This window comes from Panulirus ornatus, chromosome 7, assembly GCF_036320965.1.
Source record: "Panulirus ornatus isolate Po-2019 chromosome 7, ASM3632096v1, whole genome shotgun sequence".
Taxonomy (NCBI): Eukaryota; Metazoa; Arthropoda; class Malacostraca; order Decapoda; family Palinuridae; genus Panulirus; species Panulirus ornatus.
This window is the reverse complement of record NC_092230.1, coordinates 34,993,021-35,137,199: the sequence shown is the minus strand read 5'-3', so window position 1 is coordinate 35,137,199 and position 144,179 is coordinate 34,993,021. Positions and strand designations below refer to the sequence as shown.

General features: G+C 41.2%; 3 protein-coding genes across 6 annotated transcripts in view; all 3 read right to left on the bottom strand.

Moving 5' to 3' along the window:
- Positions 1 to 41,676, bottom strand: part of LOC139749518 (uronyl 2-sulfotransferase homolog pip-like) — a 67,927-nt gene extending 26,251 nt beyond the window's left edge. Inside the window, exons 1-6 of the mRNA XM_071663475.1 lie at positions 40,849 to 41,676; positions 15,010 to 15,134; positions 13,302 to 13,597; positions 11,833 to 11,912; positions 6,340 to 6,496; positions 5,159 to 5,271 (exon numbers count right to left, since the gene is read on the bottom strand). Coding sequence (XP_071519576.1) covers positions 5,159 to 5,271; positions 6,340 to 6,496; positions 11,833 to 11,912; positions 13,302 to 13,597; positions 15,010 to 15,134; positions 40,849 to 40,868 — 791 coding nt within the window. The 5' untranslated portion in view covers positions 40,869 to 41,676. The remainder of the gene's footprint in view (positions 1 to 5,158; positions 5,272 to 6,339; positions 6,497 to 11,832; positions 11,913 to 13,301; positions 13,598 to 15,009; positions 15,135 to 40,848) is intronic.
- An 8,756-nt stretch (positions 41,677 to 50,432) lies between these two features.
- LOC139749517 (angiotensin-converting enzyme-like) lies at positions 50,433 to 111,584 on the bottom strand. Of its 3 annotated transcripts, XR_011712985.1 has the most exons (18): positions 111,364 to 111,584; positions 91,966 to 92,095; positions 86,008 to 86,115; positions 84,918 to 85,022; positions 79,302 to 79,409; positions 78,640 to 78,732; positions 75,438 to 75,551; positions 73,099 to 73,151; positions 72,271 to 72,415; positions 70,563 to 70,672; positions 69,902 to 70,009; positions 69,700 to 69,815; positions 66,000 to 66,144; positions 65,631 to 65,760; positions 60,664 to 60,755; positions 58,807 to 58,991; positions 58,468 to 58,615; positions 50,433 to 58,197 (listed from the first exon to the last, which is right to left on the bottom strand). XR_011712985.1 is itself a non-coding variant. In XM_071663472.1 (17 exons), exons 1-17 carry the CDS (start codon positions 111,420 to 111,422, stop codon positions 58,121 to 58,123), a joined length of 1,878 nt encoding a protein of 625 aa, XP_071519573.1. In that variant the 5' UTR covers positions 111,423 to 111,584; the 3' UTR covers positions 50,433 to 58,120. The 3 variants fall into 3 exon arrangements, 2 of the variants coding, with proteins under 2 accessions (XP_071519573.1, XP_071519575.1); XM_071663472.1 differs by lacking the exon at positions 58,468 to 58,615; XM_071663474.1 differs by lacking the exons at positions 58,468 to 58,615; positions 91,966 to 92,095 and having other exon boundaries at positions 111,364 to 111,578.
- Positions 111,585 to 116,592: 5,008 nt separating this feature from the next.
- On the bottom strand, positions 116,593 to 142,593 carry LOC139749516 (angiotensin-converting enzyme-like). Of its 2 annotated transcripts, XM_071663470.1 has the most exons (17): positions 142,387 to 142,593; positions 135,191 to 135,320; positions 133,050 to 133,157; positions 131,546 to 131,650; positions 130,582 to 130,689; positions 129,904 to 129,996; positions 127,895 to 128,008; positions 127,458 to 127,510; positions 125,537 to 125,681; positions 124,652 to 124,761; positions 123,638 to 123,745; positions 123,430 to 123,545; positions 121,483 to 121,627; positions 121,126 to 121,255; positions 120,064 to 120,155; positions 118,821 to 119,004; positions 116,593 to 118,107 (listed from the first exon to the last, which is right to left on the bottom strand). In XM_071663470.1, the coding sequence occupies exons 1-17, from the start codon at positions 142,443 to 142,445 to the stop codon at positions 118,069 to 118,071; spliced, it is 1,839 nt and encodes a 612-aa protein (XP_071519571.1). In that variant the 5' UTR covers positions 142,446 to 142,593; the 3' UTR covers positions 116,593 to 118,068. The 2 variants fall into 2 exon arrangements, with proteins under 2 accessions (XP_071519571.1, XP_071519572.1); XM_071663471.1 differs by lacking the exon at positions 133,050 to 133,157.
- Between the last annotated feature and the right edge of the window lie 1,586 nt (positions 142,594 to 144,179).

Genomic DNA, 144,179 nt, shown 5'->3' with positions numbered 1-144,179 from the left:
GGTTTACCCCAGACGCTTCACATGCCTTGCTTCAATCCACTGACAGCACGTCAACCCCTGTATACCACATGACTCCAATTCACTCTATTTCTTGCCCTCCGTTCACCCTCCTGCATGTTCAGGCCCCGATCACACAAAATCTTTTTCACTCCATCTTTCCACCTCCAATTTGGTCTCCCTCTTCTCCTCGTTCCCTCCACCTCCGACACATATATCCTCTTGGTCAATCTCTCCTCACTCATTCTCTCCATGTGCCCAAACCATTTCAAAACACCCTCTTCTGCTCTCTCGACCACGCTCTTTTTATTTCCACACATCTCTCTTACCCTTACGTTACTTACTCGATCAAACCACCTCACACCACACATTGTCCTCAAACATCTCATTTCCAGCACATCCATCCTCCTGCGCACATCTCTATCCATAGCCCACGCCTCGCAACCATACAGCATTGTTGGAACCACTATTCCCTCAAACATACCCATTTTTGCTTTCCGAGATAATGTTCTCGACTTCCACACATTTTTCAAGGCTCCCAAAATTTTCGCCCCCTCCCCCACCCTATGATCCACTTCCGCTTCCATGGTTCCATCCGCTGACAGATCCACTCCCAGATATCTAAAACACTTCACTTCCTCCAGTTTTTCTCCATTCAAACTCACCTCCCAATTGACTTGACCCTCACCCCTACTGTACCTAATAACCTTGCTCTTATTCACATTTACTCTCAACTTTCTTCTTCCACACACTTTACCAAACTCAGTCACCAGCTTCTGCAGTTTCTCACATGAATCAGCCACCAGCGCTGTATCATCAGCGAACAACAATTGACTCACTTCCCAAGCTCTCTCATCCCCAACAGACTTCATACTTGCCCCTCTTTCCAGGACTCTTGCATTTACCTCCTTTACAACCCCATCCATAAACAAATTAAACAACCATGGAGACATCACACACCCCTGCCGCAAACCTACATTCACTGAGAACCAATCACTTTCCTCTCTTCCTACACGTACACATGCCTTACATCCTCGATAAAAACTTTTCACTGCTTCTAACAACTTGCCTCCCACACCATATATTCTTAATACCTTCCACAGAGCATCTCTATCAACTCTATCATATGCCTTCTCCAGATCCATAAATGCTACATACAAATCCATTTGCTTTTCTAAGTATTTCTCACATACATTCTTCAAAGCAAACACCTGATCCACACATCCTCTACCACTTCTGAAACCGCACTGCTCTTCCCCAATCTGATGCTCTGTACATGCCTTCACCCTCTCAATCAATACCCTCCCATATAATTTACCAGGAATACTCAACAAACTTATACCTCTGTAATTTGAGCACTCACTCTTATCCCCTTTGCCTTTGTACAATGGCACTATGCACGCATTCCGCCAATCCTCAGGCACCTCACCATGAGTCATACATACATTAAATAACCTTACCAACCAGTCAACAATACAGTCACCCCCTTTCTTAATAAATTCCACTGCAATACCATCCAAACCTGCTGCCTTGCCGGCTTTCATCTTCCGCAAAGCTTTTACTACCTCTTCTCTGTTTACCAAATCATTTTCCCTAACCCTCTCACTTTGCACACCACCTCGACCAAAACACCCTATATCTGCCACTCTGTCATCAGACACATTCAACAAACCTTCAAAATACTCATTCCATCTCCTTCTCACATCACCGCTACTTGTTATCACCTCCCCATTTACGCCCTTCACTGAAGCTCCCATTTGCTCCCTTGTCTTACGCACCCTATTTACCTCCTTCCAGAACATCTTTTTATTCTCCCTAAAATTTACTGATAGTCTCTCACCCCAACTCTCATTTGCCCTTTTTTTCACCTCTTGCACCTTTCTCTTGACCTCCTGTCTCTTTCTTTTATACTTCTCCCACTCAATTGCATTTTTTCCCTGCAAAAATCGTCCAAATGCCTCTCTCTTCTCTTTCACTAATACTCTTACTTCTTCATCCCACCACTCACTACCCTTTCTAAACAGCCCACCTCCCACTCTTCTCATGCCACAAGCATCTTTTGCGCAATCCATCACTGATTCCCTAAATACATCCCATTCCTCCCCGACTCCCCTTACTTCCATTGTTCTCACCTTTTTCCATTCTGTACACAGTCTCTCCTGGTACTTCCCCACACAGGTCTCCTTCCCAAGCTCACTTACTCTCACCACCTTCTTCACCCCAACATTCACTCCTCTTTTCTGAAAACCCATACTAATCTTCACCTTAGCCTCCACAAGATAATGATCAGACATCCCTCCAGTTGCACCTCTCAGCACATTAACATCCAAAAGTCTCTCTTTCGCACGCCTGTCAATTAACACGTAATCCAATAACGCTCTCTGGCCATCTCTCCTACTTACATAAGTATACTTATGTATATCTCGCTTTTTAAACCAGGTATTCCCAATCATCAGTCCTTTTTCAGCACATAAATCTACAAGCTCTTCACCATTTCCATTTACAACACTGAACACCCCATGCATACCAATTATTCCCTCAACTGCCACATTACTCACCTTTGCATTCAAATCACCCATCACTATAACCCGGTCTCGTGCATCAAAACCGCTAACACACTCATTTAGCTGCTCCCAAAACACTTGCCTCTCATGATCTTTCTTCTCATGCCCAGGTGCATATGCACCAATAATCACCCACCTCTCTCCATCAACTTTCAATTTTACCCATATTAATCGAGAATTTACTTTCTTACATTCTATCACATATATATATATATATATATATATATATATATATATATATATATATTTTTTTTTTTTTTTTTTCAAACTATTCGCCATTTCCCGTGTTAGCGAGGTAGCGTTAAGAACAGAGGACTGGGCCTTTGAGGGAACATCCTAACCTGGCCCCCTTCTCTGTTACTTCTTTTGGAAAAAAAAAAAAGAGAGGGGGGGATTTCCAGCCACCCGCTCCCTCCCCTTTTAGTCGCCTTCTACGACACGCAGGGAATACGTGGGAAGTATTCTTTCTCCCCTAACCCCAGGGATATATATATATATATATATATATATGAGAGAGCTTGGGAAGTGAGTCAGTTGTTGTTCGCTGATGATACAGCGCTGGTGGCTGATTCATGTGAGAAACTGCAGAAGCTGGTGACTGAGTTTGGTAAAGTGTGTGGAAGAAGAAAGTTGAGAGTAAATGTGAATAAGAGCAAGGTTATTAGGTACAGTAGGGGTGAGGGTCAAGTCAATTGGGAGGTGAGTTTGAATGGAGAAAAACTGGAGGAAGTGAAGTGTTTTAGATATCTGGGAAAGGATCTGTCAGCGGATGGAACCATGGAAGCGGAAGTGGATCATAGGGTGGGGGAGGGGGCGAAAATTTTGGGAGCCTTGAAAAATGTGTGGAAGTCGAGAACATTATCTCGGAAAGCAAAAATGGGTATGTTTGAGGGAATAGTGGTTCCAACAATGTTGTATGGTTGCGAGGCGTGGGCTATGGATAGAGTTGTGCGCAGGAGGATGGATGTGCTGGAAATGAGATGTTTGAGGACAATGTGTGGTGTGAGGTGGTTTGATCGAGTAAGTAACGTAAGGGTAAGAGAGATGTGTGGAAATAAAAAGAGCGTGGTTGGGAGAGCAGAAGAGGGTGTTTTGAAATGGTTTGGGCACATGGAGAGAATGAGTGAGGAGAGATTGACCAAGAGGATATATGTGTCGGAGGTGGAGGGAACGAGGAGAAGAGGGAGACCAAATTGGAGGTGGAAAGATGGAGTGAAAAAGATTTTGTGTGATCGGGGCCTGAACATGCAGGAGGGTGAAAGGAGGGCAAGGAATAGAGTGAACTGGAGTCATGTGGTATACAGGGGTTGACGTGCTGTCAGTGGATTGAATCAAGGCATGTGAAGCGTCTGGGGTAAACCATGGAAAGCTGTGTAGGTATGTATATTTGCGTGTGTGGACGTGTGTATGTACATGTGTATGGGGGGGGGGGCATTTCTTTCGTCTGTTTCCTTGCGCTACCTCGCAAACGCAGGAGACAGCGACAAAGTATAAAAAAAAAAAAAAAAAAAAAAAAATATTTTCATACTATTCGCCATTTCCCGCGTTAGCAAGGTAGCGTTAAGAACAGAGGACTGGGCCTTAGAGGGAATATCCTCACCTGGCCCCCTTCTCTGTTCCTTCTTTTGGAAAATTAAAAAAAAAACGAGAGGGGAGGATTTCCAGCCACCAGCTCCCTCCCCTTTTAGTCGCCTTCTACGACAGGCAGGGAATACATGGGAAGTGTTCTTTCCCCCCTATCCCCAGGGATGGTATATATATATATACATATTATGTAATCGAATACCCTTCGTCTCACATTGGAGCAACAGGGTCTCCACTGGTATATCTAGGGAAAAACTTTTTTTTTTTTTTTTTTTTTTTTTCCCAAAAGAAGGAACAGAGAAGGGGGCCAGGTGAGGATATTCCCTCAAAGGCCCAGTCCTCTGTTCTTAACACTACCTCGCTATCGCGGGAAATAGCGAATAGTATGAAAAAAAAAAAAATATATATATATAGATAATTTGTATAATTTAGAGAGCTGTAGGTGAACCATAGGAAAAGTATGGTAGTTGGAAGACACATCTCGAGCTAGATAACAAATTTTGAGCACTTCTGAGGTTCTTGAGGGATGCAACAGGTTGAAATAGGAAAAGTCACCACCTATGAACCACAATTGTGAGTGGAGATACTAGTGGGATATGAGAAGTATGAACATCACTAGGCAATGGATCTAGGAGAAAAGTACAATATCAGGAGAGGTACATGTAAAAATGATATATGAAGAGAAGATACATGCTTACCACATTGGAAATGGTCACCTATTTTGTTTGAGATAAAGCAGTTCATTACATTTTACACGAGACACATATACACGTAAGAGCCCACTACACTAGAGTTACACAAGGCCTGCTCTGCCCCATGCAGTAATGATACCTTAAGAACACACACCTGCCCTGTGTCAATTATGGTAATCCAAGCACACACATCCACCCTTAAACAACATGCACACTCATTGGCACCTGAGAACAGGCTGTTATTGGCAAGAGCCCATGCCAAGCTTACTTATAGTTTTTTTACAAACGCACACACTGAGATGCTAAAGGATTAGAACTCACGGGCAATAGCTTTCATGTCCACAAAAGAATTCAATGGTGTGTCCCAGGACCTCCTTGCCAGGAATGTACCGACATTCAGGATCCCGGCGGTTCTTCAGGCATGTCTCCAGGTCCTGCATGGTACGAAAAAAAATCTTAAGCATTTCTGACAGGAGTCAGTGTGAAATTACTTTTAAAGATCTGTATTTCATTTTCAGTGAAGTGCTGTAATAAAATAGGTACCAAACCCCTACAATGTGAACCTGAAGCACATTTTCCATTATAGTTTCCTTAAGTGATTTTCTATTTTCTGTATTTCTTCCACTAACAGATAGCATCCTTCTTTCATCCCTTACCTTTCATGCAAAATGCTTTATTCCTTTCTAGACTTGAATTCTTATATCACTTTCTTCCATAATGTATTCATAATTCTAGAACCTATAATGTCGTGCTTTTCTTTATATTCTGCCCATTTTTTAGTAAATGTCTTGTCCATACATACATTTCTTAAAAAAAAAAAAAATCCTATTCTACCCATTCTTTCTTCAAATTTCAGATTATCTCCTTTCTGTATTACTAGACAAACATCACCAATAAAGCAATATCATCATTCACAAGTCTTTCCATTTTTTGTCTCAAATGTTCACATTCTTCCCAATTTCTGTTTAAAGTGCCTTATTACTCTTTATTTACCTTCACCTTGTGGCTCTTAAGCTTTGCCTTAGGCCTCTCATTCATGTATGTATTCATGTACACAATTTACAATTGCCATGGTCTGTTATCTGAAAAAAAATTTTAACCAGCGTTTTATAGTCAAAGAAGAGAGCAGGGGTGTATGTAGCGAGGCAACAGGGATTTCATCAACAAACTCTATCCCAGGAAGTCTGCCTCAGCCCTAGCTAGATATCAGTTTTTCCCTTCCCAACACCTGGCCCACAATCCAATTATTATGATAGTCCCCCAACACACTTACTTCTGACCTTTCTGAAGGCTCCTGCAACATCCTGGCCCACGAGATGAGGTTACTTGAAGATCCCTGAATCGTAAATCGGGTATCCACCAAGCAACTTGACCCAAGCAATGACCTTACTTACCTAAGAACCTTTCCTGAGGGTTTCTGTGGCATCTGACCCAGGCATCTTCTGACTACTACGATCTGACCCTCCCTACATGCAAACATTAAGATCAGGAGAGATAAAGACCTTTTTGAGGAACATCCTAGTGGGGAACCTCGTCTCAGGGAAGCGGTTGTGAAGTTCGACCAACTGGAATGGCGCCCGCATGTGGTAGTACCAGCTAATGGCTCGTTCCACTGGGTCACGCACCAAGCTGATCATAATAGGTTTCTTCTTCTCAAACCTACATAAACAGGCATTTAAAGAGTTCGTAATCAGTAATACACCATGGAATTTTACAGGACTTCAAATTATGATACTTGTACAATTTCTACACAAAGGGAATAAAAATTTGGTATATCAGTGAAAAGATCTATAAGGTTTGTCTTAGTGACTGGACATAATCACTGGAGCCAGTAGATGGCGTGCATGGCACTATAAATCGTGGGGTAAAGCTGTAAACAAAAGAAAACTAAACTGGTGGAACTCAAGTTCTCAGACATGGTTAAACTTTCACAAAACTGGGCACTGACTGAACTTGTAAAAACAGGGATTACGGGTTGAGAAGTAGCTAACCAAGTGGAGAAAATCATGACCAATACATTCATGGAGTGAAAGTCTTGGGTAAAAGTAGCATAAATGAGCGATATGTACCCTAAACTTAAAACTAATCCAGACTGCAGTGATGCACAGAGGGAAGAAATCTCTTCAATTACATACGTCTGGCAACAAGCATTGGAACACATAACAATGGCACACACACACATACAGTCACACAACTCCCTTTAAATCTGAAATACATGACAAATTTATGGTCTTCAAACCGTACCAGAAGTTCAAACTATAATACTAAACCGATGAGTAAACTACTAACAAAAAGAGGCAGCAAATTAGTTTGTAGATTTATAACTGGGTTGAAGTGTAAGTCATAATAGGAGTATCGAAAGAATTGAGGATTCCATCATCAAAATTAAATTCTGGAGTACTTTACACCTTTGGTCTCTGCAACTTTTCTGTACACGTTTGATAACACTAAGATGACCATATTTGGCACACCTAAGAGTCAACTGTCGTAAGATTTACATATCTCATAAAAAATATATATAGCTTTTTTACATATAAGCAACATGCTTCATTGATGTGTACATTTACAATATACGGTCAGTGAATACTTTCTTAGGAATATTAGCATTCTCGTACTGTCCTTGTTAGCTCCCACAAATTAACATTTATGGTTATCATATGATTATAACGTCATGGTATTTATATATTTAATCTACTTGTTTACAAAAGCACCCTCCGTGTTTTGCAACCTCATATATATATATATATATATATATATATATATATATATATATATATATATATATATATATATATATATATATTATCCCTGGGGATAGGGGATTAAGAATACTTCCCACGTATTCCCTGCGTGTCGTAGAAGGCAACTAAAAAGGGGAGGGAGCGGGAGGCTGGAAATCCTCCCCTCTCGTTTTTTTTTTTTTTTTTTTTTTTTTAAAAGAAGGAACAGAGAAGTGGGCCAGGTGAGGATATTCCACAGAGGCCCAGTCCTCTGTTCTTAACGCTACCTCGCTTACGCGGGAAATGGCGAATAGTTTGAAAAAAATATATGTATGTATATATATATATATATATATATATATATATATATATATATATATATATATATATATATATTCCTATGAGTCCACAGGGAAAATGAAACACGAAAAGTTCCAAGTGCACTTTCGTGTAATAATAACATCATCAGGGGAGACACAAGAGAGAAATATGTCAGTTGATATTTTTTTTTTTCATACTATTCGCCATTTCCCGCATTAGCGAGGTAGCGTTAAGAACAGAGGACTGGGCCTTTGAGGGAATATCCTCACCTGGCCCCCTTCTCTGTTCTTTCTTTTGGGGAAAAAAAAAAAGAGAGAGGGGAGGATTTCCAGCCCCCCACTCCCTTCCCTTTTCGTCGCCTTCTACAACACGCACGGAATACGTGGAAAGTATTCTTTCTCAGACGAACATCGTCTGATATTTTGTGCAAAGAAGTTCAGGAATTTGCCAGATTTTCTGCAGATTATCACCTCCTTGCACAAGCTATTTATTGTCAACTGGAACTGAAGAATTTAGTTAAAGAAAGCAGTCATAAAGTCCCTAAACTCTTCATTTTGTACATACCATCCATTGTGCAAGTCATTCATTCTCATTCTTTTTAAGAGTGACTTAAGAATCATCACACAGAGGAAAAGATAAGTCCCATATATATATATATATATATATATATATATATATATATATATATATATATATATATATATATATATATATATATATATGATACTCTCTCACCCCAACTCTCATTTGCCCTTTTTTTCACCTCTTGCACCTTTCTCTTGACCTCCTGTCTCTTTCTTTTATACATCTCCCACTCAATTTCATTTTTTCCCGGCAAAAATCGTCCAAATGCCTCTCTCTTCTCTTTCACTAATACTCTTACTTCTTCATCCCACCACTCACTACCCTTTCTAATCAACCCACCTCCCACTCTTCTCATGCCACAAGCATCTTTTGCGCAATCCATCACTGATTCCCTAAATACATCCCATTCCTTCCCCACTCCCCTTACTTCCATTGTTCTCACCTTTTTCCATTCTGTACTCAGTCTCTCCTGGCACTTCCTCACACAAGTCTCCTTCCCAAGCTCACTTACTCTCACCATCCTCTTCACCCCAACATTCACTCTTCTTTTCTGAAAACCTATACAAATCTTCACCTTAGCCTCCACAAGATAATGATCAGACATCCCTCCAGTTGGGGTGAGAGAGTATCATTAAATTTTAGGGAGAATAAAAAGATGTTCTGGAAGGAGGTAAATAAAGTGCGTAAGACAAGGGAGCAAATGGGAACTTCAGTGAAGGGCGCAAATGGGGAGGTGATAACAAGTAGTGGTGATGTGAGAAGGAGATGGAGTGAGTATTTTGAAGGTTTGTTGAATGTGTTTGATGATAGAGTGGCAGATATAGGGTGTTTTGGTCGAGGTGGTGTGCAAAGTGAGAGGGTTAGGGAAGATGATTTGGTAAACAGAGAAGAGGTAGTAAAAGCTTTGCGGAAGATGAAAGCCGGCAAGGCAGCAGGTTTGGATGGTATTGCAGTGGAATTTATTAAAAAAGGGGGTGACTGTATTGTTGACTGGTTGGTAAGGTTATTTAATGTATGTATGACTCATGGTGAGGTGCCTGAGGGTTGGCGGAATGCGTGCATAGTGCCATTGTACAAAGGCAAAGGGGATAAGAGTGAGTGCTCAAATTACAGAGGTATAAGTTTGTTGAGTATTCCTGGTAAATTATATGGGAGGATATTGATTGAGAGGGTGAAGGCATGTACAGAGCATCAGACTGGTGAAGAGCAGTGTGGTTTCAGAAGTGGTAGAGGATGTGTGGATCAGGTGTTTGCTTTGAAGAATGTATGTGAGAAATACTTAGAAAAGCAAATGGATTTGTATGTAGCATTTATGGATCTGGAGAAGGCATATGATAAGAGTTGATAGAGATGCTCTGTGGAAGGTATTAAGAACATATGGTGTGGGAGGCAAGTTGTTAGAAGCAGTGAAAAGTTTTTATCGAGGATGTAAGGCATGTGTACGTGTAGGAAGAGAGGAAAGTGATTGGTTCTCAGTGAATGTAGGTTTGCGGCAGGGGTGTGTGATGTCTCCATGGTTGTTTAATTTGTTTATGGATGGGGTTGTTAGGGAGGTGAATGCAAGAGTTTTGGAAAGAGGGGCAAGTATGAAGTCTGTTGGGGATGAGAGAGCTTGGGAAGTGAGTCAGTTGTTGTTCGCTGATGATACAGCGCTGGTGGCTGATTCATGTGAGAAACTGCAGAAGCTGGTGACTGAGTTTGGTAAAGTGTGTGAAAGAAGAAAGTTAAGAGTAAATGTGAATAAGAGCAAGGTTATTAGGTACAGTAGGGTTGAGGGTCAAGTCAATTGGGAGGTGAGTTTGAATGGAGAAAAACTGGAGGAAGTGAAGTGTTTTAGATATCTGGGAGTGGATCTGGCAGCGGATGGAACCATGGAAGCGGAAGTGGATCATAGGGTGGGGGAGGGGGCGAAAATTCTGGGAGCCTTGAAGAATGTGTGGAAGTCGAGAACATTATCTCGGAGAGCAAAAATGGGTATGTTTGAAGGAATAGTGGTTCCAACAATGTTGTATGGTTGCGAGACGTGGGCTATGGATAGAGTTGTGCGCAGGAGGATGGATGTGCTGGAAATGAGATGTTTGAGGACAATATGTGGTGTGAGGTGGTTTGATCGAGTAAGTAACGTAAGGGTAAGAGAGATGTGTGGAAATAAAAAGAGCGTGGTTGAGAGAGCAGAAGAGGGTGTTTTGAAATGGTTCGGGCACATGGAGAGAATGAGTGAGGAAAGATTGACCAAGAGAATATATGAGTCGCTGGTGGAGGGAACGAGGAGAAGAGGGAGACCAAATTGGAGGTGGAAAGATGGAGTGAAAAAGATTTTGTGTGATCGGGGCCTGAACATGCAGGAGGGTGAAAGGAGGGCAAGGAATAGAGTGAATTGGAGCGATGTGGTATACCGGGGTTGACGTGCTGTCAGTGGATTGAATCAAGGCATGTGAAGCGTCTGGGGTAAACCATGGAAAGCTGTGTAGGTATGTATATTTGCGTGTGTGGACGTATGTATATACATGTGTATGGGGGTGGGTTGGGCCATTTCTTTCGGTCTGTTTCCTTGCGCTACCTGCGGGAGACAGCGACAAAAAAAAAAAAAAAAAATATATATATATATATATATATATATATATATATATATATATATATATATATATATATATATTTTTTTTTTTTTTTTTTTTCATACTATTCGCCATTTCCCGCAATAGCGAGGCAGCGTTAAGAACAGAGGACTGGGCCTTTGAGGGAATATCCTCACCTGGCCCTCTTCTCTGTTCCTTCTTTTGGAAAAAAAAAAAAAAAAAAAAAAAAAAAACGAGAGGGGAGGATTTCCAGCCCCCCGCTCCCTTCCCTTTTAGTCGCCTTCTACGACACGCAGGGAATACGTGGGAAGTATTCTTTCTCCCCTATCCCCAGGGATATATATATATATATATATATATATATATATATATATATATATATATATATATATATATATATATATATATATATATATATTATAATCCGATGCATTTTGGTTCCACAAAATTATGTGGTCAGGTTTTTAGTATATCAGACAGAGTAACTGGGAATGCTGTGTTAGAGGTCATAACACTAGTAGGTTGCGTGTGTGATAAGCTTAACACACTAGGAGAGAATTATGTAGCAAACTCTATTGAGTTTAATGCGTGATAAGTTCACAACCGAGTGAACTCGTGACACTGGTAAGGTCTGTCATGTCTTAAACTTAAAACACAGGTTAGATTTACTTTGAGGCTGGATTATGACTCCAACATTGTAAAAAAAAAGTCATTACAACATGATCATGACATCATGGACATACCAAAAGGGTGGTGATGGTAAGGTTATAAGAAAGGAGGGATGAGAACTTACTTGGTAAAGTTGATGTATGCGAACGACTGCATCATGGCTGTTGGCCTCTTGATGTTTGAGATGTTACCAACAATATCACGCTGCCAGGACGAAGGGGAGAGGAAGAGAGTTAGGCAAGGGTTACACCTGAGAACATACTACCATCAATACTCACACTAGATATTAATGGGTCTCTCAAAAGTTTCACTGGTAAAGCAAGTACTTCTCACTTGTAAGTGATAACAGAACACAACCAAAATGAGTTTACAGATCCACAAGTTTCACTGGTAAAGCAAGTACTTATCACTTGTAAGTGATAACAGAACACAACCCCAAAATAAGTTTACAGATCCACGCTACCGAAATGAGAGCAGAGTAGCTAAGCAGAGAAGTTAGAAAAATGGATAATTTGAGAAACACCAGTATAAGAGAGGATTTGAGTATTACGTCTATATTGTATATAACTGAGAAGCTAAGGTGGTAGGGTCATGTGCAAAGACTGGAAGACACGATATATATCAAGAAGTATTTGAAATTAACTCCTAAAAGAAGGTGCCCAGCATGACGTCCCAGAATAAGATGGATCGAGGACATCAAGAGCTCGCTTGCAAGTGGGAAGACCTGGAAGAAGTTGAAGAACACAGAGAGTACCAGGACAGGAACGGGTGAAGATTGAGTGGGAGGTCAACGACTTCCAGACACTAAGTCTGCCTGGCTTTGGTTGAGTAAGGTGAGAAATATCAACACTGGCATTACTGGTACGGCCTGATTAGCAATTAAAAGATCTCATAGGTATATAAATGGCTTTCCATTTACAAGAGCACACCAAAAGAAGGAAAAAGAAGACATATCTACCCATAATTAGTACACAGAATAAAAATGCCAATTATATTAATATGGCAATGCCAATACTACAGACATACAATATATGAATAAGGCAATGACAATACTACAGACTTAATGTAACTTAGTTGAAGAGGACCCAGTCTTACATATCATATTACAAACATGATGCATTAATCCCCTCTTCCTGTACTGTCCAAACACCTCATGGATATTGAGTCTATATGACTAAAACTGTTCCATTCTCAATAACCTACAGCATAAACAATCGACTCAAGCATAGTTAACCACCTTCAACAGCATCAACCACCCAATGTATATACAAACATCCACATCCTGAAACGTCAACCAACCAACCCATACACGGAAGCCTCAACCAATTAGCTCACATACACACCCTAACAGAACATCAACTAATCAACTTCGGTAAGTATTGCAAGTCAAAACCTCTAGAAATAGATCTAAAAATGGTTTTGACAAACCTGGAAAAGACTTGTCTGATAAAGGATCGAATTTTGACCCTTCAGGCGAGTATCCAGACCCAGTACGTACATACGTCTTCCGCAAATTTCTCCCCTCTGTCTCCCATTACTGTGTTCTCCAGACCCTACCATCCACACCCGTGCCGCATGCAAACAAACACTCACGTGTGTGGGAATGTGGGGGATGTGGACCACCTCAGACTTCGTGGGTGGGTTTGCCACCATAGTAAAGTGGTTGATAGGCGCCAGGATTCTGAGGAGGTTCCTCATGGTGGTGGAGCCGCAGCGGAGGATGGGAGTCACCAGAAGAACGTCCTGCCTTCCATCACCCGTCACGTTGATCGGAGGACCCAACTGCAGGTTTCCTCTTCCCTCCAATGTCAAACTGGACTCTGGGCCCGCCTGGGCCACTGCAGAAAGAGGTGGCTGAGGCTTCCTTCCTTGACGCTGCTCATGAAAACCTGCAGAAGACACGGACGATGATACAATGATACTAAATATGAGATCAGGAATTTGAAACTCACTTATTTTGCATACTATCATCAGGAAGATCAAATGTGATTCTGAGGCAATGGGAGTGAGAGAATATCAATTATACTACACAGAGGTGAAGTTTTTCAGCCTATATGATCGTGGCGACCCCAAGGGGAATATTTCAGTATAAAAAGCCTGGTAATGAGTGACTATTTGCTGACTCAAATGTGTACAGCAAGACTTGAAGCAATTTAATCTGGAAATCTCGTAAAATCCACGGAAAAGATGGTTTCACAACCATCACAACCAACCGTCTAATTGAGATTCGAGGTTTTCCCATTTCTCTCTTCTTTGTCAGTCCCAACAAAACACTCCTTTGAGCCCTTTCTTTTTAGGTAAGTGTTTTCCTCTATTCAAGCTTAAACTGACTACATATTTTCGTATCGAATTTTACCTTAATGGCCTTCCTCTAGTGCCTGACATTTCCTCCATGTTTGGGAGTTTTTTTTTTTTCCAGCCCAAAGATTATCACGGACCTATGTCTGATAACCTGTACGACTTCCCTCGCTTGTATGATATCCTACCTTTCTGCTACTTCATGCAGTCTTGCTATATACCCCTCCTTGCCTTTTGTAAAGCAAGATTAGCCTATCCTGGTCTCCCTCGCTACCTATCCTTTTTGCTCGCTTCCAAAACCATTACCTAGTAATAGTTCCTGAAAATTGGTTTGCCTGATAAATACACCGCTAGTGCCTCATTAATTTCCCTCAAATGTCTAAAAACGACTGAGCATTTGTTCTTACGGTTCAACATCACGCTAACAGATTGCTCCAGGTTTGAACGACAGCTGATGGTTTCCGCTGCTGCCACTTACATTAACCAATTTTCTACGCTCCTTCTTCCTGATTCTCATCTCACTCTTTCATCATGTTCCATAATAATGGTCTTGCGTGCCAAAACATTATCTTGCTTCCGTAATAGGTTATGGATGGATCATAGTAATTAGGACGGTGAATGTCCTGAGCGGCTATTACCTCTCATGTTGGTGTAGAAAACCATTCATCAAACTCTCTCCTGCTTTATCAAGTAATTTACCCCCGTTTCCGTGTAATATCATTTACGAAATACCTCAAGTGTCTCTTACATGTGACTGCCTACCCATTAACTGCATAATAGGAGCTTCTTGTCTTTTCTCAGCTGATGTTTCGAAGTAAAACTGGCTCTCGCATGGTTGGCCTGGGGTGTGTAGACGGTCTAGGGTGTGTGGGCAGCCTGGGGTATGTGGACAGTCAAGGGTGTGTGGGTAGCCTGGGGTGTGTGGACGTTGCCAGGGTGTGTGGGCAGCCTGGGGTGTGTGGACAGTCAAGGGTGTGTGGGTAGCCTGGGAAGAGAGTCTCACCTGTGTAGTCCTGGCTAGCCTGGGGTGCCGGGGAAAGATGGGGTGGCGCTGGGGTCAGCAGGAGGAGGTGGACGTACATGACCAGTGTGGCTGGCAGGAACACCGCCGCCACCACGTCGCTCATCCTGCAAGATATATAATCAAACATCAGACTGGTAAAGTCAACCTTGGCCTCAGGGAATGGAGGACAATACATCACCCTCCACGTACACCTTACATACACACCTTTGCGCCAAGATTCATCATGATCATACAGAGGCTGTAGCCATTAGTGACCGAAGGTCGTCACCTCAGGATAAAATTATATGGATTATTGCCAGAGAAAATTAATATTTTGCGTTAACTTTTTGACCTGTAGAGAGAGCTAAACATGGTTGTCACAAACCGGTCTTCGGCATTATGTGGGATATGTGGAAAGATTTTTGTGCCAGGTTTCACGAACACTGGCTGAAATACAGCCTAGTCTTGGCAAAAAAAGATAATGTCTATTTGGTGAACTTTGATCCTTGAACTCTGGCTCAAACACATATATCTATCTATAGAGAGACTGGGGCTTGTATAGTGGTGTGTGTATACCGTGTTTTGTTCTCAGCTGACTGACACTAAGGAACTTCAGGTCCGAATATACGTCTTTGGGTTGATCATCTTTGACCTTATGAAATCATTTAAAGGACCCAAATAAGAATACACAATTAAAAAGAATGAGAAACATAGAATTCAAGGTATCCTTCTTCATGAAGGGAGAATAAAACCAACAAAAAGAAAAATCACAAAAAAACAAATGATTCTACCATAATGATAAACCAGAGTAGATTAATTAGAACAATGTTAATATACAAGTGGCAGGCGACAATACCTCAAATGGCTGGAATATCATTCAGATTCATAACAGCCAAAATTCTTTTGTAAACATTAGGGTCCACGGACCATCAGCTGGTGGGGACTGCACCAGCTGAAGAACCCCTGATGGAGACTATATCAGCTGCAGAGTCCCTAGTGGGTAATGGGCCAACCGAAGAGTCCCTGATGGAAATCGGACAAGCTGGAAAGTCCCTGGTAGGAACTAGACTAGCTGGAGTCCCTGGTGGGGACTGGATCGGCTGGAAAGTCCCTAATGGGTACTGGACTAGCTGGAGAGTCCCTAGTGGGGATTAGACCAGCAGAAGGATCCCTAGTGGGGACTAGACCAGCGGCAGAGTCCGTCGTGGGGACTTGACTAGCTGGAGAGTCCCCCACCAGGCACTGTATATCAGAATCCAACAGTAAACACACAACAAAGACACTCGATCGCTCTTTGTGACTTCCAGAACCAATGATGGTTCTAGAGAGTAATATTCATGTGAAAATGCTCATTCATAATCAGTTTTCAGCCCTAGAAGTTATCCTCACATTTCATGCGTACATACAGTATATTCATGCAGTGACATGTAACGCTATCGACGACATTTTGTCGTTAAACCACTAATATCGTTACATATACGTTAAAACTGACGAATTTACAAGAAATATGAGGGGTTTTAATTGGTTGATTATGTGGGCTTTAGGCCCTTCAACTGTCAGTATCGTGAAAGCAATCAACGTCAAGTTATATCCACTGAAAAACCTTGAACACCTTCTTCAGTTGTTGAAGATAACTGTAAGACCATATGTGCTCTCTGTATTTGTGGTCCTTGTTAAGACCAAACACTCACACTGCACATACAACCCTTGATAAGACCATACACATAGGCCAGACCCGTGCACCAAGTGCCTATGTCTCCTGATCAGGGCCAGGAGACCAGACTGGTGCATCAGCTGCCAGTAAGTGACCCTGACCAGGAGACCAGACCGGTGCATCAGCTGTCGCCGGCCTAGATCAGCTGTGTGCTTGGCCCACAGTTTTCTCTTGTAGTACAAACATGACCACGAACTTTCATTTCACATTAGCTAAACTGCAGAGATTTTCTTCCCAGTCAACGCAAACATGAAGTGGGGTCAGGAACAAACGAAGAACGGCCACATTTGCTTACATCCACAACTCTTCACTGTCGAGTATAATGCACCAGAACTAGAGCTTCCCTATCCTCAGCCAAGCCCCTCAAACTATTCTGTGATTTCCCCTGACCGCTTTAGATTGTCCTGGTTCAGTCCGCTGACATAACACATTGCCTCAACGAGCTCCATTTCGTGCACCTTGCATCTTCCTGCATCTTCAGGCCCCCGATAACTCTTAAACACCTTTCGCGCCACCTTCCCATCTCGTGCACGATCAACTCTTTCTTCTTGTTCCCTCCACTTCTGACATGTGTCTAGACCCTCCTGGTCTCTTCTCACTCATCCTCTCTATATGTCCAAACTATTCCAGCACATCCTGTTCATCTCTGAACCACTCTCTCTCTCTCTCTCTCTCTCTCTCTCTCTCTCTCTCTCTCTCTCTCTCTCTCTCTCTCTCTCTCTCTCGTTTCTTACTTGATCAACCTTCCTCACACTGAATGTTGTTCTCAAGCATTCCATATCCACCACATGCATCTTCCGCGGTGTAGTGGTTAGCGTTACTGACTATGGGTTCTCGGGCCAGCCTAGAGTCGGATCAGCATCCGTGCGAATCGTGGGCGTGGCGCCACAGTCGGCCTACACCCAACCAAGGTATTTATCCTCTCTTGGGGGCTGGTCGATAAATGGATACCTTAGGCTGGTGTGTGTGTGTGTGTGTGTTCCATATATCGTACTCTAGAGTTAAGTATCGCGCTCTAAAGTCTTAGAATCATGCGTTTGGATTATCTCACACTACCGTCTTAATATCGTACACAAGGTCAAGTATCGTACGTCCAAGTATCGTAGTATGAGGTATACGTATCGTGCTCTAGATTTCAAGTATCATAATTGTAGGCTATCGATAGCTTTTGTACTCTAGGATTAAGCATGGCTGGGTGGCTGGATATGTAGACTTCTTAACTATTAGGGTCAAAAAGTTATAATCACAAAACGCGAATATCTAAACATCCTCCCTCAGGTTTTTAAGACAATTCTAAGACCATACACGCTCTCATTGCATGCATGGGTCTGGTGGTGGTGAGGCATTATGCAAGGGTTTAGGTATCGTACACAGGAATGGTTTAAGATTCGTATTCTGGGGTCAAATATCGTACTTTGTGGTTGAAGTATTGTAATCATGGGTTATCGTACGCTGGGGGTTAAGTATTGCACTCAATTTATTGTACTCTTTTGTGATTGAATACCGTATTGGTTGTAGTATTATACTTACGGGTGTTTTCATAATATAAACAATAATACTAAAATACTTCTTTTGACACTTAAAAACACACAATAGCGGAACTCCAAGTTCGAGAACCATCACGTCCAACACTATTTTTCTAGAGCACATTATATGTTAATATCGACCTAGCATGCTTCATACAAAAATAGTTCCTGTCTTCACTTCATATAAGAAGGTTTAAAAGTGCAGTACCGTAATTTACTCTTTTCAAGATTTTAGTTTTCATTTTTGTTCTTCATTCGTACACAATAGGACGTAAACCTGGGTATTAAGTTAATTTTTATTGGGCTTTTTTATCATTCTAATGTTGTGCCAGCTGACGTCCTCGTAAACCTGGTTTTCATTTCTATGTGGTGAACAATTTGGTGTTGGAAATGACAGAGTTTCCCCTCCAACTCGTCCCAATACCTCAGTAATTTATGATGGGAACGTGCTCATACGTGTTCCATTTTCTGGTGGATTACCACATGATAACTATCACTGTTAACGTCGACTGATCCATTAAGGTAATGATGTTGATCGTCAGCAACGACAGGTTCCGACACCATCTGAAGTTATGACCGTTAACGATGTGTGATGCCATGACGGCTACGTTACCATTACTGATGTCGGTATGTGGCAGCCTAACGCTATATGCTATCTTCACGTTGTTGCTATAAATCCTTATTGTTTATAGATAATGCCAAAGGAATTCAACGGTAGTTATCTGCACTATTTTTTGTGGTACGGACCAAGTATTTCTTCTAATAAAACGCAGCTCACTGTACAAGAAAATCGGAATCTAGAAGGAATTAAACTACATAAATATTATCATGGAATGCTATATATAATGATTCATGTCATCATGCAATAGCCCATCTTGTAAACTGATAAATACCTCTTGATTAAGGCCTACACTATAAGTTAATTCAAATCAATATTTATCCATAAATCATCAACACCAATCATAATTTCATTTTGGCTAGTCTGCTACCTTGATGACAAGAAGCCAAATGGTAAATTTTTCCTGACAAAATATATTTTTTTACTATTTCAACTGTCATTATGACCATCCAACATGTACTAGCAATAATACCATTAATGGGAAATGGCACTGGGCAAGGATGCAGCTGCCACACACTATAACAATTTCAAATTGTTTATATCAAACAGGTGTAGTGGATCTCAACGCAGTCGCAGTCGCTATCACACTGCAACTTACTGAATAGTAACATCAGCACGCTTTTTTCTTTCTTTAAATAACTTATATGTCTCATGATACTCAAACAATTGACCTAATGAACTAAAGAAGCTTTCATATTGTTGTGAACCTTCAAGCTGCAACGCGGGAAGCTGCCATGTTTGCTCCACCACATCATCGATCGTTGGTTGCCCCGGCCCACAACCCCCTACCTTCAGTAACATTGACACGAATCTCTCCCACTGATATCCCCGTTCTCACGCACGAGGAGCTTATGCAATCGTATGTCAACTTTGTGCTCCGTGGCGTGCCGACGGACGTGTAATTCAAACGTACGGAAGTATGTTTTCACACCAAAATGACTAGGTGACTTTGCGCGCCAAGAGACAACAAGAACGTGAACGCTGGCGGCGTCAGAGCGTGACCCTCCAGCCTTCACGACACACATACACTCCACTAACATGACGAGCTTTCTACCCATAGCTGTTGAGAACTGATGAGAAATTTGCGTGTGTGAGTGTGTGTGTAAAGATTCATCAAGACTAAGCTTGGCACGGGCTCTCGTCAATGATAGACTATTCGGTGTGCCATCACCGGCCTATGTCTGGAGTGTGTGTATATGTGTCCAGGCACAGACAGGTGGATATGTGTGCGTTGTGTATGTGTGTACAGGAATTTGTCTTTGGTTGGTTTGATTCGCGGTTGCGGCCTATCAACTGCCAAGGTTAAATTATTTAGGCCGTCAACGTCAACCGAAAAATTAAAACCTTCAAGTGGTAAAGATAATTGTGAGAGCAAATACACTGTGGCCCATCATGAGGAAGTTATTCTGTGATGCTCTGTGTTAACACTGTGCTGCACCTCACACGGGGAGAGGGTGAAGGGGTGAGGGAGGACAGTGGTGTATCTGCTGCTGGACCGTCTGGTTCCCCATCCCCTTCACGTACCTGTCTGCTTGTTTTCCCTGTCAATCAGCTGGCAGCTGGAATGCTTACCTGGCTTCCTATGTTTGACTACCTGTGTGTTCATCCCCAGGTAGTGGTGGCAACACACACACAGCAGGGTGAGCGGGTGGGAGTGTCTGCAGGATGTGGTAAGACGTGAAGTCACCGTTGGGCTTCTCCCGGGCCCTCGAGGGGGAGGTCCTTAACCTCGCCAGCCTCACTGAGACACCGTCATCTTGACCTGCGGGTCTTAGGTCACGATCAGACCCCTGATCTTGATCCTGAACTCCCTGCCACTCTGGACCACGGAATCCAGTTGAAGACACAGGGACACACGGACAAGAACACCTACCATGTCCTCCCTAGAACGATGCTCACATAGAATTCTTATGTTTATTCTTGTTCACTGACGTCATCCCTCCCCGTGTACTGAGTGTGCTTCCCAACTTGTACCTGTGCTTGCTCGTCTGTTCTGCTTCTGTCTACACCTGAGACTTTTTTCTTCTTGGAAGCACAAGATGATTCATCCCATCCTTAAGAAGGGTGACCGTTCTGACCCCTCCAACTATCGTCCTCTTGCTTTGACATCTGCCATTTTCCAAAATCTTTGATTCCCTCCTCAACCGCTATATCCTCAGACATCTTGAATCTCACACTTCTCTCTCTGATCACCTGTATGGCTTCCGTAAGGCGAGATCCCCTGGTGATATTCTCCCATCTTACTAATGTCTGGTCATCATCCCTGAAATATTTTGGGGAGTCATGTGTAGCTGCCCTTGACGTACCTAAGGCTTCTGACAAGGTGTGGCATCAGGGTCTCATCTCTGAGCTCCCTTGTTTTAGCTTCCCTCATTCATATCTACCTTCCTCTCTAGCCAGTCTATATCTCCCTGGTTGTTGAGGGATCAGCCTCTCTCTCTTTCTCCATCAACAGTGGTGTCCCGCAAGGTTCTGTCCTGTCCCTTACACTTTTCCTCTTTCTCATCCTCGATATCATTTCTTCTGCAAATAATCAAATGCACTCATAAGCCGAGGACTCGACTATACATTCCCCCATATTCTTCAATTCTGCTCCTTCTCTCACTCGATGTGCATCTCGTCTCGAAACAACTTCCTCCAGAAAATCAAATTTGGACAGGGTATCTCAGTGGGGTACAGGACATCTGGTAAAGTTTAATGCCCCTAAGACTTGGTTTATCCCATATGTCAAAAATTCCTCCCAACTTTCCTCCCTTTTTGACGGTTCTGTAATTCTGTCTAACTCAGTGAACATATTTGGCATTACTGTAACATCCACTTTATCTCGGAAACCCCACATTACGGAAATAGCTAAGTCTACCTCTAAAAGAAACTGGGTGTCTTGTTTAGATATCGAAATTTCTTTTCCGAACAGTTGCTCCGTTTATATAAGGGACTGAATTTGGTTCAGGTTCCTTCTTCTACAGGTATTACTTTGGTTCATGCTCCCAAGAGCTGGCAGCTCGTGTAGCCCCCACCACCAGCTGGACGACGCAATACTTAGCAAGCTGCTGCCTCACATTATAACTGTACGGTGGTTGTCAACTCAAGGTAGGGCAGTTCTGATGGATGTTTCTCTCCCCGACACCTCGATACGTGGGGACTCCATCTTCTCATGTTTTTCCCAATAACTATAACCCGGCACGTTTTAAATGACAGGTTTTTTTCACTTTCTCAAAAATTCGTGATTACTTTCCATTGTTTCTTCTTTTTCTTATTTATAAAACTTTCTATATTTCAATTAAGACTTGGTCTTGATGAGGACTGGTCCGTGACTGGAACCTTCAACGTTAAAGAATGAAAACACATTCCTCTTCTGAGACGAGGCAGTCGGTCGTGTCTGAAAGGGGCTTCTACATAACATTATGACCCAGGCTCATCCAGATGGGGTAAGGGGTCACACAACACCGTGACCTCTTCCTGTGACGCAGGGTCAGCCACCTACGCGGTACAACATTGAGAATAAAACAGTCGTTATAACAACAGACGTAAACACAACCTTCGCCAGCACGTACACACGAGCGGGTGTACAGGATAAAGTGTTCCATTTCGACCAAGCCAACACACATTACCGTACGATTCCAGTCTTAACTTCCTGGACCAACCCACCACCGCCACAGTCACCACAGACTCTCTAACCTAACCCAATATTTCCATCACTAAGCGGGGTTCCCCGAGGCAGACGTTCCTCACCAGCAGGTCAGGGTCTGTGCTGAGAACACCACTCAGACAGTAACCTCCATCAGCACGTTCCATGGACACACCCACCTTGTAGTACAGCCTAAGGCATCCACACTGGATAAACTATGAGCCACTGGGAACTATTTCTTTTTAGTTTACGTATAATTATTAACCCAGGACTAATTTCTATGAAAGAGTCGTGCTGGTGCTACCCGGGAACTTTCTACACGCTCCTTAACCCGAGGGCTGCACTACGTCCAGCAGCAGGGAAATGGCGAATCCTCTGGAGTGAGACGTTCTTTGACAAGCCTGTATACTCCTAGTGATGCAGCCTCACCCAAGGTGACTCTTCACTCGCGGTGAACCTCCAGCAGGAGGAGTGCAGGTAACGGTGAAGGTTCCGATCCTTCGTATGGTAAACTATATATTCCCCAGCAGCTGCTCACCTCACCTCAGCGTCACCCATCCTCATGCTGAGGACAGGACACATCAACACACCACGACTCTTCTCTGAGCAACAATACTCATAATACGGAAGACATACATGAAGGACTGAACGTGCGGACAACTGGTGCAGGTCGAAGAGAAACAACTGGAAAAAAATATATGACAGAAATTGAATGGTAACAAAGACGCCAACTGGAAACAGACGAGACAAACATTTGGTTCCCACGACGCCTCACAGCCGAGAGAGAAGCTCCAGCCAGCCAACCATAACATGGACTCGAGACGAACTTCTTGGCTTCCGTGAACAATTTGCTTTTACGTCATTTTATCCATTTATTCATCTTTTTCCGGGGGAAGGGGGAGGGGAGGGGAGGGTTCAGATAGTCATTCATCGATTAATCTATTGATAAAAGAAATGTGTTTCTCTCGCGATTACTTCCCATCATAGGACCATCATAGGAATAAAGATCTCGTCTCTCTGTCCTCAGTGTATGCAGGTTTTACAAACTAATCATATACTTATTTAACACCACGAGACGCACAACTCTCCTCCCGTGATTAAAATTTGGGTTCTGTAATCATCCCAAATAATCATCCTAAGTTTCCATAAGATGGGGAATTGGTGTAGAATTTCCATATAAGTATTCAGTAGGTGGAGAATGTCCTCTGCACCAGTGAAGGTCTTGAGCAACGTACGGCACATCACTACACCAAACTGAGGGGCCAACATGAGGCAGTGTTCCAGTGTGTACATAACGGTAAGTAAGGCGACTATCATTCGAGATACTGATGTTAAAGTATGATAACTTGTATGTGTTCATTCAGTTACCCTCTCTCTTCTTGGTTCTCGCGGCCTTCCTCTTACTGATAAACAAATTACAATCATAAAGCAGAAGAGATCAGCTTGGTATTTACTTTATAAGTTCTTAACAAAGCAGAAGAGATCAGCTTGGTATTTACTTTATAAGTTCTTAACAAAGCAGAGGAGATCAGCTTGGTATTTACTTTATAAGTTCTTAACTATCACTTGGCCTAAGCTTTTCTTACGGGAGATATAAGAAGAAGACAATAATGTCAGATTCTGAATTCACTGTTGATGCTGTCGTCTGTAGTGCACACACACACACACACACACACACACACACACACACACACACACACACACACAAAAACTAGATGACGTAAAAAAAACTAAGAATGTTGGTCGACGAGTTGTGAAGATGTACCTTCTTAGTATAATGCTAGTGGGGGATGAGGCCGTGGAGGTGGACAATATACAGAACTGTACAACGTTCTGTAATGGTACAAAATTCAGGAAGTGGGGCCCCCACGAGTGTAACATTCCCTCCCTGTACTGTGCAAATAGGTAATCACACACACACACACACACACACACACACACACACACACACACACACACACAAACAGGTTAGAAGTCGATCCTCCCTGACCACACCAGTGTGCTGGGGTCCCGTAGCAGGAACTACCCTGCCCCTTGACCAGACAAGCCCCCCCCCCCCTGGTCCCCTACCCCAAGGGTTCCAACCCACATTCCTGACCTCAGTCATCATGTTCACGACGCGTTGACCCACTGACCCATTACCCACGACCATACATACACTCCCACATTGAGACTGTCACTGTGTAAACAACCGGATCTCAAATGACTGGCGCTAACAGTCGATCATGTTGGTAAATATCTGGAGTTTGTTGACCTCTGGATGGTCAGACATAGAGGGGGGTTTAGCTCCTTACTTGTTCGTCCCAGTTATTTGAATTTACGAATAATCATGGTATCTATCTGTTTACCTGTCTATCTATTTATCACTCTATCTATCTATCTATCTATCTATCTATCTATCTATATATATATATATATATATATATATATATATATATATATATATATATATATATATATATATATCCTGGGGATAGGGGAGAAAGAATACTTCCCACGTATTCCGTGCGTGTCGTAGAAGGCGACTAAAAGGGGAGAGAGCGTGGGGCTGGAAATCCTCCCCTCTCTTTTTTTTTTTTTTTTAAATTTCAAAAAGAAGGAACAGAGAAGGGGGCCAGGTGAGGATATTCCCTCAAAGGCCCAGTCCTCTGTTCTTAAAGCTACCTCGCTAACGCGGGAAATGGCGAATAGTTTGAAAGAAAAAGATACATATAAATATATATATATATATATATATATATATATATATATATATATATATATATATATATATATATAATATATATAAACTACCTTTGTGTTCCAAGTCAATAATGTTTATATCCTTTAAATTCATAACATATTTCACTTTATATCTACAAACTCAGATTTCACCAATAAAAAACTTTCATTGAATCACTTTTTGCACATTCTTCACTCTTATTCAACATACAATTCATTAATTTGCATATAAATTTCATGATTTCTCAAGATGACATCAACAAGAGTAACTAGGAACCTTCCTGTTAGTGTATGTGTCTGATTCAACAGATGATGCATGGATAAAAATGTATGGTTTAACAGTTGGTTTATGTATAACAGTGTATGGATGAACAGAGATAGTATGTTTGGTATAGCATGGCTTAACAGGCTGTGCATGTATGATTGCGTATGGGTCAACATTCAGTGTATGTATGATACTGAACAGTTTAACATAGCGTATGTATGGTTGTGTATGATTGCGAATGGATCAACAGGAATTGTGTATGATTGTGTATGGTACATACATGTACTTAATGTGTATGATATAGAATGTTTCAACAAATAGCAAATATATAATTGAGTGGAGCAATATGTTGTGTGCTCAGCGTAGCATTCACTAGGCGCACCAATCACCAGGCGCATCATTCACCAGGCGCATCAGTCTATCTTAACCATTTCCTATTTCCACCGAAGCTTCGAAGCGTCGGTATAAGATCTGGCAGCAACGTTAAGTGCAAGAGAAGTAAAACACCTCAAAACATTAAGAAATTTCCTGGAAATAATAAAAAGAAGAGACTAACTCACCAACGGACAAAATCCCTAGCACACAAAAGCCAAACTGGAGCGGATAAAATGTATAATGTTATGGCTAGCGTTCCCGCGTCTACATGTAATCATGTTTATACTTCGCTTCAAACTGCTGTATGGTGGTGAGATGTGTGGTATTAAATGTAATATACATGTGATGAAAACATACGTACGAAGACTTTAAGGTTATGCCAGCACTTAATGGAACTGTTGTCTCGATTTTTGTGCCACACTTTCCCTACCACCATTCTCTTTACTCGTCTGTACCTTTAGCAAAGACTTTCAACAACTTCCCGTTTTCTCCCCCTCTGACGCTGGGGAAATTAAATGTCTATTGACTCTCCCACCTGACCTAGCTCTCCCCAGGTCATCGAAGTCTCCAGTGTACCTGCCGACTGACCCTAATACTTACGTCCTCGCCTTACTATGCCTTGTGACCTGGCTTCCCCTGCCCTGGTGACGTCTGGCAACCCCGTCTCCCTACGCAGCATTCACAAATGAATTAACGAATCTTTCTTATATTCATTTCCCTACTTTCACCGTATGTGCTGCCGGAATAAACATTCCCTTACCTTGAATATACAGAAAAGAAATCAAGTCCATATATATATATATATATATATATATATATATATATATATATATATATATATATATATATATATATATATATATATATATATATATATATATATATATTCTTTTTCTTTTCTTTCATACTATTCACCATTTCCCGCAACAGCGAGGTAGCGTTAAGAACAGAGGACTGGGCCTTTGGGGGAATATCCTCACCTGGCCTCCTTCTCTGTTCCTTCTTTTGGAAAATTAAAAAAAAAAAACGAGAGGGGAGGATTTCCAGCCCCCCGCTCCCTTCCCTTTTAGTCGCCTTCTACGACACGCAGGGAATACGTGGGAAGTATTCTTTCTCCCCTATCCCCAGGGATAATATATATATATATATATATATATATATATATATATATATATATATATATATATATATATATATATATATATAGATATAGACAGATAGATAGATATATATATATATATATATATATATATATATATATATATATATATATATATATATAAAGGTATTAAGGAAGTTGTTATTAATAAGACGCGCATATTCCGAGACCTGTACAGTCTGTGCGGTACCCGGCCGGCTGCGTCTGTGAAGGGCGTCATCGCGGTGATGCCCCATCTAACAGGTCAGGTTAACGGGTCAGGGGGAGCTTCCAGCGCACTAAGTCGTGACCTTTTACGGAAGGATGACACGGAGTTGACCTTCCCCCTGGCTGGTGACCCAGTGACCTTGGCTCCACTTGAAGAGTCACCCACCCCAAGACACACACACATACACACACACACACACACACACACCGGCTGCCGCCATCCGCCGAACTCGGTATGTGGCGCCAGTCACAGATATATCTATCAATCTGTTCATCTATTTCTATCTATCTCTGGTCAGGAGTGCGGCTAGACACCATACAGAGTCGAGTCCCTGCAGAAGGAACAAAGAAGGGGGCCAGGTGAGGATATTCCCTCAAAGGCCCAGTCCTCTGTTCTTAACGCGGGAAATGGCGAATAGTATGAACATATATATATATATATATATATATATATATATATATATATATATATATATATATATATATATATATATATATATATATATATATATATATTTATATATATATATATATATATATATATATATATATATATATATATATATATATATATATATATATATATATATATATATATTGCTAACCATAAATGAAGCAGTCTCACACTTCACCAACATCATTAACCAAGTCAAGATAAGCACAAGCCACAAGGACATAGAATAAAGTATAACCCAAACTTTTCTACACAAGTTCCACACTTCACTAAGTAAAGACAGTCACCATCTCAGACACAACCACTCGCCATCAGTTCCCCAAGGTGCGATTCTTTCTCCAACTCTCTTCCCATCCTCCCCACAGCACCTCCCAATACCTTCAGTAAACAACATGAACGTTTGCTTATATGCTGACCACAGACAACAAACATGCAGCTTTACATTACACAACTGGAACAATGGATGAACTAGGAGAGAATGTTTGCATCTCCACACGAGTCCTTAACACTCTTAACCCAACACAGACACGAATCAAACACACATCGTCTACTGGAACGAACAGTCGCTCCCAACACCAAACACAAGACAAGAGCAATAGACAAACCGAATTCCCCTGCTCTGGCAGCATATCTGGATAAGGAAGGAAATAATATAGTATCCTCTACAAACAATTCATCCGCTTCAACTGCAAACCACAAAGAAAAAAAATCAGAAAAATCACTGGCAAGCTAAAAACCACAAACTCTCAACATCTACTAAACGAAAAAAAAAAGAATACACTTAATACAATGCTAACTGGGTATGCTTGGCACTCAGTTCTCTGCAACAGCACTAGTCCCCCCACCCCTTCCCCCATCCAAAGCACTCCATATCTAATCTTAAATCCCCAATAATGGAAGAAAAAACTAATCTTCCTTCAAGAGCTTCTACTCAAAGATTCCCCCCCCCCACCCCAACCCCAAACAAACCCAACATTGACCAAACACAAGCACACCAAAATGACGCGACAAGCATTGGAACAACCACCCTCCCAGCTAACTCTTAAATACGACCCCACCAAACACGACCCCACCAAACACGACCCCACCAAACACGACCCCACCAAACACGACCCCACCAAACATACACCCATGTGACACCACACTATCCGGACAAGTACGAGTCAAACTTTCCCGCCAATGCTCTGGGCATCACCCATCAATACATGGCTACAAGCACCAGTCTGAACACATCCCACGATGCAACTACGTACCAGCGAACACTCGCTCTTCACCTGGCTCACACTCTCCCCAACACACACACACACAGATCACACTACGTTATGACGTATGGACCGTCTGGAGGACATGACCGGTTTCCTGAACCCTGCAGGAACTCCATTAAGATAGTAGGGATTCCTGGACGAAGACGTAAGTATATAGACATCATCCTTTCATGCATATTCGCCATTTTCCGCATTAGCGAAGTAGCGTGAGGAAAAGACGACTGAGCCTCGGAGGGAAAAAATCCTCACTTGGCCGCCTTCTCTATTTCCATCTTTGAAAAAGTACAAACAGGAGGGAGGATCTTCAGCCTCACCTCCTAGCCGTCTTCGTCGCCTTCTACGACATGCAGGGAATACGTGGGCAGGATTCTTTCCTCTCCATCCCTAAGGTTATATATATATATATATATATATATATATATATATATATATATATATATATATATATATATAGCGAAAGACAATGAGGTGGGGAAGGAGGAGTTATATGCAACATAAACATTGTCCTCAATTCACTTATATGTCAACACAATGGCCTCGTTTGCAAGCACACAACTTTACTGGCGAGACCAGACGGTCTTGTACGAAACCTGTTTGTCCGGTGTGTGACCCAGCTGGGTCGGTGTGTGTGTAGGGGGTGGGGTCGGGTCTCATGACAAGAGAGGTTCCTGTCTGGTTGTGGGAGGTGGCACGCAGTGTCTCAAGGACGATGACGTAGGAAATGTATGACCTGAATCCTATATGACCAGGTTGTCTGCTGGAGGAGAGTTATGGTGTGTCTTACATAGATGGAGACAATGATTTAAGACGAAGGTTCCTTCCCGCCCTTATATAACGTCCCTCAATACACCAGAGGGGTAGTAACATGAAGGAAGACCATGTAATACAGACAGAATATAATGAGATGGAAATCTTATGAGGGATGATGAATGGGAGACACAGTCTGGTATCATTACACACGCTGGATGGTCATTATCTGCGGAGGGAACAACAAAACTTATAATCTATAAAGAGAAAAGATGTTTATCAACATCTTTTCACTTCACATCTTAACACTTAACCGTATGACACTCTCAAACTGAAACAATTTCTTTTTTCACTAATAATATGTGTGACCTTATTACAGTCAAACGTAGTTTTTTTTTTTACATATAATTAGCGTCATTAAAGTAATTGTCCCGTTGTGGTCTTGATGTGATAACAACCTTCACTTTGACAGCATCTGGTGGTAAGTAAGTAGTTCCGGTTTCCTAAAGAAAAAAAATATTATCGTTCACAAACCATCTTGTTTTGTTACTTCTTATCTTTATACCGGTATTTCTGGCCATCATACCTGTCTGATGTGAGGAAGATGATGACGTAAATCGTATGGCGGAAGTTATAAAAAAAAAAACTTGGAAAACTTCCACTGGATCTGCTCCGTGGCTTGTGTGTCTTCCTCCAGAGTAATTCATTCTAGATCTTCGGCTCTTTCATCCTAAGCTTCTCTTTTAACAAGCGGCATTGCTTTTGTGTCTCATCTTTGCATGTGTTCTAGTTTTTTTTTCTATGATTTACATTGTTTGATGACGAGAAAGTAAGTGTTGTTTTTAACACAAATTCTGACGAATGGGATGGAGAGGGAGGTATTCTTTCTCTCACTGTGTTGGTGAGGGAAGTACTACGTCTTACCTTGCGTTGTGAGGGAAGTACTGCGTCTTACCTTGCGTTGTGAGGGAAGTACTGCGTCTTACCTTGCGTTGTGAGGGAAGTACTACGTCTTACCTTGCGTTGTGAGGGAAGTACTACGTCTTACCTTGCGTTGTGAGGGAAGTACTGCGTCTTACCTTGCGTTGTGAGGGAAGTACTGCGTCTTACCTTGCGTTGTGAGGGAAGTACTACGTCTTACCTTGCGTTGTGAGGGAAGTACTACGTCTTACCTTGCGTTGTGAGGGAAGTACTGCGTCTTACCTTGCGTTGTGAGGGAAGTACTACGTCTTACCTTGCGTTGTGAGGGAAGTACTACGTCTTACCTTGCGTTGTGAGGGAAGTACTACGTCTTACCTTGCGTTGTGAGGGAAGTACTGCGTCTTACCTTGCGTTGTGAGGGAAGTACTGCGTCTTACCTTGCGTTGTGAGGGAAGTACTACGTCTTACCTTGCGTTGTGAGGGAAGTACTGCGTCTTACCTTGCGTTGTGAGGGAAGTACTACGTCTTACCTTGCGTTGTGAGGGAAGTACTGCGTCTTACCTTGCGTTGTGAGGGAAGTACTACGTCTTACCTTGCGTTGTGAGGGAAGTACTGCGTCTTACCTTGCGTTGTGAGGGAAGTACTGCATCTTACCTTGCGTTGTGAGGGAAGTACTGCATCTTACCTTGCGTTGTGAGGGAAGTACTGCATCTTACCTTGCGTTGTGAGGGAAGTACTGCGTCTTACCTTGCGTTGTGAGGGAAGTACTGCATCTTACCTTGCGTTGTGAGGGAAGTACTGCATCTTACCTTGCGTTGTGAGGGAAGTACTGCGTCTTACCTTGCGTTGTGAGGGAAGTACTGCATCTTACCTTGCGTTGTGAGGGAAGTACTGCATCTTACCTTACGTTGTGAGGGAAGTACTGCGTCTTACCTTGCGTTGTGAGGGAAGTACTACGTCTTACCTTGCGTTGTGAGGGAAGTACTGCGTCTTACCTTGCGTTGTGAGGGAAGTACTGCGTCTTACCTTGCGTTGTGAGGGAAGTACTGCATCTTACCTTGCGTTGTGAGGGAAGTACTGCATCTTACCTTGCGTTGTGAGGGAAGTACTGCGTCTTACCTTGCGTTGTGAGGGAAGTACTACGTCTTACCTTGCGTTGTGAGGGAAGTACTGCGTCTTACCTTGCGTTGTGAGGGAAGTACTGCGTCTTACCTTGCGTTGTGAGGGAAGTACTGCGTCTTACCTTGCGTTGTGAGGGAAGTACTGCGTCTTACCTTGCGTTGTGAGGGAAGTACTGCGTCTTACCTTGCGTTGTGAGGGAAGTACTGCGTCTTACCTTGCGTTGTGAGGGAAGTACTGCGTCTTACCTTGCGTTGTGAGGGAAGTACTGCGTCTTACCTTGCGTTGTGAGGGAAGTACTGCGTCTTACCTTGCGTTGTGAGGGAAGTGCTGCATCTTACCTTGCGTTGTGAGGGAAGTACTGCGTCTTACTTTGCGTTGTGAGGGAAGTACTGCGTCTTACTTTGCGTTGTGAGGGAAGTAATGCATCTTCCGTCGTGTTAGTGAGGGGATAATTTTGTCCTCCATTTTATGGTTCATTTCTCTCGCAATCAAATCTCATTTTCTGTTTGCTTTACTATATTCAAACAGGTATCGCTTTACGTGCAGTAGGTCACTGGTGATGGTCAAATTAAAGATCGTTTTCTTCCTGTGTTTCAGATACTGGATCATCAAGCATTCTTATATTTGTTTAATATTATCATCCAAATGTATTACTCTGTGTCTGTCTCCTTTGAAGTCCAATTGTCATGACTTTGACCCCAGTCCAAACCAGTATGAGTCTCCCTGAGTCACGCGAGCGTCTCTGAGTCATGAGAGAGTCACCGTGAATCATGAGTCTCCCTGAGTCATGAAAGTCTCCCTGAGTCATGAGACTCATCCATCCACCGTCACTCATCCAACTATCATCCCTGTGTAGTCACATCCACTCTGTCCGTAAAATTTCCTATTGGAAGAGTGGGTCACTGACGACTGAATTATGATGGTGGTTCTTGCAGAAGACCCGGGACTAACCCCACCAGACGAGAGGTCCTCACTCTTGTGTTATTGGAACTTTGTCTAAAATCATTTTGGATGAATCTTATATTCCGTCCAGCTCTCCCTGTCATCAAACACAGTGACATGGGAGAACTACAGTAAGGTCCAGGACTGAACAGTTATTAGGACATAACTAAAAGGGGAGGGAGTGGGCGGCTGGAAATCCTCCCCTCTCGTTCTTAGTTTTCCATAAGAAGGAACAGAGAAGGGGGCCAAGTGAGGATATTCCCAAAAAGGCTCAGTCCTCTGTTCTTAACGCTACCTCGCTAACGCGGGAAATGGCGAAAAGCATGAAATATATGATATATACACTGCACCTGCCATTCCCTCAGCTTCGTCAGCAGAAGATAAGTTCCTCCACAAGGCAAGGTGTACACCAAGAGAGAGGAAAACTGAGTTAATCAATGAATAAATGATAATAAACATAAAATAGTTACAAAAGACAATAAGGAATCGAGTGACTGATTTAAGGAAAGGCTCCTGGTAGTGTACCAGCGAGCAGCTACAGAGGTACGCGTGCCATCAAAGTTACAAAGATACATACACTACACAAACCCACGGTCTAATGTAGTCCTATTAAAAGTAGCAGAGTAAGAATAGCGAAGTAGAGGCTCTCTCCCATCCTCCACTCCCTCAGGCAACACGCCGGACGGAAAACACGTAGACAAAAAATACCTTGCAGGATTGATGCAAAGGATGGTCTAGCGTACCACCCACCCGAGGCCCAGAATGGCACAATGTTCAGCCGTTCGACACATGTATGCAGGGAGCGAGTCTCTGTTATGATGGTTTTCCGGGCGAGCGTCTGAGACGGTAAAGCAGCCCTGGGGGTGGAGCAACAGGTGGACCCACCAGAAACGGCGGTGGTGAGACAGGCGACACCGCCCTTAGCTGGTAGCCCTCTACCGGTCATGGCTGGAAGCTGTCGTCGTCACCACGGCCAGCGGGGCCCATAGCTCTGAGTTGAGGTGGGGGTGGATATGGCAATCTAAAGACGGGAGGTAACGGCGTCCACAGTACTCTGGCGTAACGTAACGCCGCGACCATCAATGGTGACACCTGCGCGTCACACCCACACGGAGGGGAAAGAGCAGGGGTTGTGGGTGGAGGTATGGGGAAGGAGAGAGGGAGGGACGGCGGGGAGGAGGAGGGGGAGAGCCTACATGGTGGTAACCCAAGGGGGTCCTCCTCAGTGGGGGATCTATGCTAGGGTCCCCCCTCATACCTGGTACACCAGTCACCAACCTCACCTGCTCCCTCACCAACACCATCACCAACACGACACACGATCATCATCACCAACACGACACACCAACACGACACACCATCACCAACACGACACACGACCGTCATCACCAGCACGACACACGACCATCACCAACACCATCACCAACATGACACACGACCATCATCACCAACACGACACACGACACACCAACACCAACACGACACATGACCATCATCACCAACACGACACATGACCATCATCACCAACACGACACACGACACACCAACACCAACACGACACATGACCATCATCACCAACACGACACATGACCATCATCACCAACACGACACATGACCATCATCACCAACACGACACATGACCATCATCACCAACACGACACACGACACACCAACACCAACACGACACATGACCATCATCACCAACACGACACATGACCATCATCACCAACACGACACACGACACACGACACACCAACACCAACACGACACATGACCATCATCACCAACACGACACACGACCATCATCACCAACACGACACACCAACACCAACATGAGACACGATACTTAGTTAACTATCCAGGTGCCAGAGCCGTACCCACGGGTCACCCTGCCCTGCATACGAGACTCGACAGAGTTCCATGAGAAGCAGTTTACCTCATTCACTACCGCTGTAATTCCAACTTGAACAACTTTCTCTTCACGAGAAAGCTGCTCTCTCTCTCTCTCTCTCTCTCTCTCTCTCTCTCTCTCTCTCTCTCTCTCTCTCTCCTTGCTTGTCCCGTCCTCTGGGCAAGGGCTAGGCGCTCAGCGTCCGACAGACAGGCCACTAACTACTTCCAACAGTTAGTTTCAGCGTTGCCAACTCGTGGGTTGGCTGTTTCGATGTCTGTTCCTGTCCTCCCACACCCAACTCCTATAATCTTTCCACCTTATGGAAGCGAGTATGGCTACGTCTTTTCACTATATATCAACTGACTGCCATATCTCTTTCTTGCATCTCCCCTGATGATGTAATCATTACACGAAAGTGCACTTGGGAACTTATCGTGTTTCATTTTCCTGTGGATTACAAGCATTTTCTAGATCGCTCGCACTACTGTGATTTTTTGCGATATATATATATATATATATATATATATATATATATATATATATATATATATATATATATATATATATATTAGGGGGCTAGGTGAGGATATTTCAAAAAAGGCCCAGTCCTCTGTTCTTAACGCTACCTCGCTAACGCGGGAAATGGCGAATAGTGTAAAAGAAAAAAAAAAAAAAAAAAAAAAAAAAATATATATATATATATATATATATATATATATATATATATATATATATATATATATATATATATATATATATATAATCCATCTTGAACTAGAAAATTAAGTATGAGAAACCTGCCAACATGAATTATGCTATCATTCCAAAATATATTTCAATGAACAACTCTGTCCCTTTCCTGTATTTCTACGATGATCACTTCCCAAGATGCATCAAGAAAGGATGGGACGTAAAAAGTAAACAGTGGAATTAATGTAAACACATAACACAATTACTTCATCTTCGTAACATACAATATATCTAGCCTATGTAAATAAAACACATAATAGCTTCTGTAATGTTCTCTGTGTGCTGAGTTAACTCTCCTTACTGCTTGGTGATCTAACTTTCCTTAGTGTCTAGTAACTCTCCTTACTGCTTGGTGATCTCACTTTCCGTAAAGCCTGGCAACTCTCCTTCCTGCTTGGTGATCTAACTTTCCTTCGTGCCTGCTAACTCTCCTTAGTGCCTGGTGATCTAACTTTCCTTAGTGTCTAGTAACTCTCCTTACTGCCTGCTGATCTAACTTTCCTTAGTGTCTGGTAACTCTCCTAACTGCTTGGTGATCTAAATTTCCTTCGTGCCTGCTAACTCTCCTTATTGCCTGGTGATCTAACTTTCCTTAGTGTCTAGTAACTCTCCGTATTGCTTGGTGATCTCACTTTCCCTAATGCCTGCTAACTCTCCTTACTTCCTGGTGATCTAACTTTCCTTCGTGCCTGCTAACTCTCCTTACTGCCTGCTGATCTAACTTTTCTTAGTGTCTGGCAACTCTCCTAACTGCCTGCTGATCTAACTTTCCTTCGTGCCCAGTGACAACAACTCTCCTCAGCGATCTAACGTTAACTCGACACACTGAGGACGGAATGCTTCTGGCTGCCAGTGGCGGCCACCCAGCGTATGGCAACACTGGCCATACAACTTCCATTGACGCCAACGGCGGAGCTCCAAACCCCCCCTAACCCACCCCCACCAGAGCCACGGGCCAGACGCATGTGGAGAAAACGCCACTTGAAGAGAAAGTCGCTTTTACTAAATCTGGAGGAAAAGTTTAGTATCCACCAGAACCATGTGACTGAACAGTCAGAACCATGTGAGTGAACAGTCAGAACCATGTGACTGAACAGTCAGAACAAAGTGACTGAACAGTTAGAACCATGTGAATGAACAGTCAGAACAAAGTAAAATGAACAGTCAGAGCCATGTGACTGAAGAGTCAGAACCATGTAAAGGAAGTTAAACCCATGGAAGTCAACAGTCAGAGGCATGTGACTGAACAGTCACAATAACCATGTGACTGAACACTCGGAACCATGTGACTGAACAAGCTGTCAAAACCATGTTAATGAACAAACCGGCAGAACCAAGTACTTGAGCAAACCATATGAATGATAAAACCTTTTACACCATTTGAATGAACTTTCTGTAAGAGCCATGTGAATGAACTTTCTGTTAGAGCCATGTGAATGAACTTTCTGTAAGAGCCATGTGAATGAACTTTCTGTTAGAGCCATGTGAATGAACTTTCTGTAAGAGCCATGTGAATGAACTTTCTGTTAGAGCCATGTGAATGAACATTTTGTTAGAGCCATGTGAAAGAACATTGTTAATACCACGTAAATGAACATTCTGTTAATACCATGTGAGTGAACATTCTGTTAATACCATGTGAATGAACATTTTGTTAGAGCCATGTGATTGAATAAGCCATCAGAACCATATGAATTAAAAAACGTTCGAACGTGTGAATGGAAAAAACATAAGAACTATGTGAATGAACAAGTACTTAGAACCATGTGATTGAACGAGCCGTTTGAATCATCTGAATGAAGAAATCGTCAGAACCATTTCAATGGAAAAAAACGCTAAATCCATATGAATAAAAAAGTTAGAACCATGTGAACAGGCCATCCATTCAAACCATATGAATTAACACATCGTTAAAGCCATGCAAATGAACAATGAAAACTTCACTTCCTTTTTAATGAACAAATTTACTTTTGACATTATGAATGCGAGCTGCGAGAACAAAGGAACAGTAAGGTAACAGTGACACTGTAAAAGGAATAGGGAACGTAATGGTTAAAAAGGAACAGAAAATGTAATGGTCAAAACGGAACAGAGACAGTGGAACAGGTACGTACATCCCTGAGATGATGATACAGCACACAGTGAACATGGTGGGCCAGGAACCATATCAAGGAAACAAACAACTTCATCAGCTAAGACGATCTTCGAAACGTATCGGAAATACATTCCATTTGAAACAAATCCACTAAGAGTATAATATTAGGACCGAGGTAAACCACATCCATGATAGGTACAACTTCACCAGCGTTGAGGAGAAAGTAGAGTGGCAGCAAGTCTCCTCCGACCCAAGTTCTTACGGAGGAAGTTGAAGCAGATTCCATGTGGTGATTACCAAGAACGACACCTGACACACTTTTTCACCACAAGACACTACAACATTACCCGGAACACCGCCAGGTTTCGTCTGAGCCAGACAATATGCACCAGTGGCTTACAAGGAATTTGGTTGGTTTGTTGGGTTTAACGAACGGTCAGTGAACCTGTGGCGAAGGCCATTAAACCTGCAACCCTTTCTGCTGTTATACGCTCTTGTTTAATATACCTAAGTTCTCCCATTATGAAATAGTTAAAAAAAATAAAACAAAACAATATATAGCTAAATGGCTGAAGCAGGAATTTTAATCGAAGAGGCAAACAGATGTCCTGACAATATAATAATACATTACTGTAAATTCAACATAATACATGAACTCTTACGTATCAAATTATTTACAGGTAAGTTTACAGTGAACAGTGACTCAGTGATAATGTTTCCCACGGTGCCTATGATCACAAGGTCAGGGCTCCGGTCGTGAAGGTGAACACCAGCAGGACACTGACCCACACACACACACACACAGCGCTACCGTCTGAGGATGGGTAACGGTCGGTCCAACACCAACTGAAATGTTAAATGACCCAGAGGAGGCAACGCAAACCAATTCAAATCAAATCACTGGAATATACTGAAGTTCCAAGGAAGTCGTACAACATGCCGACCCTGCTGCTATCGCACGTCACCTGCCTGCCCGACAGGAACTAGCAATCATCACCAGGTCAGGTCACAGCCAGGTCAGAGCAATAATATAAGATGGCAGATCACGTATGAATTTTTTGTCTTGAGTGACCACATTATCTTCTACCACCTTCGTACATCACAGCGTAGGGCATGTGTGACACTTGTCACGAAGACTAATGTCAAACTCAGGTGACAGTTAACGTGCCCCAGGGCCTGGAAGTATCATGGGTTCAAGGTTTTGCCTACGTGACACCCACGCTAAAATGGCACCATGACTTACTGCTTGGTCTACCACCCGCCGCTGCTCGCCAACTAGGAAGGAGACGCTTAGAGAACACTTTTTTTTTTTTTTTTTTTTACACGTCTGACACGTTCAAGACGACGACGCATCCTTGTCCCACGCTTGTGATGTGGGGATTCCAATGAGACAAGACACCAGCATCCTCCAAGAACACCTCCATTTCATCTCAGATTGTTTACTTTCATACACATGGCCAAAACACGCTTGACCTCATTCTTTACTAACATGGCTGACCGCTGCCTGCCATCCTAGCCCCTTCCGTCTCTCGGGCGCAATGCTCATTTATCAGCGTTGTGGTCCCTCGCCCCCAACCATCTCCCAGCACAAGCAGACACACACACCAAGCCTCATCGGCCACTTTTAGTGACTCGGCGAAGCGAAATTTCGGTTGGTGGGCAACACGTTATCACTAGACTCAGGTGACGACTGAAGACGATGTTGACATCATGTGGGGGAAGTATCATGAAACCTACAGCCACACTAACACCAACGCTTCTTTCCCCAGAAGACGGCAATACAACACCCAGCCAACGCGTTCAACACGCCACAACGACCTCTATAAGCAACTTCGCAACAGCCAAGTGCAAAGCGAAGCAGGAGCCGCGAGGAAGACCCATTATCCAAACAAGGTATAACACTTAAAGCAGTGACAAGCGAAAGCTAACCCCTTTCCCATGTGCGGACCAACTTGGCAATGAGGAACCCGTACTTAAGATCAAAATCATTTTTCCAATATTTACCAACGATTACTACAATTTGACATGACCTCCCACCCATATATATATATATATATATATATATATATATATATATATATATATATATATATATATATACGAATAAAGTGCATATGAACGCGCACTTTCATAGAAAACATAATACCCTCCAACAGCCATTTATATATATATATATATATATATATATATATATATATATATGTATATATATATATATATATATATATATTAGCTTGGATACCCGGCAATGATCGGAATAAAATGGGGGTATATGGTGGCCTCGAAAAGGCCTCAAGAGCCATAGTGTGGTAGCTTAAAACTGCCTTATCCTAAGTACACCAAAATTTCGGGCCTCCAAGTGCTACGGGTCGCCCGTGGAAGAATAACGCACAAACACTTGAAAAGGATATATATATATATACTTTGCTGTTTCCCGCGTTAGCGAGGTAGCGCTAGGAACAGACGCAAGGAAGGTCACATCCGCTGTCATCCATTCTCTAGCTGTCATATGTAATGCATGGAAACCACAGCTCCTTATCCACTTCCAGGCCCCACATACCTTACCATAGTTAATACCGGATGCTTCACGTGCCCTGGTTCAGTTGTCAGCTAGAGAATGAATAAGCGGATGTGCCTCTTCGTCTCTTCTTGGCGATAGCGCAGAAACGGCGATTAAATATGAAAAAAGTATATTCTCTCTCTCTCTCTCTCTCTCTCTCTCTCTCTCTCTCTCTCTCTCTCTCTCTCTCTGTGTATATAAATATATATATATATATATATATATATATATATACTAAAGGAAACGTACCAAGTAGTATGTTTCGGAAGGCTTCAAGCTACACAATTTATCACATAGGCTAATCACAAAGTATATTAGAAATCTTCACTTCAGTTGAACACTAGCATTACTCAGATCTTTCAAAATTTAAAGATTTACGCACAGCTGTTCAAGGACACCATGTCAGAATAAGACAAGATTACATGAAAGTGTTTACTAATTACAACAGCTTTTTATCGGTTTAAAACGTTCTTCCTTAGGCTACCCCGGTGCGGGAGTTCACTCTTGAACAATATAACTAAGATAAATATTCTATAGGACGAGGTAACAACCGTTACCTTGTTAATGTGACCCAAGAGCTCAGATAGAAATGACGGTCCTATCTACTACGCCTATTACCGCACATGACCCCCTAATGTGATCATAATCTTTTATCCAGTCATCCAAACTTTGACAACAATTTTCCTAACCAAAATTTGCATCATAACTACCATCATCCACCAAAATCATTCCTCCGCCATCATCCTACCCTTGCTAAACATCCCCACACTACCAGACTGTTCAGTAAACAACGTATCATACCTCGAACTACAATATACAGCTGCCCAGCGACTATACCTACTTCTACAATCTACAATAACTAATTAAGTTCTCACCTTAAGTTACGTAGCTTCATGACGAGTTACTGGAGACCAGTAGAACATGCGGCACAGCAGTGAGAAATCTTGGATGTTCTACTGTTTTTGCGTGTGTTCTTTAATGTTTTCCAACTAATGTTGTTCTTTAAATTAGGTGTTTTACAAAATGCTATTGTTCGAAGTGTCCTTTTTTTGCTGTTCTTATACGTATTTGTCTTTAGCTGTTCTCCCGCGTATTTTTTAACTATTTCTTAAAGCAGTTCACTAAAACTTATCATAAGTCACTTATAATCGTGAAAACAGTTCTGAGCTTCTTGCGAATTCCAGTTTATAAGTTTTGAACTTCCTGTCAGGTTTCCATAACGTTTAACTGTTAGAACTTCCTATCAGAAACCCTCAAACTTGCAGTATTCTGAAGCCCCAGTCGCGTGCCCGCAAGCTTGAATGATCTTGAACTTCCTCTCGAGCTTGATCCGTTTGAAACTTCCGGCTCCTGGAGCCTGGAAACTTTTGAACTTCCTACCTCGTTCCCATGAACTTGAATTGTGAACGCTATAAGATTTCCGTTAACCTGAAACACTGAACTTTCTTGGAAGTGTCTACTGGCGTGAGCAATCCTGACCTTACAATCGCATTCCCATGAGCTTTATCTGTCATGAACTACTCATTCTAGCCTGCTTGTGATAGGCAGTCGACAAAACGAGATACGCATTTGAGAGATGTGTTTCAATTCTCTTCATGCAACGTGGCAAACGAATCACACACCAAAAGAGTAATGAAAAAAAAAAAAGGCGTGTTGTTCACAGAGCCCCTGGTGCAACGTCCGCCTCCCTTCACCATCCAAATATGACTGGCTCAGAGGCTCATCTCTAAACACGGTAACAGTGTTTCTCGCTGCGGTTGTAGGTCACTAGTACCTCTCTCATCATTTTTTGTTACCTTGGAAGTACTATGCCGCGGTTAACAATATTCATGTAATCAGTTACTTAGAAAAGTCAATAGGCTGATGTATGCGGTGACTGCCGTAAACAAGCGTTAACTATGGCAAAGCACTAAAACAAATGAATATCTGGTACCACGCAAACACAAGGATATATATTGATTTCTTAATTGAAATCAATTAAACCTCATACAACGTCCGTAAAACCACAGGTGATAGTTTAACAAGACCGCGAAAATCTCACGCCGATGAAGCATACCTGGCGGGTCGGTGTAGGGCTCCTAACGGGACTCTGCCGTAACCAGTTTGTGGCTTATTTTTCTCTGCGCTTTTAAGACAAATGCTTAAATCTCTTTTTGTTATCAGTTTACATCAATATAAAATATTCTAACTGTTCTTGTCATGAAGAAAGTTAGGAGGAAATATGAAAGTTATTTATATATTTACTCTGCCAGAACTGCAGAGTTGCCAACGAGCAATTCTCAAGTTACCATATTCATCACCAGCTTTAGTTATTTACTCTGGGAAAATGTAAGTTTGTAAAACGACTTACGTATGATTAAATCATTTAACAGAATCTGCAGACAAGAGTCTGCGTAATATCAAACCTTAACGAGCAGACAATAGCTTACTGACCTCAGTAATCCCGAATGTTTACTATTCAATATAACTCCTGTAAGCAAACAAATAATCAACTAGCCATTATATAATAAAATAAATGACTCCAGCTAAAGTTTACCGGTCAATATATCAATCTATATTCCGTTGAAGAATGTCATAGAATCGAAACTAAGGGAGACATCATCTCTTTAGTAAATGCAAATTCCCTCGATCAGTATCAGCAACATATAGTATCAATATCAGCAAGATAAGTATCAATATCAGCAACATACAGTATCAATATCAGCAACATACGCACAGTCATACAGTCTGCGTGAGAAGCAATTGATGGGGCTTGGATGATGAGAGATGCTTATTACTATTTTTCTTGATATCCAAACATGCGTACATGATCTATAACCAATTCATTTCCGTTCATTTTGATTATAAGACAATATAGAAACCCGTAGAAGAACTAAGGGAACATACTGTGAGGGAATAATAGATGATCCTTCCCTGTAGTCATAATACATCGGCCACCGGGAATAGGGGATTGAAAGCAGAAATCTATAATTTGCGCAGCACAAATACTAATGATTATGACAACAGCACTTGACTATAAATTCTCGTACTGCTGGAAACATCATTAGGTGCTGAGAAAAAATTGTATTTTACATTATCATTACAAGTGTAAAATACTTTCTTTTAAGTTGTATTGCAATTTTGACCTTTTGGGGGGGTGGGGGGGGGGGTCAAATTCCCTGCATTGTTTCCTAGCTTTCTTTTGCAAATAAATTTGCCTCAGAACCTTCATATATCTCCTATTCTTCATCTTGAATACGATCCTCGGGAAGAAACATTTCTTAGGAGAAAATGGGTCATGTAATCAAAATGGTAATGATGAGAGTTTTTAAAACGTTCATTGAGTATAATATGAAAGTCTCTCATACTTGAAATGATAATGTAAAAAAATCATGATGCTTTCTCAAGCCGACTTTTTCTACTTAAATATAAAGCGAATTCTCATGGAAGTTTTAAATCTTCTAATCACTTAAATACCTAATTACAGAACTTATTGGCCCGTTAATTATATTTTTTCTCTAGGATCACATTCATCATGAATATATATTCCTCTGAAGATGCGAAGAACATCTAGTTTCCAAAGAAAAATGAGGAAAAAATTGCCGGGTGATTTTTAGACAAAAGAAGTTCTTGCTGCAACATTGAAATACAAAAAAGTGAGTCTTCTGCACTTGAAACGATAATTCGAAAAGCGTCATTGAACTATATCGCGATGAAAGTCTTCTACACCCGAAATGACAATGTAAAATAAATCATAATGCTTGCTCTGGGTGGGAAACATCAATGAAGCGAATTCTCATGCAAATTTTAAATCCTCATGAAATAAATGCTTAATTGCAGGATTTAATGGCTCCTACAATATTTCAATCCCTGGACCATATTCATCATGAAGAATTTGTGTAATACTGAGATTTTGGAGTAAAACTGTTTTCTAAGAATAATAGCAAATAATACTTCAGGGTACTTTGTAGATGGGGTAAGGCTTTGCTTCAGAATGGAAATATAATGAAAGTCTTCTGTACTTGAAATGATATTGTAGAATGTCATAATGCTTCCTCTTGCCCACACATGCCAAATAAATTTGAAGAGAATTCCCATGATCTTATTAATTCTGTAATCACTCGAATGTTTAATTATAGGGTTCAGTGTTCCACAAAATATTTCCACCCCAGAATCGTGTTCAGCATGAAAGATTTTGAATAATTATATTTTTCAAGAGAAAAGAATGGTTTGATAATTGGAATATAACATAATAAAAGTGGTTATTCTTGAAATGATAAAGTAAATATATCATGACTCTTCCTCTGGCCAACAGATACTAAGCACTTATGTAAATTCTCATTTTATTTTAATCATGAAAATATTTGAATGCTTAATTACAGGATTCTCAGGGCTCCAGACAATATTGCAACCCCAGAATAGTCATCAGCATGAAAAGTAGGTGAAGAAACAAATGATTTTTAAATATAATAAACACTGCATGTAATAAATAGTACAGGGTATTCTCAGGCTAAAATTTTTTTCATCAAATTTGAAATATCAAATACTGAAAGGTTTCTATACTTGAGATAGTAATGTAATCAACCTTAGTTATGATATCTCATTATTCTTTCTCTGTCTGGCAAATACCTAAAATCATGAAGTGAATAATCACATAGTATCTTAAACATTTACTAATTCAAACGCTTTCATACATGACTAAAATGACTCTCAAACAATACTTGAACCCCAGATACGTAATCAGCTCAAAAAATAAGCCCATTAGAGGTTTAGAACCAATTCTATTTTCCAAAAGTCTCAAATTTGAAATATAACAATGAAAGTCTTTTAAACTTGAAATAATAAAGTAATATCCCTTCCCATCTTGGTTACATCCATACACATTCAGACATCCCTGCCTGAGCCTTTGGGGAGGATGAGCACTCTTCCCCTGGTTGCTTCTTCTGTTCAAACTTATAAAAATCTAAATGCAAGGAGAGGGTTTTCAGCCACCTGCTTCCACCCCTCTTAGTTGCCTTCTATGGTGTGTAGGGAATAAAATGGATGCATTCTTTATTGCTTATACAGTATCCATAATTCTATCTGTCTACCTATCTGTATCTCTGACTCCCATTCCCTTCCAGGAACTCCTATCAAGGAAAAAGTCTCCGCTCATTCCAGTTCTTACAGGCTTCCCTTGCATACACCAATCCATGCATTCTTCCACCTTTTCTCTCCCAGTACTCTTCCACTCTATCATCCTATGTCACAGGTGGTCTTCCTCTCACACCAACCTCTTAATTCATGGTATCATATACTTTCCTTTCCCGCATCAGCGAGGTAGCATTAAGAACAGAGGACTGGGCCTCTGAGGAAACATCCTCACCCGGCCCCCTTCTCTGTTCCTTCCTTTGGAAAATAAAAAAAAAAAGAGGGGAGAATTTCCAGCCCCCCGCTCCCTTTCCTTTTAGTCGCCTTCTACGACACGCAGGAAATATGTGGGAAGTATTCTTTCTCCCCTATCCCCAAGGATAAATTGTACTAATAATATCATCATTATTATTGCCAGTAATTGTTGATATCAATGATATTTTTTTCTGCTTTTATAGTAATAATATTCAGTAAAATAAGCAACCTTCATTTCATACAAATATAGAGAGGTAATGCAGTATATATACATATATTTTATATCTATTATACTTTGTTGCTGTCTCCCGCGTTGGCGAGGTAGCGCAAGTAAACAGACGAAAGAATGGCCCATCCCACCCACATACACATGTATATACATACACGTCCACAAATGCACATATACATACCTGTACATCTCAATGTATACATATATATACACACACAGACATATACATATATACATCTGTACATAATTCATACTGTCTGCCCTTCTTTTTTTTTCTTAATTTTCCAAAAGAAGGAACAGAGAAGGGGGCCAGGTGAGGATAATCCCTCAAAGGCCCAGTCCTCTGTTCTTAACGCTACCTTGCTAATGCGGGAAATGGCGAATAGTATGAAAGAAAGATATATATATATATATATATATATATATATATATATATATATATATATATATATATATATATATATATATATATATATTCCTGGGGATAGGGGAGAAAGAATACTTCCCACGTATTTCCTGCGTGTCGTAGAAGGCGACTAAAAGGGAAGGGAGCAGGGGGGGGCTGGAAATCCTCCCCTCTCTCTTTCTTTTTTTCTTTTTTTTTTTCTCCAAAGGAAGGAAGAGAGAAGGGGGCTGGATGAGGATGTTTCCTCAGAGACCCAGTCCTCTGTTCTTAACGCTACCTCGCTGACGCGGGAAATGGCGAATAGTATGAAAGAAAGATATATATAGATATTTTATTTATTTTATTTTGCTTTGTCGCTGTCTCCCGCGTTTGCGAGGTAGCGCAAGGAAACAGACGAAAGAAATGGCCCAACCCACCCCATACACATGTATATACATACACGTCCACACACGCAAATATACATACCTACACAGCTTTCCATGGTTTACCCCAGACGCTTCACATGCCTTGCTTCAATCCACTGACAGCACGTCAACCCCTGTATACCACATGACTCCAATTCACTCTATTTCTTGCCCTCCTTTCACCCTCCTGCATGTTCAGGCCCCGATCACACAAAATCTTTTTCACTCCATCTTTCCACCTCCAATTTGGTCTCCCTCTTCTCCTCGTTCCCTCCACCTCCGACACATATATCCTCTTGGTCAATCTCTCCTCACTCATTCTCTCCATGTGCCCAAACCATTTCAAAACACCCTCTTCTGCTCTCTCAACCACGCTCTTTTTATTTCCACACATCTCTCTCACCCTTACGTTACTTACTCGATCAAACCACCTCACACCACACATTGTCCTCAAACATCTCATTTCCAGCACATCCATCCTCCTGCGCACATCTCTATCCATAGCCCACGCCTCGCAACCATACAACATTGTTGGAACCACTATTCCCTCAAACATACCCATTTTTGCTTTCCGAGATAATGTTCTCGACTTCCACACATTTTTCAAGGCTCCCAAAATTTTCGCCCCCTCCCCCACCCTATGATCCACTTCCGCTTCCATGGTTCCATCCGCTGACAGATCCACTCCCAGATATCTAAAACACTTCACTTCCTCCAGTTTTTCTCCATTCAAACTCACCTCCCAATTGACTTGACCCTCACCCCTACTGTACCTAATAACCTTGCTCTTATTCACATTTACTCTCAACTTTCTTCTTCCACACACTTTACCAAACTCAGTCACCAGCTTCTGCAGTTTCTCACATGAATCAGCCACCAGCGCTGTATCATCAGCGAACAACAACTGACTCACTTCCCAAGCTCTCTCATCCCCAACAGACTTCATACTTGCCCCTCTTTCCAGGACTCTTGCATTTACCTCCCTTACAACCCCATCCATAAACAAATTAAACAACCATGGAGACATCACACACCCCTGCCGCAAACCTACATTCACTGAGAACCAATCACTTTCCTCTCTTCCTACACGTACACATGCCTTACATCCTCGATAAAAACTTTTCACTGCTTCTAACAACTTGCCTCCCACACCATATATTCTTAATACCTTCCACAGAGCATCTCTATCAACTCTATCATATGCCTTCTCCAGATCCATAAATGCTACATACAAATCCATTTGCTTTTCTAAGTATTTCTCACATACATTCTTCAAAGCAAACACCTGATCCACACATCCTCTACCACTTCTGAAACCGCACTGCTCTTCCCCAATCTGATGCTCTGTACATGCCTTCACCCTCTCAATCAATACCCTCCCATATAATTTACCAGGAATACTCAACAAACTTATACCTCTGTAATTTGAGCACTCACTCTTATCCCCTTTGCCTTTGTACAATGGCACTATGCACGCATTCCGCCAATCCTCAGGCACCTCACCATGAGTCATACATACATTAAATAACCTTACCAACCAGTCAACAATACAGTCACCCCCTTTCTTAATAAATTCCACTGCAATACCATCCAAACCTGCTGCCTTGCCGGCTTTCATCTTCCGCAAAGCTTTTACTACCTCTTCTCTGTTTACCAAATCATTTTCCCTAACCCTCTCACTTTGCACACCACCTCGACCAAAACACCCTATATCTGCCACTCTATCATCAGACACATTCAACAAACCTTCAAAATACTCATTCCATCTCCTTCTCACATCACCGCTACTTGTTATCACCTCCCCATTTACGCCCTTCACTGAAGTTCCCATTTGCTCCCTTGTCTTACGCACCCTATTTACCTCCTTCCAGAACATCTTTTTATTTTCCCTAAAATTTACTGATAGTCTCTCACCCCAACTCTCATTTGCCCTTTTTTTTCACCTCTTGCACCTTTCTCTTGACCTCCTGTCTCTTTCTTTTATACTTCTCCCACTCAATTGCATTTTTTCCCTGCAAAAATCGTCCAAATGCCTCTCTCTTCTCTTTCACTAATACTCTTACTTCTTCATCCCACCACTCACTACCCTTTCTAAACAGCCCACCTCCCACTCTTCTCATGCCACAAGCATCTTTTGCGCAATCCATCACTGATTCCCTAAATACATCCCATTCCTCCCCCACTCCCCTTACTTCCATTGTTCTCACCTTTTTCCATTCTGTACACAGTCTCTCCTGGTACTTCCCCACACAGGTCTCCTTCCCAAGCTCACTTACTCTCACCACCTTCTTCACCCCAACATTCACTCCTCTTTTCTGAAAACCCATACTAATCTTCACCTTAGCCTCCACAAGATAATGATCAGACATCCCTCCAGTTGCACCTCTCAGCACATTAACATCCAAAAGTCTCTCTTTCGCACGCCTGTCAATTAACACGTAATCCAATAACGCTCTCTGGCCATCTCTCCTACTTACATAAGTATACTTATGTATATCTCGCTTTTTAAACCAGGTATTCCCAATCATCAGTCCTTTTTCAGCACATAAATCTACAAGCTCTTCACCATTTCCATTTACAACACCCACACATGCAAATATTCATACCTATACATCTCAATGTACACATATGTATACACACACAGACACATACATATATACCCATGCACACAATTCACAGTATCTGCCTTTATTCATTCCCATCACCACCTCGCCACACATGGAATACCATCCCCCTCCCCCCTCATGTGTGCGAGGTAGCGCCAGGAAAAGACAACAGAGGCCCCATTCGTTCACACTCAGTCTCTAGCTGTCATGGAATAATGCCCAAAACCACAGCTCCCTTTCCACATCCAGGCCCCACACAACTTTCCATGGTTTACCCCAGACGCTTCACATGCCTTGATTCAATCCACTGACAGCACGTCAATCCCGGTATACCACATCGATCTAATTCACTCTTTTCCTTGTCCGCCTTTCACCCTCCTGCATGTTCAGGCCCCGATCACTCAAAATCTTTTTCACTCCATCTTTCCACCTCCAATTTGGTCTCCCACTTCTCGTTCCCTCCACCTCCGACACATATATCCTCTTGGTCAATCTTTCCTCACTCATTCTCTCCATGTGCCCAAACCATTTCAAAACACCCTCTTCTGCTCTCTCAACCACGCTCTTTTTATTTCCACACATCTCTCTTACCCTTACATTACTTACTCGATCAAACCATCTCACACCACACATTGTCCTCAAACATCTAATTTCCAGCACATCCACCCTCCTGCGCACAACTCTATCCATAGCCCACGCCTCGCAACCATACAACATTGTTGGAACCACTATTCCTTCAAACATACCCATTTTTGCTTTCCGAGATAATGTTCTCGACTTCCACACATTCTTCAAGGCTCCCAGGATTTTCGCCCCCTCCCCCACCCTATGATTCACTTCCGCTTCCATGGTTCCATCCGCTGCCAGATCCACTCCCAGATATCTAAAACACTGTACTTCCTCCAGTTTTTCTCCATTCAAACTTACCTCCCAATTGACTTGACCCTCAACCCTACTGTACCTAATAACCTTGCTCTTATTCACATTTACTCTTAACTTTCTTCTTTCACACACTTTACCAAACTCAGTCACCAGCTTCTGCAGTTTCTCACATGAATCAGCCACCAGCGCTGTATCATCAGCGAACAACAACTTACTCACTTCCCAAGCTCTCTCATCCACAACAGACTTCATACTTGCCCCTCTTTCCAAAACTCTTGCATTCACCTCCCTAACAACCCCATCCATAAACAAATTAAACAACCATGGAGACATCACACACCCCTGCCGCAAACCTACATTCACTGAGAACCAATCACTTTCCTCTCTTCCTACACGTACACATGCCTTACATCCTCGATAAAAACTTTTCACTGCTTCTAACAACTTGCCTCCCACACCATATATTCTTAATACCTTCCACAGAGCATCTCTATCAACTCTATCATATGCCTTCTCCAGATCCATAAATGCTACATACAAATCCATTTGCTTTTCTAAGTATTTCTCACATACATTCTTCAAAGCAAACACCTGATCCACACATCCTCTACCACTTCTGAAACCACACTGCTCTTCCCCAATCTGATGCTCTGTACATGCCTTCACCCTCTCAATCAATACCCTCCCATATAATTTACCGGGAATACTCAACAAACTTATACCTCTGTAATTTGAGCACTCACTCTTATCCCCTTTGCCTTTGTACAATGGCACTATGCATGCATTCCGCTAATCCTCAGGCACCTCACCATGAGTCATACATACATTAAATAACCTTACCAACCAGTCAACAATACAGTCACCCCCTTTTTTAATAAATTCCACTGCAATACCATCCAAACCTGCTGCCTTGCCGGCTTTCATCTTCCGCAAAGCTTTTACTACCTCTTCTCTGTTTACCAAATCATTTTCCCCAACCCTCTCACTTTGCACACCACCTCGACCAAGACACCCTATATCTGCCACTCTATCATCAAACACATTCAACAAACCTTCAAAATACTCACTCCATCTCCTTCTCACATCACCACTACTTGTTATCACCTCCCCATTTGCGCCCTTCACTGAAGTTCCCATTTGCTCCCTTGTCTTACGCACTTTATTTACCTCCTTCCAGAACATCTTTTTATTCTCCCTAAAATTTAATGATACTCTCTCACCCCAACTCTCATTTGCCCTCTTTTTCACCTCTTGCATCTTTCTCTTGACCTCCTGTCTCTTTCTTTTATACATCTCCCACTCAATTGCATTTTTTCCCTGCTAAAAATTGTCCAAATGCCTCTCTCTTCTCTTTCACTAATGATCTTACTTCTTCATCCCACCACTCACTACCCTTTCTAATCAACCCACCTCCCACGCTTCTCATGCCACAAGCATCTTTTGCGCAATCCATCATTGATTCCCTAAATACATCCCATTCCTCCCCCACTCCCCTTACTTCCATTGTTCTCACCTTTTTCCATTCTGTACTCAGTCTCTCCAGGTACTTCCTCACACAAGTCTCCTTCCCAAGCTCACTTACTCTCACCACACTCTTCACCCCAACATTCACTCTTCTTTTCTGAAAACCCATACAAATCTTCACCTTAGCCTCCACAAGATAATGATCAGACATCCCTCCAGTTGCACCTCTCAGCACATTTACATCCAAAAGTCTCTCTTTCACGCGCCTGTCAATTAACACGTAATCCAATAACGCTCTCTGGCCATCTCTCCTACTTACATACGTATACTTATGTATATCTCGCTTTTTAAACCAGGTATTCCCAATCACCAGTCCTTTTTCAGCACATAAATCTACAAGCTCTTCACCATTTCGATTTACAACACTGAACACCCCATGTATACCAATTATTCCCTCAACTGCCACATTACTCATCTTTGCATTCAAATCACCCATCACTATAACCCAGTCTTGTGCATCAAAACCACTAACACACTCATTCAGCTGCTCCCAAAACACTTGCCTCTCATGATCTTTCTTCTCATGCCCAGGTGCATATGCACCAATAATCACCCATTTCTCTCCATCAACTTTCAGTTTTACCCATATTAATCAAGAAATTACTTTCTTACATTCTATCACATACTCCCACAACTCCTGTTTCAGGAGTCCTGCTACTCCTTCCCTTGCTCTTGTCCTCTCACTAACCCCTGATTTTACTACCAAGACATTCCCAAACCACTCTTCCCCTTTACCCTTGAGCTTCGTTTCACTCAGAGCCAAAACATCCAGATTCCTTTCCTCAAACATACTACCTATCTCTCCTTTTTTCACATCTTGGTTACATCCACACACATTTAAACACCCCAACCTGAGTCTACGAGGAGGATGAGCACTCCCCGCGTGACTCCTTCTGTTTCCCATTTTTTAGAAAGTTAAAAAATACAAGGAGGGGAGGATTTCTGGCCCCCTGCTCCCGTCCCCTCTAGTCGCCTTCTACGACACGTGTGTATATATATATATATATATATATTTTTTTTTTTCTTTTAAACTATTCGCCATTTCCCGCGTTAGCGAGGTAGCATTAAGAACAGAGGACTGGGCCTTTGAGGGAATACCCTCACCTGGCCCCCTTCTCTGTTCCGTCTTTTGGAAAATTAAAAAAAAAACGAGAGGGGAGGATTTCCAGCCCCCCGCTCCCACCCCTTTTAGTCGCCTTCTACGACACGCAGGGAATACGTGGGAAGTATTCTTAATCCCCTATACACACACATACACATATACACACATACACAAATATATATATATACATATGAAAAATGTAAGAAATAATTTAGAAAACTGAAACTTCTAGCTTGAAATGAAATGAAAAATGAATGTCACATAATGGTTCAACCTCTGGCTATGGAAAAGGGAAATGTATAATTTATTTACACAAACGTCAATAGTAGTTTTCATCAATTTAACCACTGTATCATACTGCCTGGTCCACTTCTCTTATCATGAAACAGGAATATTGGCTTATGATGTTTCTCAATTGTCTTCATTACACAAAGTACAACCATATCTTGGATACATGAGGGTAGGTAGTTGGTCATCCGCCATAATAAAGCCTTGACAGACCAAAAATTTATATATATATATATATATATATATGTATATACATGTGTATGTGGGTGGGTGGGGCCATTCTTTCGTCTGTTTCCTTGCGCTACCTCACTAACACAGGAGACAGCGACTGAGCAAAATAAAATAAATAATAAATAAATAAATAAATAAATATATATATATACACATTAGTTTTACAAATCAGTCATACTTAATGGTCCTCAAAATGTCTTTACACTCTAAAGTTTCTATGATATGATGGTGTTGCTAACTAAATGAAGAAAAATTCCATTGTGATATTAAAGGAAAACACTATAAATCATAAAAATCATATTTGCATAATAATTAAAAATATACTAAAACCATACATGGAATCAGGGCTTTAAAGTTCAAAAACAATAATCAAACTTCCTGAAAACAGGAATACCATTCAAGAAACATACAAGTGGAATATAATAATATAGATAAATAATATTTACGAAACATACTATAAAAGGAACTACAGAAGAAAAGGCATTCATAAAGATCTTGTACCCTAAGGGAGAAAGAATTCTGCCTGTGTTCCCTGTGTGTCATAGGTGACTAAGAGAGGCCAGTATGGGGGTCTGGAACCCCAACCTTGAAATTCAATTTCTAAAAGAAGGAACAGAAGGTGCTAAGTGAGGAATGCTTATCATCCTTGAAGGCTCATGATAGAGTGTCTAAATGCGTGGATGTAACTAAGATGAGAAGGAAGGAGAGACAGGTTGCATATTTAAGGAAAGAAACCTGAATGCTCTGGTTTTGAGTAAAACAAAGCTCATGAGTAAAGGTAAAGAATGTTTTGGGAATGTCTTAGGGGTAAAATTATGAGCTGGTGTAAGGTCAAGAGCTAAGGAATGGATAGCAATCCTGTTCAAACAGGAGCTGTGGGAATGTGATAGTGTAAGGAAAAGAGCTCCAGACAGTTGCAGGTAAAAATGAAAGTGGTTTGAAAGAGATGGGTGAATATTAGAGCTATGCACCTGACCATGAGAAGGAGAGTGATGAAAGGCAAGTGTTTTGGGAGCAGCTGAGTGATTATGTCAGCAGTTTTGATGCTAGAGATCGGGTATTAGTGACTGATGATATAAATGCAAGAGTGAATAATGAGACAGCTGAGGGTATAACAGGGAGACATGGGGTATTCAGTGAGGTGAACAGTTTGTGGAGTTGTATTTTGAAAAGGACTGGTGACTAGGAATACCTGGTTTTAAATGGGGGACATAAATAAGTATATGTGGGTGAATAGAAAAGATGGTAAAATAGCATTACAGATTTATATACAAATTGAAGGTGTGCAAAAGAGAAACCCTTAGATGTGAATGTAATGAGAGAGGCAGCTGGGCAGGATATCTGACCAGAACCTGGAGGAATTGGTGAAAGTGTGTAGGGGTCTTCAGAAAAGAGGAAACAATACAATGAAAAGAGAGTGATGAAAGTAAGAGAGCTTGGAAAACAGATGTGAGAAGAAATACCATGAGAGACTGGGAGTAGTAAGGCAAAAGTTAAAACAAATGAAGCAAGGGGAGATGGTGAAGAATGGGAGATGCTCAAGGAAGCAGTGCTGGCATATGTATGGGAAGTATATGACATGTGGAAGGTGGAAGGTGGGCACAGGAAAAAAGGTAGTGAGTAGAGGGATGATGAAGTAAAGTTGCTAGTGAAAGAGAAAAGAGGGGTGTATAGGCAGTACCTACAGGGAAGGAGTGCAAATGATTGAGAGATGTACAAGAGAAAGTAGCAGAAGGTCAAGAGGAAGGTGCAGGGATCAAAAAGGAGGCAAACGAGAGTTAGGGTGAACAATTTTCAGTAAACTTCAGGGAGAATAAAATGTTGTGCAAGGAGGTTAATTGTGCGAGAAAAATAAACCAAATGGGAACATCAGTGAAAGGGATGAATGGAGTAGTGGTAGTAGGTAATAATAAGGTGAAAAGGAGGTGGAGTGGGTATTATGAAGGACTGTTGAATCTGTTTAATGACAGATTGATAGATGAGGGGTGTTGGATCTGGGAGGCATGAGAAATGAGTCACGGAAAATGGTTTGGTGAAGACAGAAGAGGCAGTGGAATCCCTGTGTAAGATGAAATGTGGCACGGTGGCTTGAGTATATGTTATTGCATTTCAATATATCATGAAAGGGCTGAAAGTGTTGCTGACTGGCTAGTTAGGATTTTCAATGCCTATAGGCTTGATGAATGAATGTATAGTGCCACTGTATAAAGGCAAGGGGGACAAAGGATGGTGTTCGAACAACATAGGTATAAGTTTGAGTGTACCCGGTAAGCTGTAAGCTGAGAGTGGTGATTGAGAAGGTGAAGCCAAATATAGAGCATTAGATTGGGGATGAACAATGTGGTTTCGAGTGGGGCAGATAATGTATGGATCACGTGTTTGCTTTAAAGAATCTGTGCAAAAAATACTTAGGAGAAACAAAGGGCTACGCATGTGGCATTAATGGATCTTGAGAAAGCATATGACAGGGTTGATGAAATGCTTTGTGGAAGGTCTTACAAATATATGGTGTGGGAGGAAAGCTACAAGAAGCAGTAAAAACTTTTTATCAAGAGTGCAAGGCATCCATATGAGTAGGAAGACATGAGAGTGAGTGGTTCAAGGTGAATGCTGGTCTATGGCAGGGGTGAAAGATGTCACCATGGCTGTTTAATTCGTTTATGGATGGGGTGGTGAGGAAGGAAATGCAAGGGTCTTGGAGAGAGGGGCAAGTATAAAATCTGTTGAGGGTATGGGGGCATGAGAAGTGAATCACTGGTGGCAGATTCAAGTGGGAAACTGCATAAGTTGGAGACTGAGTTTAGAAGAGTGTGTGAAAGGAAGTAGTTGAGAGTAATTTTGATTAAAGCAAGGTTATTGGGTTTAGAAGGGCAGAGGGACAGGTTAAATGAAGTGTAAGTTTGAACTGTGAAAATTTGGAAGAAGTGAGGTATTTTAGATACCTGGGAGTGAACATGGCAGGAAATGGAACCATGGAGGCAGAAGTGGATCATAGGGTGGGCAAGGGTGCACTCTTGGAACACTGAGGAATATGTGGAAAAAGAGATTGTTATCTGAAAGGGTGAAAATAGGTATGTTTGAAAGTATAGTAATTTCACTGATACTGTAAGGATGCAAGGCATTAGGTATAGATGAGGATGTGCTGGAAATCAAATGTATGAGGACAATACATGGTCTGACGTGGTTTAAGTAAGTATTAAAGATTTAAGAGAGAGGTGTGGTAATAAGAGTGTGGTTGAGATAGCTGAAGAGGGTGTGTTGAAATGGTTTTGAAATATAGAGAGAATAAAAGAGGATATATATATATATATATGTCAGAAGTGGAAGACCAAATTAGAGATGGAGGGATGGAGTGAAAATTTTTTTGAGAGGTTGTGGCCTGAACATGCAGGAGGGTGACAGGCGTGTATGGGTTAGAGTGAAATGAAACAATGTGGTATACAGGGGGGGAAACATGCTGTCAACACTCTGAGTGAGGGCATGTGAAGTAGCTGGTGGAAACTAGAGAAAGGTCTGTGGGCCCTGGTTGTGTACAGGAGGCTGTGGTTTTAGTGCATTGCACATGAAAGCTAGGGAAGGGATGTTAGTGAATGTGGCCTTTCTTCATCTGTTCCCAGTGCTACCACACAAAACTGGGTAATGGCACACAAGTATAAAAGAAAAAAGTAAAATAAGTAGCCATAAAAAGCTTTCTTTTGTACATTAGATTTATACAATGCTATAAAGATACTCCATGAAATTTCAAGCAGAAATAACATACATACAATACTGTATCATTTATATACATATGAAAACTAAAACAGTTATCAGCTGAAACTCTTAAATGCATATAAAATATATATTTTCATTACAAAAGATTCCACCTTAAAAAAATACAAGCACTACCCTCTCCCTGTTGTAGTCCCAGTTCCAGTAATGAGTGTAGTAGTAGCAGAGGTAAAAGCAGTAAATGCAGCGGTAATAGCAATAGCTGTAGCAACTGTGTTAGTAGTAACAGTCCTAGCAGTAGTGTTAATGACAGCTGTAGTGATAACAGCAGTAGCAGTGAATGCTGCAGTGATAACAGCAGTCATAATGATGTTCTAATGTTGACAGTAGTACCAGTTACAGCTGTGATGACAGCAGTAGCAGTAATAACTGATTAGCAGTAGTAATAACTGATTGGCTGTAGTAATAATTGTAACAGACAAGAGTAATTTTAGTGTTGCAGTAGTGACAGTAGAAGCCAGTACTAACAAAGCTAAGGTAGAGAAAGTAGTAATGCAAATAATAAAGAGAGAGATACATGCAGGAGACATGCAAGAAAGCTGCTACCACAACAAATGAGAAATAAGAGATAAAAGAGAGAAAAGGGTGTTTGTCCTCTGCAGCAGATGAGATGCAGGTGAGAGACAATTGAAAAGTCTATTATCACTTACAACAGATGGTGAGAGATAGGTAAGAAACAGGCAGGTTTAAGGAATAACATAATCATTAGGAGGTGAGAGGGCTAACGTCACTGTCAACAGACAGATACAAGTAAAATGAGACTGAAATGTGACACAGGTGATGTGGCTAAAAGGCACAGTTGGGAGAAATTGAGAAAAGTGTGGGATAGGTGGAAGAATTAATACCAATTGCAGATATGGTGATATCCATGTGATATATGCCGATAAGATGTAGGTGAAAGTGCTCCCATCTACAGAACTGGAGACACACGTGATAAAGTTCACATCACCACAAGATGAAACACAAGCAAAAGACAAAAGAAAGTGCTACCACTACCAGAAGACTGTGAGAAGTAAGTGAGAGACTGATGAGAGAGTTGCAATCACCAGTACAGTGAGATACAATGAAAAGGTTAAGAGCACCAACAAAAGTTAGAAAGAGGTTACAAGCACATGAGATATTGTATGCTAAGAGAGGCGAAGGGATTTCCACCTACTGCAAATGAGACAAGGGTGACAGATAAGTATAAAAACCTTTTACAAACATGAAGATAAGACAAAATGAGACAGGTGAGTTTTACCATCACATGCATGTGGTGAGATATATATAGTAGACAGAGGGAATAAACTATAATAATTCTGCACAATATGAAAAATAAAAGATACACATCTGGTTGAATTACATTACCAGTAGTAAATGATATACATAGCTATCATTATACAAACGAATGATCCATGAGCTGTTGATGATCCATTGTCTCCTGAGAAAATAAAATGTTGAGTTAGTCTCATTAAATAACATGGCTAATAAGGAATGTTTTGTTGACACATAAGACTTGAAAATCTTATCTAAATGTTAAACTGATAATAAATGGTATATTTACTAACAAAATCTTATTAGGAAGGAATAAACTCAAATTCATTTCCAAGATCTAGACAACTCCAGGTAAAGTTACTGATAAACTCAACTTAACTGCATTTTGTGACTGGTTTTCTTCAACAAACAGGCACTTTATAAGAAAAAATTTTACCAGTACTTTTGCTCTGCATTACAGGATATCATTTAGTCATGCATGAAGTGCTGTTTCTTGAAGCATACTAACAGGGACCTTGATGACTCTGACACCAGTCATCTATGTACATATTTGAAAGTCTGGCTTACACATTCTGTTTACCTAACTGGTATAATATCAGTAAAGATGTGTTTAAGTATGATTGAACATTCAGATACCAAGGAAATAAAACCATTATATTTTCTGTAAACAATATGATATACCAATATCAAGATGTGATATAATGCAAACAGATTTTCTACTCTCAATATGCATTAAATCAATCAATATCAAAACTACATAAGAAAGCACTCTCACCACTGAGGATTGTCCATGAGTCTCCCCAGCCAACACCATCTTGGTTCCTTATGTTATCCTCTATCAGCCACTCCTGAAGTGGTCTGAAGTAGTGAAGGAGGGCACGGGAGTTCATGTGTCGCTCACCTGTCATCAACTCTAGCACATCTTGCCATGGCATTGATGACCCCATTGACAAGGTCTTCCTATGATAATGCATGATCTAATTCAGATTTAGGGATATCTGCTCCTTTACCTCCATTGATAAGTTCATATCAGATATGCCATTTCTCATAAGTACAATGGTCTTGCATATTGAGGCACATTCCCATATTCTGACTACCCTATAATAAGTATATCAAACTCTCTAGCTTTAACAAAACTTATTTCCAATCAAAAAATTAATCATGAGGGGATCTTCAAGTAGACAAAATGAAAAGCTGGTGCAGATTTAGAAAATAAGTGGACAAAAGAGGAAACGAGTGACAGAATGGAAAAGTGATTGGATGGATCAGGGTGTTGAAAAAGTGGGAAAAAATATGTAAATGTCAAGAAACATATCTGACACTTTCAATTTTGCTCCACTTGATAGATTGATAAATAATGTCATAGATGATATATTACCCTGCTATAATTTTTTTGTGAATAAGAGCAAGGTTATTAGGTACAGTAGGGTTGAGGGTCAAGTCAATTGGGAGGTAAGTTTGAATGGAGAAAAACTGGAGGAAGTAAAGTGTTTTAGATATCTGGGAGTGGATCTGGCAGCGGATGGAACCATGGAAGCAGAAGTGGATCATAGGGTGGGGGAGGGGGCGAAAATCCTGGGAGCCTTGAAGAATGTGTGGAAGTCGAGAACATTATCTCGGAAAGCAAAAATGGGTATGTTTGAAGGAATAGTGGTTCCAACAATGTTGTATGGTTGCGAGGCGTGGGCTATGGATAGAGTTGTGCGCAGGAGGATGGATGTGCTGGAAATGAGATGTTTGAGGACAATGTGTGGTGTGAGGTGGTTTGATCGAGTAAGTAACGTAAGGGTAAGAGAGATGTGTGGAAATAAAAAGAGAGTGGTTGAGAGAGCAGAAGAGGGTGTTTTGAAATGGTTTGGGCACATGGAGAGAATGAGTGAGGAAAGATTGACCAAGAGGATATATGTGTCGGAGGTGGAGGGAACGAGGAGAAGTGGGAGACCAAATTGGAGGTGGAAAGATGGAGTGAAAAAGATTTTGTGTGATTTTGTGAAAAAGATTTTGTGTGATTTTGTGAAAAAGATTTTGTGCTCTTTAACCACCCAGTCTTCCTTTGAATTGGGAAGGTTGACTCCTAAGAAAACCCTAACAACTGGTCTAGATCTAAATTCCTGAAAAAAAGAAAAAAGTCTCAATGCATCACTTGCAATTCAAACCTAAAAACTCCCTATCTCCATTGCAATCATTGATCTGCATTACCCTGATAGCTTATGGCAACTCCTCGGTCACTTACTGTGTCAGATGCATTAATCAAAAGGATGGGTGAAAGGTAAATATTCTCATAACAATCCCTAAAAAGACTGTATTTTGAATTAAAGAATTTTCCTTGTTCATTACCTACTCGTGATGCTTCCTCATCTACCTTCTACCTTCCTTTGCATCTACTTTCCACCTACTTTCCACATCCATCATATCCTGATTCATTCACTGTTCGCAAGCATCATATCCTCTCATGTAATCACTTTTCTTCTTATTCTACCACTTATAATCTCAATCATCTGTCATTCATCATAATTTAGTACTTCATTCTTTCAACACTTTCATTTCCCAGTAACCTAATAAAATGGCATGACTCAGAACCCTATATATGTACCCTCTTTAGCACGAGACCACAATCAAAAAGGGTACTTACGCCAACAGATCCCCTGCTTCCTTTGATCCATAAAAGTCGCATGTGTGGAGTGGCCCCTCATGACCTGCTGCTTCACACAACTTCTCTAGGAACTGTTGGAGGCCAAAGGTTATGTTTAAGGTCAGAGGTTGATAATTAAGGCTTAAAGGTAAGAGGCTGAATTTTAGTTCACAGAAAGTAAACTTTACAAGCTAAGTATTTACTCAGCAGTTATGCATCACTAATTAGCAGTTACAAACCAGAGTACAGATGTTGAATGTTATCTATCTGTCTATAGCTTTGATGCCTATTTCCTCCAGGAATGCCCTCCAGGGGGATGATCATGGCAAAAGAGTCTCCATTTATCCCTATCCTTACATGTCTCACTTGCATACACCATTCCATGCATTCTTCCACCATTTCTTTCACTCCTGTACTCATCCACTCTTATTTCCCCACATCACAGGTGGTCTTCCCCTTAGACGAACCCCTTTTTACTTTACTATCATACACTCTCCTTGTAAATTCCCAATCATGCATTCTTTCCACATGCCTAAACCACCTTAAAGTATTACATTTCACCCACTTACCACTCCACAATTCATTTCCTTTGCATTCCTTGCCAAAATACATCTCTCATACACCCCCTAATCTTTTTCTTCATTCCATCTAGTCATGCCACATGCTCCCCTCAAATAGCTCATTTCTACAGTCTGGATTCTTGATCTATGTAACTCATTCCAAGTTTGGTGGCACAGGTCAGAGTCGAGAAGACAATACTGCCCTTTAATCCTTTCTTAACTTCCATGCTTACACCTTTACTCTTCATTATACTCTCATGGGACTGAATGACTCTCCTTTCCAGTACTCCTCTCTCCCTTGTGTCTCCTTCCATATAACAAAACTTACCGAAGATAGCTCATACATACTTTACACTAAATACTTACCTCCACTCTTTCTACTCCAAATCTGTGACACAGTTTAATACACTTTCTTCTTTCCCTCTATAGGGTTTTGCAAAATCAATACTTTCACTCTATTTCCTTTCACACACCACTCCTTTACTTTTATTTTCATTTACCTTCAATTGCATAAGCTTACATGCATCATAAACAACACTTACAACCTCTTGCAACTCCTCTTCACTCTCAGCAAACAAAAGAGTATCATTTGCAAACAGGCTTGTCACTAGCCACAGTACCTCACTGTCACATGTCACCTTTGCACCCCTTTCCCCAAGTTTTGCTGTTATTTCACTATTCACTCCATCTATATATATATACATATGTTAGGTTAGGTTTACTAGTAATTCACAAATTTCAAGAACTTATTAGCTGTGTGCACAAGTGATCCAGCTAGTAAATAATGTACATCTGTGCTGGACTGTGAGTCAAATAATAATAGTAACCTATCAAAGTGATAGAGATGGAAAGCAAAAAGGTGTTTTTCATGAATGTACTGGAAAAGTTGAGGTCCAGATAAACTTTTGGTCTGTCAAGGCTTTATTATGGCGGATGACCAACTACCTACCCTCATGTATCCAAGATATGGTTGTACTTTGTGTAATGAAGACAATTGAGAAACATCATAAGCCAATATTCCAATTTTATGATAAGAGAAGTGGACCAGGCAGTATGATACAGTGGTAAAATTGATGAAAACTACTATTGACGTTTGTGTAAATAAATTATACATTTCCCTTTTCCATAGCCAGAGGTTGAACCATTATGTGACATTCATTTTTCATTTCATTTCAAGCTAGAAGTTTCAGTTTTCTAAATTATTTCTTACATTTTTCATATGTATATATATATATATATATATATATATATATATATATATATATATATATATATGTGAGTGTATGTGTGTGTATGTGTGTATATGTATGTATATATGTGTATATATATATATTTTTTTTTTTTTTTTTTTTTTTATACTTTGTCGCTGTCTCCCGCGTTTGCGAGGTAGCGCAAGGAAACAGACGAAAGAAATGGCCCAACCCCCCCCCATACACATGTATATACATACGTCCACACATGCAAATATACATACCTACACAGCTTTCCATGGTTTACCCCAGACGCTTCACATGCCTTGATTCAACCCACTGACAGCACGTCAGCCCCGGTATACCACATCGCTCCAATTCACTCTATTCCTTGCCCTCCTTTCACCCTCCTGCATGTTCAGGCCCCGATCACACAAAATCTTTTTCACTCCATCTTTCCACCTCCAATTTGGTCTCCCACTTCTCCTCGTTCCCTCCACCTCCAACACATATATCCTCTTGGTCAATCTTTCCTCACTCATTCTGTTTCCCATTTTTAGAAAGTTAAAATACAAGGAGGGGAGGATTTCTGGCCCCCCGCTCCCGTCCCCTCTAGTCGCCTTCTACAACACGTGAGGAATGCGTGGGAAGTATTCTTTCACCCCTATCCCCAGGGACAAAATATATATATATATACATATATATATATATATATATATATATATATATATATATATATATATATATATATATATATATATATATATGTATACAGTCACCCCCTGTATTTAATGTAAGGTTATTTAATGTATGTATGACTCATGGTGAGGTGCCTGAGGATTGGCGGAATGCATGCATAGTGCCATTGTACAAAGGCAAAGGGGATAAGAGTGAGTGCTCAAATTACAGAGGTATAAGTTTGTTGAGTATTCCTGGTAAATTATATGGGAGGGTATTGATTGAGAGGGTGAAGGCATGTACAGAGCATCAGATTGGGGAAGAGCAGTGTGGTTTCAGAAGTGGTAGAGGATGTGTGGATCAGGTGTTTGCTTTGAAGACTGTATGTGAGAAATACTTAGAAAAGCAAATGGATTTGTATGTAGCATTTATGGATCTGGAGAAGGCATATGACAGAGTTGATAGAGATGCTCTGTGGAAGGTATTACGAATATATGGTGTGGGAGGCAAGTTGTTAGAAGCAGTGAAAAGTTTTTATTGAGGATGTAAGGCATGTGTACGTGTAGGAAGAGAGGAAAGTGATTGGTTCTCAGTGAATGTAGGTTTGCAGCAGGGGTGTGTGATGTCTCCATGGTTGTTTAATTTGTTTATGGATGGGGTTGTTAGGGAGGTGAATGCAAGAGTTTTGGAAAGAGGGGCAAGTATGAAGTCTGTTGGGGATGAGAGAGCTTGGGAAGTGAGTCAGTTGTTGTTCGCTGATGATACAGCGCTGGTGGCTGATTCATGTGAGAAACTGCAGAAGCTGGTGACTGAGTTTGGTAAAGTGTGTGAAGGAAGAAAGTTAAGAGTAAATGTGAATAAGAGCAAGGTTATTAGGTACAGTAGGGTTGAGGGTCAAGTCAATTGGGAGGTGAGTTTGAATGGAGAAAAACTGGAGGAAGTAAAGTGTTTTAGATATCTGGGAGTGGATCTGGCAGCGGATGGAACCATAGAAGTGGAAGTGAATCATAGGGTGGGGGAGGGGGCGAAAATCCTGGGAGCCTTGAAGAATGTGTGGAAGTCGAGTACATTATCTCGGAAAGCAAAAATGGGTATGTTCGAAGGAATAGTGGTTCCAACAATGTTGTATGGTTGCAAGGCATTGGCTATAGATAGAGTTGTGCGCAGGAGGGTGGATGTGCTGGAAATGATATGTTTGAGGACAATGTGTGGTGTGAGGTGGTTTGATCGAGTAAGTAATGTAAGGGTGAGAGAGATGTGTGGAAATAAAAAGAGCGTGGTTGAGAGAGCAGAAGAGGGTGTTTTGAAATGGTTTGGGCACATGGAGAGAATGAGTGAGGAAAGACTGACCAAGAGGATATATGTGTCGGAGGTAGAGGGATCTAGGAGAAGTGGGAGACCAAATTGGAGGTGGAAAGATGGAGTGAAAAAGATTTTGAGTGATCGGGGCCTGAACATGCAGGAGGGTGAAAGCCGGGCAAGGAATAGAGTGAATTGGATCGATGTGGTATACCGGGGTCGACGTGCTGTCAGTGGATTGAATGAGGGCATGTGAAGCGTCTGGGGTAAACCATGGAAAGTTGTGTGGGGCCTGGATGTGGAAAAGGAGCTGTGGGTTCGGGCATTATTGCATGACAGCTAAAGACTGAGTGTGAACGAATGGGGCCTTTGTTGTCTTTTCCTAGCGCTACCTCGTACACATGAGGGGGGAGGGGGATGGTATTCCATGTGTGGCGAGGTGGCAATGGGAATGAATAAAGGCAGACAGTGTGAATTGTGTGCATGGGTATATATGTATGTGTCTGTGTGTGTATATATATGTGTACATTGAGATGTATAGGTATGTATATTTGCGTGTGTGGACATGTATGTATATACATGTGTATGGGGGTGGGTTGGGCCATTTTCTTTTGTCTGTTTCCTTGCGCTACCTTGCAAACGCGGGAGACAGAGACAAAGCAAAATAGATAATAAATAAAATAAATATAGAAAGCATTGGTGACATCACACAGCCTTGCCTCACACTGCATGGCAAGAGTTTCTACCTAATGCTCCTTTCTAATGTTCCTAAATACTTCTATTTATTGCTCCAAACATTTTGCCAAAAGGCAGGGTATAGCGCTAACCACAGGAACACCTAGAGTTATGAAGAATGAGTTCTGCGAGTTAGGTGTTGTCAAGTGTCATGTCTGACTGTATATTTTGTGGAGAGACTGTCAGTAGTCCATATATGACTCAGGCAGAAGAAAAGGACAGCTATCTGGGTTAGAAGAGTGTACCTTGACAACTACACAGCCATCACTAAACCCCCCAATACCCAGGTGGATAGTACCAGCAATATACCTACATGGTCTATGGCAGCCTACCAACTACTTCAGGAAACAAAATTCAAAGATAAGTAGTCAGAAAACAGTAACTTGTGTAAAAATAAATTCTTCCTCAATTGTTATTATTGATGATTTTCCTGATTGGTTTACAGAACAATGACCTGAGACAATGACATATCCACTGATCTGAAACTGGAGATACAGCCACAGACCTGGAACTGTAGAATGGTCCTGGTGAAGTAGCGGATCATGTCATAACCATTGGAAATGTGGAAAATGGCAGTAGGGTCCAGGTCTTCAGCTGTCCTGGGCACCGGTGCCACCACACCCAGGTACTGCTCCCTGTAATACCAGAACTGTCACTGGTATCTGATACAATATATATCTACAGTGTTAATAGCAAACATACCCTGCCAAATATCCACATCTACATTTACACTCATGTATAATCCTAGCTCACATGTAGCCACAGACTTACACTACCCTACACATAACAGGTACAGCTATAAGCATAGAACTATGCACAAAAAGTGTAGCCACAGTTCTATACGGCCCTACGCAAAACAAAGAGAGGCACGCACTTGAGTTCCCAGAAGCGGGTGTTGTATTCCTCCAAGTGGTAGTCACCCCTGAAGGCCTTCCAACACCAAAGGTCATTCACCAAATGGAAAGGAAGGGTCATGACGCTGTGAAGGGCTGTACGGAGCAGGAAGTTTATAGACATCTCTGCAAGTTCAAATATCAAGGTGGAAATTCAGACATCTCATAGAATTTTACTACAGACTTCCATGAATTGAAAATGCACCTACATAATCAAAGAAACCTTAAGTCCAGGAATAATTTGATCCTCACCTTTGCAGCAGAAAAGGCAGTTCAACCTAGCTTGTTCAGTAGAAATTTAACTTTAGTACAATCATGCATGTCATCAAACTGTATGGTTAAATCATTAAACTGTACTCAGGGGGGTCACTGTATTACACTTAAACTATCATTGTTCAAGTTTTATCTATGAACTTTAATTGACTCATTTCTAATCATGGGGTTTCATGTCCATATTCAAATACTGACTTATATGACTAAAATATTATAAACACATTAAAACATTTCCCATTAATCTCCTAATAACCTTTAGATCTCTCTCAAAAATACCAATGAAGGGCAAAGCCCCCCAAACATTACAACAGGACTAAAATCCACAGCTATACAGTGAATCAATATATAGTATTTCACATATATGTATGGTATCCATATTCAAATACTGACTTATGTGACTAATATATCAAAAATGCAAAAACAATGTACCAACATTCTTCTAATAACCTTTAATACTCTCACAAATACCAAATAGAAGCAAAGCCTCCCTAACTTTGCAACAGGACTAAAATCCACAGCTAGAGTGAATCAATTTATGTTATTTTGCAAATATGTATGGTGTCAATGAAAAATAAATGGAGTAATGTACACCAAAAATATATGAAATATTATTGACAGAAAAATAAAAGGTTTCAAAATCCATGAGAGGCAGCAGCAAACAATCACTATGACAAGCAATCATTTCCTAGCAAGTGGTGACATCCTCCAAGACTTATTCTAATACTCATGGCTTTGAAGTTGAGATACAACATACACTCTTACACTATAATGTATTGTCACCTCCTTCAACCCCTACAAAGAGGAGTGGAAAGTTCCAAAGTATGTCTTTTATTACTGGCAAGAAAAGTAGGAAAAGAATTAGCTTTGAGGAAAAGTTACATATTTCAGGACATTTTAATGCTGGTCAAGTACAATGGCTACTCAGCAGAGGGTAAAATGTAGAGGAAAAATTAGATATTTCAGGACACATCAATGTTGGTCAAGTACAATGGCTGCTTAGCAGAAGGTAAAATGTGTTCTGCTATCTCTGGAGAAATACTTCAAACGCCCATCCTTAGCAGAATAACCAGGCAGTTTTGGCCCTTCAACTCCACAACTCCACCATGACATCCTTAATTATGAGAGTCTTAACAGGTAAGATCCTAAACTATTTTGGGTTAGGACTCAGTCCTCTGTTCTTAATGCTACCTCGCAAATGTGGGAAAAAAAAATCTTTTTCACTCCACCCTTTCATCTCCAATTTGGTTTTCCCCTTCTCCTGGTTCCCCCCACCTCTAACACATATATCCTCTTTGTCAATCTTTCCTCACTCATTCTCTCCATGTGTCAGAACCATTTCAACACACCCTCTTCTGCTCTCTCAACCACACTCTTTTTATTACCAAACATCTCTCTTACCCTTGCATTACTTACTGGATCAAACCACCTCACACTACATATTGTCCTTAAACCTTTCATTTCCAACATATCCACCTTCCTCCGCACAACCCTATCTATAGCCCATGCCTCACTACCATACAACATTGTTGGAACCACTATTCCTTCAAACACCCATTTTTGCTCTCCGAGATAACATTCTCGCCTTCCACACATTCTTCAACTCTCCCAAAAAGTTTGCCCCCTCCCCCAACCTGTTACTCACTTCCACTTCCATGGTTCCATCTGCTGTTAAGTCCACTCCCACATATCTAAAACACTTCACTTCCTCCAGTGTTTCTCCATTCAAACTTACCACCCAATTAACTTATCCCTCAACCCTACTGAACCTAATAACCTTGCTCTTATTCACATTTATTCTCAACTTTCTTCTTTCATACACTTTACCAAACTCAGTTACCATATCATACTCAAATACCTTTATCCCTGGGGATAGATGAGAAAAAATACTTCCCACATATACCCTGTGTGTCGTAAAAGGCAACTAAAAGGGGAAGGAGTATAGGAGCTGGAAATCCTTCCCTCCAGTTTTTATTTTTCCAAAAGAAGGAACAGAGAAGGTGGCCAAGTGAAGATTTCCCCCTTTAGTTCAGTCCTCTGTTCTAATCGTTACCTCACTAATGCAGGATATGGTGAATATGTATGAAAAACTTAAATATTTTGGGCTGTCTTTTATTCAAATATCTAGATTAAAGCTAAATCACCTGTACTACAGTATCATATATTTCTTGATGTTTTGTTCACATTTTGTGTCAAAATTATGTTGAGAAATCTCCAAAGGAACACGAACTTCCTACATCCCACTGTACCCAATGGTAAAATTAGTTTGACTACGTAGTTTTTTGCTTATGTTGTGCCTTCTGCAAACCTATTTCTATGAGGAGGCATCTGTACTACAGTCCCAAGGTGTGATGAAAAGCACTGAGACAAAAAATTTGACAAAATATTCACATGCTATGAATTCCCTCAAATAAAATCTAAAACTAAAACATCTCCACTAAACCTTCATACTATATGTTCTAGCTTTGCTAAAACGTTTTTGTCCACATCTTAACCATCTCATGACTTCCATGCAAACACTCTTATACTTAAAAAACTGTCTCACAAACTTACAAATATATGTTGTGCCTCCTCACAAATTTTTGCAATGGCAAAACCCTTCCTGACATACCATCCCATGCTGTAAGTTCTCCCCTTACACCTTTGAATGCATCTAAGATCTCCAAAACCTCTAACTCCTCAAAAACATCCCCTAATCAGCTTACACAGGCAAAATAAATTGAAACATTGTGTAAAACTTTTCAGATATAGTAATAAATATTTTGGAGCTTCTATGAATCTCTATATTCCCTTAACTCTTCCTTACAAAAACTAACACTCCACGATAGTGCAATCATCAAACAACCTCATGAACAACTTTTCCCACAGAATATAACACATGACTCTTAATGCCTCTAAATCTTCCTGACACTCAACTTTTATCTCCAAACCTTTTCATATATACCAATAATACCTCCAAATTATCCTCATACATAACTTGTAAACCTTCTTTACACACAGCTAACACCACACATACTTAAGACTTTTAATACCTTTCAACATTCTTCATACACTCCCTCTAATATTTCCAAATATTCCTCATTTACTTTTGTACGCATTTAAACCTTCTTCACACACAGCTTACTTGTCAGTAATCTATGCAACCACATCATCTTATTTATGGGGCTCCTGCAACTCTGAAGCTTCACTCCATGCAGGAGCAGGGTAAGATGGGCTCCTTTGGGGCAGGAATATCCTCAGCAATGTGATATTTCTCTTTATCTGCAGATGATGCTGCCTCAGCAAAGGTGACTTTTTGCACATGGTGTTACCACTTGCAAGTGAAGTCCTAAGCACACCTACACACACACACATACACAATTCCCAGTGCCATGACTTCTCCCAAGACATGGTCTAAAAACCCTGCCTCACCTGGATTTTCAGGAATCTCCTTCAGGAGGCCCACCTTTGCCAAATGCTGTGGTGTTGACATGGACATGGTCATCAACTCCCCGATGGCCTCATGGAAACCGGGATTGGCTCCATCCCTGTGAGAAGAAAGAATGATAAAACACTAATACTTGTTGGTACAGGAATTTCTCGACCAAGAGTGAAGGACAGACAAGATACTTACCTGTAGGTAAGGGGCAAGTGGGCATACTGCATGAAGTATTGGACATGACCCAGTTCATGGTGGATGGTTCCCAAATTTTCAAAGTTGATTTCTGTGCACATCTTGATCCTAAAGAAAGGACAGTTTTTGAAATATTTGTATACAGCATGACAAGCAAATATGTTAAAGATTTTTATGTCATCTGTGACACAATAATATAGTACTAAATGGAAACAGTTGTATCAAATGGCTACACTGTAATGAAAATGTGGGTTCCAGGTTGTAGTTTCTTTTACAAGAACTATTCATATAAGTTCTGTGCAAGAGAAAAATAAGGATGTAGGATTAGCACAAAGTGAAATTCAACAAAATATCGTACATGTACTAAAAAGTTGGGAATCAAACTAAACATGAAGTTTGCACCAGAGTGAAGCAAAGATACAGGACAGATAGAAAAAGAATATCCTAACAGTGCTTCAGTGGGACTTAGACATAGGTTCAGTACAAGGTGTATCTGATACAGTGCCTGTATCTCAACAAAATAACAATTCAGAAGTAGCATTAGTGAGAAATCCTACTGCACTATGGTTGAAACATAAGCCAAATATACACCAGGTGGGAGTCCCATAATATGAACATCAGCTGAGAATCCTACCCTATGCTGACTAGCTTCAAGTCCTACCTGAAGTCCTTGCCATCATAGAAATCCCATGCCGTAGGATGACACACAATTTCACGTCCATCCTGTGGCCGCTCTAGCATTGATCTACTCCAGAAGGTGTCCAATAGTGGCTGAGGGAAGTGACATAGTGGTTCATTATCTACCTGGGTATTTACCTCTTCCTGGTGTCATGAAAATATGTACGATGAAAATGTAAATTTGCTTAACAAACTTGCCACCCAAGGTGCAAAGGTATAAGTGAAATGAAACATGGAGGTGGGGAAAGTGCTTTTTGTATGGACAGATTCACATGCTATCTTTTTCCTCTGATCTTGAGTATATTTCTACTTGTAAATATATAGTGAAATCTGTTTTCCAAGATGGCTGATGGTGGCTGTAGGATTATTCAACATTGAAAAGGAATGAAAATGTTGAACATTAATGTTTGTATGGTCATTTACTGACTTACATTGGAACAGTAAAAAGGTGTCAGGACAGAAGAAGGGAGTAAAAAGTTGAGATGATTCAATTAATTTTTCCAGCACATCTGGCTGGTGTAATCCAATTTTGATATATAAGATACTTTTCTTTCACAGCATGTTAATGTCTGAAACTAAGTAAGTGAAATTATAATGTAATTCAAGATAGGTACCATAAACTGACAGAAGAGAAGGGGATACTCAAGAAGTACAGTCATTTCTCTATCCATGTATGTGTAAGCAGTAATCTTTTCTTTAAAAAAACCTATGATCTAGCAGTTGTAGCAGTAGAAATATCAGGCTAACATCAAGAGTGAAACCAAAATTGAAGCAATATCCTTTGTAAGCTTACACTGTAGTATCAAAATTCAAGTAATAGTGATAGTAGTATCTAGTATCTATTGTTTGAGGACAATATGTGGTGTGAGGTGGTCTGATGGAGTAAGTAATGAAAGGGTAAGAGAGATGTGTGGTAATGAAAAGTGTGGTTAAGAGAGCAGAAGAGGGTGTTTTGAAATGGTTTGGCCACAGGGAAAGAATGAGTGAGGAAATACTGACCAAGAAGATATATGTGTCAGAGGTGGAGGGGAGAAGGAGAAGTGGGAGACCAAATTGGAGGTGGAAGGATTGAGTGAAAAAGATTTTGAGCGATCGGGTTTTGAACATGCAGGAGGGTGAAAGGCGTGCATGGAATAGAGTGAATTGGAACGATGTGGTATACTGTGATCTACGTGCTGTCAATGGATTGAACCAGGGCATGTGAAGCGTCTGGGGTAAACCATGGAAAGTTCTGTGGGGTCTGGATGTGGAAAGGGTGCTGTGGTTTAGGTGCATTATACATGACAGCTAGAGACTGAGTGGGAATGAATGTAGCCTTTGTTGTCTTTTCCTAGCGCTACCTCGTGTACGTGTGGGGGAGGGGGTTGTCATTTCATGTGTGGCAGGGTGGCGACGGGAATGAATAAAGGCAGCAAGTATAATTTATGTACAGGTGTATATATGTATATGTCTGTGTATGTATATATACATATACGTTGAAATGTATAAGTATGTGTATGTGCGTGTGTGGACGTGTATGTATATACATGTGTAAGTGGGTGGGTTGGGCCATTCTTTCGTCTGTTTCCTTGTGCTACCTCACTAACGTGGGGGACAGCGACAAAGTATACGTAAGTATCTATATAATAACAGTAATAAGAATTAAGGTCCAGAAACTGCTTTATACTTACTAAGAAGTTTGTGTAAGTTACCTTCAGTCCCATAGATGTGAAGAACTCATCTCCCATCCTGAACATCTGATCAACTGTATAGTTTTGGTCAAGCATTGTGTGTGTTACATCTATGTCTGGCTGGTCAGGGTAGGGAACAAGCAGGGGATAGATATTAATCCAGAACCTGTCAAAGAAAGAAAGGCACTTTGAACATCCTAGAACCAGCTAAGGAGATAGGCACATGCTAGACTTTCCTCTTCAGTCTGGTGTTTAGATGCATTGTGATTATTACATACGACTTATCTGCAATATGGTTCTGTTTTTCATTCATGACACTGTTTTAGTTTAGAAGGTTGAATGGATAATTTGCTTCAGAATTACCATGGCACTAAAAAAGTATTTGAATAAAAACAAATAATTTCTGGTAATAAGTACTAATATATACACACAACCATGCATATATCATGGTTATTATAATTATCCCAGGACCAATATCTACAAAAGAGCTGTGGTTTTAACTGGGCACCTTTCTAAAAGCTCTTAAAGCCCAAGATTGTACTACCTTCAGTGGCAGAGAAATGCAGACTCCTTTGAAGCAAGAAATTAATTGACAAGACTGTACCCCATATGATACAGCCTCACCAAAGGAGATTTTTTCACTAGCAATGCATCCTTTCAAGAAAGGGGTCCTGAGGCAATTATAGATAAGTATATACAATGCATATATCAAGATGAGAGTTTAAGTCTCTCCATATATTGAGTGTATGTACCTACCTAGCTCTCTATGAACCAACCCTCTTTCCTCTTTCTCTATTCTCTATCTCTCATTTCCTACCTCCCTTTCATTTGAAATCATACGTAACTAACCTTCCCCACATGTCTCCCAGCACACATGCTGGCAAGGGTCCCATTGCATTAATCTGTAAAAGGTTGAGTATTAGTTATGAACATACTAAAAAGTCAATGGTAGAGATTTAGAAATTAATATAAATCATTACTAACTGGTGTGGGAACAATGGTGAAATCATCTATAAAAAGTTAGCTGCAAAGGTTAATTTTTAAGTCTGTAAAAACAAGGAGTAGTAATTCATCTCAAAAATGTAAAAATACTAAGGGTAAAAGGTTATACATCAAGTAGAAAAATTAACGTTTAATGCCAATGGAAAGAATTACATGTAACATTTCAAGAAGCTCAAGGATTCAGATAAAAGTAAGTTCAAAGTCACTATTCTGAAAGTTCAGAGATCTTTTCTAATAAAGTGCTAAAGCTTTACATAAAGAGGTAAGTATATAGGTGAATTACCAAATGAGAGAATGAATCTCGAAATTTTCAAAATCAAAGTTAAATGAAAAAAATGTGAATCAAAGGCATTATTCAATTTTAAGGTAATAGTTCAATGACAAAAATTAGTGATGAGTAAGTCAAAATTCAAGACAAGTTTACAGTTAACTGGAAGGACAAAATCTGCAAAATGGAAAAACTAAGCCATTTAACAGCTATGGCAATTTCAATCCAGCATATCACAGACATTCAAACCTCTGGTTTGATGCCAAGTACTTAAATCTTGTGCCACCAACATTGCAACACAACATATACCCAGTGATCCAGCAAGGTGGGGTTTGCTTGGGAGTGTGTAATGACTTTCACATATGATGATCTATAGGTAATTGAGAGGCTTGAAGGTTTTTGTACATATCAATTAGAGATGCAGGAGACATATGATACCTTTATATACCTCTAGGAAGGGTGGGCCTATTCAAATATGTGTGGGAAATCTGAAGACATATACATAAGTAATAAGCACTTTCCCAGTAGAATACGTATGTACAATGCACAACACTAACAGCTTTAAAGGACTAATCTAAAACTTAAGAATTAAACAATGATATCAAAATTCAAAACTAGATTTTATCATCAGTGATTAAATTCATCCATGGTTAAAAGTAATGTATTTGTCATTACAATAGCAGTGAAAGGAGAGGGAGGGGTTGCAATAGTATCTTCAAATCTCAACTCACCTGTATTTTGAATAAGTTAACATAATAAATGAGCCATTTGCTTCCATACAGCAACTTCATAACACACCTCTATCTAACATAATTCAATAATAATGGTCACCTCTGTTTAATCTCGACTTTAAGTGCCATCTCTATAAACTCACATCAAATAATGTCTTAAGGCATCAGCTTTTCTAACTGCCACAGTCATTCAAAACTTTCATATATTACCTCTATATAGAAAACACCTCCACGAAGTAGTCATTCTACTTATGAACATTACACAAGAGATGCTACATACAGCTGCCATGAATGCTAACATTCTTTTGAGAGAGTCACACTTGAATATGTCACAGTAATAGATCAGTTACCTACATACAGCACTTGTATACAGACAGCAACTATCTATATGCTGACTTATATGTTTTCTAAAGGAGTTACCTCTTTACATCATTTCCTTATATACAGCAATTATCTGTACTCAGATGTACTAAATTGGTCACATGGAATTGGTAGTCACCTACTAAATTGTACTTTATACATAACAGGTAAAGACTGGAAGTATGCTGAGGAGGCCAGTATTCATCTGTTCTGGCCACCAACTCACTGAAGTGTGAAAGGCAATTACGTATAAAAGAAATATTTTGTTCTATAACAAACTACTTCTACCTCAATGAAAGCATCAGAAACAAACAGACAACATCTTCATTTGCACACATCCACCCTCTAGCTGTCATGTATAATGTACAGAGAACAGAGCCCACCATCCACAGCCAAGGACTATTACATGGTTTAATGAGCACTTCTTATGTCCTGGTTCAGTAGCCCATTGACAGCACATCATCCCCCACACACTAAACTGATCCAATTCATTCCATCTTACGCATACTTTTTGCCTCCTGAATATTTTGGCCCTGATACCCCATAGCCTCTTTCACTCCATTCTTCCATCTCCTTCTAAATCCCATCCTTCCTTTTCTCCCTCCACAATTGAAATCTAAGGCCCTTTGGTCAGTCTTTCTTTACTCATCCTCTCCATGTGTCCAAACCATTTCAACAAACTGGTAAGTCTTCTCAACTTTCTCATTTCACAAACCCTCCAGAACTCTATCATTAACTTCTGGAGTTTCTCTCTGTAGTAAATATCCATGAATGCATGTAAAGTACATGTATATTTCAACAATCAAATACCATCCAAATTAACTCACCTGTGGGTAAACCATCCTTAGCTTCTTCCTGACGTAGGAATGGATGAGACGGTAAAGCGGCTCCACCTCATGGTACAGCCTAACCATGTCCTCTTCAAAAGTCTCCGACTCATACTGCTCAGGCCAGTGGCTTGTTAGAGGGAGTGGCTATCTGTACATGAAGTGGCTATCTGTATGTGAAGTGGCTATGTCTGTGTGAAGTGGCCATCAGTACGTGCAAAGGGTACAGGCATGTTTTGTGGTGTCAGCAATTGAAACGGTTCTTTGAACATGAGTGATCTTCTGCATGTGACTGACTAGTTGTATGCAAGGTGGTTCATGAAGCAGCTAATCACATATGAAGTAGCTATCTATATACATGTATATATGTATGTAAAGTTACTATCTGCATGTGAAGTAGTTACAGGTACACCACTGATTTTCTGGCAACTGATGGTTTGGCACCTCCTTTAGTCCGGACAAAATTGCGTGAGGGAACTTGAAATTACCACGGCCACCAAACTAGTTTACTGGGCGGCAACAGATGGCATTGTGTCCGGCAAACTTATTTACATTCTTTACACTGCATTTGGTGGTGGTGATACCACAATTCTGTGAGATTCTTAGCTTATTTTGCTTAAATTTAACCCCAGCTATGGCTTCTAAGACATATGAAAGTGTCAGTCATGGTGTAAACGTAAACACCAGTCCATATTGATCCAAGATAAAGTAGATCTGTTGAAAAAAAAATGGACCGTGGTGTTTCAGTGCATAAGCTGAGTGACTTCTACAGCATTGGTTCACCAACTGTTTATGATATAAAGAAGCAAAGGGAGAAAATATTGAAATTCTATGCAGACAGTGATTCCAAGAAGCAAATGGCGATTAGAAAAACTATGAAAGATGGTTAAGAGTACTGAGCACGATTGAGTGATGATGGAATGGTTTCAACAGTGTTGGAGTGATATAGTGGACTTGTCAGGTAGCATGATAATGAACCCGGATAAGTGGTTACATAAATAACTGAAATTACAACATGAGCGTGACTATAGTGAAGGGTGGATTCAAAGATTCAAGAAGCGTCATGGAATTTCCATGAATAAAAATTGCAGAGAAAAGTGGTCTGCAAACCATGAAGGAGCTGTCGAGTTTGTGGACAAATTTGTAAAACTTGTAGCTGATGAGCACCTCAGTCCTGAGCAGGAGGAAACGTACTTCATTTATCTATTCCATTTACATTTAATATTTGTTTCATAAAATTTCTAGCAGTCCATGGTATACTTTAGACGTCTACATGGGAGATGTATAATTAGTGGGCTAGAGGTGTGTTGATGAATCATTATTACGTGACCACGGTTGGTCCGGCAAAATGGTTAATTCGGCAAGGCTTTGGAACCAAGAGTGCCGGAAAATCGGTGGTGTTCCTGCATCTGCACTTGAATTAGTTATCTGTATGTATAAAGTGATTATCTGCACCCTATGTTTCTATATAAATGTAAAGTATCTATCTGCTATTGAAGTGGCAATCTATACATTAAGTGGATATTTGCATGTGAAGTGGCTATCTGTATATGAATCAAAATAAGCTTATGCTACTTATAATTCATAAACTTATGATAAACATCAACTGTAACCAAATTTGATCAAGTTAACTTTTAAACATTGTATTGGTTATATTGTATAGGGATAGAAACAGTACAGAGACATGAGGTATTCAGTGATGTTATTCTTATACACAGGCATAACAGTATATGATCTCAAAAGGCCTTCTTGAGGTTGTAAGAGTTTGGAAATTGTGGTGGCCTGAGGCTGTGAACGTGTAAAGATTTCAAGGTTGTAAAAGTTGAGATGGTGTAAAGGTTGTGAAATGTTGTATAGAGACTGTCAATGTGAGTGTAAAAGCTGTGAGAGTCTGGGGACTGTAATGGTGTGCAAGTTCTGACTGTGTAAAAATAAACTTGCGAGAGTGCCATACAGGTTGCCATGGCATGGGAAGCTGTCAGAACATATGGTATATTATAGGTATATAAAGGGGGTTTGTCGATGGACAGACAGATGTACATATATCAACAGGGAGATTCAAACCCTAGGCAGGGTTCCAGACTGCCTCAGCCACACACAGATCAAAAGACACACTAAATTTCTAGTGTTCTTACATGTGTCCTACTCTCATCTCAGTGGGGATAGCATAGACTTTAATCTTAAACAGCTCCAATGGTGTGACAAATATGTCCATGGACAGATAAATGTGTATACATCAACAGAGGGATTCCAACCCTAGGTAGGGCACCTGGCTGCCTTGGCCACAAGGAGGTCAAAAGATACGCACACTCGATTTCTAGTGTTTCTATGTGTGTCCCAACCTCATCTCTGTGGGGGTAGCATGGACTTAAATCTCAGGCAGCTCCAATGGTGTGACAAATATGTTGATGGACAGTCAAATGTATATACACTAACAGGGATTTGAACCCAGGTAAGGTGCCTGCCTGGCTGCCTTGGCCACACAGAGGTTAAAAGATGCACATACCAGATTAAATCTAGTGTGCCTGTCTGTTAACCTCCATGTGGCCAAGGCAGCCAGGCACCATACCTGGGGTTTGGATCCCTCTGTTGGTGTATATACATAAAGAGGGTTATGTGAAACTGAAAGATTTTAGGAGGGTGAAGGAGGTTGTAACATTTACAGAAGCTGTGCGGGCATGGACAATATTACGAAAAACCTAATAAAGAAATCTGTGTTATATGAACTGTTATTCAATGTATTTTCCATAATTTTCTGAAACCTCTGACAAGGAAACTTGTCTGACCTCCAAAAGTCTGGAATTTCCTGCTAATAGACAGCAAATTTTTGTTCTTAGATTTTACTATTGCAAGCTAAGATGCTGCTCATTTGATGCAAAACAACATGCTGTCAATAATGAAAAAGTCTGCATACTTTGCTAGCAACTCATTTGGCTACTTGGATTGAGATGACATGAAAAAATAAATCTCTGATAAATTTAAAAGAATGTTTATACCTAATACTTAAAACCAACATCTGGAATTTAGTGTGCTTCAGCATGTGTTTGTGATTAACCTTAGAGAACAGTATAGCTGCAGTGATGGGGAGGAGATATAACAGACTTGAGGGCAAAGGATAAAGAAGCAGGGATGGGAAAGAAGAGAGACCAGTGAGCTATACTCAGAAATATAGAGACTGGGAAGTGAGGGAGCAGCACCTCACCTTCATGCGTTGCTCTTCTCCATGGTCATTATAATCATTAAGGACTGCTTCCTTGTTAACCAATTCAATGTACTGGAGGTAGGATGGCCGGATCTAAACATATCAAAAGAAAGTTACTTAGTAAAAAGCCTGCAAACAATGGAATATTTCACTTTCTTTATTACTGATAATCTTTGTCTATCTCACTAACAATCTGCCTACTTATATATCTGCCTGCCTGTCTTCTTGGTTCTCTTAATTTTTCTATAAGTTACTGCTAACAAGTATATTACGATGCTTTAGAACTGTTTCTGAATGAATATCTCAATACAGTAAATTCAATTATAATTTGATGGGTGGATCTGGAGCCTCAGCATGTAGATTTAAAGCACTAATATGTGGGTTTGAAAACCTCCAGGTACAGCATTCATCACTGACATTCATAAGACAATACACATTTACTTTCTACATACGTCATCTGCTTGATACACACTACAGGATTTTCTTAATGAAATACAATGTATATATTAAACTATAAGCTTCACTAGAAAGGATCCTGAGATGATTCTGGATTTGCTATGGTACTACAACTGCTGGAAAAAGTATATGCATCAAGTAAAGAGATAAACAGTGATATACAAAAGAAAATTAAATAATGTCAGATGTGATTAAAGACCAACTACCTTTCTTGACACATTGGTCCGCCATTTCTCCCATACATCTTGAAGCTCTTGATAATTTCTGGAGTTTGCCATTATTTCCTCCAGTCCAGGATCCAGGTTGAGGCACCTCTGAAAGTATAGGAAAAATATATATGTGCATATATATTTTTTATACATTTTTTATACATATTCACTATTTCCCACTTTAGTGAGGTAGCATTAAGAACAGAGGACTAAGCCTAAGGTTGGCTCCCTTCTCTGTTTTTTCTTTTAGGAGAGTAAAAACTGGAGGGGAGGATTTCCAGTTCTCCACTCCCTCCCCTTTTAATCGACTTTTATGACATGCAGGAAATAAGTGGAAAAGTTCTTTCTCCCCTATCCCCAGGGATAATATATCTACATATCATGTTTATTTATTTATTATACTTAACCACTGTTTCCCGCATTAGTGACGTAGCACAAGGAAACACACAATGAATGGCCCAACCACCTACATACACACACACACACACACACATATATATATATATATATATATATATATATATATATATATATATATATATATATATATATATATATATTTTTTTTTTTTTTTTTTGCTTTGTCACTATCTCCCGCGTTTGCGAGGTAGCGCAAGGAAACAGACGAAAGAAATGGCCCAACCCACCCCCATACACATGCCTTGATTCAATCCACTGACAGCAAGTCAACCCCGGTATACCACATCGCTCCAATTCACTCTATTTCTTGCCCTCCTTTCACCCTCCTGCATGTTCAGGCCCCGATCACACAAAATCTTTTTCACTCCATCTTTCCACCTCCAATTTGGTCTCCCTCTTCTCCTTGCTCCCTCCACCTCCGACACATATATCCTCTTGGTCAATCTTTCCTCACTCATCCTCTCCATGTGCCCAAACCATTTCAAAACACCCTCTTCTGCTCTCTCAACCACGCTCTTTTTATTTCCACACATCTCTCTTACCCTTACGTTACTTACTCGATCAAACCACCTCACACCACACATTGTCCTCAAACATCTCATTTCCAGCACATCCATCCTCCTGCGCACAACTCTATCCATAGCCCACGCCTCGCAACCATACAACATTGTTGGAACCACTATTCCTTCAAACATACCCATTTTTGCTTTCCGAGATAATGTTCTCAACTTCCACACATTCTTCAAGGCTCCCAGGATTTTCGCCCCCTCCCCCACCCTATGATCCACTTCCGCTTCCATGGTTCCATCCGCTGCCAGATCCACTCCCAGATATCTAAAACACTTTACTTCCTCCAGTTTTGCTCCATTCAAACTTACCTCCCAATTGACTTGACCCTCAACCCTACTGTACCTAATAACCTTGCTCTTATTCACATTTACTCTTAACTTTCTTCTTTCACACACTTTATCAAACTCAGTCACCAGCTTCTGCAGTTTCTCACATGAATCAGCCACCAGCGCTGTATCATCAGCGAACAACAACTGACTCACTTCCCAAGCTCTCTCATCCCCAACAGACTTCATACTTGCCCCTCTTTCCAAAACTCTCGACTTCCACACATTCTTCAAGGCTCCTAGGATTTTCGCCCCCTCCCCCACCCTATGATTCACTTCCGCTTCAATGGTTCCATCCGCTGCCAGATCCACTCCCAGATATCCTTCCCTCTCATTTTTTTTAATTTTCCAAAAGAAGGAACAGAGAAGGGGGCCAGGTGAGGATATTCCCTTAAAGGTCCAGTCCTCTGTTCTCAACGCTACCCTGCTAACGCGGGAAATGACGAATAGTTTGAAAGAAGAAAAGATATATATATATATATATATATATATATATATATATATATATATATATATATATATATATATATATATATATATACATATATATATATATATATATATATATAATTTTATTTTTATATTAAACTTTGTCGCTGTCTCCCGCGTTTGCGAGGTAGCGCAAGGAAACAGACGAAAGAAATGGCCCAACCCCCCCCCCATACACATGTATATACATACGTCCACACACGCAAATATACATACCTACACAGCTTTCCATGGTTTACCCCAGACGCTTCACATGCCTTGATTCAATCCACTGACAGCACGTCAACCCCGGTATACCACATCGCTCCAATTCACTCTATTTCTTGCCCTCCTTTCACCCTCCTGCATGTTCAGGCCCCGATCACACAAAATCTTTTTCACTCCATCTTTCCACCTCCAATTTGGTCTCCCTCTTCTCCTTGCTCCCTCCACCTCCGACACATATATCCTCTTGGTCAATCTTTCCTCACTCATCCTCTCCATGTGCCCAAACCATTTCAAAACACCCTCTTCTGCTCTCTCAACCACGCTCTTTTTATTTCCACACATCTCTCTTACCCTTACGTTACTTACTCGATCAAACCACCTCACACCACACATTGTCCTCAAACATCTCATTTCCAGCACATCCATCCTCCTGCGCACAGCTCTATCCATAGCCCACGCCTCGCAACCATACAACATTGTTGGAACCACTATTCCTTCAAACATACCCATTTTTGCTTTCCGAGATAATGTTCTCAACTTCCACACATTCTTCAAGGCTCCCAGGATTTTCACCCCCTCCCCCACCCTATGATCCACTTCCGCTTCCATGGTTCCATCCGCTGCCAGATCCACTCCCAGATATCTAAAACACTTTACTTCCTCCAGTTTTGCTCCATTCAAACTTACCTCCCAATTGACTTGACGCTCAACCCTACTGTACCTAATAACCTTGCTCTTATTCACATTTACTCTTAACTTTCTTCTTTCACACACTTTACCAAACTCAGTCACCAGCTTCTGCAGTTTCTCACATGAATCAGCCACCAGCGCTGTATCATCAGCGAACAACAACTGACTCACTTCCCAAGCTCTCTCATCCCCAACAGACTTCATACTTGCCCCTCTCTCCAAAACTCTTGCATTCACCTCCCCAACAACCCCATCCATAAAATCAACAACCATGGAGACATCATGCACCCCTGCCACATACTTACATTCACTAGGAACCAATCACTTTCCTCTCTTCCTACTTGTACACATGCTTTACATCCTTGATAAAAACTTTTCACAGCTTCTAGCAACTTACCTCCCACACTTTATACTCTTAATCCCTTCCACAAAGCATCTCTAACAACTCTATTATATGCCTTCTCCAGATCCATAAATGCTACATACAAATCCATCTGTTTTTCTAAGTATTTCTCACATACATTCTTCAAACACCTGATCCACACATCCTCTACCACTTCTGAAGGTACACTGCTCTTCCCCCATCTGATGTTCCATACATGCCTTTACCCTCTCAATCAATACCCTCCCATATAATTTCCAAGGAATACTCAAGAAACTTATAACTCTGTAATTTGAGCACTCACCTTCATCCCCTTTGCCTTTGTACAATGGCACTATGCATGCATTCCACCAATCCTCAGGCACTTCACCATGAACTGTACATACATTGGATATCCTCACCAACCAGTCACCCCTTTTTTAATAAATGCCACTGCAATACCATCCAAACCCATAACCTTACTAGCTTTCATCTTCTGCAAAGCTTTCATTACCTCTTCTCTGTTTACCAAACCATTATCCCTGCCCTCTCACTTCGCACACCACCTCAAACAAAACACCCTATATCTGCCACTCTATCATCAAACACATACAACAAACCTTCAAAATACTCACTCCATCTCTTTTTCACTTCACCACTACTTGTTATTACCTCCTCATTAGCCCCCTTCACCGATGTTCCCATTTGTTCTCTTGTCTTATGCACTTCATTTACCTCCTTCTAAAACATCTTTTTATTCTTAAAATTTAATGATACTCTCTCAACCCAACTCTCATTTGCCCTCTTTTTCACCTCTTGCACCTTTCTCTTGACCTCCTGCCTCTTTCTTTTATACATCTCCCAATCATTTGCACTACTTTGCAACAAAAATCATCCAAATGCCTCTCTCTTCTCTTTCACTAACAATCTTACTTCTTCATCCCACCACTCACTACACTTTCTAATCTGCCCACCTCCCACCTCTCTCATGCCACTGGCATCTTTTGTGCAAGCCATCACTGCTTCCCTAAATACATCCCATTCCTCCCCCATTCCCCTTACATCAATTGCTCTCACCTTTTTCCACTCTGCACTCAATCTCTCCTGGTACTTCCTCACATAAGTCTCCTTTACAAGCTCACTTACTCTCACCATTCCCTTCAACCCAACATTCTCTCCTCTTTTCTGAAAACCTCTACAAATCTCAACCTTCGCCTCCACAAGATAATGATCAGACATCCCTCTAGTTGCCCCTCTCAGCACATTAACATCCAAAAGTCTCTCATGCACCTATCAATTAACACATAATCCAATAGCGCTCTCTGGCCATTTCTCCTACTTACATACTTATGTATATCTCTCTTTTTAAACCATGTATTCCCAGTCACCAGTCCTTTCTCAGCACACAAATCAACAAGCTCTTCACCATTTCCATTTATAACACCGAAAATCCTGTATACACCAATTATACCCTCAAATGCCACATTACTCACCTTTGCATTCAACTCACTCATTACTATAACCTGGTCGTGGGCATCAAAGCTGCTAACACTCTCTCAGCTGCTCCCAAAACACTTGCCTCTTACGATCTTTCTTCTCATGACCAGGTGCATAGGCACCAATAATCACCCATCTCTCTCCATCCACTTTCAGTTTTACCCATACCAATCTAGAGTTTACTTCCTTACACTCTATCACACACTCCCACAACTCCTGCTTCAGGAGTAGTGCTACTCTTTCCTTTGCTCTTGATCTCTCACCAACCCCTGACTTTACTCCCAAGACATTCCCAAACCACTCTTCCACTTTACCCTTGAGCTTCACCTGTTAGAATACAACTGAAAGTTAATGAAAAGTTAAAAATGGTCCACATGCTGTAGAAATAAACATTTTCAATCAGTTGTTGGACACAAGGAATTATTTGAAGACTTGTACTGTAATGATATACAATGACTTATTATAAGTCAGTAAATGCCAAGTGGTTACAAAATATCTTTGTTCATAATCAAGAAACATTTGAAACTTGGCTACAGCTCAGACTGGCTGGGAGCAAAATAAGAATTACATTGTGTACTTTTTAAATCCTAAAGACATGACAGCAGTGGAAAGATTGAATTGGCATCCAGCTCCAGCGATAATCTTAATCTGGAATTCATTTTCAAGGGTTCCAGGAAAGAAATACATGTAAAGTACAAAAGAACTACCTCTGCCATAATCTTTATTAATAGTTACTGAGAATGAGTCAGCAAACTGTGATCAATACAGTGTTGAGGTCCTTCCATTCACATAGGTCTACATGCATCTTATCATGATTTGACTCACTTCAGACAATGTTACCTTTGAAGAAACACAAAACATTTCTAACAATAATGCAACAATAACATCATTTAAGGCTAAGGGAACATGTCAGAATCATCCCATCTTTAAGATATTATAGGTAACTATTCAGAAAATGGATGTCCATCATCCATTTACAGGTACTAACATCCACCTGGAGACACCACCACCCACCTGAGGACACCAAAACCTACCTAGGGATAAATCCACTTACCTCAGGAGTGAGACAGACAGTCCCTGTGGAATAGATGCTGGTCATGTTGGAGGAGACACTGGTCAGGTTCTTGGAGTCCTCCTCTCCCAACTGTGCAGGGAAGGCCTGCCAGAAGGATATTCAGTTAATCCTTTTGAGCATTATCTATCAATAGTTACAACCTTCAGTGTTACCTGTTTATAGTTACTCTCTTGTGTTACCTTTATAGTTATACCCTCTTACATTACCTCTCTGTAGTCACTGCCTTTAGCATTACTTCTCCACAGTTACCTCTTTCAACATCATCTCTTTATAGTCACCTCCCTTAGCAGTGCTTCTCTACAGATAACCTTTCCAGGTCTTTTGACATCAGCTGTGTATTCTTTCTCCATATCAGTTATTTATTATTTTCATCTAAAATTACTTCCATCACCTTGGCAGAAAGAACCTAATAACAGCTGCTATTCAGTTTCTTCTGCTCACATTCTCAAAATCATTTTATCAGTATTAATTCCTTCAAGTGCCAGCACCATAGCCATTTTACTTATCTAATCCTTTATCATTACTCATATTTCATTTTATCCAATGTCACTTTATAAATCCTGCCATTATCTTTCTCTTGCTAAAGGATCTTCACTCAATTTCTGCATTTCCTGATTATCTTTTTTATACCTCGATTATTGGCTAGATTCATGTTTTATTAACAAACTTGCTATTCATTCATTCCATCCACAAATGCCATTCTATTTTCATCTTATTGTCTAAGGACTAGTCATTTTATTCTTCATCAACTCAGTTAACATCTCATTCACCATCAACCAGATCACTAAAAATTCATTCACTATCTGGCAAATCAATATAAATTTTATGTTTACGAATTCATTATCTCCCAACTCATGAACTGCTAATTCAACATCCAGTAACACACCATCAATCCATCCTCCGACTTATCAACTATTTATTGCCATTTCTAATCTCACTGTATCACTATATGGCTCAAAGTCATCTTCCTGACTAACTATTCATTGACACAATAATCAACTGTTCACTGACTCACCAGTTATCCCCAAACTCACAATCTACTTACTCTTCACTTGTCACAATGACTCACCATCTTCATCATCCTCTTTGTCTTGGGACTAAGGTCAGCCCTCCAGTATTGCTTGGACTTCAAATTCCATTTCTCCTTCATCTTCCTGTTTATCAATGATGCTTCTTCCTGAAAAAAGGAAAGACCCATATGGTTAGTGGTGTCTACTGCAGCATTAGTTAGGCCAGAGGTGCTTTACTGTCTTAATAAGGCCACTGCTGCCTTCACTGTGTGTCCATACAGTCAGTAAGGTCAATAGCACTTTTCCATGTGTCAGCAAAGTCAACAGTACTTTATAATGCGTCAATGATTTAATAGTGCTATCACAGTGTCTCGGTAAGGTCAGTTGTGCCTTTATTCTGTTATAGTGAGGTTTGGTGCCATCACTGATTGTCAATAAGGTTGGTGGTACTTTTACTGTCAGAAGGTAGGGTCAATGGTATGCATACTGCAAATAGTAAGATCCTTAGCATCTGAAGTGTGTGAGATAGTAAGTTTAGTAGTAACTCTTTTTGAAATGGTAAGGTCAATGGTTCCTTTAAAGACCCAATTTTTATATCAACAGTTCCTCTGAAATAGGCTGTTGGACATGAATGTGTTGAGAAGAGCAGCAGGTAGAACTGGTGATCACTTCTTAGTAGAGGCAAGCATTAAATCTGAAGGTGGGTTTAGGAAGAGAGGAAAGAGTTGGTGATAGTGAGGAAGTTGGGGAAAAAAGTGTGTATGCAGAGATATTCAGAAAGTGCGAGTGTGTGTAAGAGAAAAAAGGCCTCAGGCAAGGGTAAATGAAATTATGAATATGAAAGGTATTTAGGGAAGCAATGGATTTGGGAGTATGAGAAAGGGTAACAAGTGGAGGAATGAGGAAGTTAAAGTGCTCACGAGAGATAAAAGGGAGGGTGTACAGATGGTAAACACAAAGAAAGGGTGCAAGTGATATTCTAAGTCTGAGCATTAAAGAAAGCAGGTTGAGAAAAAATATATGAGCTGATAAAAAGAGGATTAATAAGAATTGGATTAAGGGAGGAGAGTGACTGGTTCCCAGTGAAGATGCATCTGCACCAGGTATGTGTGGTTGCTTTCAATGTTTATGGTGAGGGAGGGAAATACGAGGGTCTTGAAGAAAGGAGCGGGGCTTTGGGTGGGGGATGGGGCATAGGATGTGAATCAGTTGTTGATGGCAGATGACAAGAATTCAGTAGCAGAATCCAAAAAGAAATTCCAGAAGCTGGAGAATGAGTGTTGAGAGTTAAGTGAACAAAAGTAATGTATTCAGGTGCAGCCAGGACGTAGGAAAGAATAGGTTGAGTATATGTTCAGTGGGAAGAAGACGGAGGAAGTGGAGTGTTTTAGATATGTGGGAGTGTGGCAGTGGATGGAACCATGGGAGTTGAAGTGAGTAAAGAATAAAACAAAGGGATAAGGCCCTAAACACTTTATGGAGCATGTGGAAGGAAAGGTTGTGTTAGTTTGAAGGTATCTGATGGTACATTAGTCCAGGCAATATTGTATGGGTGCAAATCTTAGGCCTTGAACACCAAGGAAAATGAGGGTGAATGTGTTGGATTGGAATGCCTGTAGATAAGTGGTGTGAAGCAGGTTAATCCAATAAAGAATAAGATTAATATGAGGCGTGGTAGAAAGTCCAAAGAGGAACATCCATGGTGTGATGAAATGGTTCGGGTATATGAAAAGGATGAGTAAAGAAATACAGACTAAGTGTCAGAGTTGGAGGGTCCAAGGGGAAAAGGGAAGCTGAGAAAACTATGGAAGGACAGAGTGAAAGAGGTTTGGTGTATTGGCCAGAACATTCAAAGCAAGATGCAAGCAATAAACAGAATGAAATGCAATGATGTGGTATATGATGGCAACATACTATCAAGGAACTAAACCAGGGTACAAGAAGCAGGGAGGTAAACCATAGAGTAACTGTGGGCCCAGTTTTGGATAGTGGGCTCTAATTTTGGCGGGAGCATTAAACCTAGAGAGTGGATGCACATGAATAAGGCCATTATCTATTTGTCCCCGAGGCTACTTCACTAAGTTAGAAAAGGTAATTAGGTATCAAAAAAATAATCATTTATACAAAAAAAGAATCTTGTTGCTTGGCATCAAATTATTAAGAGAGAGAGAGAGAGAGAGAGAGAGAGAGAGAGAGAGAGAGAGAGAGAGAGAGAGAGAGAGAGAGAGATCCATAGATACAAAGACCTCACACCCAAGGTCCGAGCGGGATGGTCTGTCCATAATGCAAAGAAAAGGATCCCTTGTAAGCAATAGAAGAAAAGGATAGCAAAGCTAAGGCTCTCTCCCCACCCTCCACTCCCTCTGGCACACACCAGCGGGAAAACGGGTAGAAAAAATACCTTGTTGGATAAATAAGCCTGATGGAAATTTTTATAGGAAACTTATAACATAGAATGAACATGAACATGCCATGCATCTCGTCACCAATGACATCCATCCCTTCACTTTTTGTAATTAAGGTAATACTAAGGATAAACTTGAGCTTCAGCCTCTCAATTTACCATGCCTATATTATTCCTGATGTTGAAAAATGATACAGTAATTCTTATTTACTCTCTTAAAGCAGGTGACATAGTTTAATCAATGTTAGTATGATACTGCAATGTAACCATGGAGAGATCAGAAGTTGGGAAGCTAGCATGATATACCACTGCCTTATGATGACTGATTTAATGAATTATCAATACTGAAGAGTGTCAAGTGATGACCAATCCTAATTTTGAAGACATCAAGGGTGTTCCTCCGAACAAAATTCTCTAGAAGCTTATTCCAAGCAACAATAATGTCGTTGGCGATGAAATATTTCACACAGTCAAGATTAACTTGGTGACCAATAAGTTTTAGTCCATTTCCTCTCACTGGTACTGCTGGCACTACTGTAAAGAAATATTTAATATCAACATTGATGAATCCTTTAAGTATTTTGAAACACCTATTAATTTGCCCTAGAAGTGCCTCTTTCTCTGGAAGAACATGTTCAGTTCTTGCAGTCTCTCCTCATAGGGTTTGTTAAGCAAGGGGGGAATCAACTTATTGCTCTTCATTGCACTGTTTCCAATTTAAGAATGTCCTTACTTAAGTGAGGGACTCAAAACTGCACTGCATATTCGAGGTATGGTCTAACTAGACTTAGGCACTGTGGCGATAATACATCCTCACTTTTGTACTTAAAGTTTCTGTTCATAAATCCTAACATACTATCTGCTTTGTGGTTTCAGTGTGGTTTCAGAAGTGGTAGAGGATGTGTAGATCAGGTGTTTGCTTTGAAGAATGTATGTGAGAAATACTTAGAAAAGCAAATGGATTTGTATGTAGCATTTATGGATCTGGAGAAGGCATATGATAGAGTTGTTAGAGATGCTTTGTGGAAGGGATAAAGAGTATATAGTGTGGGAGGTAAGTTGCCAGAAGCAGTGAAAAGTTTTTATCGAGGATGTAAGGCATGTGTACGTGTAGGAAGATAGGAAAGTGATTGGTTCTCAGTGAATGTAGGTTTGCGGCAGGGGTGTGTTTATGGATGGGGTTGTTAGGGAGGTGAATGCAAGAGTTTTGGAAAGAGGGGCAAGTATGAAGTCTGTTGGGGATCAGAGAGCTTGGGAAGTGAGTCAGTTGTTGTTCGCTGATGATACAGCACTGGTGGCTGATTCATGTGAGAAACTGCAGAAGCTGGTGACTGAGTTTGGTAAAGTGTGTGAAAGAAGAAAGTTAAGAGTAAATGTGAATAAGAGCAAGGTTATTAGGTACAGTAGGGTTGAGGGTCAAGTCAATCGGGAGGTAAGTTTGAATTGGAGAAAAACTGGAGGAAGTAAAGTGTTTTAGATATCTGGGAGTGGATCTGGCAGCGGATGGAACCATGGAAGTGAATCATAGGGTGGGGGAGGGGGCGAAAATCCTGAGAGCCTTGAAGAATGTGTGGAAGCTGAGAACATTATCTCCGAAAGCAAAAATGGCTGTGTTTGAAGGAATAGTGGTTCCAACAATGTTGTATGGTTGCAAGGCGTGGGCTATGGATAGAGTTGTGCGCAGGAGGGTGGATGTGCTGGAAATAAGATGTTTGAGGACAATGTGTGGTGTGAGGTGGTTTAATCGAGTAAGTAATGTAAGGGTAAGAGAGATGTGTGGAAATAAAAAGAGCGTGGTTGAGAGAGCAGAAGAGGGTGTTTTGAAATGGTTTGGGCACATGGAGAGAATGTGTGGGGAAAGATTGACCAAGAGGATATATGTGTCGGAAGTGGAGGGAACGAGGAGAAGTGGGAGACCAAATTGGAGGTGGAAAGATGGAGTGAAAAAGATTTTGAGTGATCGGGGCCTGAACATGCAGGAGGGTGAAAGGCGGGAAAGGAATAGAGTGAATTGGATCGATGAGGTATACCGGGGTCGACGTGCTGTCAGTGGATTGAATAAGAGCATGTGAAGCGTCTGGGGTAAACCATGGAAAGTTGTGTGGGGCCTGGATGTGGAAAGGGAGCTGTGGTTTCGGGCATTATTGCATGACAGCTAGAGACTGAGTGTGAACGAATGGGGCCTTTGTTGTCTTTTCCTAGCGCTACCTCGCACACATGAGGGGGGAGGGGGATGTTATTCCATGTTTGGCGAGGTGGCGATGGGAATGAATAAAGGCAGACAGTGTGAATTGTGTGCATGTGTATATATGTATGTGTCTGTGTGTGTATATATATGTGTACATTGAGATGTATGGGTATTTATATTTGCGTGTGTGGACGTGTATGTATATACAAGTGTATGGGGGTGGGTTGGGCCATTTCTTTCGTCTGTTTCCTTGTGCTACCTCGCAAACGCGGGAGACAGCGACAAAGCAAAATAAATATAAATAAAATACTATCTGCTTTCTTGACAGCTTCATTGCAATGCTGGAAGAATTTGAAGTTATCGGAGACAATGACCCTTACTTGTAACAGCTGATATTCATCGACATTAAATGGCATTTGCCATTCACAAGACCACTCAGTGACTTTAGCTAGATCCTCTTGTAATCTTAGCATGTCTTCTTTGGCTAAAATGGCTCTGCTGATTTCTGTCATCTGAACATTTGATTATATAGACCTACTTCAATATCATTAATATATATGATAAAAAGTATAGGCCCAAGTATGGATCCCTGGGGGACTCCACAAGTAACGGATGACCACTGTGATGATTCCTCATTCATTATGACTGCTTCCCATCATATAACCAGGCCTCAATCTAATTTGTCATGCAACCACTAATCTCCAAGGCCTGGACTCTGTGCATCAATTTAGGATGGGTGACTTTGTCTAATGCTTTCTGGAAGTCAAGAAATATTATATCTACTACTTATATCTTGTCATGGGTATTGAATAATGCATGATCTGCATCATCTAAAACCATGCTTTGTATTATTGATCAGGCTGTGTTCCCAATAGGCTACAATTTAATCTTTAATAATCGACTTGCAAAGTTTACATATAACTGATGTGTGGCTGATTGGACAATGATTACCAGGCAATTTGGGACTTCCCTTTTTGTATATAGGAGTGACATCTACCAGTCTTCAGTCCTGTGGGAATATTTCTTTCCTGAAACATATCTATTGAAAATACAGGCTAACTGTCCGGCAATTTTGTGCTTGACGTTCTTAATCTCTTGTGAGTGGAAATGATCAGGACCTGGTCTTTTATTAGTCTTCAACTTATCTATCTGCGTTAGTACTTCTCTGATTATGACGGTGATTTCTTCTATCGTGTGAGTCGTATTTATCAGTCTTAAAATTCGTGTCATTGCTTTCTAGCACAAAAACAGAAATGAACACTTGTTCAAGGTTGCTGCTATGCATTTATTGTCAATAATGGGTCCCCCATTCTCGTTTACTGAGAGAGAGAGAGAGAGAGAGAGAGAGAGAGAGAGAGAGAGAGAGAGAGAGAGAGAGAGAGAGAGAGAGAGAGAGAGAGAGAGAGAGAGAGAGATTCTCTTTACCTTAGCTTTTCGGTTGTATTCAGTGATGTTGGTATAGTAGGCCCATGCCTTGATGGTTCCATTGTTATAGTATACGGCAGCTATCTTGTGGTACTCCTGCAGCAAGGCCCTGGCACCCTCCTCTGCTGTCCTGTGGGGCATGGCATGTGGCATTACTGAGAATGGTATTTCTCAATACTAGGATGTGGTACCTGACATTACTAGGACATAGCACTTGGTATTACTGGGGTATGGTTTCTGACATTACTCGGGAAAGGCATCGATCATTACTAGGTGTGGTACCTGACATTGCTAAGGCGTGGTACCTAACATCACTGAAGTGTGGCACCTGGCATTACTGGGGTGTGGTACCTAATATCACTGGGGTATGTCACTTGTCATTATTGGGAATGGTACTTGGCATAGGTGGAATGTAGCACATGCCATTACTAGAGTGCAATACCTGACGTTACTTAGGTGCTGTATCTGATATTACTGGAGTCTAATATTTGACATTATAGCGGTGTAGTACCTAGCATTACTCGGGTTTGGTACTTGACATTATTAGGGTGTAGTACCTGGCATCACTTGGGTGTGGTTCCTAGCATTACTTGGGTGTGGTAATTGGCATTACTTGGGTGTGGTATCTGGGAGTGCTGGTGTGGTACCTGGCATTTATCAGGGTGTGCTATCTGGTATTACTTGGATGTTGTAAATGGCATTTTTGTGGCATGGTACATGGCATTAATGGGGTAAGGCACCTGACATTACTTGGTCATAGTACCAGTCATTACTGCAGTATGATATCTCGCATTACATGGGAGTGGTACCGGGCATCACTGGGATGTGGAATCTGGCAGTACTCTAGTACCTGACACTGCTAAGAAATGATAAGCATCTGATGTCACTGCTTGTAATAGTTGGTATTACAAGGGTGTGGTACATTGCATTACTAGGGCATGACATATGACAATACTAGGGTGTGGTACCTGACATTACTGGGTTGTGGTACCTGACAATACTAGGGTGAGGTACTTGGCATAACTAGGATGCAGTACCTACCTGATATTACTAGGGAGTGTTACCTGACATTACCAGAGTGAGGTATCAGGCATAATTGGAATGTTGCACCTGATACTTGAGGAATGTGGTACCTAACGTTACTGGAGTGAGGTACATGACATTACAAGAACTGTAAACCATTTAGAGGACCACCATTTAATGAACGATTCTCAGCATGGTCTTTGACGAAATCGCTCATGTCAGATAAATATGCTTGATTTCTTTGATCATATACTCAACAAGTATGGTGTAAGAAAAACAGTTGATGTTATATGAATATAGTATAACTATTATTATACTTAACCGCTGTTTCCCGCGAAAAGCAAGGTAGCGCCAGGAAACAGACGAATGGCCCAACCATTCATGTACACATATATATACATAAACACCGATACACGCACATATACATACAAATCAATAAATACACACATATACATACTCTGACATATACATATATACACATGTACAGTCATACTTGCTTGCCTTCATCCATTGCTGTTGCTACCCAGCCACACAAGAAACATCCCCACCACCCCCTCAGCGAAAGGACAAAATAGGCCACATTCGTTCACACTCAGTCCCTAGCCGTCATATATATATATATATATATATATATATATATATATATATATATATATATATATCCCTGGGGGTAGGGGAGAAAGAATACTTCTCACATATTCCGTGCGTGTCGTAGGTGACTAAAAGGGGAGGGAACGGGGGGGGGGGGGAATCCTCTCCCTCCCGTTTTTTTTTTTTTCAATTTTCCAAAGGAACAGAGAAGGGGGCCATGTGAGGATATTCCCTCAAAGGCTCAATCCTCTGTTCTTAACGCTATCTCGCTAACGCGGGAAATGGCGAAAAGTAGAAAAAAAAATTATATATATATATATATATATATATATATATATATATATATATATATATATATATATATGGCTAAAATGATGTCCATCTTTATTAAATGTTGTTAGTTGTGTCCCTTTTTTTACCCAGATGGTCAAGTCTTTTGGGTGTCCACAAACAAGACTTGCCAGTTGTCCTGTGTCATTAAGACAGCCATACTATTGGTTATATATATATATATATATATATATATATATATATATATATATATATATATATATATATATATATATATATATATTATGTGACATTTATTTTTTTCATTTCATTTCAAGCTAGAACTTTCAGTTTTCTAAATTATTTCTTACATTTTTCATATGTATATATATGTATATGTGTGCGTGTGTGTATATGTGCGTATGTATGTGTATGTATATATATATATGTATATATATATATATATATATATATATATATATATATAAATATATATTTTTTTCTTTTTTTATACTTTGTCGCTGTCTCCCGCGTTTGCGAGGTAGTGCAAGGAAACAGACGAAAGAAATGGCCCCCCCCCCCATACACATGTATATACATACGTCCACATACGCAAATATACATACCTACACAGCTTTCCATGGTTTACCCCAGACGCTTCACATGCCTTGATTCAATCCACTGACAGCACGTCAACCCCGGTATACCACATCGCTCCAATTCACTCTATTCCTTGCCCTCCTTTCACCCTCCTGCATGTTCAGGCCCCGATCAACCATACAGCATAGAGGATGTGTGGATCAGGTGTTTGCTTTGAAGAATGTATGTGAGAAATACTTAGAAAAGCAAATGGATTTGTATGTAGCATTTATGGATCTGGAGAAGGCATATGATAGAGTTGATAGAGATGCTCTGTGGAAGGTATTAAGAATATATGGTGTGGGAGGCAAGTTGTTAGAAGCAGTGAAAAGTTTTTATCGAGGATGTAAGGCATGTGTACGTGTAGGAAGAGAGGAAAGTGATTGGTTCTCAGTGAATGTAGGTTTGCGGCAGGGGTGTGTGATGTCTCCATGGTTGTTTAATTTGTTTATGGATGGGGTTGTTAGGGAGGTGAATGCAAGAGTTTTGGAAAGAGGGGCAAGTATGAAGTCTGTTGGGGATGAGAGAGCTTGGGAAGTGAGTCAGTTGTTGTTCGCTGATGATACAGCGCTGGTGGCTGATTCATGCGAGAAACTGCAGAAGCTGGTGACTGAGTTTGGTAAAGTGTGTGAAAGAAGAAAGCTAAGAGTAAATGTGAATAAGAGCAAGGTTATTAGGTACAGTAGGGTTGAGGGTCAAGTCAATTGGGAGGTAAGTTTGAATGGAGCAAAACTGGAGGAAGTAAAGTGTTTTAGATATCTGGGAGTGGATCTGGCAGCGGATGGAACCATGGAAGCGGAAGTGAATCATAGGGTGGGGAAGGGGGCGAAAATTCTGGGAGCCTTGAAGAATGTGTGGAAGTCGAGAAGATTATCTCGGAAAGCAAAAATGGCTGTGTTTGAAGGACTAGTGGTTCCAACAATGTTGTATGGTTACGAGGCGTGGGCTATGGATAGAGTTGTGCGCAGGAGGATGGATGTGCTGGAAATGAGATGTTTGAGGACAATGTGTGGTGTGAGGTGGTTTGATCGAGTAAGTAACGTAAGGGTAAGAGAGATGTGTGGAAATAAAAAGAGCGTGGTTGAGAGAGCAGAAGAGGGTGTTTTGAAATGGTTTGGGCACATAGAGAGAATGAGTGAGGAAAGATTGACCAAGAGGATATATGTGTCGGAGGTGGAGGGAACGAGGAGAAGTGGGAGACCAAATTGGAGGTGGAAAGATGGAGTGAAAAAGATTTTGTGTGATCGGGGCCTGAACATGCAGGAGGGTGAAAGGAGGGCAAGGAATAGAGTGAATTGGATCGATGTGGTATACCGGGGTTGACGTGCTGTCAGTGGGTTGAATCAGGGCATGTGAAGCGTCTGGGGTAAACCATGGAAAGCTGTGTAGGTATGTATATTTGCGTGTGTGGACGTATGTATATACATGTGTATGGGGGTGGGTTGGGCCATTTCTTTCGTCTGTTTCCTTGCGCTACCTCGCAAACGCGGGAGACAGCGGCAAAAAAAAAAAAAAAAAAAAAAAAAAAAAAATATATATATATATATATATATATATATATATATATATATATATATATATATATATATATATATATATCAAAAAGCTTTCGATAAGGTTACGCATGACAATGATAACGTGCACTACAGTGGACAAGAAATTGCTTGACTGGCCTTAACACGAGTTGTCATCAATGGTCAAGCCTGAGGATGGGTAGATATAAGTGGAATGCCACAAGGATCAGCCTTGGAACCGGTTCCATTTCTCATGTACATTAACATAATGGAATGCATTACAAGACATCGAAATTCGCCGATGACACAAAACTGGGAAGTACATCTACCAATGAACATGAACGCCTACAGCTTCAAAGTGACATAGACAAGCTCATGAACTGAACTCGGAAGTGCGAAACGAATGTTAATATCGATGTGTGGTTTTATATATCGGTAGTAAAATAGACAAGGAAAGCTACGGTATAAATTCTGTTAAACTGGAAGAAAAAATGAAAGAGGAAAAAGATTTGTGCATAATCATCTCTGGGGACCTAAATCCAAGTAAGCAGTGCACAAGCAGTGAAATGAGCAAAAATTCTTGGATTCATAGGTAAGGGTCTTTGAGTCGAAGTTCAGGGAAATCGTCCTTACATTTTCCCTATTCTTTGTTCGCTGTATCTTGAATATTGTGTTCAGTTTAGGTCATTCGACCTAAAGAAAACACATAAGACAGAATGGAAAGTGTATAGAGTCGAGCTACCAAGGTGACATTGAGGAATAGATCTTCCGAGATCAGATTAAACGATCAGAATCTATTTAGGTTAGAAGAGAGGAGAGGTGATCTTAAACAAGTTTTCAAAACTATTAAAGGCTTTGATAATCTTGATCTATCAACTTATTTAAGATTGATTCGTCTGATTTTACTCGTCGTATTGGATACTAATTCGTGGTCAAACGTTTTAACTTGAATGAGGCGAAGTACATTTTCTTCAACAGGATCGTTAACATATGATGAAACGACTGCTATTTAGAGAGGTTGAAAGCAGTACTACAGACATCTTTAAGAAGAGACACGATTAGTATTTTAAGTCCACGACTTACATTAGTAGCGCTTCCTGTTACAATGAGAATGTGGAGGTAATTTTCTTTGAATTACCTGTACGCCTTCTACGTTTATCACGAGAATCTGTGAGTTACTTATATCTTCCGCTATCACAAAGAGACTCGAAGGACCAATTGGTCTGCTGCAGCTGAATTCCTTTACATACCTGACGGTGTGATTTCCAAAGCGTGAGCGGAAATATTTCCCTGCCTTGCTAAGGATTCGTGACGCACCGGCGAGATCTGTGAATCATCGAGTGGCTCCGGAACTTTGCTAAAAATGTTTTATCGTGGTAAGAGTTAGGCTACCTGACTGTCACACATGCTCCAGAGATCAATTCTCGTGCTAATATATATATATATATATATATATATATATATATATATATATATATATATATATATATATATATATATATATATATATCTTTTTCTTTCGTACTATTCGCCATTTCCCGCGATAGCGAGGTAGCGTTAAGAACAGAGGACTGGGCCTTTGAGGGAATATCCTCACCTGGCCCCCTTCTCTGTTCCTTCTTTTGGAAAATGAAAAAAAAAAAAAAAAAGGGGGGAGGATTTCCATCCCCCCGCTCCCTCCCCTTTTAGTCGCCTTCTACGACACGCAGGGAATACGTGGGAAGTATTCTTTCTCCCCTATCCCCAGGGATAATATATATATATATATATATATATATATATATATATATATATATATATATATATATATATATATATATATATATATAATGTTCACCTCTAAATCAAAGGAACTTTACCAGTGCGCGCTCGAGAGTCGAACCCTTGCTACCGTTCCAGCCTTCACGAAGAAGCGAAAGGATCAGACGAAGACAAGGCTACATCAGCTCACAATAACACCCTACGTGTAATGGACACACACACACACACACACACATACACTGTACACATAGTTTATACTTTCCCTAAGAGACAAATTGGATAGTATGGTAAAAGTCTGAGGGAGGAACGTCAATGATCAGAAAACGAAGTACAGAGGAAATATAATGTACAGTAGGCGGGTTGTCTACCTACCGAAGATGACGCATCACACACCTAACACAGGTGCTAATCCTTCACACGGGGCTGGTCGATAAATAGGTGCCTGCCTTAGGATGTGAGAGAGAGAGAGAGAGAGAGAGAGAGAGAGAGAGAGAGAGAGAGAGAGAGAGAGAGAGAGAGAGAGAGAGAGAAGCATAAAAATAGACATGACATTTAAGGTTACCGGAAGTGGCAACAAAAGTGCAAAAGTTTCTCTTTCTATCAGGTAAATTGTCATCACAATTAGAAATTACAATTCCTTCAAGATTTAGATACACAAGCTGACTCTAAATTAAGGTATTTATGAATAGTAAATATAATGACGGAGACCACAAGTACAATTTTCAAATGCAGGAGAAAAAATAAAGTTCAATCTTGGAAACGCAAGTTAAACCTGGTTACTTCAGTTATGATTGAATCCGTTCACGTATCATCTTGGAAACCTCACATGACAGATACGTCTGTCTCTAGGAAACTGGAAGTCATCTTCAGATGCCATAAAGTCTTTTCTTACAGTTGTTCCCATTGTACAAAGGAGTGATCCGACCATCATGGAACACTGCTTTAACATCTGGGAAAATTCTAGGTTCGAAATACAAGTTAAGAGTCGAGTCCAGAGCAATCGATTTGTCAATTGTCCCAGTCTGATTTCACAGCTTAACCCACTAGTCCTGCGTCTCAGTGTTGGTTCCTTTCCCTCCTCTGTAGGTATCATTATGATTGCTGTCCCTGAGAGCTGGCTGCTGATTTGCCTTCACCATCAGTTAGACCAAGTAATCGTCTACAGTCCACTGCGTCAAATGGTCACAACGTGGCCGGTGGCAACTCAAGGGAGGATCGCTGTGATGTTTGTTGCTTTCAGCACAACTTTAAGATGCGGAGTTCTCTGTCTTCACATGTCTATCCCTACAACTACAATCTGTCCCTTTTTGAAAGACAGATATTCCACCTCCTCCAAAATTCTTCAGATATATTTTCTTTTAGGTTTTCCTCTAGGAATGTACATTATACAAATAAAGCCCGACCTTGAAGTGTACTTGTCCTTAATTGGAACCTCCAACACAAGGAAAAGAAAAATCACGACCTCAGACGATATTAAATATAATTTTAGAAACATTTTACTGACTTTTTAGAAAGAAATTATTTAACTGTAAAAAATCATCAAGCAAGTTTCTTGCACGAATGACTCTGGTATGCTGTTAAATTGTACAGAACACGACTGTCTGGCGGTGCATGTAAACAACAGTATACCACGGCTGTAAAGATGGTTTCTTGGGGGTTTTCAAACGCATATCGCTCTTTACGAATAATATGTTTATATTCTTCAGGAACGCTGAAGAATGTCAGGAAAGAGAGAACGTTATATAAGTGGGACGATTGCGAGACATGGGCTATAGATTGGGGTTGTGCGGAGGAGGGTGAATGTGTTTGGAAATAATATTTTTTGGGACATATGGTGTGAGGTGGTTTGATCGAGTAATGAAAGGGTAAGAGAGATGTGTGGAAACAGAAAGAATGTGGCAGGGAGAGCAGAAGAGGGTGTGTTGAAATGATTTGGTCATATGAAGAGAAAGAGTGAGGAAAGGTTGACAAAGAGGTTAAATGTGTAAAAAAGTGGAGCGAACAAGGAGAACGAGGAGACCAAATTCGAAGTGGAAGGATGGAGAGAAAAACATTTTGAGCGATCAAGGGACTGAACATGCAGGAGGGTGAAAGGCGAGCACGGAATAGAGTGATTTGGAACGATGAGGTATACATGGGTCAACGTGATGTCAATCGACTGAACCAGGGCATGCGAAACGTTTGGGTAAACCGTGGAAATGTCTGCGGGGCTTGGATGTGGATATGCTGCAGCTGTGGTTTCGGTGCATTACACATGACAGCTTGTGTATGGATGTGGGTAGATGTGGCCTTTCTTCACAGGCTTCCTGGCGCAACTTCGCTGAAGCAGAAGGCGGCGATCAGGTGTACGGGAGAAGAGGAGAATGTATATGATATCATTTCTTTTTCTTTCCTCTTATGCATTTCTGCTGTTTCTTGTGGGGCGGACTAGCGTCTGAAATGGATGACGGCGAGCAAGCACATGTACATGTGTATATCTGTATGTGCATGTACAGTATATGTATGTTTACGTATATATATATATATATATATATATATATATATATATATATATATATATATATATATATATATATAATCATACTTGATCGCCGTTTCCCGCGTCAGCGAGGTAGCGCCAGGAAGCAGACGAAGAAAGACCCATTCACTCACATACACACATATATACATATATGCCCATATATCAACATATACAAATATACATACACATACAAAGTCATATATATATATATATATATATATATATATATATATATATATATATATATATATATATATATATAATTTTTTTTTTTTTTTTTTCGCTGTCTCCCGCGTTTGCGAGGTAGCGCAAGGAAACAGACGAAAGAAATGGCCCAACCCACCCCCATACACATGTATATACATACGTCCACACACGCAAATATACATACCTACACAGCTTTCCATGGTTTACCCCAGACGCTTCACATGCCTTGATTCAATCCACTGACAGCACGTCAACCCCGGTATACCACATCGCTCCAATCCACTCTATTCCTTGCCCTCCTTTCACCCTCCTGCATGTTCAGGCCCCGATCACACAAAATCTTTTTCACTCCATCTTTCCACCTCCAATTTGGTCTCCCACTTCTCCTTGCTCCCTCCACCTCCGACACATATATCCTCTTGGTCAATCTTTCCTCACTCATCCTCTCCATGTGCCCAAACCACTTCAAAACACCCTCTTCTGCTCTCTCAACCACGCTCTTTTTATTTCCACACATCTCTCTTACCCTTACGTTACTCACTCGATCAAACCACCTCACACCACACATTGTCCTCAAACATCTCATTTCCAGCACATCCATCCTCCTGCGCACAACTCTATCCATAGCCCACGCCTCGCAACCATACAACATTGTTGGAACCACTATTCCTTCAAACATACCCATTTTTGCTTTCCGAGATAATGTTCTCGACTTCCACACATTCTTCAAGGCCCCCAGAATTTTCGCCCCCTCCCCCACCCTATGATCCACTTCCGCTTCCATGGTTCCATCCGCTGCCAGATCCACTCCCAGATATCTAAAACATATATATAAAATACATCCTTTTCATACATATTCGCCATTTCCCACGTTAGCGAGGTAGCGTTAAGAACAGAGGACTGAGCCTTAGAGGGAATATCCTCACTTGGCCCTCTTCTTTGTTCCTTCTTTTGGGAAACTAAAAACAGGAGGAGAGGATTTCCAACCCCACCGCTTCCTCCCCTTTTAGTCGCCTTCTACGACTTCTTTAGACTTTGGGCATCGCCCGTCTTTGCCGTGGTAGACAGGGCAAAACATGCAGAAGCTGTTCCATTCCCATGATGATGGTGACAGTAGCACAGGAGGAGGAGGAATGTGTACCAACACTCCAGGTCGGTGGCGAGTACAACTCGCCCCCAACCATCCCCATCTCCCGCCCCGTAGTGACAGAGTGGGAGAGTCGTGTTACAAGGGTGTTAAAAGGAAAGCTGTGTGGGCGAACAGGTGGTTATGGTGAGGCAGTGGTGTGGAGCCCAGAGCAGGGCACACCGTTCTGGGGTCTGGATGAGAGGCAAGGAACAGGTGGACATTACTGGATGGGTCGATGGGACGGTCTGGTACGTGGATTGGTTCCTTCAACAGCTGGGAGGGGCCATAAACCTGCTGGGAGGGGCCATAGACCAGCTGGATGGGGCCATAGACCTGCTGGGAGGGGCCACAGACCTGCTGGGAGGGGCTATGGACCACCTGGATGGGGCCATGGACCAGCTATGTGGGGCTATGGGCCATTGGATAAGGTCATGGACCATCTGGGTGAGGTCATGGACCAGGTAGGCGACGTGAGTGATGCAGGGGAGTGTTTGGGTTGGTGACCTTCTGGGGTCATCAAGCCAGGTACTTAGGAACCAGAGAGGCTGGGGTCCCCCCTGCCCGGCTCAGTCACTATCAACACGCCAGAATAAAACCCGTCCAGCTGTGAGAGAGAGACATACACTCACGATGCACCACCCACATCATGCGGTGGATGACTCTCTGATGTGGACAGGTCAAGACCACTCCTGTGGGAGCAGGCGACGTGGCATAGGAGACCTGGGGAAACGTCTCCTCCGAGGGGATACAGTCCTAGTGTTATCACTTGATTGGTAACATGTACCGTGGGGCATTCACCTGTGTGTGTGTGTGTGTGTGTGTGTGTGTGTGTGTGTGTGTGTGTGTGTGTGTGTGTCAACTGCTGACAGTGTTTCCTAGTTCAAACCAATACTTGACCAACACACATAACCATACAAACCAACCAACACGACTTGACTTACTGTAATACACTATAAACCACCAACATCATTAACGTACACAGAATTATGCCCGAATCGAACACTGGCTGTGCGTGAAGAGGATGGGTGGTGGATGGGGTGGGCTTGGGGTTGGCAGGTTGGGTACGGCATAATGGGTGGGGTGGGGGGTCTTCACTAACGGGGGAAGGGGGTAGGGTTTGGGGCGTTGGGGGGGGGGGGTTATAGATGGAATTCTTTGTATTCCGGCGTCGGGGTGGGGGGGGGGGGGTCGTCGGCGGACCCTGCGGTAATGTTTTATTAGTTGTGTTAAAGTAGGAAGGACCAGTCCAGGCTGGCCAGGGCTGCTCTGACCCCGGCAACACACGGCTGCCACGCCCCGCAACACTACCTGGAAACCACACCACCTACAGCAGTGACACAGCAGTGAGAGTACTTATGACAGTGACACAGTGAGAGTACTTACGACTGTGACACACAGAGACGAGAGAGAGAGAGAGAGAGAGAGAGAGAGAGAGAGAGAGAGAGAGAGAGAGAGAGAGAGAGAGAGAGAGAGAGAGAGAGAGAGAGAACAATGACTGCAAGACATGTGTCGAAATCAAGTGATGCCGAGACAAGCGTCCATATTCAGTGGAGAGCCACACACGGTCGCACCACCATCAAGACACCACACATCAACAGTAAAACCTCCGGCTGCCAAACTCAGGTGAAAATTGCAGGAAGGGGGTCGGGAAGTACATGTCCCATTGCAAACCCCTCCTGCGTGTGGGTCTGGGGTATTCCAGCTGGGGGTCTGAACACTTGCCAGTTGCTTCCTGAATCAAAACTATGAAGAACACGAACAAGAACTAGTGTGCCCTCACAGACCTTATGTTCTTGGAAGTCATGAACGTTTCTGGGAATTTAACCCGCAAACGTTCTCGATGACTCGCATACCCACCTGGTGGAATAACAAACATTTCATGCAATGTATAAACGTTCTTGATGACTCTCATTTCCAACGCGGGATAAATACCGTTTCTTGTACTGCATAAACGTTTTTAACGTTAATCAGCTACCAGTGAATAGTCTCATAGGCTAACAAACGTTTATAGCAACTAACAAACATTCCTCGTGTCTAACAGCTGACCTGCTCTCTATGGGAAGTCCTTAGTTATTGGAAACACCCTACGTCAGCAACACAAGTTTCTGGGACTTGGTGATAAAGCTTTAGCAACACAAGTTTCTGGGGACTTGGTAACGCAACGTCAGCAACACAAGGTTTTGGTAACTTGGTAACAACACATCATTCGCAACACAAGGTTCTGGTGTCTCGTATACAGCCTCAGTTAACACGAGGCTGTGGGGACTTGGGGAAACTACGTCGGCAACACAAGGTTCTAGGTAATTGGTACCACGGCGTCAGCAACACAAGGTTGTGACATGTGCAAATCCACATGATACAGGAAACATATTAGTGCGTGAATCATTATCTAGTATACAAATCTTGTTCTGGTGCAAATAAATCTAAATACCCAACCAAACCCCTTGAGGCGCAGGTGAGAATAGGTTAGTGTGGCTCCGAGGTAATACATAATCCTAACCATGTTCAGGTAGAAAGATTCACAAAACGTAAAATAACAGTCAGCCTACTGTTGATGTAAATAATATTATCATGGTGATGACTGGAGTACTGCGACACACAATTTCATTCTATAGTAATTTCTCTTGAGGATTATGAAAACAGAATATAAGAAATGTAATAAAATCAAAATATTCTCAAAAGGAATCCATATTAGGGGATCTAACCCCAGGATGTGGACTTCCTTGGTACTTACAACTTAATTAACTTCCTCTATTTGTTTTGTGCTAACTCGACAGAAAATAATATGGCGGTACGATGTATGATAAGTGGCGGTCTCGACAATTCCCCGATATGAAGAGGAAGGAAATAATTAAAGAGAACAATTGATTTGGAGCGAGGCTCTGATAGCCAGCGTGTCTGTCGGCCGACGTAGGCTAAGCAACGCCCTCAGGAACATCGAACCCTGCTCAGCCTTCAGCTGAATACCATGAGGTCACTTGAGGAAATTGTCCACAATCTTCCTACAGACTATGAGAAAATAAAGTTATAGTGAGTAATGTTATAAATCTAATTATGAACTTAAATAATCATTGGTTTAGTTAATCAAAATATCTAACGTCAAAGTTTTTCATACCAATTATGCGTCTGTAAAGGAAATATTAAATTTGAGAAAAATCTAAGGTGTAGTTACAGTTTGAAAATTATGCCATTGATGTTAACTGGATAAACAACATGGAATCAGCTACAGGAACTGCACTTACAAAGTCTAAACACAACGATAACAAAAAAAATCTTTCTCAATATAACGAAACCAAGACCATTAATGAAGAATAATGAATACAGGACGGATGAAAGGAACTGAACTAATTCTCAGACAAGAAATTGGTTGCTAAGAAGCTGGGATGACATCCATATCAGTAGTTACAAGGGTGACAGGATGGGTCTGGTCCTACCTAACCGTGCATGCGTGAGGGTAAGCAACACTAACCGATACACCATAGAGGAACGTACTCACTTCACCCAACAAGCTCATATGCTTTTGGTATAGAGACGTGCCGCAGGATATGTGACTGGGAGACACCGCGTGCTCTGGAAATGTTCCTGGGTTCGAAGCCCAGAATGATAAGCCCAACAGACTCTGAGCAAGGGTGTATCATACAGGAACAAGGGCTCTATACATAGTGAGTGTGTGTTCTATAAAATCATCCTTAACACGTGAAGGAGGCGCTGAAAGATTTTTCGGCTGGTGTAGGTAGTTTGATGCTGACGGCCTCCATGACCCAACCAACCAAAGTTACGGAAAAAAAACACTCGCAAGTGAATGTTAGCCTAGCACCACGCCCGACCACCACTGGACTACACTGACATACTTACACCCCATGGAAAGTAAATAAATCGAATATATATAAAAAAAAATATAGAAATATTTTCTAACTTACTCCTGGGCTCCTAGAATGCAATATATACTTCAATCGACAGAAGCGAATAACTTCCTAAACATGCTTAGGGGAAAATGTGAGGGTCCGCCAGGCACCCTCTTACGACTTTCTCTAACCCACATCCTCTAGTGGGCCCCAACAGACAGGTTTGCAGTGGTCACACCTTTATTAACATAAGCAGATGTAGAGAAACATCGGATACAAACAGAGTATATCATCAATGTCTTACAGTCCCATGACCACCGATTGAATGGGGTTCCTGTTACATCGAAGCTGCAGTCCACTGAGAAGGGGGATTATGTACTCAGGAACGAGATGATCCTTGACTATTTCGTTCCCTTCACTAATGGTGACGCAACACTGCTGAAGGAGTTTTATCGCTCGTGTGCAGCCACCATATGTAAGATGTTCCCCCAAAAATGTACACATTTTTTCGTTGGTAAGAAAGGACACAATTTGATTATCAAATAATGAACACATTTATTTAATGATCACAATTTAACGTTTATTTTGCCGTAATTTTTCACATGTAAACACGATTAAAAAAAAAAGTATCTTACCACTTTTTGTGTGAAGCAATATGACACCACTGTCGAAGGATTGAGAAATTGCTTATTGGTCTGGGTTTACCGTGCAAGCCCTGCTTTCATATATATATATATATATATATATATATATATATATATATATATATATATATATATATATATATATATATTGGAAAGGATCACAATTTTGCGTGTGATCAAGATATTCCTACGAGTCCACGGGGAAAATGAAACACGATAAGTTTCCAAGTGCACTTTCGTGTAATAATCATATCATCAAGGGAGACACGAGAGAGTAATATGAGTCAGTTGATATACATCGAAGGGACGAAGCTAGGACGCCATTTGGTAATCATGCATGTTTGCCAAATGGCGTCCTTGCTTCGAAGATCTGGGAAAATGTGGGATTAAATAGAACGAATTTTGTACAACTATGAATATCTAATCCAACCCCAACCCACAATAATCCAACCTAACCTAAACTAACATAGCCTAGCCGCAGACAGGTCAGCTTTAGTTCAGTTTGAGCAAAACGGAACCAACAATTCTTAACTTATTTAAGTGGACAGAAGGATGGAGCGCTAGCAAACAAGAACTCGCGCTGGACGAGGATAACATTTCGTAAATAGCTACGCTCACAAACTCTCGTACGAAAAATTTTAAATGAACCGACATTGTGGGTGTAGCACGTCCTCCTCGTCGTTATTCACAATGAAATATTTTTATTTTGTCACACACAAACTTCCCTGACATGCACGACACCTGACAGTGAAATTCACATTTCCGTTACGCTATAAATGCCCAGACCCGAAGCGTCGACCCTGCAAGGCGATGATGGCCGATAAATAGAAATAATTCAAGGAACATCCAAAGCATTTTTCGCGGCAGAGGGGAAATAGAAGGTAAAAAAAAATCAATCGCCGCAAGTGAAATATGCCACAACGAAGGCAACTTAATTTCAGTAAATGCCTTATATTAAGCTTATTTTGCGTCAACAGATGTTAAAACCAAACCTAAATTGAATATAAACACTTTTCAACTGACTAGGTCGTAGGCTGTTGACAGCAGCTGTCCAAAATGGTACTACCGTCCGGACTGAGAAGTGTTAAAGTGGTGCTGCGAACCATCTTACACTCGCCATGTCAGAATTGCTGGTCTTACTTTCTGTCTCATCAAAACAGGACTACCGGGCTAGTCCTGCCATTTCCTCCTGACAAGCACCATACACCTACTCAAACCTCACTCAAGTTTCTAAAGTTCTCTTACCATCTTCCGTCTCCACCATCGTTTTTAAATGTAGTCATGACACAGTTCAGCAAACGTATACACACCTAGTCCCTAGCATCATGGGGTGCTAAGAATCTCTGGGTTCGTGTCTGACTCTACTGCCAATGAGAGGGAAGGCTCTAGCTGAAGTGGTACCGGACCATCCCACGACCTTTCCTTTTCAGACAGACCTGCCTCTTTTTCTGTTCACTTTACCACAATTCGTGGTCTCTCTCTCGTAACCTCTCTTCGGTTGAATATCATCTGTCAAGTACTTTGCCTATGTAACTTCTTTCTGTGACCAAACTGTTGAAAGATGTTTTCACATCCCACCATAATCTCCACTCAGAGGTGGTGTCTGTGCTAAATTCAACATCAACACACCTGTTGCATGCCTCGAGGACCCTGAGTCCCCAACTTTGATGTTTATATGGCTCCATGTCTGTCTTCCAACTTCCACACTTCCTTTGTTTCGCCTATTGCTCTCCTAATTCTAAAATTCTTATATCTTTCTTCGACTATCTTAAGTCTTGCCATGATACTGTGGCTTGCTTTCACCCACAAGTCGAGAGCCTCTGTCTAAAAGATCTGACCATTCATCACAGGGTATGGTTGAATTCCTCCCATACGGAGGGTGGAGGGGTTGAAGCCCTCATGTTCTCCATTCTGAGTGATCTTGAGCAAATTATCTCCCACCCTACCCATATTCCTGACCGCTGGGACCACTCTCCTGATATTCTAAAACTGTTTTTCATCTCTAATCCTTCGCGCTGTGAGTTCACAATCTCGCTCCATATCCTCAGACATCTTGAATCTCACAGTTTTCTCTCTGATCACCACTATGGCTTTCGTAAGGCGAGACCCTTGTGTACCAACGGCGTCTTAGCTCTGCCTCATTCTTTGTATATAAACTTACTATTCTAAGTCTTCTATCTCATTCTTGTATCTCCCCTGACGATGTGATTAATACACGAAAGTGCACTTGGGCTTACCGTGTTTCACTTTCTACGAGGTTGTCATCAAAAGCAGATCACGCGCACCAGTGTGACCTACTGCAATATATATATATATATATATATATATATATATATATATATATATATATATATATATATATATATAAACGCTACCGGACTCCGCCTGCAAGGAAAAACATCCCAAAGAAGAAATCACCTTCAACAAGGACACATCTTCGTCAGGGGACGGAAAGTACAAGTTCGTCGAGGACAGATTTCTCGCCCCAGACCACTGGTTCCTACCGGGGCTGTACCAACCCCCGAGGGGCGTCTGTAAAATTCAGTGAAGTGGTAGACACAACTGGGACGGCAGAGAATTTCAGGACTTGATCTAATAATATAATAATATTAATTTACCGGCATCCATCGCCTGACCTAAATACATCAGACTGACACTCGGTGGATACACGTGTTTCTACTGCTCTGAATTTGCATTTTTTACACTCTAATTAACATCGCCCTTTTCATGAAGGTTAATTTCATTTGATTTTCATCTCAATCTTGTGTTGTGGTGGCGTAAATAATTGGGGTGGGGATGGTTCGCAGGTAAGATGTTAATTGCTCATTCCAGGGCAATTATTTCTATGGTGGAACGTCATTTCATTAGCAAAGTTCAGTTTCAGTCGATCTCTACTCTCACTTGCTATTTTAGGGGGGAAACAAACAAACACACACACACACACACACACACACACACACACACACACACACACACTAACCCTACAAAAGTGATCTGTGTCATTTCTTATCAACAACGGAAATTCAGTTTGACAACAGGACGGTAACTGCTCCTTCAAACTAGTTAAACATTAAGTTTATTGATTCCGCTACACGCTCAGGGAAACACTACCGCACAGGGTAGATGTACGGTATGGTAACACTGGCAACAGCAGTCTAAGGCAGTTCAACTATCAACTCTCCTTGGATAACTTAACACCTCAGTCCACTTAACTTACTCAAGAATGTTAGTTCACTTTCCCTATTCTACAGATACCATTTTGCTTTTCCTCCTGAGGACTGGCTCCTTGTGTGTCCCCGCCATTAGCTAGACCACATAATACTGAGTGGTCATAGGTAACTCAAGGGTGGTTTATATCAGATTCTTTCCCTACATCGAACAGCTTTGGAGATCTTAACCTCCTCATGTTTTTCATAAGCGACTATGACATGGTCCTTTTTAGAACGCAGATTTTCAGATTCTTCCAAAAGCTTTGACCCCCCTCCCCCCCTCCAACTCTTTCTCTTAGAAAAAGCGGAAAAGTGAAAAATCTCAGCGTAATGTCTAAACTACCTAACCTTAAACGAGCACGAAAAAAGAAGCTGTCTCCTTCAGAAGGATGGAAGGATGCATCATGCAGACTTTAAAAGACAAATAAAGCAATCCTATCGAATTCTTCAGTATAACTGTTTCAGTAACAGCATACTACAAGGCATACGAGACTGCCAAACTGGTGTGTTCATAGACCTTTCTCTGCCTATACTAACGTGGTAAAGGGAACTAAATGACTGGGAAAGGCTGAAATCACTGAGGCTGTGTACCGTGAAGTGCAGACGGTAGAAGTAGATCATCTACACCTGAAAAATCCTGCAGGACATGACCCTAACTTACACTAGGCCATGACTTCTTACTGGCACGACAGACACTGTAAAATGCCACCATCTCTACAATCCACAGGTGCCTGAGGCATAAAATAACACAAAACATCCGGGTCCCGAGACGCTTCTACATCTTGCCCGCAACCAACACCAATGTGTTGCACAGTGGAGAAGTTTAAGAGTATCCTGTACATGTATTAGTGTACCTGACCAGTTAAGCCGTAGAGGATACGAGCGCCTGCAGGCCGCGGCTTCCAACAGCTTGGTCGACCTGCGAGCGACCTGGCCTCAAAGCGAACTTTTATCCGTGACTAGTGACACCAACATAATAAATGTATCTTGTGGAAGAAAGTAAAGTAATAATAATAATAATAATAATAATAATAATAATGATAATAATAATAATAATAATAATAATAATAATAATAATAAAAATAGTATGAATCATCATCATAATAATAATAATAATGAAAACTAGAATTCTAAGAAAATCGAGTAACAAAGCAGTAACCTCTTAACTAGTTACAAGAAATACCCCGTAGGAAAACTAGTAATTCATGAGGTATCTGGCATCTACGGATACCATTTATTTACTGTAAAGAACTGAACTAATACCATATAATAAGCAATTACTTAAGTGTGGGTAGTTATGAAGAGACTGGAATACAAGAAACCTAGTACTTACAAGCATGAGGAAGAACTAGCAGTAATCATAAGGAAACTATAGACTGACTAATCATAGACCTTTGGTAACTGAAGAGAAACTAATTACCCTCTGGGAAAACTAGTAATTTCCAGTCATACCATACCAAGTCGTTTACGGTAAGAAACTAATGTACTTAGTCTTAACGCGAGAAAATATTCGAAATGTGCGACAGGTGTTCAAACAGTAAATTTGCATCATGATTACTGCGGTGACTAACCAAATTTATGTAAGCAATGCAGTCACATTCATCACAGCAAAAGCACTAATACACATTCTTAATATAAACATCATCACAACAAACAGGAATGATTCCCTATAATAGACAGTTCTGTGAGCATTTAATAAAGTCTTTAGTATTTTAGGTATCAGAGAGATTCTTTCACAATATTCATGTTCTCTTCTATGTCAAATTTCACATAAGATCGTCTTGGCAATACATGTCATACACTGCAATTACAATTAACGCTAGACTTAAACGTTTCCAACAATAAAACGTTTCTTCGCAACAGTAATATTATCTACCTGAGAAAGAACTCCTAGTGGTGTTTTCAAGTCACGCTCTTACCTTCCCTTAACGATGACGTTTCTGTGGCCACGATGAATTATTCAAAAGGATACTAACACAACTGTGGGAATATTCAAAGGAGGAAAATGTCTAATGCTTTCCACATGTCTGTCACTCTTTACTAACCTGTCCAGTGCTCGAGCCAGAGCGCACCATAGCAGTATTACCAGACACAGGCACTTCATTCTTCCGCAGTTTTTACAGAGGTTTCTTGAAACTGTGTTAAGTCCGCTGCTCACAGAAATTTCCTACAATTAAACAGGTTGTGGGATGTGGGGTTTAACGACTGTTAAAGACTCCAGCATCAGGGATACGGAACCAGCCACGTCAACGTTTCCGGCTACACTGAACCATAAATTCAATTCGTTTCTTGTAAGATGACGCTCAGTTGCCAGATTCGCTATTTCTATTCAGGAGTACATGTGGATATTGATGGCTTTGTACTTCATATGGTACGCTAGTCTTACGATTTTATCGTCTGAATATAGAAGTATTAGAGCTTCAATTTTCTTCCAAATTAATCATAGATAAAACTGCACAAACAGAATGTACAGAGACAAGAATAGAACGAGTGGGTAAACCTTTACGTGAAAGGTAAAAGTTGCCAATCAATATATATATATTTTGATATAGATTTCGCTTCCACCTGACTATGAATACATTGTTTACGATGTAATAATTGATTATATAATATGTTCTGTTGCAACAAGGTAATCCCTCCCGAAAATCAACCCACACGTAGAACAGAACAGCCCCTGACCTATCTTTTTATAGTCTGGGGTAATTTTGTAACAAGAGAAGGTACATAATTCCCGCCGCCCTAATAAAAACAAGTAGCTGAATATAAAACATCATAAAACATAAACGAATTAATTAATGAACAAATGAGTTCGTAAACTTAAAAAAAAAACCTCTCCCCCAAGCAGTGGGGATATGGGAAGAAGCATGTGGATTACCAAATTATCTCGGTATATGTAGATGGCGTAGACATACACATAGTGTACATGGTCTTAGAATATACTTGAACACTTACTTGCGTGAGGTGTAAAAGGTTTACTAACTAATGGCTTTAATGGCCTTGTAACTAGCTGATGGGCCTCATGCTCAAACCAATTAGGTAGCATCTGTAATTACTTTGCATGTATTTACTTAAAGATCCTGGTCACAGTTTAAGATGGTGTATGTTTTAATCTTGATAAAAGGTTATGATATGGAATTACGCAGATAATTTTGAGGTTGACTTCATCCATAAGAACAGAACATTCCTATTTTCCTTCACAATATTCTGAGATACATAATGTGTGGAAAATAGATTAATATGAGTGACATTCTACCTGGCCCTCCCAATACCTCCAAGAAAGAGTCCTACGCAGCCTCTCTCTCTCTCTCTCTCTCTCTCTCTCTCTCTCTCTCTCTCTCTCTATATATATATATATATATATATATATATATATATATATATATATATATATATATATAGGTCAGGAACCCAGTTTATTGCCCACTATCGAGGGAAGAACGAACAGTGAATTGCGTGTCGACTGACCACGCTAAAACTGGCGCCGATAAGCCCATGCATACGTCATGGTCAGTAACGCTAACCACGTAGGCACACATGCACACGTGGCCCTCCGTGGTCTCCGACCACACCTTATGACAGGTCCGCCCAGGGCCCACATTTGTTCTAATCCTGGATGAGGGAGTCGGTCCACAACCAACCTAGGTGTTCATCCTTCCCTCGGGGTTGGTCGATAGATAAGTACCTAGTCTGGGCTGTTATGTGTGTGTGTGTGTGTGTGTGTGTGTGTGTGTGTGTGTGTGTGTGTGTGAAGACATGGCAAATAGTGTAAAACTCTCTCTTCCCCATGACACACAAAGAGTAATCACATGTGAATAACACGTGGCCTCCGGTAAACCACCAGCTGCATCGAACAGCTCGCTGGATCATAAGACCTCAGACAGCCTGCGTTCCAGCAGGTCTGGTATATACAAGTTTGGGGAAGGGGCGAGGTTGGTGTGAAAGTCTCGGTTCGTTGTGATGATTGTGGCAGTTCTGAGGCATCCAGTCACAGTTAAGTAGAACGATATCTACTTTCAGATCCCCAGAGCGAATGCCAGGAGTGTTGCCAACCTCAGTAAACCAAAATTTTAAGATATCGTACATTCAAAGGTATACCAACCATTAATATATAAGTGTAACTGTGAATGAATGATACATGGTAAATTATTTACAACCATAAGTCGACACTGACAGCTGTTTATTCCACTGATTTTCTGGATAGATCCTCTTTGTGTGCCAGTAAGCGATATGACTTATTTTGACATTTTGGGGAACATTTGAAGAACTTCAGATATGGATGGATTCAGGTAGCAGAAAGTATCAGGAGACAAGGCAGTTGTAACTAGAGTAGAGAGGATAAGGGCGAGAAAATATGTAGTGCCTGGGATCAATATCTTCTTGGTCGAAGTAACCGAAAAACAAGATCAGAAGTTAACACAGTTAAATAAGGAAATACAGAAATTGAGGAATCAAGATCAAGATGATGAAAAATGTCATGGGATGAGAGAGAACTAAATGAGTATGAAAGAAGATTAAGTTTCGTGGAGAGGATTCAGAACGCACACACCCAGAGGAAAGAAGAACAAGTCAGTGAAAAGCAAATGAGGCCAAATAGGTCTTGGCTAGATACAGTCTGTTCAGCTAGAGGACATGCAGAAGGGCGGGATCTCGGCAGCTGACCAGCAGACACCACAAGGTGAACGTAAACAAATTTCATAGCTTACAGAAGTTTAGAAAGTTTCATAATAGTATTGAACGTTCCAGAGTGTAGAACTACCTCCCCGTACTTTATGAACTGATTGCTTCGTATGTACATATATATTTCTGATGTACAGTTTTTTATGTGAAGGGCAGTATACGAAGACATTACGTTAGATGTGCTATATTGTACTATACTGTATGTGTATTCTGTTTCACTGTATATACGATCTAACGAAATGCACTTTTATTGGCATTTAACGTAATAGTTTGAACTTCTACATAACATTTTGTAAGTAACGTATTGCAAAACACTATTTGTGTCTTATGTTTATGATCAGTTCACGTAGGCTGCACATGTACTTAGTGTAAGGAGAACATGACGTTAGATGCTGGAGCGAGAACATTCGTCTGTTGTAATTTCATTATCGTTCCCTTCTCATATATTCAAATATAATTTCCCACTATGTTCTTTACAAACGGTACACTTTTTCTTCCACAGAGTAATAAGGTCAATATGAGGAACAGGTTAAGACAAGTGACAGTAGTGCAATCAGAGATGCGAGATCATCTTCGAGTATCAAGAGAAAGGTATGGTAGATCAATGAAAGGAATCAGATTCTCGAGCAATACATACCATTGAAAATCATTTATACTTGCCCCTCCATAAATAAAATGTTTTTCGGAATGTATTATACCTAAAGCCAGCTTGAAGATGTTAAATTAAGAAAAAAGTACTCATTTTCTTTTATGGTCTTTTAGAGAAAACGTAAAGCATTAAGAGCTAACTATAGGTATTTTCTTGTTTTACCAACAGTGTCATTAATATTCATATCAATGACACTAAAATGTCAATGGGTGTGTCCTATGTATACATTCAGATGTGAAACGTGTATAATCCATGAAGTATACATTATATGAATACATATTCATATGAAACCATCTGTTTACCCAGTACAAGGAGGAAGTTTTACAATCGTTGGGCCCAACTCTTGAGCCTCCAATACTATCATACAGCTTTTTAAACTTCTCTAAGCTGTCCACATTAACAGTTTTATCATTCAGTTGATTCCATTCGTCCAACATTCATATACGGTGGTATAAGAATAATCATGGGCATCTTTTTCATGAATTTCTTGCTTCATATCATATTATGTCCTCTGGTTGTAGCATTCCTGCATATTTCGAAGAATTGTTAATCGTCGACGTCACAATAGTTTAATAATTCAAAAGTTCCGATCAGGTCATCCCTTACCCCTCTGTTTTTGATGGTGGGTAAATTCCTTGTTATTCAGCTTTCCTAATATTGATATCACCTCTGTTGTCTTCCTCTGACTTTGTCTATTCGCTCTCTGTGTTTCTTTAGGTGCGGTGACTAAACATGAGAAGCATATTTCAGTTTTGCCCTAAAGTAGGATGTGAATAGTTTGCTGAATATTTCCATATCCACGTATGTGAAAGCTGTTCTAATATTTGCTGGTAGACAGTTTGCCATCTTTACCATTCTCCTAAGGTGGGATCCTGGCGACAGGTGAGTGACGATGTCTGCTCCCAAGTCCCCCTCACACACACAGATTCCTGAAGCTTATTACCTGATATATAATATTAATTTCCAGATCATCTTTCCATGCATCTCATCCTCAAGACTTAGCGTCGACTCAGGTGGAATATCGTCCATCATGTTGTCTCAGTTCGACTCTGGAGTTTGTTTACGTTCACCTTGTGGCGTCTGCTGGTCAGCTGCCGAGATCCCTCCCTTCTGCATGTCCTCCAGCTGAACAGACTGTATCTAGCGAACACCTTATTTGGCCTCATTTGCTTTTCACTGACTTATTCTTTTTTCCCTCTTGGTGTGTGCGTTCTGAATCCTTTTCTCGAAACTGGATTTTTTTTTTTTTTATACCCATTTACTATTCTCTCATCTCGTGACACCTTTCATGATCTTTGTGAAATTTACCCATTTTTTTTTTCAGAACATTCCAGATAGATTCAGTGCTGATAAGTTGATATAGAATTTTCTAAAAGTCTCCAGTAATATAGATAGTAGTTAGAGAGGAGAGGAAAACATTGTACATCTAGATTACAATTTCAGAGTTGCAGCTGAGGAGAGAAACCCACACTACCCCAGTGAAAAAGAACCTCAACGACTTGATCAGAGATTTTCGTCTCACAAAGTCCACTGCCGAGCTTTTGACGCCTAGGTTCAAGCAGTGGGTCTTCTTGTGCTATGTTACGCCTGTGTTTATATTGTAGAGGTAGACGAGAAAGCGTAACTAGTCTAGGGAGTATGATTTCAGCTGAGTGTATGTCTGGTGTGGTGATGTTTGTGAGTGTGGCGCGAGGGTATATGTACACTGCTTGTCGGGTCATTTCTAGCATGTGTGTGTTTTGACTTTGTTGTGTTAATAGGCGATAGAGGGATCCGTGAGTGCAGATTGTTAGGTGGGAATCCTTCTGCGCATTACACATGAAGGTAAGAGAATGAATGTGAACGAATGTGTCCAGCTCTTCACCTGTTCCTGGTGCTACCACACTAACACACGAAATGGTGAACAATGGCGAAGAAAAAAATGAAATAAGGAAATTTAGAATGTCCTCTTTTTAAAATCAGATATATATATATATAATGTTACAGCAGAAATTCCATTAAAGTTCAAACAGAGATAACAATCATACAATACTGTATCATTTATATACATACGAGATCTAAAACTTATCAACTAAAACTCCTAAATTCATACATATCTTTTCGTCATAGTCCCAGTTTCAATAACGACTGTAGCAGTAGTAGTAGTAGTAGTAGTAGTAGTAGTAGTAGTAGTAGTAGTGGCAGCAGAGGAAAAAGTAGTAAATGCAGAAGTAATAGTAGTAGCCATAGCACCTACGTCAGCAGTAACAGCACTAGATGAACTAGTGATGACAGTTCTAGTAACAATAACGGTGACAGCTGTAGTGATAGTAACAGTCATGGTGACAGCTGTCATGTGAGCAGTAGTGCTAATGACAGCTGTAATGACGGCAGCAGTAGTGATAATCAGCCGTAGTAAAAATAGCAGCAGACGAAGAGTAGTTTTAGTGTAGCATTAGCGGTAGTGGAAGCCAGTGCTACCAACGTTCAGGTAGAGGAAGTAGTAATGAAAGTAATAAAGAGAGAGATATGCAAGAGACAAGCAAGACAGCTGCCACTACAGCATATTAGATATAAGAGATAAAAGAGAATAAGATGAGATGCAAGTGAGAGACTGATGGAAAGTGTATCATCACCTACCACAGATGGTGAGAGACTGATGGAAAGTGTATCATCACCTACCACAGATGGTGAGAGACTGATGGAAAGTGTATCATCACCTACCACAGATGGTGAGAGACTGATGGAAAGTGTATCATCACCTACCACAGATGGTGAGAGACACGTAAGGAAGGTACGAGGACAGATGTGGGGGTCAACCCTAACATCAGCAGGTGAGAGGACTAACGCCACTGTCAACAGACACATACAAGGAGGAGTGAGTCAGTAACGTGACACAGGTGTTCTGACTAACACTCACAGCCGGTAGAAAGCGAGGGAGAGTTGGGGGAGCTAATACTAACAGCAGATATGGTGATAACCAAGTGATGTATGCCTGTGAGATGGTGATGAAAGTGTCCCCATCTGTAGAACAGGATACACACAAGTAAGAGACAAGAGAAAGGGGTTACCACTACCAGCAGACTGTGAGAAGTGAGAGACAGATGAGAGTTGCAATCCCCAGTGCAATCAAAAGACTACGAGCGACAGCAAACATGACCAGTTAGAGAAAGAGGGTTACAATCACAAGCGTATGAGATCCTCTACGTTGAGAAGCAGGTGAAGGATTTCCATTTACTTTAAACTGGACAATAGTGAGGAGGGACGAGTTTGAAAGATATGAAGATAAGACGCAAATGTGAGACAGGAGAGAAGTTCATCATCAGATGCAGGAGATGGTCAGGTATAGACGGTAGACAGAAGACTTGGAGTATGATCATCCTGTACAATGTGAGATATACATAGTTGGCAGAAGAGCATCACCAGCAGTCAGTAACATACGTAGCTAGCATGATATATACACATCATCCACCGTTCGTTGGTCCTGTGAAGTTACAATATTGAGTTAGTCTCACTGTATGATAAAGGTGGTTAGGAATGTCTTCTTGATGCACAAGAATTGGAAATTTAACCTTAATGATAAGCTAATAAGTGAGAGTATATCTACTCACACCAAAATATTAAAGAGGAAGAAACACTCAGATTCATCTCTTAGATCTAAACAACTCCCTGTAATGTTACTCGATCAATTGCACTGTGTGAATGGTTCTCCTTTACAACAGGCACTTTATACGAAAAAATTTAACCAATACTTATGGTCTGCGTTACGGGACATCATTTAGTCTAGCATGAAGTGCTGTTACTTGAAGCATACTAGCAAGGGTCTCGATGACTCATACTGGTCATCTATGGACATATTTGTCAGTCTGCCTCACACTCTGTTTATCTAACTGATATGATATCAGTAAAATGTGTTCAAGTATGATTGCAGATGTGTTTAAGGATGACTGTAGATGCGTTTAAGTATGAATGTAGATATGATTAAGTACGATTGTAGATGTGTTTAAGTATGACTGTAGATGTATTTAAGTATGATTGTTCCTGTGAGCGTTCAGATACCAAGGAAATAAAACCTACATATTTTCTGTGACCAATATGATATACCAATACCGAGACATGATATACAACATCCAGATGTTCGACTCACTATGTATCAAACTAGATCATTATCAGAAATACACAATGAAAATCTCTCACTTCGAGGATTGTCCATGAGTCTCCCCAGCCAACACCATCTTGGTCCCTTATGTTATCCTCCGTCAGCCACTCCTGCAGGGGTCTGAAGTAGCGAAGGATGGCGCGGGAGCTCATGCGTCGCTCACCTGTCATTACCTGCAGCACATCTTGCCATGGCTTCGATGACCCCAGCGACATGGCCTTCCTGTGGTAATGCATCTCTTTCACATGATCTCATCCACATCTAGGGATGTTTTCTCCTCTCCCTCAGTCTCTCTGTTCATATCAGATATGCCATTTAACTATAAACACAATGGTCTTGCAAACTGGCACATTCCCACAGTCTGACAACCAGTTGGTAAATAAATGCTCCTTCGTATTATCAATGTGCCAAACCCTCTGGCTTCAACAAAACTTATTTCCAGTCATAAAAATGAATCATGATAAGAGCTTTATGTAGACAAAGTTAGGAAGTAAGTGGATAAAAGAGGAAATGAGTGACTGAATGGAAAAGTGACTGGATGGATCAGGGTGTTGAAAAGTGCGAAAAACATGTAAATGTCAAGACTCACAACTGACACTTTCTACTTTGCACCACCGGAGAGATCGATAAACAAAGCTATAGATGATATCTTATCCAACTATCATCCTCTTCCTCTTTAACTACCGAGTCTTCCACTGAATGGGAAGGTTGACTCTCAGGAGCACCCTAACGACTGGTCTGGATCAAAGGCAAAGATACGTAACCATGTCTCTCAGTGTATCACTTGAAATTCAAACCTAAATATTCCCTCTTTCCGCTGCAATGATCACTCTGCATCGCCTACATAACTTACAGCAACTCCACTGTCGCTTGCTGTGTCCGTTGCATTAATCAATGGGATGTGTGAAAGGTAAATATTCTCATAAAAATCCCTCAAAAGATTGTATTCTGAAGTACAGAATTTCCTCGTTTATCATCTACTCATACCTCTTCCTCATCCATCTTCTACCTTCCTCCTCATCTATTTCCCACCTCTATCATCTCTTCCTCATTAATTTAATAATATTCTCATTCGTTCACTATCCTCAAACACCAAGTCTTCTCACAGTCACTATACCTCTTATTCCACCAGTTATGTTCTCATTCATCCATCATTCTTACTCCCCAATCTATCATTTCATTCCTTCAACATATTTCACTTCCCGGTTTCCTAACAAAATGTACCATGACTCAGAACTCCACATACGTAGCCTTGCTCACACAAGGCACGAAGGTACTCACGCCAGTAGATCCCCCGCTTCCTTGGATCCATAGAAGTCGCATGTGTGGAGTGGGCCCTCATGACCTGCTGCTTCACACAACTTCTCCTGGAACTGTTGGAGGTCAAAGGTTACTGTTAAGGTCAGAGGTGGAAGATTAATACTCCAGGGTAAGAAATGTAACATTACTAGCTGAATATTGAATCAGAAATGATGCATAACTAATCAGAAGTAACAAACCAGTGGACAGATGTTGAATGTTTGATGTTACTAATCATAAATTAGAAGTAATGGACCAAAAGACAACAGTTAAAGGTCAAGGATATTCGGCCAAATAATTAATGAACTAGCCAGTAGATGTGATCAAATATATTTAGTCTGATTCAGTTCAGTTTCACAATCTATATAGTATATCTTTGATGCCCGTTTCCTTCGGGAACTCCCTCAAGGAGGTAGCCAAGGCAAAAGTCTCCATAACTGGTAAACTCCAGTGTTGCTTCTTAACCTGTAGTGCCTCACCCTCAACAGGCCACTGGCAGAGGAGAACTCTAACGCAGTGTTTTCAGACGCTCCAACCTAATGTTCCTACCTACTACTTCTACCGAAAGTTTCTCCCTAATGCTCCCACTTAATCTTCCTACCTACTACTTCTTCTTAATGTTTCTATGCTCCTAACTACACTTCTACCTAATCTACCTACCATTTTGCCAAAAAGAAGGTCTAGCGTATATCGCTCACCGCAGGAACATCCACGCAGCTACGAAAAATGAGTTGTGTAGTTAAGTATTGTCAAGTTTCATGTGAGACAAGGAGAGATTGTGCATTTGTGGACAGGATGCCAGCAGTCCACGTGTGGTGGAGGCAGAAAGAAAAGACAGTTACCAAGGTGAGAGGAGTGCAACTTGACAACCACTGAAGTGCTGGCTCACTACGTAGCCAATACCAACCCTCCCGATACCTAGCGGGGAGGGCTGTACTGGTAATACACCTCCCTGGTCGGTGGCTGCCTACCATCTACTTCATAAACACTGACCTCAGACTATGACACAGCCAGTGATCTGAACCTGGAGATACAGCCACAGACCTGGAACTGTAGAATGGTCCTGGTGAAGTAGCGGATCATGTCATAACCACTGGAAATGTGGAAAATGGCAGGAGGGTCCAGGTCTTCTGCTGTCCTGGGCACTGGTGCCACCACACCCAGGTACTGCTCCCTGTAACACCAGAACTGGCCTTGATATATGATACAATATACTTATACTGTTAATATCATACCTACTCTACCATTAACTACACCTACACTGTATAATCCTAGCTTATGTGTAGCCACATAACTACATGACCCTACACGTAGCAGGTATAAATAAACCCCCTACCACAGCAGGTGGTGTAGCCACAGTCCTGTGCTAATCTATACCAAAACGAAGAGGGAGACACCCACTTGAGTTCCCAGAAGCGGGTGTTGTATTCCTCCAAGCGGTAGTCGCCCCTGAGGACCTTCCAAAGCCAGAGGTCACTTATCAGATGGAACGGAAGAGTCGTGACGGTGTGGAGGGATGTACGGAGCAGGTAGTTGATAGACATCTCTGCAAGTTCAAAGATCAAGGTTGAAACTCAGATCTGAAGCTTCGTCTTCTCGTACAACAGTCCTACAGGCTTCCAGAAATCGAAACTTCTACTACATAATCCAAGAAAACTTGTGTACAGGAATATTTTGATCCTCACCTCTGCTACAGAAAAGGCAGTTCACCTTAGCTTGTTTCAGGGAAATGTAACTCCATTATTTTGCACGCCAACAAACTGTGTAAGATTAAACCATTAAGATGTACCCAGGGGTCATATTGTGGCACTTAAGGAATAGCCTATCATTACTTCAGGTTAATCTATGATGGTTCATTATCATATTCAAATATTGACTTACGTGATACTGATACAATGACAGTATTCGTTCATCCATTAAAGCATTTTTCTACATTCTCCGAATATTACCTTCAATCCTCTCTCACACTACCAGAAGAAGGCACAGCCACCCTAATATTGCAACAACACTAAAATCCACTGATGTGCAGTATATCAATATATATGGCATTTTGCAAATATGTAGAGTGTCCATGTAAAATGTATATAAAATACTGTAGACAAAAAAATAGACAATTATAGAAAAATTAAAGCTTTGAAAACGCATGCAAGACAACGCAAGTGATGACAGTGGCAAGCAATGGTTTGCTTGCGAGCAACGTCATCCTCCAAGACAGGTATACTGATGCTAATGGCTTTAAAGCGGCGATAGAACCTGTAATCTTACACTGAGAAGGGTCATAACCTCTTTCAACCCCCTACCTGCATAGTCTTACACTGTTAAGGATCATAACTTCCCTCCACCTCCTGTAGCAATGAGTGGAAAATGCCACAGTGAGTCTTTTGCTTCTGGCAGGAAGAACAGTAAGATAAGAATTACTTAAGAGGAAAAGTTAGGTACAACAAGACGCTTTAGTAATCCTCGTCAAGGACAATGGTTGTTCAGCAGACGTCAAGATGTCTTCTGCTATCGCTGGACATATACTTCAAACGTCCATTCTTAGATGAAGAACTTGGCGGTCTTGACCCCTCGTCTCTATAACTCCACCATGACCTCCCTGATAATCACGACTGCTTCAACATGAAAGATCCTGAAGTATTTTGGGTAAGTGTTCTCTATATGGTGCATAAGAACAATATTTTGTGTTGTATCTTTTATGTAATCATTTAGATTATTAACGCATCTGTATTACTCTATACCATATGTTTCTTGATCTCTTACTCACATTTTTGTGTGGACATTAGGTTACGAAATGTCCCCAGAAACACGACCTTCCTTTCTCCATTGTACCCTAAGGTAAAATTAGCTCCACTTTCTGGTTTGTTGCGTATGGTTTCTTTTCCAAAATTTTATGTCCACGTGAAGGTGTCTGTACTACACTCCCAAGCTGTGATGTTTTGCAGCCAATTTGAACCTTTATAACCCCTTAACTCTTCGTCACATCCAACATTCTAACACTCCAAGAGAGTGCAATGCTCCAACAACCTCAACTAATACTATAGAATTCAACACATGACTTCTAATGCTTCTACGTTCTCCTCACACTCAGCATCTAATACCTCCAAACCTTTTTCGTATTCACCAATAATGCCTCCAAATCATCCTCACACATACCTTGTGAACCTTCTCAACACACAGCTAACACCTCCACACATACCTTACAAACCTTCTTATATATCTCAACATTCCTCACTAACTTCCTTAAGACTATAAAGCTTCTACACACAGACACACACACACACACACACACACACACACTTCCCGATACCATGGCTTCTCCCCAGACATGGTCTGAAAACCTTGCCTCACCTGGATTTTCAGGAACCTCTTTCAGGAGGCCCACCGTTGCCAAATGCTGTGGTGTTGACATGGACATGGTCATCAACTCCCCGATGGCCTCATGGAACCCAGGATTGGCTCCATCCCTGTGAGAAGAAAGAATGATAAAACACTAATACTTGTAATACTTGTTGGTACAGGAATGTCTCGACCAACAGTGGACACACATGATACTTACCTGAAGGTAAGGGGCAAGTGGGCATACTGCATGAAGTACTGGATATGACCCAGTTCATGGTGGATGATTGCCAAGTCTGCAAAGTTGACCCGAGCGCACATCATGATCCTAGAGAAAGGACAGTACTGAGATATCTATCATGCAGCAGGATAAGCTGAGATATCTATCATGCATCAGGATAAGCTGAGATATCTATCATGCATCAGGACAAGCACATATGTTAAAGATTATGATGTCATCTGTGACACAAGGATATAATACTACATGGAAACAGTTGTATCAAATGGCTAAACTCTAATGGAAATGTGGGTTCAAGGTTGTAGTTTATTCTATAAGAACTATTTACATAAGTTGTGCGCAAGAGAAGAATAAATATATGAGAGTAGCACAAGGTGAAATCTAGCAAAATACAGTACGGATACAGTATAGATACAGGACAGATACAGTACAGATATAACACAGATGCAGTGCAGACACAGGACAGGTACAGTACAGTTACAGTACAGATACAGGACACATACGTACAGAAACAGTGCAGATACAGTACAAATACAGGACACATACAGTTCAGATACAGGACACATACAGTACAGATACAGAATAGATATAATACAGATAAAGTACAAGTAAAGGACAGCTGCAGTGCAGATACAGGACAGATACAGTACAGATACAGGACAGATACAGTACAGTTACAGTACAGATACAGAACACATACAGTACAGATACAGTGCAAATACAGGACACATACAGTTCAGATACAGGACACATACAGTAAAGATACAGTGCAGATACAGTCAGATATAATACAGATACAGTACAAATAAAGGGGAGATAGAAAGTGAATATCCTAACAGTGTTTCAGGGGGACTGAGAGATAGGTTCAGTACAAGCTGTGTATGATAACAGTTTAGGATCAGTATTAGTGAGAAACCCTACCGCACTCTACACCAGGTGGGACTCCCACACTATGAACATCAGCTGAGAATCCTACCTTATGTTGACGAGTCCTACCTGAAGTCCTTGCCATCATCGAAGTCCCAGGATGAGGGATGACACGCTACTTTGCGTCCATCCTGTGGCCGCTCTAGGATGGATCTGCTCCAGAAGGTGTCCAACAATGGCTGAGGGAAGTGACATAGTGGTTCATTGAAGATGTACATTGGCTGGATGACCTTGCCACCCGAAGTGGAGAGGAGTTAGGGGTACGGCATATGGAGGTGAGGCGAATGAATGCCTTTTGTACGGACAGATTCACCTGTTATATTTTGTTCTCTCGTATTGAGTATGTTCTTAATTGTAAACATATAACTGGGACCTATTTTACAGGATGGCTGACACGTGGCTTTGGGATCAAATCAAAAGTGAAAGAGAAGGAAAATGTTGAATATGATTGTTTATATGCTCATTTAGTGAATTAAACAGCAACAGTCTGAAGCGATACGAAAGAGAGAAGAGAACGGATGGTTCAATCTATCATTCCAGCTCATCTTGTTGTTAGTTTTCGTGACTGAATGATGATATATATCAGGTTCAGTGCTTTTACGATGTATCTGTGTCTGACGGCCAGTACGTGAAATTACAGAGTCGTTCAGGGGAGGTGCTAAAAACTGATGGCAGAGAATGGGGCACTCAAGAAATACAGTCACTTTTCTGGGTAGTCAAATATTCTAATCTTTGTTCTTTGTATTCTAATCTAAGCTGCAGCAGGAGAAATGCCAGACAAGCGCCAGGAGTGTAACCAGAATTGAAGCAATAACATCATTGGCACTGCTGACAATAACTGTAGTATAAGTATTACTACTAATAGTAATAATAGTAGTATCTATAAAGTAACAGTAATAAAAGTTGAGGACAAGAAGCTGCTTTATTCTTTACGATAAAGTTTGTGTCAGTTACCTTGAGTCCCATAGATGTGAAGAACTCATCTCCCATCCTGAACATCTGATGAACTGTATAGTTTTGGTCGAGCATTGTTTCCGTGGCATCGATGTCTGGCTGGTCAGGGTAGGGAACAAGCAGGGTGTAGATATTGATCCAGAACCTGGCAAGGTAAGAAACCCAGTTAGAACCTCCTGATCAGAGAGGCACAAAGAAAACTTTTCTCTTCAAGATGGATTTTACAAATGATGTAGTTATTATATTGTATATGTCTTATCTGCAGTACAGGTCTGTGCAATGTTCACAACACTCTTTAGAAGGCTGAATATATAATTTACTCAGGGACTACTGTGGCACTCTAAGAGTACTTGGATAAAAACAAGGTAAGTGTTGGCGATATATACACACAACCGTGCTTCGATATCATTATCATAATTACCCCACGACCCTCATTAAAAGGGAACTACCGGGCTGGTCCCGTCATCATCTAACAAGCACCATACACCCACACAAGCCTCACGTATTTTCTTCACATAAGTTCTCTTGCAACCTCCTGGCTTCACAATCATTTCTAAACCTAATCATGATAGAATCCAGCACATCTATGGTCCCTACTCCCCGGCATCATAGGGTGTTAAGAATCTCCAAGTTCCCGCCTGACTCTACTGCCAATGAGAGGGAGGATCAGACAGTAGTAGTAGTAGTAGCTGCCTCTCCCTCGACCTTTCCCTCTCTGATATACCTGACTCTTTTTCTGTTCACCATACCAACATTCGTGGTCTTTCTAGTAACCTCTGTTCTGTTGAACACCGTCTGTCCAGCACCTTTCCTAATATTTCACTTCTCTCTGAAAGCGACCCGACATATAGCTGTCTCAGGTTGACTTCCAGACTCGACCCTCTTGCCCTACGCCGCAATGTTAGTTCACTTTCCCTATTCTATAGGTTTTATTTTGTTTTTGTTCCCGAGAGCTGGCTGCTTGTGTGCCCCCCACCGCTTGCTCGCCCACATAATACTCGGCAAGTTGCTGCGTCGCATGATTACTGTATGGCCATTGGCAACTCAAGGGTGGGCCGTTTTGATAACTCTTTCTTTCCCTACACCTTTGATTAGGCTGTATCATCATCAAAGCACAGAAAAAGTAGTCTAGCATTTTCAAGTTCCTCCGCACTCCAAAGGACTCCAACTTACCTTGCTTCTCTGTGATGCGCAGCCTTGAGGCTGCAGGAGCTCAAGAAGAAAGGGGCTGGGGTTGGAAACTAAAATGTGTCCAGGTGTCCCCAGGTGTTACTTCTAATGAGTTATGCTGTAAGTAAGTAGCCACCTTACATAAGGTCGTGTCATCAGCAGCAGAGTGGGAGGAGTCAAGCCTCATTGAGGACCTTCTTGCCCCAGCGAAGCCCACACTGCCCTGCTCCCACTTGGAGCGCAGCCTTGAGATAAGATTTTAGAAGCCCCATCTTACAGGTCTTATGGTTGCATAACTAACTACAGTGTTACCGGACTCCGCCTGCATGAGGTTACACTGTGAGTGAAAAGACAACTTCGACGAGAGAGTGTATCATCGTGAGTACAGTCACACTGAAGAACTTCCCACTCTAGTAAGAACTGTCATTTCCCTGCTACTGGCAGCAGCGCAACGTTGCTGCTGCTGGAGATCCTGGAGAAGGATTCCTGGATCAACGCCAGAGCACATTTAAGAAAAGTGTTTTGAGACGATGATGAATAAGTACATATAATGTATTTATCCACGATGAGGGTGTATGACTCTCCCTATACTGAGGTTATCTACTTACTTTATCTACCTATCTTATCTATCTACCTTATCTACCTACCTTACATCTCTACGGATCAAACTCCTCTTTTGTCATTGTCTATTCTCCATCTCACTTTCCCTCCCTCCCTCCCTCCCTTTCACGTGAAATCGTATGCCACTGACCTTCCCCACATGTCTCCCAGCACACACGCTGGCAATGGTCCCCTTGCATCAATCTGCGACAATGGTAAGCATCAGTCACGAACATGTGTCACAAACTTAATGTTCCAGATGGAAAAAATTATTTTGAATTGACTCTAACTGATGTTGCAACAATGCTGAAAGTATGAGAAAGTCTGACACTTAAAAGTTAGCTTTATGGATCATTTCTAAGTGTAAAAACAAGTGACGTACTCATCTATAACAGCAAAGTAAAAGTACTGAAGGTAAAAAAGTTGAAAATCAAGTGAAAGATTACTAAAGTTTAATGCCAATGGAAAGGATTACATGTCAGGTTTCAAGGTTAACACAGAGTTCAAAGGTTCAGATCAAAGTAAGTTCAATGTCATGTGAAAGTACAAATATATCTCAACCATCAACAACCTTCCAAGGCAGCTTACCTGGGGGTACACCCGCCTTAGCTTCTTCCTGACGTAGGCATGCAGGAGACGATAAAGTGGCTCCACCTCACGGAAGATCCTCACCATGTCCTCTTCAAATGTCGCCGACTCATACTGCTCGGACCAGCCAGGGGCTTGTTAGAGGGAGTGGCTATCTGTATGTGAAGTGGCTATGTCTATGTGAAGTGGCTGTGCCTATGTGAAGTGGCCATCTGTACATGAAGTGGCCATGTCTATGTGTAGTGGCCATCTGTACATGAAGTGGTTATCTGTAGGTGAAGTGGATATGCCTATGTGAAGTGGCCATCTGTACATGAAGTGGCCATGTCTATGTGTAGTGGCCATCTGTACATGAAGTGGTTATCTGTAGGTGAAGTGGCTATGCCTATGTGAAGTGGCCATCTGTACATGAAGTGGCCATGTCTATGTGTAGTGGCCATCTGTACATGAAGTGGTTATCTGTAGGTGAAGTGGCTATGCCTATGTGAAGTGGCCATCTGTACATGAAGTGGCCATGTCTATGTGTAGTGGCCATCTGTACATGAAGTGGTTATCTATAGGTGAAGTGGCTATGCCTATGTGAAGTGGCCATCTGTACGTGAAAGAGGGTATATGCATATTTTGTACTATCTGCATGTGAAATGGTTGTTAGGACATGAGTGATCCTCTGCATGTGAACTGGCTGTCTGTGTGCTGCAAGGTGGTTACTGCCAAGGAACAATTAACTGTGCATGAAGCAGACATCTGTATGTAAAGTGATTATCTACATGTGAAGTAATTATCTGTATGTAAAGTGATTATCTACATGTGAAGTAATTATCTGTATGTAAAGTGATTATCTGCATGTGAAGTAATTATCTGTATGTAAAGTAATTATCTGCATGTGAAGTAATCATCTGTATGTAAAGTGATTATCTGCACACTATGTTTCTTCTATCTGTATGTAGTCTACTATTAAAAGTAGCGATCTATACATTAAGTGGATATCAGCATGTAAAGTGGCTATCTGTACATAATCACAATATGTTTATTCTGAATGTAATTCAATGAACTTATTATAAACGTGGAATGTAACTAAATTAGATCAAGTTACCATTATATACTAAGGTGGTTTCATGGGACAGAAGCAGCGCAGACACAAAGAGGTTCTGAGCAATGTGATCTTTATTAGGCGACCCAGTGCGCAGGTATGAGTGGATATGACTTGGGAAGGTCTCCTTCAGGTTGTAATGGTAAGGAAGTTATGTTGGCCTGAGGATGTAAGTGGACGGAGGTTGTGAGTGTAAAGGTTGTAATGGTGTGTAACTTTTAAGGTGTAAAAACCCTCGTGTGGTTGCATGCACTACAGGTTAGCAAGGCAAGGGAAGTTGTTAGAACATATGGTATGGAAAGTGGGTTATGTGAAACTGGAAGACTTTATGAGGGTGAGGTTCACCGAAGACAATGTGAAGACATGACCAGACTGATGAAATTATCCAGCAAGGAAGAAAGTCTGTTCTGTATGAACTGTTGTTCAATCGATCTTCCATGATGGTATGAAGCGTCTTACATGGAATCTTGTCTGACCTCCAAATGTCTGGAATTTCCTGCTAATAAGACATCACATCTCTGTCTTTAGATTCTACTATTCAAGCCAAGATGCTGCTCATTTAATGCAAAGCAACCTCCTGTCAAGAATGGCAAAGTCTCCATACTTTGTCAGCAACTCATTTGCATACTGGGATGGTAGTGTGACCTGGAAAAAACAACTGTCTGATATATTCTAAACAAATGTTCATATCTAATACCCAGAACCAACACCTGGAGTGAGGTGTCCGTCAGTATGTGTTGTGACCAAGCTTAGAGAACAGTAAGGCTGTGGTGTGGGGCAGGCGAGACGACAAACCCTTGAGGATCAAGAGGCTTAGGTGGGGAAGGAGGGAGACCTCGAACCTCAGAGAACAGTGAGGCTGGAGTGGGTAGACTGCGACACAACAGTGAGGCTGGGATGGGGAGGAGGAAAACCTCACCTGCACACGTAGCTGTTCTCCGTAGTCGCTAAAGTAGTTGGAGACTGCCTCCTTGTTCATCAGTTCGATGTACTGGAGGTACACCGGCCGGATCTGTGCACGTCGGATGAAAGTTGCTTTACTTTGTTAGAAAAAAAGTAAAGAAAGAGTTATTTCCTTGTTTTATAACAGGTAATAATCTATGTCTGTCTTCCTACCAATCTGCTTTACTTATATGATTACCTGCCTGTCTCCTTGGCTCTCTCTAGTCTTTATGAGTAAGGCTAACAGGTACAGTGTAATGACTGATCAGAACTGTTTCTAAAATATCTCAATACAGCCAAGTTCATTATCATTTGATGAGTGGGTTCGAAGCCTCAGCATGTAGATTCAAAGCACTAATACGTGGGTTTGAAAACCTCCAGGTACAGCATTCATCACTGACGTTCATAAGACAATACACATCTACTGTCTACATATGTCACTTGCTTGACACATATTACAGGATTCTCTTGATGAAATACAATGTATATAATAAACAATCCGCTTCACTAGAGAGGGTCCTGAGGTGTCTCTGCGTGTGCTGCCATACCACGACTGCTGGGGAAGGTGTATGTATCAAGTTCAGAGAAAGACGAGTTAGTGATACATGATAAACAAATGGATTAAGAACATCAGATGTGACATTAAAAACCTAACCTTTCTCGACACATTGGTCCGCCATTTCTCCCATACATCTTGAAGTTCTTGATAATCTCTGGAGTTTGCCATTAATTCCTCCAGTCCAGGGTTCATTTCCAGACACCTCTGTAAGTATAGTGAGAATAATATATGTACCGTTCCTGGAAACTGTCTTGCAGATCTGGAAGTGTTAGATAGTGAAGATCATTTTTCACTCCAGTTGTGGGACATGAGAAATTATTTGAAGACTTATATGCTACACGATGAGCTATTACAAGTTTGTGTATGCCATACAATTATAGAATATCTTTGTCCATAATTAAGGAACCTATGAAAATTTGGCTCCAGTTCAGACTGGCTGGAAGCAACATAAAGATTACATTGTGTATTTATTAGATCCTGAAGACATGAGAGCTGTCAACATACTGAAGTGGCATCCAACTCCAACCATAATCTCAACCTGGAGGTCATTTTCAGGGCGTCCAGAAAAAAAAAAAAATATAGATACAAAGAGCAAAAGAACTACACAACTACCATAATCTTCATCAATAGTTTACCGAGTCAGCAAACTGTGATCAATACAGTGATGAGGTCCTTTCATTCACATAGGTCTACATGCATCTTATCATGATTTGACTCACTTCAGACAATGTTACCTTTGAAGAAACACAAAACATTTCCAACAATAATGCAACAATAACACCATCTAGGGCTAATGGAACATACGTCAGAATTATCCCATCTTTAAGGTACTGTAGGTAACTAGTCAGAAAGTGGATGTCCATCATCCATCTACAGGTACTAACATCCACCTGGAGACACCATGAACATCCACTATGAACAGGAGGATACCACTACCCAAACAGGGTCACCATCACCCACCTAAGGACACTACTAGCAATCTGGGGACACCACCACCCACCTGGGGACACCACCACCCACCTGGGGACACCACCACCCACCTGGAGACACCACCACCTACCTCAGGAGTGAGACAGACAGTCCCACTGGCATAGATGCTGGTCATGTCGGAGAGGAGGTTGGTCATATTCTCTTTGTCTTCGTCTTCCATCGGTGACCAGAAGGCCTGCCAGAAGGATGTATAGTTACCCCATACGGTATTACCTCTCTGTAGTTACCCCTACAGTATTACCTCTCTGTAGTTACCCCATACGGTATTACCTCTCTGTAGTTACCCCTACAGTATTACCTCTCTGTAGTTACCCCTACAATATTACCACTACAGTATTACCTCTGTAGTTACCCCTACAGTATTACCTCTGTAGTTACTCCTACAATATTACCACTACAGTATTACCTCTGTAGTTACCCCTACAGTATTACCTCTCTGCAGTTACCCTTACAGTATTACCACTACAGTATTACCTCTGTAGTTACCCCTACAGTATTACCTCTCTGTAGTTACCCTTACAGTATTACCACTACAGTATTACCTCTGTAGTTACCCCTACAGTATTACCTCTGTAGTTACCCCTACAGTATTACCTCTCTGTAGTTACCCCCTACAGTATTACCTCTCTACAGTTACTCTCTTGTGTTACCTCTATAGTTAAACCCTTTTATCTTACCTCTCTGTAGTTATTACCTTCAGCAATACTTCTACATAGTTACCCCATTCAACATTACCTGTTTATGGTTACCTCCCTCAGCATTACTTCTCTATAGATACCTTTATCAGGTCTTTTGACATCAGCTGTGCAGTCTTTCTCCATATTAGTTATTTATCATTTCCATCTAAAATTACTTCCATCACCTCAGCAGAAAGAACCAAATGGCAGCTGCTATTCAGTTTCTTCTGCTCACATTCTCAATGTCAATTTCTCGGTATAAATTCCTTCAAGGTCCAGCTAGAACAATAGTCTTTGTACTTATCTAATCCCTTGTCACTCCTCATCTTTCTCGTGCTGGAGGACCTATATTCCATGTGTGTATATTTCCTGATTCTCTCTTTTAACTCTCGATTAATGTCTGTATTTTTTGTTTGTGTTGTTTCATGTCTTATCTGAGAACTTGTGGGTCGTTCATCCCATCCACAATTACCATTCTATTTTCATCTTGTTGTCTGAGGACTAGTCTTTTATCACCATCAATTCAGTTCACATCTCATCCACCATGAACTACCTTACTATAACTTCATTCACTATCGAGTGACTCAATATCTATTTCATGTTTGTGAATTCATTATCTCCCAACGTCTGGTAACTCACTATCAATCAATCTATCCTCCGACTTATCCACTGTTTATTGCTACCTATAAACTCACTATCAGACTCACAATCATCGCCATGACTCATTGTTCATTCAATCGAAACAACAATCAGTAGTTCTCTGACTCACCATTCTTCACTGACTCACCAGCTATCCTCAGACTCACCATCCACTGACTCACCAGCCGTCCTCAGACTCACCATCGACTGACTCACCAGCCGTCCTCAGACTCACTACCCACTGTCACAGTGACTCACCATCTTCAACATCCTCTCTGTCTCGGGACTCAGGTCAGCCGTCAAGTATGGCTTGGTCTTCGGGATCCATTCCATATTCATCTTCCCGAGGGTCATCATTGCTTCTTCCTGAGAGACAGGTCAGTCAGGTCAGTGGGGCATTTACACGAGTGGTAGTTAGGTCAGGGGTCGCTCAATCGTCTTAATAAGTGGTACCATCACTGTGTGTCCATATAGTCAATAAGTCCTGACATGTAATATCTAGTGCTTTCGTCTTGTCTTGTATGGTGAATAATCATCTATAATAAATTACAAGGAGGTTTGTAATACATGATTTGCGCCTTCTGAACCCATGTTGTATATCATTGATCAGTTTGTGTTGTTTCAGGTTAGGCTACGATCTTATCTCTAATAATCGACTCCAGAAGTTTACATATGTTCGATGTGAGGTTAACAGGATGGTGATTACCAGGCAGTTCACGGCTTCCCTTTTTGTATATTGGCGTGACGTCTGCCAGTCTCCAGTCCTGTGGGAACATTCCATCCTGGAGAGATTTATCAAAAATATAGATCAACGTTTTGAGAATTTCGTGTTTGACGTTTTTGTTTATTCGAGGGTAGAAATGATCAGGACCTGAGCTTTTACTAGTCTTCAACTTATCTATCTGTGTTAGTACTTCTCTAACTGTGACAGTCAATTCTGGTATATGAGAATTATCTATCATTGTCTCAAATTTCGTGTCGTCAGTTTCTAGCGTAAAAACTGAACTAAAGAACTTGTGCATTTATCATCCACAACGGGTTCCCTGTCTTTCTTTACTAAGGGCCCTGCGTCACTCTTTATATGCTTCTTATTACTGTTAAGGAGATAAATTCGAGAATTTTGGAGAGAGGGGCGAGTATGTAGTCTGTTAGGGATGAGAGGGCTTGGAAGTGAGTCAATTGTCGTTCGCAGATGATACAGCGATAGTGGCTGATTCGGGTGAGAAACTATAGAAGTTGGTGACTTGAGTTTGGTAAAGTGTACGAAAGAAGAAAGTTGAGAGTAAATGTGAATGAGAGCAAGGTTGTTAGGTCCAGTGGGGTTGAGGGACAAGTTAGTTGGGATGTAAGTTTGAATGGAGAAAAACTGGAGGAAGTGAAGTGTTTTAGATATCTGGAAGTGGATTTGGCAGCGAATGGAACCATGGAAGCGGAAGAGTCACAGGTTGGGGAAGGGGGCGAATGTTCTGGGAGCGATGAACAATATGTGGAAAGAGAACATTATCTCGGAGAGCAAAAATGGGTATGTTTGAAGGAACAGTTCCAACAATATTATATGGTTGCGAGGCATGGGCTATAAATAGGGTTGTGCGGAGGAAAGTGGATGAGTTGGATATGAAATGTTTGAGGACAATATGTGGTGTGAGGAGGTTTGATCGAGTAAGTAACGAAAGGGTATAAGAGATGTGTGGAAATAAAAAGTGTGGTTGAGAGAGCAGAAGAGGGTGTATTAAAATGGTTTGGACATATGGAGAGAATGAGTGAGGGAAGGTTGACAAAAAGGATCTATGTGTCAGAGGTGGAGGGAATATGGAGAAGCAGGAGACCAAATTGAAGTTGGAAGGATGGATTTTGAGCGATCGCGGCCTGAACATGCAGGAGGGTTAAAGGCGTGCAAGGAATAGAGTGAATTGGAACGATGTGGTATACCGGGGTCGACGTGCTGTTAATGGAGTGAACCAGGGCATGTGAAATGTCTGGGGTAAACCATGAAAGTTTTGTGGGGCCTGGATGTGGAAAGGGGGCTGTGGTTTCGGTGCATTACACATGACAGCTGGAGACTGAGTGTGAGCGAATGTGGCCTTTTTTGTCTGCTTTCCCGGCGCTACCTCCCTGAAGCGGGGGGAAGCGATGCTGTTTCCTGTGGGGCGGGGTAACACCGAAAATGGATGAAAGCAAGCAAGAACGAATATGTACATGTGTATATATGTATATGTCTGTGTATGTGTATGTATGTATATGTATATGTATGGTGATATGTATATGTATATGTACGTGTATATGCCTTTGTGTATATATGAGTGGATGGGTCGTTCTTCGTTTCTTTCCTGGCGCTTCCTCGCTGACGCGGGAAACGGCTTTCGAGAGAGAGAGAGAGAGAGAGAGAGAGTTCTTCGTACCATTGCTATTTGGTTGTATTCAGTCATGTTGGAATAGTAGGCCCAACTTTTCACGGTATCATTGTTATTCAAGACGGTGGCTATCTTGTGGTACTCCTCCAGCAAGGCCTTGACACTCTCCTCTGCTGTCCTGTGGGGCATAAGATGTGGCATTACTGAGAAATGGCAACAGTCATTACTGGGGTGTGGCACCTAACATGTGGTACCTAACGTTACTGGGGTGTGGTACCTGCTAGAGTATAGTGCCTCATATGACTGGCATATACCATGAAACACCTGGCATTACTAGGGCATAACACTAGGAGTGCTGGGGTATAGCACAAACATTACTGTGGCATAATACAGGCATTACAGGGGCATAATACAGGCATTACAGGGGCATAATACAGGACATTATCGGATCATAATACATGGCATTACTGGGGCATAATAATTGCCACTACAGGGACATAATACCTGACTTTACTGGGACATAATACCTGACTTTACTGGGGAATAATACTTGACTTTACAGGGACATAATACCTGGGTTTACTGAGGCATGATAACTGCCACTACAGGGACATAATACCTGACTTTACTGGGGCATAATACCTAACACTGCTAGGGCATAATACCTGGCTTTACTGGGGCAAAAAACCCGGATTCTCTAAGACATAATACCTGGCTTTACTGTGCATGATACCTGGACTTCTAAAGACATAATACCTGGCTTTACTTGGTCATAATACCTGTAAATATATCACATGAGTGTTGAGTCTGGTGTATATGTTCTCTCTATATGTTTCTGCGTTCCTCTCACAGCGGCTGATGGTTTGGGTCAGCTGTGCATGGTGACGTAAGCGAGCGAGTGGGACAGCAACAACAGCACTGTCACTTTACTGGGTGTTGTACCGGGGGTGATGACGACGGAGCTGGGGGTATATACTGCTGCTCCAGGTGCAAGTTCGTGGTCGCGCCGTCAGGAGTAACACGCACGGCTCCTGCAGACGACTGAGGAAGCCAGCGCTACTTCTCCTTGTGTCATTATCATGGCCGACGCTCAAGGTGCTGCTAGTTAGCAAACCCGGGGGGTCTAAAGACCAAGTTAACGAGATGACCCGTTGTCTTCGAGGATGTCCGGATATATATATGAGGGGCGGTGGAGGTGAAATGAGGTCACGAAGGCGGTCATGGATGTGAAGCTGCCGTGCCAGGGGGACAGGAGACGTGGTCGACTGATATGATCAGAGGTCAGGGGTCCTCCGTCATCACCGGCGAGGGAGACTTGTTCAAGATCGAGAGTCGTAAACTCTGACCTTACTTATCATGCTGGGTGGACTGCGTGACCCTACCTACTAGCGAGGTGAGGTAATAATAATCCACAGGAGACGCTATACTTAGCGGGATATCAAGTCACCTGCTTAATGTTACGAGGATTCCAAGGGTTACTGAGGTGAGTCGCTGCCTAAATCGAGCGCTGGTTTTATGAGGAATCACTACTCTCTCTCTCTCTCTCTCTCTCTCTCTCTCTCTCTCTCTCTCTCTCTCTCTCTCTCTCTCTCTCTCTCTCTTCCATGTTCCTATCATTGCTTCACACTATATCTCCCTTCCCTGTTGCCAGACATATCACTCCCATTGTTATCTTCTGTTGGTCATGGATCATTATAAATGTAATAACATCACCTGTTTGGAGGGAGTCAAACCTGTAACCAGACATAGCAACTGGTTGTTAAGTCATTACGAGGTACAACAAGAGCTTTCGGAAGCTTCCGCCAGCACTTGTGTTGTGGGGATCATGAGTACAACAGGTTATCAAGTGAGTGTGTTGTGACTAGTGGTTTGTTAGGTGGCACTGGAGGTAAACGTAAGCTATATTTAATGATTTTGAGATAGTCTGGGGTTGAAGTGGTCCCGTCTTGCTGGGGGAGTGAGTGATGGGGAACAGGTGCTAAGGGCTGTTGCTGTGGATAGTAGTGGTGGTGTTGCTGTGGGTGGTGGTGGTGGTGTTGCTGTGGGTGATGGTGGTGGTGTTGCTGTGGGTGGTGGTGGTGGTGTTGCTGTGGGTGGTGGTGGTGGTGTTGCTGTGGGTGGTGGTGGTGGTGTTGCTGTGGGTGGTGGTGGTGGTGTTGCTGTGGGTGGTGGTGGTGGTGTTGCTGTGGGTGGTGGTGATGGTGAAAATGTGGGGATGGTGGACCACGGCACCACACAACACCGTGGCAACATGTGAGGCCAAGTTCTCTCGACCAGGGCAGAGAACACACATCTGGGAGGTTGGGATGCTGACCGGCGAGAACACCTGTTATGAGGAACAATTATATGACAACAATACAGGCACTTTACCCCCCCCCCCCCCAGGGAGGGTCACTGATCTCCGGGGTAGGAGAGGTGAAGGGGTAGGGGGGGGGGAAAGATCCTGGAGGTCAAGTCACCTGACTCTTTAATTTCCACGTCAGGATCACTAACCAAGTCACCATATGTGCCCTGAAGTCCTAGCCAGGTCATTGGACGTAACCTACAACCAAACCAGGTCATCGGACGTAGCCTACAACCAAACCAGGTCATCGGACGTAACCTACAACCAAACCAGTGTGGCCCTGAGCAGGTCTTGGCAAGGGTTCAGGTCAGGATTTCACTTTCCGGGCTCGAAACAGCTAACAAGAGCCTGGCCACCGCCAGTAATGAATAAACAATGACTGACCGACGACAGGCACACACACACACACACACACACACACACACACACCTCCCTCCCTCCCTCCTCGTACGTGACGCTCCTCACACACCGCCGGGAATGTATATAGTCAAGATGGAGAGAGAGAGAGAGAGAGAGAGAGAGAGAGAGAGAGAGAGAGAGAGAGAGAGAGAGAGAGAGAGAGAGGCTGATCACAGACGTAGTAGCTGTATAAACCCTGGATAAAAAAAAACAAGGTTATCCAACCGGACAATAAAGACACGAGACACTTGCAACTTAGCTACAAGACTCCGCTCAGCCTGTGTTTGCCAGGATCATCCCAGGCAGGGAAGTAAGAGCGGGTGAGGTGACGGCTGAGTGGGTGACGTGACGTCTGAGTGGGACGTGACGTCTGAGTGGGTGAGGTGACGGCTGAGTGGGTGACGTGACGTCTGAGTGGGTGAGGTGACGGCTGAGTGGGTGAGGTGACGGCTGAGTGGGTGACGTGACGTCTGAGTGGGTGACGTGACGTCTGAGTGAGTGACGTGACGGCTGAGCAGGTGAGGTGACGGCTGAGTGGGTGACGTGACGGCTGAGCGGGTGACGTGACGTCTGAGTGGGTGACGTGACGTCTGAGTGGGTGACGTGACGGCTGAGTAGGTGACAAAACAGTGATGTGCGAGCGTGACGGATCTGTAAGCTGTGAGTCACCTGTCCTTTTAAAAGCAGTAGAAGGAAACCATGGCAAAGCAATGGCTCTCTCTCTCTCTCTCTCTCTCTCTCTCTCTCTCTCTCTCTCTCTCTCTCTCTCTCTCCTCCCTCACCCTGCACTCACTACGGCAACACGCTAGAAGGAATCGAAAAAAAAAAAAAAATACCTTACAGGAGTAATACACCTGAAGGATGATATCTCTATAGGAAAATCAAAAGGTAGAATGAACGTGAATATGTCATGCATTCCATCACCAACGACATGCATCCCTTCACCTTTTGTTATTAAGACAATAACAATAAGGCTAAACTTTAAGCTCTAGACTCGCGACTTACCATGTCAGTATTACTATCAATGTGGAAGAATGACACAATAGTTCTTTTTTGTTCCCTAAAAGCAGGCAAGACCTGAGTTAATCTATGTTGGCAAGTTACTGTAATATAACCAGGGAGAGATCAGTAGCTGAGAAGGTAGCATGATAAACCACTACGTTATGATGACTGATTACAAGAAATATAATCAGTAATAATGTTGTTGTTTTACGTGATGAGAAACGTTTCCTCTTAATCTAATAATATCAATGTGTTCAGTATTTACCAAGCAATGAAATTCAGCTACTGTATTTCGGATAGATCTTATATTGATATAAAGTCCATATCATTTCTTCGGGTACGATTAACCATACGAAATAGATGGTATGATTTGGTGACCGGCTGTTGCTAGACCGAGGTATATTAAGGCACCCAACTCCCCCACAATCATCGCTGTCTAATTTTCCCAATGGGGTGGGGAAGGGGGAGGGGGGGCTAGATCTTAACTATCCTGCGAGACATGAAATATAACCTGACCTGACCTCCCCCGCCTGTGCCATGTTGTCTACTAGCCCACCGCAACTGGGACGTAACGAGAAAAAAATTTACCCAACAACTGTAAGGCAACTTGATATCTGGCGTCTGTTGCATAGTAATCTTACGTCTCCCACGAAGTCGAGCCGTACACACACACACTACACACAGTCTAAGCCAGGTACCTATTTATGGACCAGTCCCAAGTGAAGGTGTTGGGTGTGTGATACGTCATCTGCAGTAAGTAAACAGCCCGCCTGCTGTGCAGTCTATTTCCTCCGTACTTCGTTTTCTGATCAATTTACGTTCCTCCCTCAGACTTTTTTCTTACCATGCAATTTATCTCTTAGTAAAAGTAGAAACTGTGTGTGTGTGTGTGTGTGTGTGTGTGCATGCACAAAAACAAAGACATGACACATTCAAGGTTGAGTGGGAACACGAGTGTAAAACTTTCTCTTTCTATCAGGAAAATAATCTTCACAATTGGAAATCACACAACCCTTCGGGATTTAGATACACAAGTTGCCACCGAATCAAATTGGTTATGAACGGTAAATGCAATGACGGAGACCACAAGTGCATTTTTCAAATACGGGAGAACAAATAAAGTTCAATCTTGGAAACGCACGTAAAACCTGGTTACGTCAGTTATGATTGAATCTGTTCACGTATCATCTTGGAAACCTCACATGACAGGAACAGATACGTCTGCCTCTATGAAACTGGAAGTCATCTTCAGATGCCATAAAGTCTTTTCTTACAGTTGTTCCCATTGTACAAAGGAGTGATCCGACCATTATGGAACACTGCTTTAACATCTGGGAAAATTCTAGTTCGAAATACAAGTTACGAGTCGAGTCCAGAGCAATCTACTTGTCAATTGTCCCAGTCTGACTTCACAGCTTAACCCACTAGTCCTGCGTCTCAGTGTTGGTTCCTTTCCCTCCTCTGTAAGTATCATTATGGTTGCTGTCCCTAAAGATATAATTTGTCCCTTTTTGAAGACAGACATTCCACTTCCTCTAGAATTCTTGAGATATATTTTGTCTTTCAAGTTTTCCTCTAGCTAATAAGGCCCGACCTTGATGTGCACTTGTAATTGGAGCCTCCAACACAAGGTAAACACGACCTCAGACGAAACCAATTACATTTCAAGAAACTGATTCAGTTTACCATACAAAAATATCAAGAAGTTTCTTCCACGAGTCACGCAGGTATGTTGTCATATCCTGCAGAACACGGCTGATTGCTTGTGTATAAATACAGCAATATACCCCGGCTGTAAAGACGGATTCTTGTTAGCTTTCAAACGGATTTTGGTCTTTATTGACGTTAAATGGCATTCGCCATTAATTAGACCATTCAGCGATTTTATCTAGATGCTCCTATGATCTTAGCCTATCTTCTTCGATTAATATGGCCGTACCGATCTTTGTGTCATCTGCAAATTTGGATACTTAGCTTATTTAGCCTTACGTCAATATCGGTAATACAGATAATGAAAAGTATAGGCCCAAGTACAGATCCCTGGGGAACCTCACTAATAATGGGTGACCACAGTGATGATTCCCCAGTCATTACGACTCTCTGCTTCCCATCACATCACCAGACTTCTATCCAATCTATGCCACCAGTTATTCCTAAAACCACAGGACTTTCTGCATCACTTTAAGTGGGGGGACTTTATCGAATGCTTTCTTGAAGTTCAGAAATATCATGTCTATTACTTTTGTCTTGTGGTCATTGAATAATGTCTGAAGAAATTCAAGGAGGTTTCGTAATGTATGATCAGCTGTGTACCACTGATCAGGTTGGGTTGTTCCACATAGGCTATGACGTCATCCCCGTAATCGACTCGCGAAGTTTACACATAATTGATATGAGGTTAATAGGAAGGTAATTACTAGGCAATTCGCGGCTTCCCTTTTTGTACATAAATATAATATCAGCCAGTCCCAGTCCTGTGGGACTATTCGCTCTTGGAGCTGTTTATTGAAAATATGGGTTAACTGTTAGTTCGGCAATTTCGCATTCGATGTTTTTGATCACTTGTGGATAGAAACGATCAGGACAAGGCTTTTATTAGAATCTCTATTGCTATCTCTTGCAATACTCACATCCTCTTCTCTCTTGGAATTTAGATAAGACCTTTCAATTGTCTTTTGATTGTTATGTTGCGTTGCAATAGTTGGGTGATTGAATTCTTAAGTTTGTACGAGTATATTTCTTCGCCGTATAGATCATGCAATATTTTGGGGGAGTAACATTCAATCCTCTTGTTGGTTTTATTGTTTCTTTCGTGCATGGGAATGAATGTGACTTGATGGTGCAAAAATTGATGCTTAAAAACTGACCATAATTCTTCTGGACATAAACCAACAAGGGTGACTCTTCAATGCGTCGCGCAGCCCATTAAAATTCACCCTTTTGAACTTGGTGGTAGCAGTGTTGGTTTCAGGTAGTTGGTAGCGAAAACTGTGTTCGACAAGAGTTCATACGTCTAAGATTCACGCTCTACACCTGTGATAGTTTGCCACATGATTTCTATAAGATTAAAATCCCCAAGACTGATCGAGTCTTTATCCTGCACTGCTTGTTGCAAAACTGTCGTCGTAAACTCTCGTACATGACAGTGTCAGTATCTGCTGGCTGACCAGGGCGTCAATAAACAACGTTCATGTAAAGTTTGGAAGAGTCTCTGCTTATCTGAACATCAAGTGTTCAACAGCAGCAAATGTTGTAGTCTGGATTTCGATAAAATTTATGCCAGAGTTAAACGTTTCCAACAATAAAACGTTTCTTCGCCACAGTAATATTTTCTTAGAACTCCTAGTCGTACTTTTAAGTCAAACCCTTACTTCCACTTAATTGTGATGTATAAGTGGCTACAATGGATTCAGAGGGAGACTAACACAAGTGTTGGAATGTTTACACGAGGGAAAAAATATATATATAATGTTTTCCACGTCTGTTGCTCTTTACTAACCTGTCCAGTGCTCGAGCCTGAGCGCACCACAGCAGTATTACCACACACAGGCACTTCATTCTGCTTAACCCTACACACGCTTCTCTTCAAGCTGTTTAAATCTGCTGCTCACAGAAACTTCCTACAATCAAACACGTTGTAGAATGTCGGGGGGAGAAACGTCCTTTCAGACCCAGCTTTCACGACCTTACATACACCTGGTCCTACTGTCCCAGCTGTAGTGACCCAAATATTGAATTCGTTTGCTTTTAAAATGACGCTCACTGCCAGATTCTCTATATTTTTTTCAGGCGTAATAACTGGAGATTTGATGGCTATATACTTCGTGTGGTTCACTAATTCTTTGATAACATTTTCCAGGTATAGATATCAAAGTTTCAATTTTCTTGCGAATTCATCGTAAATTGATATATTCAAACACAATGGACAGATTCAAGAATGACATGTGTGATTATACCTTCACGTGAAAGGAAAAGTTGCCAATCAATATATTTTTTGAATAGATTTAGCTTTCACGTGGTTATGAATATATCAATTACTTTACAGATCAGATAACATGCTTTATCATTGCAATGTGATCCACTTCGAGAATCAACCCACATGTAGGACAGAACAATTCCTGACCTTTTATGTAAGTCTTTGGGGAATTTTGTAACATGAAGGTATATTATTCCGGTCGCCTTAATGAAAATAAGCAGCTGATCATAGAATACTATAAAACATAAACGAATTAATTAAAGAACAAATGAATTCATAAGCTAAAAAAACAAACTCCCAAGCAGTGGGGATGTGGGTCAAAACATGTGAATTACCGAATTGTCTAGGTATATGTAGACGGTGGAGGTCATATACATAGTGGATGTAGCCTTAGAATTATATTGAGCACTTGAGTAAGATGTTGAATATTTACTAATTAAGGTTTTAATGACCTTGTAACTAGCTGATATGTCTAGAGCTTAAACCAATCAGGCAGCATATATAATAACTTCTTTGCAATTAATCACTTAAAGATCCTGGACACAGTTTAAGATGGTGTACGTTTTAATCTTGATCAAAGGTTATGATACTGAGAAATTACGCAGATAATTCTAAGGTTGACTTTTAATCCATATAAGAACAGAACACTCCTATTTTCCTTAGAAATATTCAGATACAAAATGTGCTGAGTATAGATTGTTTGACATTCTGCCTGGCCCTCCAGATACCTTCAACTAAGCGCAGCCTTAGTCTCTCTCTCTCTCTCTCTCTCTCTCTCTCTCTCTCTCTCTCTCTCTCTCTCTCTCTCTCTCTCTCTCTGCCAGAATTTTCCACATTAAATGTAAGGTTGATAATATTGAAGTACCAACTAAAAAGTCTTGTTTAGTGGTGAATGTTGGGAGTGGAAACAACGACATCTAATAAGAATATAAAGCGCTGGCTGGCATCTTAAGAGATAGGATATTGTTATGTTTATAGAGTTCCCCCACGCCAGGTGTGAATGAGCGACCGACACACCTGTGCACTGATGTTAACACTGGCTTTGTAGACTTACGTCTGGACGACACAGAAGATATGGGATTAGACAGCATTCGCTAATGGCAAGAAAGGAGCAGAATTCTTACTTGTGCGAATCTAAGATCAAATTGCCCTACAACTGCTGGGGGGTAGAGGTCGACGTGTTGACCACATCAAACGGGCGGTTGAGGTCAGGTCATATTACATGTCACGTGAGGGAGGTCAGGTCGAGTCCCCCCTACCCCCCACCCCCTTACCAGTGACGTCAGGGATGCCGGTCACGGGGTGTGTGTGTGTGG

Coding starts and splice junctions, on each gene's coding strand:
- LOC139749516 (XM_071663470.1), bottom strand. CDS start 142,445: ATGAAGTGCCTGTGTGTGGTAATACTGCTGTGGTGCGCTCAGGCTCGA. Junction 121,628..123,429: donor AGAGGTTCCTGAAAATCCAG/GTGAGGCAAGGT, acceptor TTGAACTTGCAG/AGATGTCTATCAACTACCTG. Junction 118,108..118,820: donor ACTCATGGACAATCCTCGAA/GTGAGAGATTTT, acceptor GTAACTTCACAG/GACCAACGAACGGTGGATGA.
- LOC139749517 (XM_071663472.1), bottom strand. CDS start 111,422: ATGAAGTGCCTGTGTCTGGTAATACTGCTATGGTGCGCTCTGGCTCGA. Junction 79,410..84,917: donor CTGTCTGTCTCACTCCTGAG/GTAAGTGGATTT, acceptor CTATACTTTCAG/AGGTGCCTCAACCTGGATCC. Junction 73,152..75,437: donor TAAGGATGGTTTACCCACAG/GTGAGTTAATTT, acceptor AACCTTTTACAG/ATTAATGCAATGGGACCCTT.